The sequence below is a fragment of the Amblyraja radiata genome, chromosome 5 (assembly GCF_010909765.2).
Source record: "Amblyraja radiata isolate CabotCenter1 chromosome 5, sAmbRad1.1.pri, whole genome shotgun sequence".
Taxonomy (NCBI): Eukaryota; Metazoa; Chordata; class Chondrichthyes; order Rajiformes; family Rajidae; genus Amblyraja; species Amblyraja radiata.
This window is the reverse complement of record NC_045960.1, coordinates 43,714,975-43,848,198: the sequence shown is the minus strand read 5'-3', so window position 1 is coordinate 43,848,198 and position 133,224 is coordinate 43,714,975. Positions and strand designations below refer to the sequence as shown.

Sequence of the window (133,224 nt, the reverse complement as noted above, 5' to 3'; positions counted from 1 at the left end):
GAGAGGAGAGAGAGAGAGAGAGACTGTGTCTTTCTCAGCTCCAGTGGCTGAGAAGTTTTAAGCAGCCTTTCAAGGATTTTGTCGATGGAGAAGGAACAGAGGCAGATGGGCTTCATAGTTTAACTTATTGTTGGACTGTTGAAACTTTCCTTTGCTTTAAAAATTCCTCCACAAGTGTAAAAATCCCTGAGATTTCTCTACATTGTCGAGGGAGCGGCTGTCATTGGCGAAGAGTGCCTGGATATCGAGGGTTTGAAGCTTTTCGGTGCCTTTGCTATGTTTTGGCACTGATTCTCTGCCCTAACGTCATTTTGCACAGTGCGGCTGCCTGGCTTAATGTGAAGACGGTGCTTTTGCGTTCGGCAAGACAGGGCGAGCTGGCTTTCTGGCGTGGACGAGTTTGGAACTTTCCTTCTTCAGCTGGAGGATTTTGCTTTTTGAGGATTGCTTTGGACTGTGACTGTCCCTGGGAATTAATTTGCTGAGCTGCTGGAGGGACGGGAGCTGGTTTGTGCCTCTGCCCGGATGGCGATGGCGGGGGCGCGGCAGAAGGCGAGGAGCTACGCAGTAGTGACATCAGCAGCGGAAGCGAGGCCATCTGAACATGAGCCTCATGTTGACTTGGACTGGGACAGTTTTGGTATCTCGGTTCAAACTGGGCCCCAGATGTCCAGGGGAGCAATTACGAAGGCTATGAATGCCCTTCTTGGGAGGGGGGGCTATTGTCTCTTCCGAGCTCGAGAGGGGAAAGGTTGAGATGATATTGAAGAAACGGGAGGATGTGGCCACAGTGGTGGAGAGGGGGATTTCAGTGGGGGGGGTCCATATACAGGTGGACCCATGGGTGTCCAGGGTGAGACCGGTTCTCCTACGGAGTTGCCCTACATGTATTCCGGATGCGACACTCATTCCACACCTGTCTCAGATTAGGGAGGTGCGGTCTAAGTGCTTTAGGCTCATGCACCCTGGGGGGGACCCGGAGGAAAAAGGGATTCTCAGTTTCAAAAGGAGGGTGTTCGTGAAGGTGGGTGAGGGGGAAGGCGATGAGGGGAGTTTCGAGGTGGAGTGTAGGGGTCTCCCTAGAACCGTGAGTTGGAGTTGGGGAAAGGCACGGTGTCATGCGTGCGGTTGTTATGGACATCTCCGTAGGGAATGTCCTAATCACGGGGTCGCTGCCAGAACCTCTAGCGCAGCGGCCCAGGAACGCACTGTTGGCCCATCAGCGGTGGCTCGTCATGCCTCGGAGGGGCGGGGTGGAATTGCTGACCTGGCTGGGGCTGCTGGCTCTGCCTCGGTGATCCGGGGCGGCGGAGATAGTCCTTCTGGGTCTGCAGTTTCCGCCTTGGGGACCCGGGGTAGCGAGGGCCCCCACCCCCTACATTCTGAACCCGTGGGGGTGGCTGAAGGTGAGGCACAGAGGGAGGGTGGAGATAAATGGGAGCAGCAGAAGAAGAAGAGGAGTAAGCAGAAAAAGATTACCCAAGCGAGTCAAAAGCAGGTGGGTGTGCAACTGCCGAGTGCGGAGATCACCCAAGGGGTGCCTGTCAGCTCCAGGGAGGCCCAGAGTGAAACTGCCATGGCCCAGCAAGGAGCTGAGGTGGCTCTGACGGGAGTAGGGAAGGTAACACGTGCGGGTGGTAAAGTGGCTGGGGGTAGTGTGGAGGCGGAAGACCCTTCCTTTATGGAGGTCACCACACCGCCGCATGCTAGTGGGACAAAAAGGAGGATTGGGCCTGGCGAGGAAGAGCAAAGACGTGAGTCCAAAGTAAGGGGGGTGCAGTTTTCCAGTCCTTCCACCACCGATGTGGGTGGAGGTCAGGAAATTACGTCTTCTGGGTTGGAGGTTGAGCCTCCGCTTCAGGGATCTCTCGAGGGTACCACAGGGTCAGGTGACGGGGTAGACCCCTCTGGAGCTGTGTCCTCTGGGCCGGGGGAGGTCCTTTCGTCTCAGGGGCCCTCCGAGGGAGGTATCTCATCGTGTGTTGATCTTGGCTCCCCTGGGGGTGCGTCCTCTGGGTCGGAGGAGGTCCCCTCATTTCAGAGGCCTACTAAGGGTGTTGGCACGCTGGAGGGTGGGACAAGCTCCCCTGGTAGTGTGGACCCTGAGACGGGGGATGAGCAGAGTCAGCCCGAGGGAGGGGGGCCGGGGGGAATGGTATACCAATCAGTGCTCAATATTGGAGCCAGTGGAGGTGCCGAGGTGTGTATTGTACTGCCGGCTGAGTTGGCAGGGGAGAGAAAAAAGACTGGTGGAGAGCCTCTGGGTGTTGCCAGCGGAGGGGGTGCTTTCGGTGCTGTGGAGGTCGGAGTTGTTTCGGGCAGCGACCCTGGGGGTGCCTCTTGTTTTCTCTTCCCCAGGCCCAGATGTGGAGGGTGAGGACAGAGCGCAGGAGCCCAGCCAGTCAGTGGGCTGCGGGATGCGGATAGGGGCTTCGGGACCCTTCCCCGGCATTGATCCTGGGGGTGGTGTCATGTCGGAGGAGGGGGAGAGGGATGGGGCCAGTTTGTGTGAAGGGGTTAGCGAAATTCCAGAGAGCTCTGGTCTTTCGACTTCTGAAAATGACCTTGGTGATGCTGAGCGTGTTGTGTCAGGTGCGAGTAACTTGGCCGATAGCCCAGGAACCAAGGACGAGTCTCATGCTATTGTTATCTGTGAGGTGCTGGAGTTATTAAAAACAAGCCGTCACAGCAGGACAAAGTTTGATGCTGCTAAGAGACGGTGGGCTGATCTGTCGGCCTTAGTTGAAACTCTCGAGGCTATCCTTGCCACCGAGGATAGTGATCTTCCTGGCTCTGAGCAGTGCCAGCTTAGGGGCTTTTTGGAGTTCCTAAGAGAGAGGGAGACAGAGCCCAGGAGGAGAAGTGGGAGGATTTCAAACTAATGTACCAGTGCATTCACGTTAGTTACCCTTAATTTAAACGGGAGTAGAGCGAGTTTTCGCAGATTCCAGCTTTTATCGGTCCTTAGGGAGGGGAAATTTGCAGTGTGTTTTCTGCAGGAGACGCATACTGTTGTCAGTGATGAACCGACCTGGAGATTGGAGTGGGAAGGTGAGGTCTATATGAGTCATCTTAGCTCAAATTCGAGTGGGGTGGCCATTCTGTTGGCTCAGAATTTCCTGCCCAATATTATAAAAGTGCAAGAAGTTGTGCCAGGACGTTTGCTCCATCTGGCGGTGAGCCTGGATGGCATGCCATTGCATTTCATTAACGTGTATGCCCCCAGCTCCGGCACGATGCAGGCCGGCCTACTTCAGGAGGTGAGTGCTCTGTTGAGCACTATTGATCGGGGAGAGTGTGTCTTCCTTGGGGGGGACTTTAACTGCACACTTGAGGTGCGAGATCGTTCTGGTACTCAGTGTGCCCCTGCTGTAGCGAAGAAGCTGAGAGGGTTGATTGATTCTTTTGAGTTGGTTGATGCGTGGCGGGACCTCAACCCAGACTCCACTGCTTTTTCGCGGAGGTCTGAGGGCGGTGGTTCCCGCATTGATCGAATATATATCTCCCGAGCGTTTGTTTCCCGTGTCTCAGCGGCCTCAATGCAGCTGGTGCCATGCTCCGACCATTGTCTGGTGCGTGCGGGTTTTAATCCAGCGTGCGCTCGGGCCGGGTCTACGTACTGGCACTTTAATAACCGGCTGCTGGAGGATTGGTGTTTCCGGGAGTCATTCAGTCGGTTTTGGGTGAGGTGGAGAGAGAGGCAGAGATGCTTCTCTTCCCTTAGGCAGTGGTGGGATGTGGGGAAAGCTCACATCCGTATTTTTTGTAAGGAATACACGTGGGGGTCGACCGGGCGGCGGGACTCAGCGGTTGAGAAGCTTGAGAGGGAGCTGATGGACGCAGAGTCTCGCCTGGGTCAGGTTGGAGGTGAATCTTGTGAATGGGGTGTGTTTCATGAGAAGAAGGAAGCCTTGAGGAACCTGCAACTTGAGAGGTCCCGAGGCGCGTATGTGAGGGCGCGGGTCCAGATGCTGCACGATCTGGATCGAGCTTCGCCTTTCTTTTTCTCTCTGGAGAAAGGGCGGGGAGCCCGCAAACAGCTCGTGGAGCTGCTAGCAGATGATGGCTCCTCTGTCACGGATCCAGAGAGGATTAGTGCCTTGGTCAGGTCCTTTTATGGATCCCTGTTCTCTGCAGGTGGAGTCAGTGGGGAAGCTCAGCAGGACCTGTGGGAGAGTCTACCGATTATAGATAGGGAGGTGGCCGGATCTTCTTGATGGCCCTTTATCTTTGGAGGAGTTGACTCGTGCATTGCATCAGCTCAGGAGGGGTAAGTCCCCCGGGCTGGATGGGCTGACGGTAGAGTTTGTAAGAGCTTTCTGGGGTATCCTGGGGGGTGATTACATGTTGGTTCTGGGGGAGAGCCTGGCGACCGGGGAGATGCCCCTCTCGTGGCGTAGAGCAGTTGTTGTCCTGCTGCCCAAGAAGGAGGAACTCCGCTTGTTGAAAAACTGGCGCCCGGTCTTTCTCCTATGCACAAAGTATAAAGTTTTTGCACGGGCGATGGCAAATCGCCTGGGCTCCGTGCTGTCTCAGTTGATTCACTATGACCAGTCCTACACAGTCCCTGGCCGGTCCATTCAGGATAACATCCACCTGGTTAGGGACCTGATTCATCTAGCCCAGGGTACTGGTCAGTCGGCTGCTTTTCTGTCTCTTGATCAGGAGAAGGCTTTTGATAGGGTAGAGCATGATTACGTCTTCGGGACGTTGCAAGCGTTTGGATTTGGACCGCATTTTGTGGCCCGGGTCCGCCTCTTGTATGCTGCAGTGGAGTGCCTTGTGAATGTTAATGGTGCGTTGTTGGCTCCCTTTCATTTTGGGAGGGGGGTCCGTCAGGGGTGCCCCATGTTGGGTCAGTCTGTGTGGAGCCGTTCCTGTGTCTTCTTCGGAGGAGATTGACAGGCCTGGCCCTACCGGGCCCGGGGGTGGAGTTGGCTCTTTCGGCATATGCGGATGATGTACTCCTTATGTTCACTGATCCTGGTGACCTGCGGAGGATGCGTGATTGCCAGAAGATATTCTCGGCTGCATCTTCTGCCAGGATTAATTGGAGCAAGTGCTCTGGACTTTTAGTGGGTCAGTGGCAGGTGGACTCCCTGCCAGAGGAGATGGTAATGTTTGCGTGGAGCACCATGCACCTCCTCTATCTGGGGGTGTACCTGAGTCCCACTGAGGATGCTATGCCGGCAAACTGGCAGGAGTTGGAGACGAAAGTGGTTGCCAGGCTGGGGCGCTGATCAGGCCTGCTTGGAGTTCTTTCTTTTCAGGGGAGGGTGTTGGTCATAAACCAGCTGGTGGCCTCCATGTTATGGTACCGGCTGGCTACTCTTGTCCCGCCTTCCATTTTTGTAAATGCTTTACAGAAGAAGCTGGTGGACTTCTTTTGGGGAAATAGGAAGCACTGGGTTTCTGCAACGGTCCTGAGTCTCCCGTTAGAGGAGGGTGGCCAGTCCTTGGTATGCGTGCGTACCCAGGTGGCGGCTCTCCGCCTCAGGACTCTGAGGAGGTATATGTATATAGAGAACCCCCCCCCAGATGGCACGTTTTGGCCACGTATTTTTTCCGACGGGGTCGTTGTCTAAGGCGGGTCTCGCGGCTCCCGGAGGTGGGCATCAGTCGACCCGCCCTAAGGGGCTTGCCTGTTTTCTACCGGGATGTGTTAAGAGTGAGGAATCTGGTTGTTTTCAGCCAGCGTGTTGCTCCACGAGGGGAGGGGGATGTTGCGGCTGCGGGAGTGGCCGGTCCTCACCAAATCATGGCGGGTGTCGAGGAGAGGCGCGAGCCTAGAGTGGTTTTGAATGAGCTCTTACCCGCTCCGTCAGATCTGCTCATCGGGCCTCGGTTCCGGGACATATCTCGGGCACCGGCTCCACACAACCTGAGCCGCCTTTCGGAGATGATTAGCGTGCCGTTTCGTGACGCGAAGAGACGCTCACTGTATAGAATGTTCCTGCACATTCTGCACCTCCGTGCCTTCGTCTCCCGTCCCGACACACCATGGCGGACGGTGTTACCACCTGAAGGAGGGGAAGGTCCCCAGTGGGGGTCCCTCTACACGGGAGTTGTCCCCCTTTACATTGGGGACCTGGGGTGGAGAGTGCTGCACGGAGCGGTGGCATGTAACAAACTTTTGAGTCGGTTCACGAACTCGTCCGCTGCCTGTATTTTCTGTGGCGAGGAAGAGACCGTGTTCCACATTTATATGGAGTGTGAGAGGCTACTGCCCCTGTATCAATATCTGAAGGGGTTGTTCCTAAAGTTCTGGTTACATTTTAGTCCTACGATTCTTGTGTTTGGACACAAGGCAGGTTGTAGGGAGAGCCAAGTGGGAGGGTGGGACCTACCTGTCGGTCTACTCCTGGGCCTGGCCAAGATGGCCATACGCGGGTCCAGGCAGCAGGCGAGGGATGGTCAGGCAAGGGTCGGCTGCTTGCCCCTCTTTCGGGCCTACGTCCGTGCACGTGTGTCCCTGGAGAGGGAACATGCGGTGTTCACGGGGACTTTGGAGGTATTCCATGGGCGCTGGTCACCACGAGGGGTTGAGAGTATTGTGAATAATGATTGTAATGTTGTACTATAATGACACTTGGTATAATGTAATTTCGTTTTGTGTATGACGTGATCTGTTGTATTATTTGATGTGTTGAATAAAGTCTTGGAATTTAAAAAAAAAAATTAAAAAAAAAAAGAGAGAGAGAGAGAGAGAGACTGTGTCTTTCTCAGCCCCAGTGGCTGAGAAGTTTTAAGCAGCCTTTCAAGGATTTTGTCGATGGAGAAGGAACAGAGGCAGATGGGCTTCATAGTTTAACTTATTGTTGGACTGTTGAAACTTTCCTTTGCTTTAAAAATTCCTCCACAAGTGTGAAAATCCCTGAGATTTCTCTACATTGTCGAGGGAGCGGCTGTCATTGGCGAAGAGTGCCTGGAGATCGAGGGTATGAAGTTTTCTGTGTCTTTGTCGTGTTTTGGCACTGTTCCTCTGCCCTAAAGTCATTTTGCACAGTGCCTACGTCCTACGTCCGTGCACGTGTGTCCCTGGAGAGGGAACACGCGGTGTCCACGGGGACTTTGGAGGTCTTCCGTGCGTGCTGGTCACCGCGTGGGGTTGAGAGTATTGTGAACAATGATTGTAATGTTGTATTATAATGACACTTGATATAATGTAATTTCTTTTTTTTGTTTATGACTTTGATCTGTTGTATCATTTGTTGTGTTGAATAAAGTCTTGGAATTAAAAAAAAAAAAGAAAAAAAAAAGTGAGAGAGGGAGAGAGGGGGGAGAGAGAGGGGGGGAGAGAGAGGGAAGAGAGAGAGGGGGAGGGATGGAAGGAGGGGGAGAGAGGGAGGGAGGGGGAGCGAGAGTGAGGAGGGAGAGAGAGAGTGGATCGTGATCTCTACCCTGCTGCCCAGGACGGATACCCCACCCCATGTGATTCACAATACCAACATGGAGATCAGCAGAGGATGTGCCGCCCTCCCTAATGTCCAATTGGCCCACCACCCGACCATCGGTACATGGGACCTCCATGACGGAATACATCTAAACAGACAGGAGGTGAGGGTCTTCGCAAAGAACCTCAAAGATACTGCCCTGGGACGTAATCTTCCCACCCGCTCGATCAATGGGAACCCAAGAGGCCAATCTGGACTCCCTTCCCCCCACCATGTCAGGATCACCCTCCAAACTGCGAGGAGACATAACAGCCCAGTCAGGGCCGCCATTGCCCCCGACTCATCATTCCAGCCACAGCCGCGGATCACCTCAGAGATGGGTGAGATCAGGCAGCTGCTGCACGCCCTATGTTCCCACCTTCTATGGTAACAAAGGATACAAATATATAAACAGTCCCTTCCGAGCGACTGATAAAAACAGCACTGTTGATATTGTTGATATGATTGCACTGAATTAGTACTGTTGATATTGTTGATATTACTATTAATACTGTTGATATTGCTATTATTAATATAGTTATTATTACTAGGTGGCAGTACGAATCTGCCTTACCATGGCATACAAAACATTACCTAACATTCCCCAACTATAGAAAAAACGTGTTTTCGCACCTGCCCCACAAAATAGGTTTTATTTAAATTAAAAAAGAAAAGAATATAAATACAAAATAAATGAGTTCATTCCATATAGGCTGCTGGAATATCCAGGGTCTCTACTCTTCAACCTTCGGGATGAAGACTGGGAACCTGAGTTCCTAAAGTCTATAGAAGACACTGATATAATGATATTAACAGAAACATGGTACCGAAAGGATACGTTCATTCACTGTCCCTCAGGGTACCATGAAGTCATGGCGCCCTCAGTAAAAACTACTGATATACACAAGGGCAGAACCTCCGGGGGGGGGGTCTTGGTGTGGTACAAAGAAGAACTAGACAGTCACATTACATCAATAAAACAGGGGAAATCACATATATGGTTGAAACTAGATTTTAAAAATTGGAATAATTGGAAAAGATATATATCTATGTGCTGCCTACATACACCCAATAGAATCGCCATATTTTGAAGAGGATATATTTGAAACTCTCCACAGGGAAATCGGTCATTTCCAGGCCCAGGGAAATGTGCTACTATGTGGAGACCTGAATGCAAGGACCGGATGTGAACCCGATCCCATGGTCCCACAGGGCAACAACCATGTGTTCGGTCAAACCTCCTTGTATGTCACACCAACTATCATTAACCGGAACAACCTTGACTGTGAAATAATTAAAAGTGGTAGAGAGGTAGTGCATCTCTGTCGAGCCTTGGGCCTGTACATAGTTAATGGTGGGCTCAGAGGGGACTCGCTGGGAAGGTTTACATATTCCTCAGCTCTTGGGTCTAGCGTGGTTGACTACGTAATTACTGACATAGACCCCTGCACTATCAGTGCATTCACTGTTAGGTAGCAGTCCCCTCTTTCAGACCATAGTCAAATCAACGTGTACCTAAAATTTCCTGTTCAAACTAAAGACGTAAAAAAGGAACCCAGTAAGCTGTATAAACTAAATCAGAGTTACAGATGGGCTTCAGATAGTGGAGATACAATTTGGGTTGCCAGCAGCGGTACAGTAATAAAGAACACAACCACAATAAAATTTTTACACAAACATCCACCACAGCATTCATCACTGTGGTGGAAGGCACAGAGCTTGGCCAGTCCTCCTCCATTTTCCCCCGTGGTCGGGACCTCCACCCTCCACAGCCGTTGCTGCGGGCGTCCAGATGGTAAGGGACAAAGTCAAAGTCAAGGTGAGTCCAGGATCGGCTCTTCCCAACCAGAGACCGGGGCTTCAGGCTGGTGTAGGCCGCAGGCCGGCGGTCAAAGTTTTAAAGTACCTGCCGTGCCGCAGCCGGAAGCACCGCAGTCTGCAGGGCCGGCGGTCGAAGCTCCCCTCCAGGGGAGATGGTAAGTCCATGCCGCACCCGCGGTAGAAGATGGCCGCGGGCCGGCAGTGAAAGCTTCTTCTTCCACCCGGGTCCTCCACGAGGGATCCCGGGCTGTAGACGCCGCACCAGCTGGAGTTCTGCAGACTGCGGCTTCAGGTTGCCGGCTGCCGCGGGCCAGCGTAACGGAGCGCTCCCCTCCAGCGAGGGCTCACCCGCTCCACGCCGAGAGTCCACGCTGCGCCCGCCGCTGAAGCCCCGGGCACGTCTCCGGGAAAGTCCACGCCGATCCTTGCTGTTAGGCCACGGGGGAGGCGACCTGGAAAAAGTCGCCTCTCCATGGAGGAGGCGGCCGAAACGGTTTCCCCCTTACCCCCCCACACCACACATAACACACAAAGAAACATTAAAAACAGACTTTCAAACATACTAAAAAAATTTAAAAAGTTGGAAAAAAAAAAACATGGCTATAAATAACATTAATGTGATCTTTCACAAGGCAGCTATCAAAGCTGACCTTGTGAAACAGAAGAGGAAAATTATCAAAAAACACAACCTTGAAAAATGGTTCGACCATGAGTGTAAAAGTGTCAGAAAAGATTTGAGGAAACTATCAAACCAAAAACACCGTCAACCAAACAATCCAGACTTACGTAATATATATACTGACTCTTAAAAGGTATAAACACACTATTAGGAACCAAAGACAAATTTACACTCATAAAAAACTTGAAGAAATTGAAAATTCCATAAATCAAAACAATTTGGGGATGTGGAATAACCTGAGCACAACAAAACTACAAACATTACCAATTCAAGACAGCGATATCTGGAGAGCACATTTCAAAAATCTATATAAAGACATCCGAATCAATTAAATAAACTTAAATTATTCTCATATCAAAGAAAAACTCCAAACACTAGAAACATTAATTAAATGATGTCCAAACTGACTCTGACTAGAATCACTAAAAAAGGGAGACGCAACAGATGAGAGACTCATTCATCTAAACAGAGAATGAAAGCATTAACAGAGCATAGAAGCACTGAATGTTCCAGACAGCACTGGAAGGACACATTTTTAATTTAAACTTTAACCCGTCAGGAGATAGAATAAACATTTACAAAACAGTGTATAATTGAGGAACTAGTGACCATTAGAGCAATCTGTTGTGGATGTCACTAATAAATATATTAAAGGACAGGTTTCTGCCCAAATGAAATATTTCCACATGGAAATTGTTTTATTTTCTGTAAAACAAATAGGACCACTTGTAACTCAGCTGGAAAGGCCTTTGAGCCGTTTCCTCACATACATGTGAATAATTTGCCTGCATCTTGTGACAGGCTTACCAAGTGTCAACTTGTTTATTTGTAGGGTACCGACCTGAAATGTCACCCATCCTTATTCTCCAGAGATGCTGCTTGACCCGTTGTGTTACTCCAGAACTTTGCGTCTATCGTTTAATTATTACTGCCTGCTTACTTAACCAGGAGTCTGCTCAGAAGCTGCAGTCCCCTAATCAATAGAGAGGATTTTTCCCTCCACTCAAGTAGTTCAAATAGTTGCTGGCCATGACAAAAAATGTTTGCTGAGAGATGGACATTGAGAGACAAGGCTCGGTCACTATTAGCATGGCTTCTGTCACTTCTGTGCACTCTGACCATTCCAGCTGAGCCAACAGCCTTCTCAAGGTGAAATTACACCATCTACACCAGTCTGCATGTTGTTAGATAATCCTAATTAACTAAATGTTCCACTGACGAAGAAAAATTGGCATCTTGTAAGTTTGCATCCTCTTCATACCTCACATCTATTCACCAACAGCTTGCTGGTCAAAACAGCTGGATGATCTAGTTTTGCGCATCGCCTTCCCTCAAATTCGCTGGGCACATCTGCCTGTGCTGATGAAATGAGGTCCTGCTCTATGAATTGAATTGTGATACACCAATGTTTCATTTATTCCCACAAAAAACGCATAAATTTTTTTTAAATTGCACAAATTTTAGATTTTTCACAATTTACCATAGTGCTGTGGCGGCACCTGGTGGCAAGGCAAGGGCTCAACAAACCATCGGCTCTAGAGGGCGGTGTCTTGGTATGGGAAGCGCTAGTTACGGGGTCGGTACCTGAGTTGGTATTTAAGGCCGGGCAACGCCCGTGACCTTGGAGGAATAGGGAGCTGTATTGGAGAGAATTATCACGTCCAGTGCACGCAACTCGTGCCCGAGTAGTTTTTGACTGGACTCCTTCGCGTCCGCGCCACAGTGCCTTAATACTTTGGTCAACATTAACGGTAATCAATTATTACTTGCGGCAATGCAACTGAGAGTAATGAGCATTGTCGTAGCCATTTAGCTTAACTCAGTATGTAATAACTATAACCAGTTACCTTTAAATTTTATCTGCCTGTAATTATTTCGGTGGGATTTATACATAGTCGGAGTCATAGAAACATAGAAACATAGAAATTAGGTGCAGGAGTAGGCCATTCGGCCCTTCGAGCCTGCACCGCCATTCAATATGATCATGGCTGATCATCCAACTCAGTATCCCGTACCTGCCTTCTCGCCATACCCTCTGATCCCCTTAGCCACAAGGGCCACATCTAACTCCCTCTTAAATATAGCCAATGAACTGGCCTCGACTACCCTCTGTGGCAGAGAGTTCCAGAGATTCACCACTCTCTGTGTGAAAAAAGTTCTTCTCATCTCGGTTTTAAAGGATTTCCCCCTTATCCTTAAGCTGTGACCCCTTGTCCTGGACTTCCCCAACATCGGGAGCAATCTTCCTGCATCTAGCCTGTCCAACCCCTTAAGAATTTTGTAAGTTTCTATAAGATCCCCTCTCAATCTCCTAAATTCTAGAGAGTATAACCAAGTCTATCCAGCTTGCATGTTTGCAGCTGGGATTCTCGCACAGATGTCATAATTAGTTTAGTTTAGTTTGAAGAAGCATGGGGGAGTGGTCACAGCTTTCATCCATGTACAAGTTTGACTACGAATAAGATCAAAATGTACTTAAACAAGAAGAGGCTTGGATGAATATCGTACTGTTTTTACAATAAAGAAATTATTTATTAAGAGACGGCGTTTGGAAGATTTATCTTTCAACGCCATTGAATGTCTCGTGAAGAGCTCATGAATGCATATCGATTATCTCCTAAACCCCTGTCTTCAATCATAGTGACTAGAGGAAAGATTTCTTGAACGATATGAAAATTTGTCACTTTAAGCATTATAATGTCATATTCAGAGTAGCATGCAGAGGGGAAAGGCACGGACAAGCTTTAGTATTCCTCATGCACCAGGTCTCACTGATTTCTTGCCTGCGGTCTCCAGAGTTTCCTTCAGCCAGCAGTATATTGAGCCTTTGTGGAGCATCCAGTGCAGGGATGAGAAGAATCATCTGTGCATGCAAGATAATTTTCCAGCATAAGCAGAATTATATGTCAGAGAGGGGAAGGCATCGGTTATTGGCACGCATATGTAGTAAAGCACTGGTTAAGGCCTCATTTAATGTCTGTCCTCAATCCCTACTGAATTAACAACTCAAATGCATACAAAATTTCCAGCAATGTCCCACTTTAATTGCACACATTCAGAAAATCACAATTATTTGATTTCCAATAATAATGCAAGTCCTCTATGAAAATCCCGAGATCATTCTATGGATGCAGCAAGCACTTCATCAACATGATGTCCTGCAATGCAACATTTTGAAGAAGACCTTTGTATTGGAAACCGTTCTGGATAGTAGTGATTACTGTGCCAGAATTGTAGCAGGGCTCTAGTTCCATGTAGGAACATAAAAATGCCATTTGTGCATTAAAAAGTTCTTAACCTTCTCTAGGTTATTGTTTGAGGCTGCAAGGCCACTGTGGTGCCTTGGGAGTTAGCTGAGAAGAGAAACCCATAATGTTAATGGGGGGAGGGAGGAAGAAAGGAAGAGGTGGAGCCAGAGGGCTGAGGGAGAGCTGAGAAGGGGAGGAGAAAGTAAGGACTACCTGAAATTAGAGGTCAATGTTCATACCGCTGGGGTGCAAACTGCCCAAGCAAAATATTAGTGCTGCTCCTCCATTTTATGGTGGTCCTCACTGGCCATGGAGGAGGCCCAGGACAGAAAGGTCGGATTTGGAATGGGAGGGGGAGTTGAAGTGCTGATTGAAGTGTTGCAGTAACTCAGTGGGTCAGGCAGCATCTCTGGAGAACATGGATAAGTGACGTTTCGGGTCAGAACTCATGTCGGAAGATGGTTTGGCTACCCGACCCAAAACTTTTCCTATCCATGTTCTTCAGTGATGCAGATTAACCTGCTGAATTCCTCCAGTACTTTTTGTGGGGGTTTTTTTTTGTAAACCAGCATCAGCAGTTCCTTATATCTCCAAACACAATAAAAATGAGTTTGGAAAATTAGTACAGCAAGGCACATCCATGGTAATTCACAGAACTGAAGCATTGCGTTTCGATATCGGTTATATATTTAATCGCATGTTATTTGCCAAAAAATCTTTGTGAATGGGGCCTCCTGTGGAGGGTGAACATCTTTCTAACCCACTGTCTTTCTCTATGGACCTTGCCATCATTCTCCCCATCATGCCGATGACTGAGGTGGCAGTTACCAATTCCAATGTTTAGGAACTTCAGAGTTTAGATAGAAACATCGAAAATAGGTGCAGGAGTAGGCCATTCGCACCTTCGAGCCAGCACCGCCATTCAATGTGATCATGGCTTATCATCCAAAATTAATACCCCATTCCTGCTTTCTCCCCATATCCCTTGATTCCGTTAGCCCTAAGAACTGTATCTAACTCTCTCTTAAAAAACATCTAGTGAATTGGCCTCCACTGCCTTCTGTGGCAGAGAATTCCACAGGTTCACAACTTGTTTGCCTGCAAACCTGACAAAAGAGCATTTATCTTGGATACTTCCATTTATACCTCACGCTGCCACAGCAAGCCCACCAGCGTAATCAAGGATGAGTCGCACACTGACCACTCTCTCTTCTCCCCATCCCATTGGGCAAAAAGGTATAGAAGTGTGCAAACATGCACCATCAGATTCAGGGACAGTTTCTTCACAGCTGTTATCAGGCAAATATTCAATCCTACCAACAACTAGAGAGCAGTCCTGAACTACTATCTACCTCATTGGAGGCCCTCAGACTATCTTCGATTGGACTTTACTGGCTTTGTTCAGTAAGTATAGGTCCTACATAACCCAGTCATTAGGTGGCAGCATTGCTCATTTCTCATCATATAGATCTCCAAAATCCATCTGTCGCATTTGCTGAAAATTAAGGTATCAATTATATACATTTTTCAAAAAGCCCAGTTTCAGGTTAACCCTAACCCCTTAGAGAAACTCAACATTTCTTTGCCGTCTGTTCCGTATTCTACAGCTCCATCCTCTGGTTAGTACAGAATGTACAGAACAGCACTGTGTAGGGCGAGAGTCGTCATTTTGATGCCATTTTACAGTTGCAGCCGTTGCCTCCATTCTGATTGTCCCACGGACCTTTGTCCCTCTCCTCACATGGCCCTCTTCAGCCCTTGTTCCCTGGGGGTAGGGGGAGGGGCCCTCATTCCACAGACCTTGAGGGCAAAGGAGGTTCGCCCGGAGACCTTGTCACCACATGTGACTCGGTGGGTGACCTTCGCTCTCTTACAGGCATTTTGTTCCAGTATCCACCGCCAACTCTCTCTACCCTCCAACTCTCGGTCTTTGGGGTAAACAGGAGACAGGCCTCGGACTGGGGTACTTTGTTATTGGGATGGGGAACTGTCAATTACTGCATAAGGTGATTATATATCACACATAAGATATGTGTGATTGGCTTGTAGGGGTTGCCACCCCCGTGTGGTTCTGCCCCACAGGGTCCGATGACCTATAAAAGGTGATCCCCACTAGGATCGTTGTCGATCTTCTGGAGGGGCGCTTGGGACTGGGTAACCTTTTGGAGGTGTCTGCTTGCACGAGGCTGAAGGGCTTGAACAAGCAGAGACAAGGATCGGACCCGCGGTGGTTAGGTATTGTGTTGGGAGTTTGTCATTGTCTCAAATAAAAAGTTTAGTGGTCCAGTGCTTGACTCAGTGTTTTACTGAACTAGACTAAAGGGGGTTAACTCTAGGAGCATAATTACAAAACCAGCTCTCAAAGTAAAGGACAGCTGTACAAGCAGAACTCTTCCGACTACTTAAATGATTTCTATTGTTGCCCATTTGTCCAACAGAAAGTATATTTCTTAATTGTGATTTTTGCAATTTCTCTCAATATAGTTTTCAAATTGAATGATTTTTAGTGATGCAGAAACATGTAATGATCTTACAGTGTAGGTGACATTATTATGCCTTTATAAGCTTCAGATGTTAATGTTGTTTTAAATTTAAGGCCTTATAAGAATCCCAACAAAAAAGCCTAGTTTTTATTTTAATATGAAATCTTTCCAGATCTGCACTACAGATTTTCTGATTTCTAGAGTGACACTTTCTCTAACATGCAAATAAACTGATGTTTAATTGATTTATATCCCAGATGTACTTGTAAGGGAAGTCCTTAATTCTTCCTTGGAATAAATATAGAACAAAACAGCACAGGAATTGGCCCTTCAGCCCACAATTGCTGTGCTGAACATGATACAAGATAAACTAATCTCATCTGCTTGCACATGATCCATATCCCTCCTCTCCCTGTATATTTATGTGCCTATTTAAAAGCTACTTAAATGCCACGATTGTAACTGTCTCCACCTTCATCCCTGGCATCGCATTCCAAGCACTCACCACCCTCTAAACAAACTTGCCCTGCACATCTCCTTTAAATTTGCCCCTCACCTTAAAGCTAGGCCCCCTAGTCTTTGACATTTCCACCCTGGGGAAAAAGACACTGATTATGGAATAGGCTTCTCATAATATTATATACTTCTATTGTATTCGGTCAATATTCCGTCAATCATCTTTCATTCAGTCAGTGTGATATTATTTTCCAATCTCTGACCATCCCTGAAATGTAACAAAATAAAATTAACGAAATAAACCTTAGTAATCATTAAATGGAATAAATGGGTACAAAATAATTACACAGATCTTTACTGTGATGAAAATGTTTGAGCAGTGTAATTTGTTGCTCAAATTATTTATGATTAATCAAGTTCAGTTTGATCAAAGCTGCTGCAGCAAAAATATATTTCATGCTGCTTCTGAAAATGAACCTGCAGTGAAGTAATAACTTGCATTGACTTGAATCAGACAGATATAAGAAGGATGGATTGAAATGTATATTTATGTTTAGCCTATTTTGGTTTAGGTCTGTTTAGTACAGTGTTGCTGCTTGTAAAGGCAAATAACAGAGGCAGAGCTGTCATTGGAATATCCTTAATTGAAGTAATTGAGCCAACCATCAGTGATCAGTGGTTAGTGGTCAGTGATCAGTGGTCAATGGTCAGTGGTCAGTGGTCAGTGATCAGTGATCAGTGGTCAGTGATCAGTGGTCAGTGATCAGTGGTCAGTGGTCAGTGGTCAGTGGTCAGTGGTCAGTGGTCAGTGGTCAGTGGTCAGTGGTCAGTGGTCAGTGGTCAGTGGTCAGTGGTCAGTGGTCAGTGATCAGTGGTCAGTGGTCAGTGGTCAGTGGTCAGTGGTCAGTGATCAGTGGTCAGTGGCCAGTGGTCAGTGGTCAGTGGTCAGTGGTCAGTGGTCAGTGGTCAGTGGTCAGTGGTCAGTGATCAGTGATCAGTGGTCAGTGATCAGTGGTCAGTGGTCAGTGGTCAATGATCAGTGGTCAGTGATCAGTGGTCAGTGGTCAGTGATCAGTGATCAGTGGTCAGTGGGCACCATACAACAAGGTCAGATTAGTTAATTCACTCAATATTTAAACGTCCCCTATATTATTGCTTAGTATTCTCCTTTAGGGGTTGAGAGGGAAAGATAGATCAGCTATGATTGAATGGCGGAGTAGACTTGATGGGCTGAATGGCCTAATTCTGCTCCTAGAACTTATGAATGTATGACCCAATTTTCTGTCTAGGTTATGTGACGATGCATCATCCCTAGGGGACCGTCCCGATCCCCGTCACCAGCAGGTAGGCCAGGAGAAGCCGATCATCAGCACCGCAAACAGCGCCTGGCTGCCGGAAAACACCGGAAACACTGGACAGAGCTCTGAACTGAGTTGAGGCCACAGTCAAAGGAGAAGTAGCTCCGGGGTTATATCGGCGCCCGGGTGGTACTAGAAAGGGACTATGGGCTGTCCACAGGAACCCTAGTGCCTACCGTGTAGTCTAGTTTAGTTTAGAGTTACAGTGCGGAAACAGTGCAGATTGTGTCAACACCTCCAATAAACATTTTTCTCCGTATATTCCTGGTCTAAGAGTGTTATTTGATACTTCCCAATCCAAGTGGAAGATCCCAATACGGCACATATTAAAGCTGTGTTATATAGCATTTTACTTCTGCAAGAAAGGGTCAGCAGAATAATATGGTTCCCTGAAAATGTAGGGTGAGAGAGTTGGAGTCAGATGCTTCAGCACCCAAAACAGCTACAAGCAGCATGTGTGCGGAACATGGCAAGTTATAATGGGTGACTTCAATCTACATATAGATTGGGTGAATCAAATTGGCAGGGGTGCTGAGGAAGAGGATTTCTTGGAATGTATGCGGGATAGTTATCTAAATCAACATGTAGAGGAACCAACGAGAGAGCAGGCTATTTTAGACTGGGTATTGAGTAATGAGGAAGGGTTAGTTAGCAGTCTTGTTGTACGTGCCCCCTTGGGCAAGAGTGACCATAATATGGTTGAGTTCTTCATTAGGATGGAGAGTGACATTGTTAATTCAGAAACAATGGTTCTGAACTTAAAGAAAGGTAACTTTGAGGGTATGAGCCGTGAATTGGCCAAGATTGACTGGCAATTAATTCTAAAAGGGTTGACGGTGGATATGCAATGGAAGACATTTAAAGACTGCATGGATGAACTACAAAAATTGTTCATCCCAGTTTGGCAAAAGAATAAATCAGGGAAGGTAGTGCATCCGTGGATAACAAGGGAAATCAGGGATAGTATCAAAGCGAAGGATGATGCGTACAAATTAGCCAGAAAAAGCAGCAGGACTGGGAGAAATTCAGAGACCAGCAGAGGAGGACAAAGGGCTTAATTAGGAAAGGAAAAATAGATTATGAAAGAAAACTGGCAGGGAACATAAAAACTGACTGCAAAAGTTTTTATAGATATGTGAAAAGAAAGAGATTAGTTAAAACAAATGTAGGTCCCTTGCAGTCAGAAACAGGTGAGTTGATCATGGGAAACAAGGATATGGCGGACCAATTGAATAACTACTTTGGTTCCGTCTTCACTAAAGAAGACATAAATAATCTGCCGGAAATAGCAGGGGACCGCGGGTCAAAGGAGTTGGAGGAATTGAGTGAAATCCAGGTTAGCCGGGAAGTGGTGTTGGGTAAATTGAATGGATTAAAGGCCGATAAATCCCCAGGGCCAGATAGGCTGCATCCCAGAGTACTTAAGGAAGTAGCTCCAGAAATAGTGGATGCATTAGTAATAATCTTTCAAAACTCTTTAGATTCTGGAGTAGTTCCTGAGGATTGGCGGGTAGCAAACGTAACCCCACTTTTTAAGAAGGGAGGGAGAGAGAAAACGGGGAATTACAGACCAGTTAGTCTAAGATCGGTAGTGGGGAAACTGCTAGAGTCAGTTATTAAAGATGGGATAGCAGCACATTTGGAAAGTGGTGAAATCATTGGACAAAGTCAGCATGGATTTACAAAAGGTAAATCATGTCTGACGAATCTTATAGAATTTTTCGAGGATGTAACTAGTAGAGTGGATAGGGGAGAACCAGTGGATGTGGTGTATCTGGACTTCCAGAAGGCTTTCGACAAGGTCCCACATAAGAGATTAGTATACAAACTTAAAGCACACGGCATTGGGGGTTCAGTATTGATGTGGATAGAGAACTGGCTGGCAAACAGGAAGCAAAGAGTAGGAGTAAACGGGTCCTTTTCACAATGGCGGGCAGTGACTAGTGGGCTACCGCAAGGTTCAGTGCTGGGACCCCAGCTATTTACAATATATATTAATGATCTGGATGAGGGAATTGAAGGCAATATCTCCAAGTTTGCGGATGACATTAAGCTGGGGGGCAGTGTTAGCTGTGAGGATGATGTTAGGAGACTGCAAGGTGACTTGGATAGGCTGGGTGAGTGGGCAAATGTTTGGCAGATGCAGTATAATGTGGATAAATGTGAGGTTATCCATTTTGGTGGCAAAAACAGGAAAGCAGACTATTATCTAAATGGTGGCCGACTAGGAAAAGGGGAGATGCAGCGAGACCTGGGTGTCATGGTACACCAGTCATTGAAAGTGGGCATGCAGGTGCAGCAGGCAGTGAAGAAAGCGAATGGTATGTTAGCTTTCATAGCAAAAGGATTTGAGTATAGGAGCAGGGAGGTTCTACTGCAGTTGTACAGGGTCTTGGTGAGACCACACCTGGAGTATTGCGTACAGTTTTGGTCTCCAAATCTGAGGAAGGACATTATTGCCATAGAGGGAGTGCAGAGAAGGTTCACCAGACTGATTCCTGGGATGTCAGGACTGTCTTATGAAGAAAGACTGGATAGACTTGGTTTATACTCTCTAGAATTTAGGAGATTGAGAGGGGATCTTATAGAAACTTACAAAATTCTTAAGGGGTTGGACAGGCTAGATGCAGGAAGATTGCTCCCGATGTTGGGGAAGTCCAGGACAAGGGGTCACAGCTTAAGGATAAGGGGGAAATCCTTTAAAACCGAGATGAGAAGAACTTTTTTCACACAGAGAGTGGTGAATCTCTGGAACTCTCTGCCACAGAGGGTAGTCGAGGCCAGTTCATTGGCTATATTTAAGAGGGAGTTAGATGTGTCCCTTGTGGCTAAGGGGATCAGAGGGTATGGAGAGAAGGCAGGTACAGGATACTGAGTTGGATGATCAGCCATGATCATATTGAATGGCGGTGCAGGCTCGAAGGGCCGAATGGCCTACTCCTGCACCTAATTTCTATGTTTCTATGTTTCTATGTTTCAGGTTGGGACCCCTCGTCAGACTGATCAGCCTGTGGAATATTAGGGCAAACAAGATACTTTTTGAAAATCTAATTTGAAAACTTTTGATGCGGGCAGGTGGCACTAGTGTAGATGGGCACCTTGGTTGGCATGGGCAGGGTGGGCCGAAAGGCCTGTTTCCATGATATATGTTTCCATCTATGACTAAAAATGAGTACTTTTCAAGGATTTTGTTGTCCACAGAAGGAATAATGAAATACGCAGATTAAATACTGCTTGTAGATACAAGGAACTGCAGGTGCTAATTTACAAACAGTATTATGTGTGTGGGATTCTTAGTGACAGGATCTATCAGCATTTGGATAGGCAGGGAGTGATTGGGGATAGTCAGAATGGCTTTGTGCATAGCATGTCTCACAAACCTGATAATTTTTTTCTGAAGACGTCAGTAAAAGCATTGATAAGGGTGGAGTAGTGAATATAGACACATAGACAACAGGTGCAGGAGTAAGCCCTTCGGGCCAGCACCGCCATTCAATGTGATCATGGCTGATCATCCAAAATCAGTACCCTGTTCCTGCTTTCTCCCCATATCCTGAGACTGCAGACCTAAAGACTTTTGCCTCCATCACAGTGAGGAGATGCTGGGTGGACTCACTGTGGTGGATGTTAATATGTGTTTATTGTTGTTTTATATTGTATTGTATTGTATGTATGACTGCTGCAATTTCGTTCAGACTTCGGTCTGAATGACAATAAAGGCTATCTAATCTAATCTAAGTTTCTATAGATTCCCTCTCATCCTTTAAATTCCAATGAATACAAGCTCAGTCGCTCCATTCTTTCTTCATATGGCAGTCCCGCCATCCCAGGAATTAACCTTGTGAACCTACGCTGCACTCCCTCAATAGCAAGAATGTCCTTCCTCAAATTAGGAGACCAAAACTGCACACAATACTCCAGGTGTGGTCTCACTAGGGCCCTGTTCAACTACAGAAGGACCACTTTGCTCCTATACTCAACTCCTCTTGTTATGAGGGCCAACATGCCATTAGTTTTCTTCAAAGTATTGAAAAAAACGCCGCGACCTAGCTGAGGCCTCGAGTACCGGAGACCACTCTCGAGCATGAAGGAGAGTTACGAAGACCTCCTACGACGTCATGTCGACTATGCTGCGAGTATGAGTCTAGGGCAAACCTGGCAGAACTCGCAGATTAGGTCGCTAAAGTGGGACAGGCCCTTGATACTGACATTTACGATTTTACATTCACCCTCTCAAATTGCGGATTAAAACTTATCATATTATGGTCACTACCTCCTAAAGGGGCTGTCCCACTTGGGCGACCTAATTGGCGAGTTTAGAAGAGTTTTAAAAAATGACATGTTGAAGACCTCCTTCTACCTCCTTCGACTATGTTGAAGAATAGCTTCAACTAGCTATGACTAGCTACGACTAACTTCGGGAGAATTGGACACCGAATATTGGAGAGTGAAGACGACCTCCTTCGATCTCCTTCGACCTCCCTTCGACTATGATGAAGACCATCTATGACTACCCTCGATGACCTACGACTAACATGACGACCTACTACGACTAAACCTACGAGTAAAAAAAGTATCGATTTTTTCCATGGCGCCCTTTTTTTACTCGCGTGCATTTCTTAACATATTGAAAAAAACACCGCAACTTAGTTGAGGCCTCGAGTACGCTGAGACCACTCTCGAGCATGAAGGAGAGTTACGAAGACCTCCTACGACCTCGTGTCGACCATGGTGTGAGTATGAGTCTAGGGCAAACTCGCCAGAACACGCGGATTAGGTCGCCCAAGTGGGACAGGCCCCTAAATGGTTCCTTTACTTTGAGTTCCCTTATCAAATCCAGTTCATTACACAACACTAAATCCAGAGTTGCCTTCTCCCTGGTAAGCTCCAGTAACAGCTGCTCTAAGAATCCATCTCGGAGGCACTCTACAAACTCCCTTTCTTGGGATCCAGTACCAACCTGATTTTCCCAGTCTACCTGCATGTTGAAATCTCCCTTAACCACCATAGCATTACCTCTGTTACAAGCTAATTTTAACTCCTGATGCAACTTGCACCCTGAGTTGGATGATCAGCCATGATCATATTGAATGGCGGTGCAGGCTCGAAGGGCCGAATGGCCTACTCCTGCACCTAATTTCTATGTTTCTATGTTACTCCAGGCTACTGTTTGGGGCCTGTAGATAACTCCCATTAGGGGATTTTTACCCTTACAATTTCTCAGTTCTATCCACAATGACTACATCTTCTGATTCTATGTCACTCCTCGCAAGGGACTGAATTTCATTCCTTACCAACAGAGCCATCCCACCCCCTCTGCCCACCTGTCTGTCTTTTTGATAGGATGTATACCCCTAAATATTCAGTTCCCAGCTCTGATCCTCTTGCAGCCATGTATTTGTAATTCCCACAACATCATACTTGCCAATTTCTAACTGAGCCTCAAACTCATCCACTTTATTTCTTATACTTCGCGCATTCATATATAACACTTTTAGTTTGGTATTCACTTCTCCTCTCACACCGGTTTCTATTTCACCTGACCTTACTCTCTTATCTGTATACAGCAAGCTCTAACTGATATGTGCTGGGCTCAGGCTACAGGACAGATTGCACTCATGACTTTTTCCAGGATAAGTCGGGGCCCAACACGCTGGTAGCTTGCTCAGTTCCAGTCTTAATAAGTAAACGAAAAAAGCAAAACAAGACGCACTCAACTCATTCTGCTAATTTATCAAATTTAGCACCCATTCCTTATCAGCCACAGCCAGCAGATAATGATTTTAACACACTAAACCTAGCTTTATTAAATGTCAGGTCTTTGGCAGGAAAAACATTTTTAATCAATGATTTTATTATCAGGCACGATCTTGATTGTCTGTTCTTAACTGAAACCTGGTTAGATCAAAACAACAATGCTGCTGTTCTTATTGAATCAACTCCTCCCAACTTCAGTTTTATAAGTGAGGCCAGAGTGCATAAGAAAGGAGGATGAGTGGCTGTTCTGTTTAATGATTCCCTCCAATGCAAGCAGATATCTTATGGAAACTTTGCCTCCTTTGAATATGTGGCTGTTAAGTTGAACTCTTCTTCCCGAGTTATGTTTCTAAATGTCTACAGGCCACCTAAATACTGTGCTGCCTTTTTTGACGAATTTTCTGAACTACTGTCTACAATCTGTATTGACTATGACTGTGTAGTTATTGTTGGTGATTTTAACATTCATGTTGACAAACTCCATGACACAGGAACTAAAGAACTGTATTGTGTCATTGATAATTATGGACTGAATCAGCATGTGACGGAGCCCACACACAACAAAGGTCACATTCTGGACTTAGTCATGTCAAAGGGTGTTAGCATTTCTAAGGTTGTTGTGATTGATGCTGCCCTCTCTGATCATTCCTGTGTTTTCTTTGAGAGTGCTATCTCTGTGCAGACTAATGTTCAAAGAAAAGTAATCACAAAACGGTACATAACAGAAAACACCTGTGGAACATTTATTCAGGCTTTCTCCTCCACTCCCACTCTCCCTTGGGTCTCAGTAAATGAGCTTGTCGATAATTTCAATGTGAAAATTACAAATATTATTGATGCCATTGCACCCACTAAGGTGAAAGTGGTCCCTGGCAAAAAGAAGTCTCCGTGGAGAAACGCCACGTTGGTAAAAATTGAAAAAAGAGAGTGTCGGAAAACTGAACGTAGGTGGCGGGAAACAAATCTCCAGGTTCACTATTACATTTATAAAGAAAGACTTCGAATCTACAACTTGGAACTGAGAAATGCAAGACAATCCTTCTTCTCTGACATCATTGCCAAAAACAATAATAATGCACGGGCCTTGTTTACTACTGTCGACAGGCTAACAAACCCTCCTGTGTCAGTAGCCCCTGAACTGCTTTCCACAAGGGCCTGTAATGAATTTGCCTCCTTCTTCACCGACAAAATTCAGAAAATTAGGCAAGCAGTCAATGCCTCCACATCAGGTGCAGGACATGTGTTGTCCATGTGTCCACTTATAATCAATTCAAATACCATGACACAATTTTATGTTATTAACCATAAAACCTTGGAGGACATTATACAACATTTGAAATCCTCCTCCTGCTGCCTCGATATTCTACCAACAGGCCTTTTCAAAGGTGTATCAAACTGCATGACCTCAGACCTTCTACAGATTGTAAACACGTCCCTTCTCTCAGGTGTCTTCCCACAGGCCCTGAAAACTGCTGTTATCAAGCCTCTCTTAAAAAAGAAAAACTTTCAGGACACTTCACTACTGAACAATTATAGACCAATATCAAACCTCCCATTTCTCAGTAAAATCATTGAAAAAGCTGTTTTTAAGCAGCTGAACAATTTCATGTTAATGAACAGCTGTTTTGATGTCTTCCAGTCAGGATTTAGACCACACCACAGCACCGAGACGGCTTGTTAAGGTCTTCAATGACATTCACTTAAACACAGACAATAGCAAAATTTCAGTCTTAGTATTACTAGATCTCAGTGCTGCATTTGACACAGTCGATCACAACATATTACTAGACCATCTGGAAAACTGGGTGGGACTTTCGGGCACAGCATTAAAATGGTTCGAATTCTACTTGAAGGACAGGGACTACTTTGTGTCTATAGGTAATTACACATCTGAGTGTGCAAAAATTACATGTGGAGTTCCCCAGGGCTCCATTCTGGGGCCTCTTCTGTTTAACATCTACATGCTTCCACTGGCTCAGATCATGAAAAACATAAAAATATGTTACCATAGTTACGCAGACGACACACAAATCTACATAACAATATCACCAGGAGACTATAGTCCAATACAAGCACTGAGTAGATGCATTGAGCAAATCAACGATTGGATGAACCAGAATTTTCTCCAATTAAACAAAGAAAAAACTGAAATAATTGTTTTTGGAGCCAAGGAAGAACGATTAAAAGTTAGCACCCAGCTTCAAATGGTAATGCTAAAAACAACAAACCAAGCCAGAAACTTAGGAGTAGTCATGGACTCAGACCTGAACTTCAACAGCCACATAAAAACAGTCATAAAGTCAGCCTACTATCACCTAAAGAATATAACCATATAACCATATAACAATTACAGCACGGAAACAGGCCATCTCGGCCCTACAAGTCCGTGCCGAACAACTTTTTTCCCTTAGTCCCACCTGCCTGCACTCATACCATAACCCTCCATTCCCTTCTCACCATATGCCTATCCAATTTATTTTTAAATGATACCAACGAACCTGCCGCCACCACTTCCACTGGAAGCTCATTCCACACCGCTACCACTCTCTGAGTAAAGAAGTTCCCCCTCATGTTACCCCTAAACTTCTGTCCCTTAATTCTGAAGTCATGTCCTCTTGTTTGAATCTTCCCTATTCTCAAAGAGAAAAGCTTGATCACATCAACTCTGTCTATCCCTCTCATCATTTTAAAGACCTCTATCAAGTCCCCCCTTAACCTTCTGCGCTCCAGAGAATAAAGACCTAACTTATTCAACCTATCTCTGTAACTTAGTTGTTGAAACCCAGGCAACATTCTAGTAAATCTCCTCTGTACTCTCTCTATTTTGTTGACATCCTTCCTATAATTGGGCGACCAAAATTGTACACCATACTCCAGATTTGGTCTCACCAATGCCTTGTACAATTTTAACATTACATCCCAGCTTCTATACTCAATGCTCTGATTTATAAAGGCTAGCATACCAAAAGCTTTCTTTACCACCCTATCTATATGAGATTCCACATTCAAGGAACTATGCACGGGGAACGGCCCGGGGAGAGGGTCTAGGATTAATGGACTTATGATTTGAAAAAACTTGTCCATGCATTTATCTTCAGCAGGCTCGACTACTGTAACAGTAGGGGGCGCTCCTCTGTGTGCAGCCATGTCAGCAGCGCGTCAGTTTTTCCAGCTTTTTTTATTTTTTAGTATGTTTTAAAGTGTGTATTTTGTGTTTCTTTGTGTGTTTTATGTGGGGGGTGGTGTGGGGGGGTAAGGGGGAAACCGCTTTGGTCGCCTCCTCCACGGAGAGGCGAGTTTTTCCAGGTCGCCTCCCCGGTGGCCTAACATCAAGGATCGACGCGGCCTTTCCCGGAGACACGCCCGGGGCATCAGCGGCGGGCGCAGCGTGGACTCTCGATGTGGAGCGGGTGAACCCTCGCTGGGGCTCGCTGGAGGGGAGCGCTCCGTTTCGCTGGCCCGGGGAAGTCGGCAGCCTGAAGCCGCAGCCTGAAGCCGCGGTCTGCAGAGCTCCAGCTGGTGCGGCGTCTACAGCCCTCGTGGGGGACCAGGGGGAAGAAGAAGCCATCACTGCCGGCCCGCAGCCAACTTCTACCGCGGGTGCGGCATGGACTTACCATCACCCCTGGAGGGGAGCTTCGACCGCCGGCCCTGCAGTCTACGGTGCTTCTGGCTGCGGCGGGGACTTTAAATCTCGACCGCCGGCCTGCGGCCTACAACAATCTAAAGCCGCGGTCGCCGGTGAGGAAGAGCCGATCCTGGACTGACTGGACTCTGGTCCTGTACACGGGGGGGAAATGGAGGAGGACTGGCCAAATTGTTGTGCCTTCCACCACAGTGATGAATGCTGTGGTGGGTGTTTGTGTTACAGTTTTATTGTGTGTTCTTTATTATTGTACTGCTGCTGACAACCCAAATTTCCACCAACCCTGGTTGTGTGGCAATAAATTATATCTATCTATCTATCTAACTAACAGTGTCTTTACAGGTCTCCCTAAAAAGTCGATCAGACAGCTGCAGTTAATTCAGAACGTTGCTGCTCGAGTCCTCACTAAGACCAAAAAAGTAGATCACATTACTCCAGTTCTGAGGTCTTTCCACTGGCTTCCTGTCTGTCAAAGAATTGATTTCAAAATACAGGTACTACTGTTGGTTTACAAAGCACTGAATGGTTTAGGGCCAAAATACATTTCTGATCTTCTGCTTAGCTACGAACCACCCAGACCAAAGATCTTAGAGCAGAGCAAGATGGGTTACTCTCACGCAAACGTGTAGTACGCTCATGGGCGGATTCATGGGTGATTATAGGACCCATTTTAGCGACCAGTCCCCGCCATCTTGTTCCGCCATCTTGTTCCGCCATCTTGCTCCGCCATCTTGTTCCGCCATCTTGCTTCCGGCCAAAGATCGGATCTTTGTTTCCGCAGCGGGAAGTAGGAGTGTAGGGCCCGGGGCAGCGGGGAGATGGAGTGAGCGGCCCGGGGCAGCGGGGAGAGGGGGTGCGTGGCCCGGGGCAGCGGGGAGAGGGTGTGAGCGGCCCGGGGCAGCGGGGAGAGGGGGTGTGGGGCCCGGAGGCCAGCGGGGCAGAGGGTGGTGCGCGGCCCGGGTGCAGCGGGGAGAGGGTCTGTTAGAGGCCAGGGGCAGCGGGGAGAGGGGGGTGTTGGGGCCCGGGGCAGCGGGGGAGAGGGCGGTGCCACGCGCATCAGGGGCACAGAGGGGACGAGGGAGTGTGAGCGGCCCCGGGGGCCGGGCAGCGGGAGGTGATAGGGGTGAGCGGCCGGGGGCATCGGGGGCGAGTGGGTGTGGGACCACGGGGCCTGCGGTGGAGAGGGGTGTGCACCGGCCCGGCGGTGCAGCGGGGTGAGGGTGGTGGGGCCTGGGGCAGCGGGAGGAGAGGGGGTGCGCGGCCGGGGGCAAGCGAGGGGGAGAGGGTGGTGTGGGTGCCCAGGGGCAGCGGGGAGAGGGGGTGCACGGCCCGGGGCAGCGGGGAGAGGGGGTGTGGGGCCCGGGGCAGCGGGGAAAGGGGGTGCACGGCCCGGGGCAGCGGGGAGAGGGGGTGCACAGCCCGGGGCAGTGGGGAGAGGGGGTGTGGGGCCTGGGGCAGCGGGGAGAGGGGGTGTGGGGCCCGGGGCAGCGGGGAGAGGGAGTGAGCGGCCTGGGGAGAGGGAGTGAGCGGCCCGGGGCAGTGGGGAGAGGGGGTGTGGGGCCTGGGGCAGCGGGGAGAGGGGGTGTGGGGCCCGGGGCAGTGGGGAGAGGGGGTGTGGGGCCTGGGGCAGCGGGGAGAGGGGGTGCGCAGCCCGGGGCAGCGGGGAGAGGGGGTGCGCGGCCCGGGGCAGCGGGGAGAGGGGGTGTGCGGCCCGGGGCAGCGGGGAGAGGGAGTGAGCGGCCCGGAGCAGCGGGGAGAGGGAGTGTGGGGCCCGGGGCAGCGGGGAGAGGGAGTGTGGGGCCCGGGGCAGCGGGGAGAGGGGCATAGGAGGGGGGGAGACATTGTAGTGTGGGGGCAGGCGAGTGAGTGCCGGGGGGGGGGGGGGGGAGTTGAGGGGTGGGGATAAGGCCTAGTGTGTGTGTGAAGTTGTGGGGAGGTTTACAATGTTTCTTATTTAATGTCCCTTGTCTAGTCTGAAATAAAGTTCATCATTGAATCAGAAGAAATATAATTGTGTGTGTTATATGATTATATACATTTATATCACATTCATGTATGTGTGTTTATAAACATTTTATTCTTTAACAAGAATTAACAGAATTATGAACTAACAGAATTATGAATCTAACCCTATATCACACACAAAAACTGTTCCCCCGCTATGTTAATTACCCTGCGAGTCGGGTCGGGTCGGGTAGGTTCCGGTTACTACAAAATCAACTCAAACACTGCTTGTGAGCCATTTAAAAATAAATGATTTAAAAAACATTAAAAAAGACAATTACCAGTCAAATTTTATTCTTGACAAGAAGTATGAACTGACAGAATTATGAATCTAACCCTATATCACACACACAAACTGTTGCCCCGCAACATTGATTACACTGCGAGTCGGGTCGGGTCAGGTAGACTCTGGTTGCTAAAATGGGCGTGGAAAAATGCCCAGGATCCCCTCCGTAGCGTACTACACGTCAGCCCATTGTATTTCGCAGGAGTAGCCCATCTTGCTCTGCTCTAAGATCTTTGACCCAGACCTCTCAGATCGTCTGGGACAGGTCTGCTCTGTGTCCCCAGAACTAAACATGGAGAGGCAGCATTTAGTTTTTATGCACCACATATCTGGAACAAACTCCCAGAAAACTGCAGGTCTGCTGCAACTCTCAGCTCTTTTAAATCTAGACTGAAGACTTTTCTGTTTGCCGCTGCCTTTCAGTAAACAATACAATTTATTAATTACCTATACTGCACTGTAACTTCTATTCCTGGTTTTATTCTATTTTAAATATTTTATTTGATTGCTTTTAATTTTGTAATTATTTTATCTGAATAATCTAATAATCCTTTTACATCTAAATGTCATTTTATATGTGTTTCTTTCCAATGCTTTTAATGCTTTATGTAAAGCACTTTGAATTACCTTGTTGTTGAAAGGTGCTATACAAATAAACTTGCCCTGCCCTGCCCTGCCCTGCCCTGCCCTGCCCTGCCCTGCCCTGCCCTGCCCTGCCCTGCCCTGCCCTGCCTTGCCCTGCCTTGCCTTGCCTTGCCTAGCCTTGCCTTGCCTTGCCTTGCCTTGCCTTTTCCCTTCTTGAACTTTCCATCAATTTGGGTGTCTTTTGTAACTTTTCCTATATTCTCTTCTCCTTTAACTCCATCCTTATACTCCCAATTTGTCAACCACACTCCCGTGCTATTTAGTTTAAACTCACCGGTGTAGCACTAGCTAACCTGCCTGCCAGAATGTTAATCCCCCTCCAGTTAAGGTGTAGCCCGTCCTTTTTGTACTGGTCACCCCTATCCCAGAAGAGATCCCAGTGGTCTATAAATTTAAATCTGCTCCCTGCACCAGCCCCCCAATTCAGATTCCCTATCTCCCTTTTCTTGCCCTCACCAGCACAAGGTACTGGAAGCAATCCAGTTTCAGCCTTCTTCCTAACTATCTAAACTCACATTGCAGAACCTCCTTCCTCTTCTTCCCAACACCATTTGTGCCCACATGCACAACCACTCCCGGCTGCTCACCTTCCCTTCCGAGGATGTTCTGAAGTCTGTCCGAGACATCTTGAACCCTGGCACCAGGGAGACAACACATTATCCTCGAGTCTCGCCTGCCGCCACAGAATCTCCTGTCCGCACCTCTGACAATAGACTCACCCACCACCATGGCTCTGCAGATGTCGGTTTCGCCGGTCGAGCCTCATCACTGGGATTGAAGCCACCGACCTGTCCGTCACTCGGACTGGAAGCATTGTCTGCCCCGACAGCTCCCAAGAGGGTGTGCCTTTTTTCATTTGGTACAGCCCCCGGAGTCTCCTGCACATGTTTAATCCTTTTTCTCATTGTCACCCACCTTTGCTCTCCCGGTATCCTTGGTGTGACAACCTCACTGTAGGTCCTATCCAGGTAACTCTCATTTTCCTAGATGGCCCTGAGGTTATCCAGCTGCTGCTCCAGTTCAACTAGCCTGCCATTTATTCTGTGGACAAAAAAAATCACAAATTTTAAATCAATTGTAGCCTCCCTGCCTCAGTTCCTCGCCGAAGACTCGAGTCAAAGACTCGCTCTCTACTCACCAAGCCACTTCACCTCAACAAGAGGCCGCTCCCTCTAGTGCAAGCACTACTTTTTTTGCTGTTCAATTAATTAATTAGCTAATTTACAAATTTTTCAATGACCCGCTCTGGAAAAACTCTGCCAATTCCTCCACTCGCTCCTTCACCTGCCGCTCCTCTGCCGACCTTGAAGGTACGTTGTCTACACGGACATTATTACATGTATCTTGTCTACATGGATTTTAGCAAGACCTTTGACAAGATCCCGCTTGGTAGACCAGTCTGGAAAGTGAGATAACACGGAATTCAAGGTGAGCTAGCCAATTGGATTCAAAATTGGCTTGGCAGAAGGAGACAAAGGATAGTTCTGGTGGTTTGTTTTTTTTTGGTTGGAGGCCTGTAACCAGGAGTGTGCCACAGGGGGTCGGTGCTGGGTCCATGGTTGTTTGTTATTTACATTAACCATTTGGGTGAAAATGTAGTTAACATTGTTAGTAAATTTGAAGATGACAAAATTGATAGTTCAGTGAACAGTGAGGAAGAATATCTAAGTTTACCACATGCTCTAGATCAGTTGAGAAAGTGGGCCAAAGAATGGCAAATGAAATGCATGGTTCTCTGAATGTGGACAGTCAGGTGGACAAAGTGGTGATGAAGATGTTTGGCACACTTGCCTTCATTGGAAAGTGTGTTAACAATGTTTGGGACATTGTCATGCAGCTGTACATATTATCACTCCACACTTGGAGTACTGTGTGCACTTCTGGCACACCAGATATAGAAAGGAAGGTCGACAAAAATGCTGGAGAAACTCAGCGGGTGAGGCAGCATCTATGGAGCGAAGGAAATAGGCAACGTTTCGTCCCGTAGATGCTGCCTCACCCGCTGAATTTCTCCAGCATTTTTGTCTACCTTCGATTTTCCAGCATCTGCTGTTCCTTCTTAAACAAGATATAGAAAGGATGTTGTTAGGTTGGAAAAGGCACAAAAAAGATTCTCCAAGACTTGTGTAGCTTGTGTTATAGGGAGAGGTTGGATAGGCAAGGACATTTTCTTTAAAGTGTAAGAGGCTAAAGGGGTGATGGAAATATTCAACCAGTTGCTCCACAACTTTCTAATTTATCCCCAAGGAGAGTGCTATGCTAAGATGTCTAACGATGAATGGTGGTGTACAAATAATTAGCCATTGGAAGGGGGGCCAAACAAATCCCATCCCTTAACTGCAACTGAGAACCTCATTACCATTCTTCAACCAATTCAAGTGACACGACATGATATCAAAAATGACTGAGGGCATCGGTTACAACAAAGGCCATGGGAGTGGATAACATCCCACTGTAGACCTGCACTCCATAACTAGCTGTGCCTTTTGCCAAACTGGTTCAATAGAGATACGCCACTGGCATCTACCTGAGAGTGTGGGGTTGCCCAGAACTATCTTATTCACAAAAACAGGACAAATCCAATCCAGCCAACTCTCAGTTTCCTCTCAACCCTCAGCAAAGTGATGAAAAGTGTCATCAACCATGCCAACAAATGGCTTTTGCTCACCAATAATCTACACGCCGAACCTCAGACATCATGACAGTTTTAGTCCAGACATGGGCCCAAAAGCTAAACTTCGGAGGTGATGTGAGCGTAACTGCAACTGACATTAAGATAGCATTTGATGAAGGTACCCTGGTAAACTGGTCAGTGGTTGGAGTCAAACCTTGGAAGATGGTTGTGGTTGCCAGAGATCATTCATCCCAGCCCCAGGACACTACAGCAGGAGTGCTCCAGGGTGCTGTTTCCTGGGCTCAACCATCTTCAACTGCTTATAAGATTGGAAGTGTGGATGTTCATGGATGATTTCACAACGTTCAATTCCACTTACAATTCCTCCGCAAATCAAGCAGCCTTATTCTGCACAAAGTAAGACCAGGGTAACATTCATCCATGTTAGGTGATAGGTGACAACTAACATTCACACTACAAAAGTCATATACAATGTCTCTAAGATACCCCTTTCTCCATCCACACTTGGCTCCATTGGCCTTCATCCCCCACATTCCCTGCTTCTACCTTTCACCTACCAACACCGGTCTCATCCTCTCCACCACTTGTTAATACCAGCTATCTTCCCTCTGCACTCTAATTACTCACAGACATTGCCTGACAACATGGGCTGATAAGTGGCCCTAACATTCACACCCAGAAGTGCTAAACAATGCCATTTCCATCTCTAAGCTCCCTCTACTCCCTCTGCACTGATCCTTCACAGACTGTGTTCCTCCAGCACATTTTTTTGCTGGAGGCAATGGAAGCAATGGTTCCCCTCCTGATCCCCCAGGTTTTCGGTGGAGTACTCACCACCTGCCTGGATGAGTGCTGAACCAACAACTTAGTCTGTGCCGAGTTTGCACCTTCTCCCATGGATTTCCTCCCACATTCCAAAAATGTACAGGATTGTAGGTTCATTGGCTTTGGTAAATTTTACCTAGTGCGTAGGATAGAACTAGTGTATGGGTGATCGCTGGTCGGCGTGGACTCGGTGGGCCAAAGGGCCTGTTTCCATGCTGTATCTCGAACTGTAGCTTCCATGCTACTTCTTTAGCCAGAGAGCGGTGAATATGAGGAATTAATTGCCACGGAAAGCTGTGGAGACCAAGTCATTGGGTATTTTTAAAGCAGAGATTGATACAATAAGTTCTTGATTAGTTATGGGCCTGTCCCACTTAGGCGATTTTTTAGGCGACAAACGATAACTAGGCTGTTGCCACATGGTCGCCGGGGTGTCGCCTGTATGGTCGTGAGTAGTCTCCTCGGTCTCTCAAAGAGTCGTAGCATCTTTCTGATTGCCGCTGGATTTTCAACATGTTGAAAAATTTTCGGAGACAGTCGGCGACAGTGGGTTTGATGCCAATGAGTGTAGCTTGACTTCTCCTGACGTAGGTGCTGTCGTAGTTGTCGCCAGGTTAACGTAGGTTGTTGCCAGGTGACGTAGGTTATCGCTGGTGCTGACCGGTTATTTTTTGTTGTTGAAGTAATGAATCTATTTCATATTTTATTGCGAAGGAGTGTCCAGTCGCCAGTTTTTCAGTGACCTTCAGTTTACCAGGGTACCTTAATGGACTATGACAGTCGCCGGCAGTCGCCTAAAAATAGCTTAAGTGGGACAGGCCCATAAGAGCATCAAAGGTTACGGGGAGAAGGCAGGAGAATGGGGTTGAGAGGGAAAAATAGATCAGCCAGGGCCAAATCCGGAGCGGACATGATGGCCCGAATGGTCACATTCTGTTCCTATCTCATATGGACATGACCCAGGGATCAGCTCAGATAAAGACCAGACCACCCTTTTGATCATGCTCAGGGTCTGCAATTTGCCTCATCAGTTCCACACCTCACATCTGATTCTGCAGCAGACCTGCAGACCAGCAGCCCAACCCATTCACATCCCTTGCTTAAAGAAACTAACTGCCATGAACCAAGGTTACCAACTGTTACGCCTCCCGAATGCAAGTACTTCAGAGCCGCGTAACACAAGTCAAAAACCAGGTTCAGGTTCAAAAACAGTTTTAATTATTCATTGGAACACAAAACCCAAACCTGATTTAAACAACCCAGTCAGGGATATGGATAAACCGACAAACAATTTAACAATGCTCCAGCCAGCCACGCAATGGGCCGTCGAACCGGAGATTCCAAAACCTGCCCAAAGAGATACAACCCTGAAACCAAAATACACAAAAACTCTAAGGTCAGCCCTTATCCGTCCCAATTCAATATCTGTTAACAAGGAATGGTGAAAATACACAAAGTTCTATGCCATGTGGTCAGGCTTTCCTCGGCCACACCAGCAGTCTGCTCATCAGTCAGGGTCGACGAAGAAGAGAGAGAATCCTGGGAAGCTCTGGTATTTATACTTCAGATGAGTCACCCGTCACCTGACGCAGCTTGGCCAATCGGGTACAGGAGCCTTTAACCCCTCGATTCCAGACTCACAGCCACGAGGCCTGCACTTGGGAGAGAAACAGAGAAAGGTAAGTACATAGCATTCACCAGGAGGGGGAAGCGCCTAACACCCCCACCCAAAGATACTGAATAAGTTTCTGAAAATGAACTATAAAACACCACCAAATTTCAGCAACTATTCAGTCGCACAGACATCACTGGCGCGACAATGCATCAGCCAATACATTATCTTTGCCACGGATATGCCTGATCTCCAAGTTGTAATCTTGCAGCTGCAAACTCCAGCTCATTAACCGTCGGTTCTTATTCCGCATATTCTGCAAGAATACCAACGGATTATGATCCATGAGAACGATGACAGGGACATTCGAGGAGCCAACATAAACCTCGAAATGAGTCAGAGACATTACAACCGCAAGGGTTTCTTTCTCAATGGTGGAGTACCACTTCTGATGACGATTAAACTTCTTAGAGAAGTACGAAACTGGATGCTCCACCCCATCTGAATCATCCTGTAGAAGAACTCCACCAACCCCACGATCACTAGCATCTACTGCCAGCTTAAATGGACGCTCAAAATCAGGTGCCGCAAGCACAGGTGCGCGCACCAGAAGACTTTTGGTATGTTCAAAGGCTTGTTGACACTCTGCGGACCACACAAAAGCTACCTTTGGACTCAGCAAATCCGTCAAAGGGGCAGCCACCGCAGAGAGGTTTGGACAGAATCCTCTATAGTACCCAACCATAGCCAGATACCTACGGAGTTCAGTCCTAGAGGTTGGAGCAGGAAATGCGACGATATGCCCCACCTTTTCCTTGAGAGTGCGAACCTGACCCCGGCCCACTACTTTACCCAGATACGTTACCGTGGCCTGGCCAAACTCACACTTCCCCAGATTGATCGTTAGGTTTGCCTCCGCTAGACGATGAAATACCTCCTTCAGATGACTGATGTGTTCGATCCACGACCGTGTACTGAAGAAAGTCATCAGGCGTAACGAACGCAGAGATCTCCCTCGCCCGCCTAGTCAAAGGGACTTGCCAATAGCCTTTTAACAAGTCCAACTTAGACACAAAAGATGCACTTCCCACACGATCCACGCAATCCTCCATCCGTGGAAGAGGATAGCAATCCGGCTTAGTTACACTATTTAATTTCCGATAGTCCATGCAAAACCTGTCCTCCCCATTTGCCTTCGTCGCCAGTAGACACGGAGAACTCCACGGGCTACAACTAGGTTCAGCAATGCCATGCCGCCGCATATAGTCAACCTGACTTCTTAGACGATGACGCTTGTCAGGGTTGACCCGATACGGATGCTGTTTAATTGGCGCAGTACCGGCCACGTCAATGTCATGCTGCAGCACAGACGTCTGAGAAGGCACATCCGAGAACAGTGACACATTTGACTTCACCAAAGCAAGCAGGTCACCCCGCTGACCTTCAGTCAAATGAGACAACCGCAAGGGAAGCGTCTCCAAAGCCTCAGAGTTACTCAGCTTTCCCTGCGTTACTGCCACAGACAACCGTGCCTCCCCCACATCACCACCCGTGTCAGGGGGCAGCACCACTGCAGCCAAAACAGGCTTAGAAGGACATAGCTCCGACCCATCAACCTCCACAGGCTCCTGCTCATGGTACTGTTTCATCATGTTGACATGACAGAGCTGAGTCTTACGCCTCCGATCAGGGGTACCAATAACGTAATCCCTCTCACCAACCTTCTTAACCACCTGATAGGGACCGCTATACCGAGCCTGCAGACTGGAACCAGGAATAGGCAACAACACCAGGACCTTGTCACCTGGAGAAAAATTCCTACTAGAAGCCTTCCTGTCGAACCAGTCCTTCATCCTAGACTGAGCAGAGGCAAGATTACCCATTGCCAGTTCGCATGCCCTCCTCAGTCTAGAGCGAAAAGTACAGACGTGGTCTAAAATACTACGTTTTGTATCCTCCTGCAACCATTTCTCCTTCAGGACCCTCAACGGACCACGTACAGTATGCGCGAACACCAGGTCAGCAGGACTGAACCCTAAAGACTCCTGCACAACCTCACGCACCGCAAACATAACTAGATGAACTCCCTCATCCCAGTCTTTTTCAAACTCCAGGCAGTAAGTCCTCAACATAGATTTCAAAGTCTGGTGAAACCTCTCGAGAGCTCCCTGGCTCTCAGGATGATACGCACTGGAGTAACAATGCTTAATATCTAACAACTTCATTACCTGACCAAAAACCTTCGACATGAAGTTGGTACCTTGGTCACTCTGCACAACCTTGGGCAAACCGAACAACGAAAAAAACTTAGTGAGAGACTTAACAATTGCAGGGGCAGTAATTCTACGCAAAGGGACCACCTCCGGAAAGCGGGTAGTCGCACACATAATTGTTAATAAAAACTTGTTGCCCACCCTTGTCCGAGGTAGAGGGCCCACACAATCAACTAGAATCCGCTCAAACGGCTCACCAACCACCGGGATTGGATATAAAGGCGCAGGAACAATCGATTGGTTCGGCTTTCCTGCCACCTGGCAAATGTGACAACACCTGCAGTGCTGTTTCACGTCCTTTTTCAACCCTGGCCAAAAAAATTCCTTAAGATGCGGTCATACGTCTTATTGACCCCCAAATGTCCACCCAGAGGACCATCATGAGCCAAACAGAGTATCTCGTCCCTATACCGACGAGGCATCACAATCTGATCAACCACGCTCCAATCATCATGCCCAGATATATCCAAGGGAGACCACTTTCGCATCAGTAAGCCATCCCTTAGAAAATACCCCTTTGCTGTGGAATCCATATCCCCCTCAGGCACTGCGCAGTCGCACAGATCAGATAAACCTGGATCACTCTTTTGCTCCTCAACCAGCCGGTCACGTGACAGTGACACCGGCACATTTCCAGACACTATCCCATCTTGAGATGGAGAAACACCCTTCACAACACAGGATCTATCATCCTGATCCCCAAAAATGCTCTCACTCAGGTCCACCACATCCTCAAACTTCGCCTGGCTCTTAGCCATAGCCCTCGTGACAGCACAAGCTGCGAAGACCTTTGGATGCTGCATAGCCAATCTATCAGGACTCTGCACCATCGGAACAGCCGTCACCTCAGGAGTGACTAAAACTCTACCTCCTGCCAAGTAATTCCCCAAAATCACAGAAACTCCCCCAACGGGAAAACACGGCCGTAACCCAACAGTTACCCGGCCTGAAACCAACTCGGACTCGAGACTCACGGTATGCAAAGGCACTACCATGTCATCCATCCCGAATCCTACCACTGGGACACTTGACCCAACCGATGATTCCCCAGAAAACGGTAGTACACCATCCAATATAAAGGACTGAGTAGCACCAGTATCACGCAAGATGGATACTGGAACTCTATCACCCCCATCCTCTAGAGAAACAAAACCATTCATGATGAACGCAGAATAATCCCTACACTCATCAGACTCAGGCACCTCAGGTACGACAGGTGCCTTCTGTGCACCCACCAAAGCCACAGGCTTTGCATTTTTCTGCTTCAGAACGGGACACGACTTTAACATGTGCCCTCTCCTTCTACAATAGTAGCACACAGGACCTTCATTAGTCCTTACATTTCCGTCAACCTTATCCGCTCGGACCTCTCCCTGTATCAACGTGCTGCCACTTGCAGGCACAGAAACAGCTTTGACACTGCCCCCAGCGACACCACCACGATCAACCGGCCGTGCACCAAAACTATAGGATCGCCCAACAAAATCAGATTTATGAGTCAATACATACTCATCTGCCAACACCGCAGCCTTAGACACCTCATTCACCTTCTGCTCATTAAGGTAAGTAGTAACCCTCTCAGGGAGACAGTTCTTAAAGTCTTCCATAATCATCAAGGCCCGCAGTAGCTCAAAATCCTTCACTCCTTGAGAAGCGCACCACCTGTCAAAAAGTGCCTCCTTCTCCCTAGCAAACTCCACATAAGTCTGACTATCAAACTTCCTAAAGCGCCGGAACTTCTGCCGGTACGCCTCTGGAACTAATTCATAAGCCCTTAATACTGTAGACTTCACACACTCATAGTCCAGACTGCTTTCAACAGATAAAGACGAGTACACCTCCCGTGCTTTACCCACAAGGACACACTGCAATAGCAAGGTCCACACGTCCCTAGGCCACTTCAAGGACAAAGCCACCCGTTCAAACACTGTGAAATACTTGTCCACATCCTCCTCACGAAACGGGGGAACCAGGCGGATGTTCTTGCTCATATCAAACTCCCGTTCCCTAGAAGAAACCCGGGAATTATCTATTTCTTTTTCCCGCAGCCGAAATTCAGCCCTTTTGGTTTCCTCCTCAAGCGTTTCATTTCAAGAACATGCATGAGCTCTTTCTCTTTTAACAAAGAGGCAATTCTCTGTGACTCAAGCTCCATCTCCTTCAGTTTAATGACGGCCTCCATCTTCTGAACTGGCTGAACAGAAGGTGGGGGACTGTCTGCACCACCAGGCAAAACTCCACCCTCCACCAACGCAGCCCACAACTCCGATTTAATGGAGTGTTTCTTTGAATGCTTGTCAATAGTAATGGCATAGTTCTCAGCCAGTAAAATCAAATGCTCCTTCGTACATCTATCAAACAACTCCCGACTAGGAGCCTCAACAAATTCTTTCACCTTAAATTCCATTTCTAATGTAGCACCAAACCACCAGCTAAAACTTGGGCACTATGCTACCACAAACAGGGAAGAAAAAATTCCCTCACAACACACAGACTTCCTCAGTCCAGAAGCCTACCAAAAAACCCCCCTAAAAACGTCTAGGGTCCTCAAAACTTAGGACGAGCCCCCATTTTGTTACGCCTCCCGAATGCAAGTACTTCAGAGCCGCGTAACACAAGTCAAAAACCAGGTTCAGGTTCAAAAACAGTTTTAATTATTCATTGGAACACAAAACCCAAACCTGATTTAAACAACCCAGTCAGGGATATGGATAAACCGACAAACAATTTAACAATGCTCCAGCCAGCCACGCAACGGGCCGTCGAACCGGAGATTCCAAAACCTGCCCAAAGAGATACAACCCTGAAACCAAAATACACAAAAACTCTAAGGTCAGCCCTTATCCGTCCCAATTCAATATCTGTTAACAAGGAATGGTGAAAATACACAAAGTTCTATGCCATGTGGTCAGGCTTTCCTCGGCCACACCAGCAGTCTGCTCATCAGTCAGGGTCGACGAAGAAGAGAGAGAATCCTGGGAAGCTCTGGTATTTATACTTCAGATGAGTCACCCGTCACCTGACGCAGCTTGGCCAATCGGGTACAGGAGCCTTTAACCCCTCGATTCCAGACTCACAGCCACGAGGCCTGCACTTGGGAGAGAAACAGAGAAAGGTAAGTACATAGCATTCACCAGGAGGGGGAAGCGCCTAACACCAACACAAAACATTTAATGGACATGAATTAATGGCAGGATTTAGATATTTTAAGAAAGTATAGAAGTTCCTCATGGTAGGCTGCTCTGGAAGGTTAGATTGTGTGGGATCCAAGGAGAGATAGCTGAATGGATAGAACATTGGCTTTTTTTTAATTGAATTGAATCCTTTATTTGTCATTCAGACCTTTCGGTCTGAACGAAATGCTGTTGCCTGCAGCCATACATGTAATAATAACAAAACACAATAAACACAAATTAACATCCACCACAGTGAGTTCACCAAACACCTCCTCACTGTGATGGAGGCAAAAGTCTTAGAGTTACTGTCTCTTCCCTCCTCTTCTCCCTCTGCGCCGAGGCGATACCCCACCGGGCGATGGCATCAGTCCCGCGGTTCAAGCTCCGCGGCCCGGGGGTGGTCGAAGCTGCCCGCAGCTGTTGCAACGGGTGCTCCGGAAAACAGGCACCAGCCTGTGACCTGCGAGCTCCCGACATTGTCCTCCACTGGCCCGCGGCCGAGCCCCGGATCCAGGTCGCCGCCGCCAGAACGCCGCCTCAGCCGCCGTAGCACCGTCTCCGCCCCGCACCGGGCCGCCCACAAGGCAGCGTCTCAGCCCCGCACCGGGCTGCCCCCACGAGAGCACCTTCCAGCCGGGAGCCGGGAGCCGGTCCGCCCACACGGCAGCGTCTCAGCCCCGCACCGGGCTGCTCACACGGGAGCACCTTCCAGCCGGGAGCCGGTCCGCCCACAAGGCAGCGTCTCAGCCCCGCACCGGGCTGCCCCCACGGGAGCACCTTCCAGCCGGGAGCCGGTCCACCCACACGGCAGTGTCTCAGCCCCGCACCGGGCTGCCCCCACGGGAGCACCTTCCAGCCGGGAGCCGGTCCGCCCACACGGCATTGTCTCAGCTCCGCGCCGTCCGCCCCCACCGGAGCGCCGAGTCGTGCCGCTACCCGGACGTCGCCACAGCTCGAAGACGGCCAGCCTCGCGTTGGTGAGTCCTGGCTGGCTCTACCTCCGGACCCTCGAGGTCGGTCGCAGGTTGGAGGCCGCCAGCTCCGCCATTAGGCCTCAGCGCAGACGGGGGAAGAGAAGGGGGATACGACAAAAAGTCGCATTCCCCCGAAGGGAGAGACAGAAAGCTCTGTTTCACCCTCCCCCCACACACATAACACCACCTAATAACCAAAAAAATTACTAAACTAGACAAAAAAAACAACACAAAAAGTAAAAACAGACAGACTGCAGGCGAGCCGCAGCTGTATCACAGCGCCGCCACTTCATGGAAGGAAGCAGAGGGTGATGGTGGAAGGTTGCTTCTCGGACTGGAGGCCTGTGACTAGTGGTGTGCCTCAGGGTTCGGTGCTGGGCCTGTTACTGTTTGTCATCTACATCAATGATTTGCTTGAGAACATACAAGACAAGATTAGAAAGTTTGTAAATGATACAAAAGAGGGGGGTTTGCAGATAGTGAAGATGGTTGTGTAAAATTACAGCAGGATCTTGATCGATTGGCCAGGTGGGCTAAGGAATGATCGATTGGCCAGGTGGGCTAAGGAATGGTTGATGGAATTTATTACAGAGCAATGTGAGGTGTTGCATTTTGGGAAGTCACACTGCATAGATATATATGAGTAACACTTGGTTTTATGGTCAACTGGCCATCTGTAATTGTGGACTCACCATATATGCTGTCTGTATTAAACCTCCAGAGTTACTTATCCATCAAAATTGAATCCATAACTGCAGCTGGGGGCGTTTCTGTCTGATGTGGAAGTGTAGATGCTCGCAATTGTTGGCAAAGGTGGAAAAATTGAAATGTTATGTTTTACTGATAAACATTTAATGCACCTCAAAAATGAACTAATATATTTAGGTAACAGAAGACATAAGGAGTCATTTAACAACAGCCATTTTAAGTTTAGGTAAAATTTATTCAGTAAAGTGAACGAGAGGGTAAAAGATTCAGAGGCAAGAAGTACAGTACTATAGGTTATAGGAAGGAACTGCACAATCTGGTTTAAACCAAAGATAGACACAAAATGCTGGGGCAATGAAGCAGGACAGGCAGCATCTCTGGAGAAAAGAAATGGGTGACATTTCGGGTTGAGACCCTTTAAGAAGGGTCCCGACCCGAAACATCACCCACAGTGCGATAGGACCATTTACAGCAGAAACACATTACCAATGTAAATAATCTATGTCTAGATTAATCCTACGAAGAAAAGAAGCAGTTTTATCTGAAGTTCCCATGACAAGGTCTGTAAAATATTACAATTGTAGTTATCTTGAATACAACGCAGAAAACACTAATTAACAATCTTACGATAAGACAAAACAATGAAGAAACTATTTGATCAAAAACCTTGGGAAATTATTTATATTCCATCGGTTAGTTGACCAGATAAATCACCTCTAATGAAATAACATTTGAATTCTTTGTATCAGCAGGATTTATCATATAAAATGGATTGTCATCATGTGTTCTATTTTCTACCATTCCCAAGGTACACAGTCTAAATTAAATGGTAAAAGTTAATTGATAGTATGTTGAAGGTACATGGTTGGATTCAGTTGCCACTCAACCCCTAAATAATTGTATTCATTCCAACAGAGTTCAGAGCAGTCACGTGCTGGTGGAATTTACGGAGTGTGGCACGTAGGTCGACCTGGTTAAAGTCCCCTGCAACAATGAAGGCACCGTCGGGGTGAGCATCCTGCTGCTTACTGATGGCCGAGTGCAGCTGTGCTAGTGCTAGGTTAACATTAGCCTGTGGTGGGATGTATACGGCCATGATGATAACCACAGTAAACTCCCGAGGCAGGTAAAACGGTCTACATTTATCAGGGTGGAAGACCACTTCAATACCGCGGACACCAGAAGCATGTGGCAGGGTGTCAGGGACATCACTGACTACAAGAGCAGCCCCGCCTGCCCCCACGGTGATATCACACTGGCCAACGAACTAAACACCTTCTTTGCCCGGTTCGATACTGGCAACACCACCAGGTGTGGAATAACCCCGGCCATAGCGGAGGGACAGGCCTTAACACTGAGCACTCAGGAGGTACAGTGCGCACTGCGTAGGATCAATCCACGCAAGGCTGCAGGCCCGGATGGAGTACAGGGAAGAGTATTAAAGGACTGTGCTGGACAGCTGGCGGAGGTATTCACGAGAATCTTCAATCTATCTCTATCTCTGGCAACGGTCCCCAAGTGCCTGAAAACAGCCACCATAGTGCCGGTGCCGAAAAAGTCCAAAATCACCAACCTCAACGACTACCGGCCGGTTGCCCTAACTCCAATCCCTATGAAGTGCTTCGAAAAGCTGGTCCTCTCCCATATTAAATCCAGCATCCCTGCCTCACTGGACTCCCATCAATTCGCATACAGGGCAAATAGATCGACAGAGGATGCCATCTCTCTGGCCCTTCACACTGTCCTGACTCACCTGGACAGACAGGGGACGTATATGAGGAAGCTCTTCATTGACTATAGCTCTGCATTCAATACGGTCATCCCCACCAAGCTCACCACCAAACTCCACCAGCTAGGCCTCAGCTCACCGATATGCGCTTGGATCCTGAACTTTCTCACGGAGCGACCGCAGGCAGTGAGACTGGGCCCGCACCTGTCCTCCACCATCACCCTGAGCACCGGCACACCACAGGGTTGTGTACTAAGCCCCATGCTCTACTCCCTCTTCACTCACAACTGTGTCCCTGCATTCGACACCAACACCATCGTGAAGTTTGCAGACAACACAACAGTGATTGGGCTGATCACCAACGGTGATGAAACAAACTACAGAGCGGAGGTGCAGAACCTGGCGGACTGGTGCGCCAATAACAACTTGGCACTAAACACCTCCAAGACCAAGGAGCTGATTATTGACTTCAGGAGGTCCCATTCTGGAGAATACGCCCCAATCTCCATTTACGGGGAAAGTGTGGAGAGAGCGTCCAGCTTTAAGTTTCTGGGCACTCACATTTCAGAAGACCTCACATGGTCCACAAACACCGCCGCGCTGGTCAAGAAGGCACAGCAACGACTGTTCTTCCTGAGGACATTAAAAAAGACTGGTCTGCCCCAACAGCTGCTGACAACCTTCTACCGCTGCACCACAGAGAGCATACTAACGTATGGCATCTGTGTGGTATCTCAGCTGCACGGAAGCGGAGAGGAGAGCTCTTCAGCGCGTCGTCAACAGAGCGCAGCGGATCATCGGGACAGAGCTACCAGCCTTGGAGGGCATCTACCACACGCGGTGCCTCAGGAAGGCCCTCAGCATCCATAAGGACTCATCACACCCCTGCCACGGTCTGTTTCAACTACTTCCCTCCGGCAGACGTTACAAGGCCTTCTACGCCCGAACCTCCAGACTCAGGAACAGTTTTATCCCAAGAGCTATAGCGGCTCTGAACCGGCCCTAATGAGTGCCCCCCCACCCACCCCCTTTGGACAGTCTCCCTCAGATGGTCACGTCAATCAATTCAGCTTGCTTATTTATGTATTGTATTTATTTACCTTTCTTGTACATCAGTGGAGCTGCACACTAAATCTCGTTGCACTGACGTGCAATGATAATAAAAGATATATTATATTATTATATTATTATTACTATGTCACCATTTTGATATATTGAAAAGGGGAACAATGTACCTTCCTGTAATGCTTTTCTAACATTCAGGTAATCAAATACCAAAGAAAATACTGTCTGATTATTATTCAAATGTTAGAGTGTCCCCTCAGCCTCCAACGTTCCAGAGAATACAATCCAAGTTTGTATAATCCCTTCCTATAGCTAATGCCCTCTAATCCAGGCAGTGTTCTGGTAAACCTCTTTTGCACCCTCTCCAGGGCCTCCACATTGTTCCTGTATGAGGGGATCAAAACTGCACCCAATACTCTACATGTGGCCTAACCAAACTCTTACAAAGCTGCAACATGGCTTCTTGACACTTGTACTCAATGCCCCAATCGATGAAGGCAATATTCAATGCCTTCTACACCATGCTATTTACTTGTGTTGTCACTTTCAGCGAGCTATGGAGCTGAAATTCACAATCCCCTTCTCATTATCACACCATGGATGCAGTCTGTATCCATTCATAGTAGGCAAAATATCAATTTATAGTCATAGAATGATACAGTGTGGAAACATGCCCTTCGGCCCAACTTGCCCACACCGGCCAACATGTCCCAGCTACACTAGTTTGATCCATATCCCTCCAAACTTGTCCTATCCATGTACCTGTCTAACTGTTTCTTAAACATTGTGATAGTCCCAGCCTCAACTACCTCCTCTGCCAGCTTATTCCATACACCCACCTCCTTTTGTGTGAAAAAGTTACCTCACAGATTCCTGTTAAATCTTTTCCCCTTCACCTTGAACCTATGTCCTCTGGTCCACAATTCCCCAACTCTGGATAAGAGATTCTGTGCATCTACCCGAACTATTCCTCTGATTTTGTGCACATCTATAAGATCACCCCTCATCCTCCTGCGCTCTAAGGGATAGGGACCCAGCCTACAACCTCTCCCTATAGCTCAGACCCTCTAGTCCTGGTAACATCCTTGCAAATCTTCACTGAACCCTTTCAAGCTTGACAATATCTTTCCTATAACATGGTGCCCAGAACTGAACACAATGCTCTAAATGCGGTCTCACCAACGTCTTATACAACTGCAACATGACCTCCCAATTTGCCAAAGGCTTCCTTGCCACTCAAACCCTTTGAGCTATATTGCCCAGAGGACAAAGTGACTGTTATAAGACTACAATGGTAGTCATCTAACATATTCAGTATTTGTATCGGATAAGCTAATATTGAAACCACCAGAATCAGCTTCAACATTAGCAACATTCTCTGGGATATTTATTAAATTTCTCAACTTTCATCAGCTCGTGAAAACAAATCAATCAAGTTCTTGTGACATGCGTAATCTATACAAATACATGTTAGATCTCTCATAGAAACACAGAAACATAGAAAATAAGTGCAGGAGGAGGCCATTTGGCCCTTTCAGCCAGCACCGCCATTCATTATGATCATGGCTGATCGTCCCCAATCAATAACCCGGGCCTGCCTTCTCCCCAAATCCCTTGATTCCACTAGCCCCTAGAGCTCTATCTAACTCTCTCTAAAGTCCATCCAGTGATTTGGCCACCACTGCCCTCTGTGGCAGGGAATTCCACAAATTCACAACTCTCTGGGTGAAAAAGTTTTTTCTCACCTCAGTCTTGGCCTCCGCTTTATTCTAAGACTGTGGCCCCTGGTTCTGGACTCGCCCAACATTGGGAACATTTTTCCTGCATCTAGCTTCTCCAGTCCTTTTATAATTTTATATGTTTCTATAAGATCAGCCAAATCTCATCGGCCAAATTAGCATGGATTGAAAGTAATTTGAAGAAAATTTAGAAAATTGGTATGATCTTGATTAGACTGCCTAAAGGTATTGGTGAAGCATATTCAACAGATATTTTTTAAATGGAGTTGGATAAATTGAGTCATAGAGTAAATTAAGTTCCATACAGTATGGAAACAGGCCCTTCGGCCCAACAGCCACACCGACCAACATGTCCCAGCTACACTAGTCCCACGTCTATGTTTGGCCCATCTCCCTGTAAACCTGTCGCTCCAAACTTGTTCTATTCATGTACCTGTCCAAATGTTTCTTAAATGTTGCAATACTATCTGTCTCAACTACATCTTCCGGCAGCTCGTTCCACACACCCACCGTGTGAAAGATTCCACACACACACACTGTGTGAAGGATTTACTCCTCAGGTTCCTATTAAATCTTTCCCCCCCTCATCTTAAACCTATGTCTTCTGGTTCTTGATTCCCCTACTCTGGGCAAGAGACTTTGTTTGTTTACCCCATCTGTTCCTCTCATGACACACCTCTATAAGATCACCCTTCATCCTCCTGCGCTACAAGGAGTAGAGTCCTAGCCTGCTTTACCACTCCCTCTAGGTTAAGCCCTTGAGTCCTTGCAACATCCTTGTAAATCTTCCCTGCACCCTTTCCAGCTTAACAACATCCTTCTTACTAGACCAAGTGCAAACCCATTGGGTCTGCTCCCCCAACGCAATATTCCATCACTCACCTGTTCCCCCAATGCAATCCGTTCCCCCAATACAATATTTCACCACTTTCTCTCTCCAAAGCCCCCCCTCCCACTCTCCTCTCCCCCTCCGATCCTCGGCAAAATGAAATAATGCAGGGGTCGGGGTCCAGGGGTGGGGTGAATCACCCCATGTGGGGGTCAGGGTTGGGGGTGAATCACCCTGTGTGGGGGTCGGGATCGGGGGGGGGGGGGGGGGGGAGTGAATCACCCCATGTGTGGGTTGGGGTCCTGGGGCCGGGGGGGGGGGGGGGATGAATCACCCCGTGTGGGAGTGGGAGTCGTGGGGTGAATCACCCTGGTGTGGGGGTCGGGTACCGGGGGCGGGTAGGGGCTGTCCCGAGGGATCCGCTCCTTCCGCCGCTTACACCTGGTGTCTGAATGTCCCTTGGTGCTCGGGTTCAGACCGCTCAGTCACCCTCCAGCCCCAGGTGGGTGTGGTCCGAGACTTGCCCTCAATCTGCCGGCACGCTGCTCTTTCACAAGTCAGTCACAAAAAACATTTATTTCTCTCTGTCCATGAGCAGCAGTGATGTTGGCGGTATTTACCAAGTAAGAACGTACGTGTTGCGTGTGTGGTACGTGTGTGCAGAAGGCTTGATCGACTCACGTCCTTTGGCCTTATGACCTTCCATGCAGCCCCCCTATTTAAATGCAGCCCTCCCCCTGACCTCACTCGAAGCTGATGCCTGCCCACCCCCTGTTGCGGGACATCCAAGATGTGACTTTTAATAGTATACTAGACTTAGTGGGACCCGTTGGGTCCCATGTTCACACGGGGGGGGGCTGGTCCCCCAATGCAATATTCCACCTCTCCACCAATTCCAATATTGGTGGCCAGAGGGGGGGGGGGGGGGGGGGGGGGGGGGCTTTCTGGAGCGCTTGTATGGGTGTTGTGGGCCGAAGGGACTGGTTTCCAGAGGGCTAGTATGGACATTGAGGACCGAATGGATTCTAGGGCTGGCAGCTCAGGCCTGGTGGGCTGGCAGCTCAGTCACTCAGGCCTGGTAGGCTGGCAGCTAAGTCACTCAGGCCTGGTGGGCTGGCAGCTCAGTCACTCAGGCCTGGTAGGCTGGCAGCTCAGTCACTCAGGCCTGGTAGGCTGGCAGCTCAGTCACTCAGGCCTGGTGGGCTGGCAGCTAAGTCACTCAGGCCTGGTGGGCTGGCAGTTCACTCACGGCTATTCCTTGAAATTCCATTTCAAGCAGAGTGCAGGCCACCAAATCCAAATGCAATTTCATACCATTTCAAGCAGAGTGCAGGCCACCAATGCAAATACAATTTCATACCATTTGGGCTTTATACCTGCCAACTTCTATATTCAATGCTCTGACTAATGAATGCCAATGTTCCAAAAGTCTTTTTGACCACCCTATATACCTGTGATGCCACTTTCAACAAATTATGTACCTGTACTCCTAGGTCCCCTCTGCTCTAAAACACTCACCAGAGCCCTACCAATCACTGAGTAGGGTCTGCCCATATTAGACTTCCCAAAATGTACACCTCACATTTCTCTGTATTAAATTCCGTCAACCAGTCCTCACTCCAACAGGCCAACTGATCAAGATCATGCTGCAATTTTTAACAACCAAATACTTGAAAATTTAAAAAAAAAACAGATTGGAGAGAAAGAATGGGATAGAGAATGGATACAGCTGTCATATGTATCTGTGATCTTTTAAAATGTCCTTATGCATTCTTCAACAGAGATTTGACCATAATTAAAGAAAAATGAACTTGTCTGGAATGTGCTCAAGTAGAGAATGAGCAAAGTTGTTGCAATTCCTAGCACATCTTGCAAACATTTGTGATAGTACATGAGAAATGCAATTTACACTGAAACTTTGCAACATTATGTAATATACTAGGCAGACCGCTTCTGAATTTGCAGTATTTTTTCACTGCACCCTTCCTTCATTAGGACTAGTTCTACCAATATTTTTCATTGCCTGACCATTATTAGAGCCAACCTATGGGGAGAAATTGAATTAAATGTAATTGAGCTGTAGACAAGAAGGATAAAATTGTGAGAAAGTAAAATTAACAGGATGTAAAACAATTCCTTTGGCCCAACTCGCCTGTGCCAGGCAAGTTGTGTAAGCAAGCTAGTTTTCTGCACCTAACCATATCCTTCCAAATCTTTTATTTTCTGTGCCTGTCCGATTGTCTTTTAAATGTTATTAATTGTGATGATTTGTAAAAGACAGTCTGCTTATTTATTTAGGTGGGGGAGCTGGAAGCAGTTTCAATTCACAATCACTTAGAGTCATGGAGTGATACAGTGTGGAAACAGGCCCTTTGACCCCACTTGCCCACATCGGCCAACATGTCCCAACTACACTATTCCCGCCAGCCTGCATTTAGTCCATATCCCTCTAAACCTGTCCTAGCCATGTATCTGTCTAGCTGTTTCTTAAATGTTGGGATAGTCCCAGCCTCAACTACCTCCTCTGACAGCTTGTTCCATACATCCACCAACCTTTGTGTGAACAAATTACTCTTCAGATTCCTGTTAAATCTTTTCCCCTTCACCTTAAACCTATGTACTCTGGTCCTCAATTCACCCACTCTGGGCAAGTGACTCTGTGAATCTACCCAATCTATTCCTCTCGTGATCTTATGCACCTCTATACGTTCACCCCTCATCCTCCTGCACTCCATGGAATAGAGTCCCAGTCTACTCAACCTCACCCTGTAGCTCAGAACCTCTAGTCCTAGCAACATCCTCATAAATCTTCTCTGTACCCTTTTCAACATCTTTCCTATAACACGGTGCCCGGAACTGAAGACAACACTCAAAATGTGGCCTCACCGACGTCTTATACAACTGCAACATGACCTCCCAACAGCTATACTTAATACTCAGGCTGATGAAAGCCAATCTGCCAAAAGCCTTTTTGACCACCTGATCTACCTGCGTCTCAGGCTTCAGAGAACTATTCACCTACACTCCCAAATGGAACTCATGAACTTTCTGATATTGTTTGCCTTTTATTTTGATATTGTTTGACTTTTGTTATTCTGTCCTATGCAATTTAAATGCTTCCAATAATCTTATCTCACAGGTGATCCCTTTCAAAGTTGAAAGGAGTTCTGCTGAACCCACTGAAACACCTATTTACCATTTTATCCTCTAGATTCAGGTGGTCTGATTAGTGGGTAGATTGTAATAATCAGCACCTGGAATACAAGGGAAATGTAAATGATTATTCCAGCAAAAAGTTGGGAATTTATGTATTGTTAGGAATTAAAAGTTGGGAATTTATATTTTCTCATTCAATCACGAGATCAATTCTAAGGAAGGAATATTACACTGTCGTCCATCAGTGGATCTCAGTAGCTAGATCTTAGTTCAGATAATAGGGGTCACTGAGAGTGTGGGTACATGCTGATTTTGGATTGCAACAGTGGTTGCCAATCTTTGCTTCTGCTCAATCACATTGTAAAATTGTGACAATTATCTGATCATGAAACCCTCATATGTCTGTGGTAGAACTAAAACCATCAACATGTAAATATTGCAGAGGAACTGGATAGTAACTGATTGATTCTTATCTTTCTACCTGTGCTATTTAAACTAAGCATGCTAGATAACTACAAGGCCAAATGTGAGAGACTTGTTTACTTGTTATCTTTTGTTTAAGTTGTATAAAGAAGTTGAAATGGTTTTTCTGTCACGCAAGTCTGGGTGGAATTGTTGCTTGGCATTTCCATTTCATATTACTCTGGTGTCACTTCTAGGTTAGCTTATGACTCATTTTCTTCCTGCTCTAATTCGTGTGGAAACTCATTTGGAGAAATGCAGTGTAATTGGGCCAAATTGCATGGCCAGTTATTGAGAACAGTAGTGAGATAAGAGGTATGTTTATTACCAGCACGATTAAAGTGCTTCATGCCATACAATCTTTACACTGCAAACGCTTTTGGATTATATCCAAATATGAAAGTATTTTTTTTGTTTTTGCACTTTATGGATGTTGACTTTGTACCTCGAGATTGCAGCTGCCGAAATTAATAATGTCTCACCTACAGATATGCATTTCCCCACTACAATTGAAAAACATTGGAGGGGGATAAGAACTTAACAAAGAAAAGCAGGAACAGGTTTGGAACCTGCTCTATCATTCATTAAAATTATGGCAAATCTACCATCTCAATATTTGTTTTTCTATACTATCCCCAGATCCCTTAATTCCCTAACTATACAGAAATCTATCCTTCTCTGTTTTAAACTAAGTCCAAGCCTGAGCCCCATCTGTGCTCCAAGCCAGAGATTTTGAGATATTCACTGACATCTACATCGAGACATTTCTCCTGAAAGGCATAAGAAGGTCTTACATAGAAACATAGAAAATAGGTGCAAGAGTAGGCCATTCGGCCCTTCGAGCCTGCACCGCCATTCAATATGATCATTGCTGATCATCCAACTCAATATCCTGTACCTGCCTTCTCTCCATACCCCCTGCTCCCTTTAGCCACAAGGGCCACATCTAACTCCCTCTTAAATATAGCCAATGAACTGGCCTCAACTACCTTCTGTGGCAGAGAGTTCCAGAGATTTACCACTCTCTGTGTGAAAAATGTTTTTCTCATCTCGGTCCTAAATGATTTCCCCTTTATCCTTAAACTGTGACCCCTTGTCCTGGACTTCCCCAACATCGGGAACAACATCGGCCACCATTTAGATAATAGTCTACTTTCCTGTTTTTGCCACCAAAGTGGATAACCTCACATTTATCCACATTATACTGCATCTGCCATGCATTTGCCCACTCACCCAGCCTATCCACGTCACCTTGTAGCCTCCTAGCAGACTCCTCACAGCTAACACTGCCCCCCCAGCTTCGTGTCATCCGCAAACTTGGAGATGTTGTATTCAATTCCCTCGTCCAAATCATTAATATATATTGTAAATAGCTGGGGTCCCAGCACTGAGCCTTGCGGTACCCCACTAGTCACTGCCTGCCATTCTGAAAAGGACCCATATACTCCTACTCTTTGCTTCTAGTTATTCTGTTAACTTTCATTTCAGGACTCCTCAGCTCTGCGAAACCACCTTCCTGCATCCAATATGTCAAAGCCTGCAATAAATTTGTAAGTTTCAATTCCATTCCTCTAAATTTTAGAGAATGTAGGCCTGATATGCCCAATCTCTCCTCGTATATCAACGACCTACCAACCCTGGACGCACCTAATGAATAGCTCTCTACATAGTAATCACATCCTTCCTCAGATGAAAAATCCTTGGGGGCAGATTGAACGCTGGTTTAATAGAATGTGGCATTCATGGTCCTCTGATCTGCCCACCAGAAAATGACGCACACATACAACTTGCGACCAATTCCAAATAATTCAATCAATCGACGCAAAATGAGTAATTACTAGACCTAAACATCTATCAATTTCTTAAGAATAGATTAACATTTTTAAATAGCCTAAGTGTCCAAATAACATTCACACAAGAATTCACAATATAACATAATTTTTAAATCTCATTGTCATGGATTTATAGGCCAAGTGGAAGGAACGGACAGGAGGAGGAATACAGGAACTTGACCAGTGCCTTTTGTGCCTGGAGTGAAGAGAACCGTCTCATCCTGAACACAACTAAGACTAAAGAGATGGTGGTTAACTTGGCAGGTCCAAGATCCCCCTTCAGCCGGTCAACGCTGCAGGGGCTGACATTGAGGTGGTGCAGACATATAAATACCTTGGAGTGCACCTTGATAACAAACTGGACTTGTCTGTCAACTCTGACTCCCTCTACAAAAAAGGCCAGAGCAGACTCTTTTTCCTCAGAAGGCTCAAATCCTTCAATGTGTGTAATGAGATGCTGCACGTGTTTTACAACACTGTGGTTGCAATTGTTATTTTCTACGCTGTTGTCTGCTGGGGCAACAGCATTAGTGCAAAAAACAACAAGAAGCTGGTCAAACTGGTTAAACAAGCTAGCTCAGTGCTGGAGGGGAGAGTAGACTCTGGGATGGATGTGCTTGAGAGGCGTATGAGGCACAAGGTGCAGGCCATCCTGAAAAACCCCGAGCATCCCCTCCATGTAATTCTGGAGAGTCAAAAGAGCACTTGGAACAACAACCGGCTCCTCTCCCTGCCCTGTAGAACGGAGCGGTTCAGGAGATCCTTCACCCCTGCAGCCATTAGATTTTATAATTCGGACCGCTAGGCTGTATGGGGATGCATTTTGCAATTTTTAATTTTTAATTGTTAATTATTGGTCTTTTTAAGTATTTATTGCTCTCAGGTAGTGTCCACATTGTATTCTATGTATTTTCTGTCTGCGTTCGTTTTGAATCTGTGGGTTTGTTGGTTGGGGGCTTCTGGACATCTGAATTTCTCTGAGGGGATCAATAAAGTATTTATTATTATTATTATTATTATTATTATTTAATGTTTAATACCTGTAAATTAATGGCCTTTTAAATCACCTTGTAAGTGGGTTTTTCTGGAACGCAATCATTTGGAACGTTGCGGTTTGCGGTGATTTAGTCCCCATATCGGCATGAAAAATACTGCCGGTTCGTATGGGGACTAAATCACAATTCCGCAACTTAAAATGTGAACTAAAGGCACCTTAAGGACCACTTTTATACATAAAATAAACGGATTTCGTTTACCTGTCCCCTACCTGAAATCCGTCCCCGTTGTGGGCGTTGACGGCTTTAGAAGCTGATTTTAAAATGACTCCAGCATTGAACTAGTCGGGCGATTAAAAAAAAAATACACAGAACGCCCGTCAGAACAATTCTTCAGCAAAAGCTTGCACTCCAACCAAATATAATCCAGGACAAGGTAAGAAAAAAAAGCGTTTTAACCCTGCCCCCCGCCCCCCCCCCCCCCCCCCCCCCCCCCCTCAAAGGCGCCAAAATCGCGCACACAACCAGTGGCAGAATTGCAGCGCCGCTGAAGGTAAGTATTGTAACATACCTAGATGGCGAGGAGCCATGCAAACATTCAGCTATTTCCTCATCTATGGCGGAAGATGGATTCATACATCATTCATTTTTGATGGATTCTTAGCTGCTTAAATGTTTCATGTTAGGCACTGGCACTATTGTTACAGCCCCACATTCTGGCTAAACCTAATCCACATGTTTCTACAGCTTCCAGGTCATCCTTTTGCTCATGAGGAAATTGCATCATCAATATCAGCACACTTTAAGCACAAAGTAAGTATAGTAATGCTGCAGGATCAATATCACCTCCTATTTCCCAAGATGATGCACGTTAACTTGTCTTGACATACAGGCCCATTCTTTTTATCTTCAATATCTTTGATCACTGGAATAGCAAGAGTCTGTCCCCATCTATTTTCCAAAAGCATGAATGAGCCAGTTCATGGAAGCATGTTAGTTGAACAATAGTATGCAACGGACGCCTGAATTTCAGGTCTATCAGTTTAAGACTAACTTGGTGGGTCCAAAAAAAATTCTATTGCTAAGTCAATTTCAAATAATTCATAGTTTCACCAGCTTAGGCCCTTAAAAAAAATCACATGTCCTTCCTTCCAGCTCAGTAGATTAGAAGACTCCCATTGCTTCTAGATGGTAATTTCTAGCCTTGTGTAAATTAATTGAAGGGGTACTAAAACATTGAGAGGTTGAGGATGATGGTAGTAGGTGGGAAAATAGTGCGATAATAAAAATACACATCCTGTAGTTGAAAATATGTTAATAATGCAAGACAATCATATATGATTAATCAGATTTATTTCCTAGCATCAGCATATCCAAGGCATTATCTAATTTTAATTAATTACAATGACAAAATTACACATTAGAATATAATTTAGCTTAAACATGCTTGAAAGAATGCATTTCTGTTGAATCATAGTAAAACAAATTTTAAAATAACCATCAACCACACACAAAAATCACCAAATAGGCCTTTTTCCCCTCAAAATAGAGAAAACAATTATTTACATGAAATATCAGAATTGTGTTTATTAACATACACAGTAATACCAAACACATCATTTACACTTAATCACATTATCTGTCTCATTTATTTTCTCTCTAGCATAAAACAAAATATACTCTTCCCAAATGTAAAAATGCAACCTTATAAACAGTGTTTTAGGAAACGGTTTGCTTCGGAAAATTTAGTTTTTCAGGAAGTGCACTCAGAAAAGGTACTCAGCTGTTTCATCAATTTAATAGATTATATCACAAGGTTGAGATTAACTTTCTAATAATGCTTTTACGCCTATTCACTAATTTGTTGGATGAAACAGCCTAGCTCCGCCTACAACAGAACCAAGGCGACAGACATGCTCCAATTGATCTGTATAGGTAACAATTGCGCCAATAAAATGTCAGGCAAATGTTTGCATCTAATGTGCAGGATCTTAACCATTTCTTCACTGTTCAGTCAGGATCCCCATTTATCAGGATCCCTATTTATCAGGATTTTTGGATTTCATTGTCAGAAAAATCGATGTATTAATTACACCAATACCATGCCTGTACAGGAAGACTAGACAATAAAAGCTCTCTGACTAAAGGCTCGCTGGATCGGGACATTCCAGGTCTTCCCAGGATGGACTTTGGACTGGTTGCGTTTTATGTGTTTTTTTTTAAATTGCGCTAAAATTGTGGCGACTGTGCATTTACTGTGCTGGCTGTGTAAAAGAATTTCACCGTGCTGTGCATAGGTGACAATAAAGAACCACTGAACTTTACCCCTCTCTCTTCCCCCAAAATGTCCACAATTAAGCTCAGGGAATAAAGTTGAGTGCAACAGAATACTTAACTGAACAATCAATACTTAATTAAATGGAAATAGCCACAGCCATACTTTAGAAGCTCAAGAACATACTTTGAAGTACTTGAGATCAATGTTGTTTCATTAATAATGATTGCAGCAGGATCTTGATTGATTGGCCAGGTGGCTGAAGAATGCTTATTGGAATTTAATACAGCAATATGTGAGTGTTGCATTTTGGGAAGTCTAACATGGGCAGACCTACACAGTGAATGGTAGGGCTCTGGGGAGTGTTGCAGAGCAGAGGGATCTAGGAGTGCAGGTGCATTATTCCTTGAAGGTTGAGTCGCAGGTAGATAAGGTGGTCAAAAAGGCTTATTTGGTACATTGGCCTTCATCAGTCAGAGTATTGAGTATAGAAGTTGGGAGGTCATGTTGCAGTTGTATAAGACGTTGGTGAGACCGCATTTAGAGTATAGTGTTCAGTTCTGGGCACCATGTTATAGGAAAGATGTTGTCAAGCTGGAAGGGATACAGAGAAGATTTATGAGGATGTTGCCAGGGCTGGAGGGTCTGAGCTATAGGGAGAGGCTTAGACTGGGACTCTATTCCTTGGAACGCAGGAGGATGAGGGGTGATCTTTTAGAGGTGTTTAAAATCATGATAGGAAAAGATAGGGTAGATGCAAAGAGTCTCTTGCCCATAGTAGGACGATAACCAGAGGACATAGGTTTAAGGTGAAGGAAAAAATATTTAATAGGAATCTGAGGGGTAACCTTTTCACACAAAGGGTGGTGGGTGTATGAAACAAGCTGCCAGAGGAGGTAGTTGAGGCTGGAACTATCCCAACTTTAAAGAAACAGTTTGCTGGTGTGGGCAAGTTGGGCCTAATGGCCTGTTTCCGCACTCTATCACTCCATTACTCTATTAGGGAATTATTATCTATTTCCAAGCTGCAGCTGCAGGGCATAGGGCAGCACGGGTTCGATCCCGACTACGGGTGCTGTCTGTATGGAGTTTGTACTATCTCCTCGTGACCGCATGGGTTTTCTCCGAGATCTTTGGTTTCCTCCCACACTCCAAAGACATACCGTCTGTGGGTTAATTGGCTTGGTTAAAGTGTAAATTGTCCCTAGTGTGTGTAGGATCGTGTTAATGTGCGGGGATCGCTGATCAGCATGGACTTGGTGGCTCGATGGGCCTTTTTCCGCGCTGTATCTCAAAACTAAACATACAATGCAAAGTTAGTAAAATAATATATACAGACACTAGCAATGTTACAAAATTTTGAGATTTAAAAAATCAAGTCTGTAATTTATCCCATCAGATAAAGCATAAAAAGAAGTTTAATTTGACACCTAATTCACTTTCATATCTCAAGTATTTAAAAAGTTATGGCCATTTTCATACTCGGAAATTAGCATCTTGTTCCCTATTGATTTTCTATGGACATAACAAAAAAGCTGTGATTGTGTGCAGTCAAAAGCCCATAACCTTCTTAAAAATTAAGAGAACTGAATGAAATTTTCAGTTATCGTAGATTGAACCATTCTGAAACAAATATAAAATAATCTTACATGGATGACCTGAAATTAAAGCATATAATTAGTTAGTTACCCAAGTGTAGCTAATTTCAAACTTCAATTACTAGATCTAAACATCTATCAATTTCTTAATAAATGATTAACATTTTTAAATAGCCTAAGTGTCCAAATAATATTCATAAATAATTCACAATAAAACATGATTTTTAAATCTCATTTACATTAATTTATAGGCCAAATGGAAGGAATTTAGTGTTCAATTGCTGTAAATTAAAGTCCATTTTAAATCAGCTTTCTAGTGGGTTCCTGTGAACGCGCTGGTTTAGAACGTTCACATTGCGGTAGATTTGTGCCCCCAAATGCCCAGAAAAATACTGCGGTATATAATGGGCCCAAAATGAGCTGCTCGCAATATTAAACTTTGTATAAAGGGATCTTAAGAAGCCCTTTTTAATGTAAAAATAAGCAGCATACCTTCAGTTGTCTGCTTTATGAGACCCTGCGCTTGCTGGTGGTCGCGGGTTTAGAGATTGATTTTTAAACTACTATAACTATTATACGAGGCCTTTAAAACTAATAATAGCTTTTGCGACGGGGTCTTCCAGCGATTTTTCGTTAATAATTAACTAGGCTGAACATCTTCGATTTGAACAGCCTAGAGAAAATCGCGTTTTAAACCCGCCCCCCTCTAAACGGCGCCAAAATCGCGCACACCCGCAGCGACAGATTTTCAGCGACGCTTCAGGTAGGCTTTGCAACATACCTACAGACACTGACAAAATAATAGTTACTATTCTGCAGGAATCTAGTGAGGAAACTGATGATGGGTGAATACTAAATGTAGAGCTAACTATGGCATGAAGTATTTTAGGCAAATATCAATAATATTTAATGAGTAGCAAACACAGGGAATAAAAATGAATAAAAGGATATGTTGAATATGATGTGGGAATGAAGAAAAGGTAAAGGACTCTGGAACATCATATTATACAAGCACCATCAATAGTCAAGCTGTTTCTAGGTTGTGAATGTAATGTAATTACACAAGGTGTCTTTTGTGAATCTTATTTGAATCTTACATCTAAACATTTATACAACCTTTCATGGGGAAAAAAACTACTTGAAACTAAACGCAGCCAGATTATGACGTTAAACCAAAGAATCAGTGACATTGTGTATGTTTCATTCCTTTCCGAACATGAAATTGGACAATATATAAGGGTTTAGCACAATTAGATATTTGATTTTAAGTCAGATTTGAATATGGTAGGTTTCTGCCTCATTGTTTTCAAGTGCAGGACACAAATATTGGGAGAAACGATATCCCAATTTTTCCCTAATCCACAGGATCAGATATTTTTTAATGGGTAAAAGTACAACAGCCGATGCACACTCGTACATGAACTTTCATCCAGGGAATGATATTCACTGGTCTAACATGAATAAAAATTCACCATAGCCCTTTTAAAGGTACATAAATCTGTTTAAAAGATATTCATAAGTATGGCCGAAAATAATTTCTCTTATTGCATTATCTTATCAGTCTACAAATTATTGCCTTTTACTTATTCTTTATCCCAGGTGAACACCAATGGCAGGTCCTTCATTCTTTCTTGGTAAATTTTGTCAAACCTCTCAGATTGAGCAACTGTGAAGTTATTTTTCCAGTCACCAACTGTCCCTGAAAGAAAAATGTGAAGAATCACATCAAAAGTGAACTAAAAACTGAGAAATTGAGGGAAGCAAATTGTTAGAAAATATTTCAGCAAGATACCAAGCAATGAAAACAGCAAATACTGAAACATTTAACAGGTCAGATAGCATTATGGAAACATTTATGTTTTCAATTCCAGATATCTTCGCAGAACTGGGAAAGAATAAGGCTTTTTTTCAACGAAGGTTCCCGTTTCTGAAATGTTAATTCTGTTTCTTTTTGCACACATGTTGACCTGCTGAGTATTTGTACCAATTTCTTTATTTCAAACTTCCTGCATCTGCAGTTCGGAGTCATAGAGCGATACAGTGTGGAAACAGGTCCTTCGGCCCAACGCCCCGACCGGCCAACATGTCCCAGCTACACTAGTCCCATCTGTCTGCATTTGGTCCATATCCCTTCAACCCTGACCTATCCATGTAGTCATAGAGCTGCACATCATGGAACCAGGTCCTTTGGCCCACTTTATCGATGCCAACCAAGGTGGTATTCTAGGCCCGTCCCATTTTGCCAGCATTTGACCTGTTTCCTTCTAAACCCTTTCTATCCATATATCTGTCCACATGTTCTGAAAGTCATAATTGCATCCACTTCTAAAGCTTCCTCTTGCAGCTCGTTCCTTTTATATCCTACCTTCTGAGAGAAAAAGTTGCCCGAGGTCGCTTACATTTTTCCTCTCTCACCTTAAACTGACGTCCTTTATCTTCTACACTGGGGGGGAAAGAATGTGAGCATTCACTTTAGCAACATCCCTCATGATTTTAGAATATAGCACATAGAATTGTACAGCAAGCACAAGAACAGGCTCTTCGGCCAACAAAGTATGTAATGAACATGATGTCAAGGCTTTCACTTGTCTACCCACACATAATCCCTTCATATCCATTATCCTGCAAGAACCTGCCCTTTAATCTTTGTCCCTCTCACCTCAAAGCTATGCCCTTTGATTTTTCCATCCGGAGAAAAAGATTCTGACCATCTCCCTATCTATGCCTCTCATAATGTTATATACTTCTATCAGGTCTCCCCACACATCTACGGCATTCCAGAGAATACAATCCATGTCTGTCCAGCCTCTCTCTCTGTAGCTAATAACCCTTTATCCAGGTATCATTCTCGTAAACCTGCTCTGCACTTTTTCTAAAGCCTCCACATCCTTCCTGACCAGTGACCAGAAAACTGCACACAATACTCCAACTGCGGCCTAACCAAACTCCTATAAATCTGCATTATTCTGCCTGACTCTTATACTCCAGAGGTAACATCCAATTTCTGCACATCTTACTCCCAAGGGATCCTACATCTGCAATAAGCCCTCATTTAAATGTGTTCAAAGCCCGAAGTAAATGATTTATCAAGACACTTTTGGAACAAAATGTACCAAACCAATATTATCTCATACATTTTCCAGGTACTCTTTGCCATGAGGCTTCACCAAAGTTGTTTTTCATTTTGCCATCTGGCAATACAAAACAGAAGCATGGACTGCTACTTTGAAGCATTGAATGGACTGCTACTTTTTGGAAATCTGACAAGGTTTAAGTTGCATCAGTGGGATTTGGGCAAAACTTGTAAATATAGAAATAAAAACTGTAAGGTTGAAAAATCTTATAGTTGTATGAGGAGTTCCTTTGGAATGGAAGTACCACATGGTTGGGAATCAGGTCTTGGTGTTAGTCCTCCCCATGATACTAATTGTCATTATTGACGGATTCATTAACTCTAAAGCAAATTGTTCAGATTTACAGATGATTCCCTTTTAGGATAGGTACTAGAATCAAAACTGGCATTAAGAGATGATAAATGGGGCAGAATTCAATGGGAGATGACATTCAATGGGGCCAAAGGTAAGGTACCAGATGAGATGGAGAAATACGCAGTTCGTGTTTTCCATGATGCTGACATTGAAGCTGGAAGACACCTTGGAGTTCTCAAAATCTAAATAGTTAATTTCTTCATGATGCAGTACTTTACTCAGGCCACAAGGCCTATAAGCCAACCCTGGTTACAGAGAGAAAGGAGATATTCAAGCACTGAAAGCAGCAAGTGTCAAGAGAATCAAGAGGGTTTCATCGTCATATGAATAGAACAGAATAATGAAATTCTTACTTGTTGAAGCTTAACAAGCCTGTAAATACAATATATATCATCAATACAATACATTGATAACCATAAGACAGGTAACATTAATAGTATAAAACCAAAGTTCATAGTGCAACCAAAGAAACAGTTCATAAATGATCATAGTTGCAGAGGTTAATGCTGTGTCATGTTCACAAAATCAATGGTTGATGGGAAGAGGCTACTTTTGAACCTGATGGTCACAGTTTTAGGCTTCAGTATCTTCCCAATTGTAGTAGAGAAATGCGAGTGGGGCAAGGGTGATGGGAGTCTTTGATGATATTGGCTGCTTGTTTAGCAACACCTCCTATAGATCCCTTCAATAGAGGGGAGATCAGTACCTGTAATGGACCAGTCTATGCCTTCCAGTCTCAGTAGTAATTCCTGGGTATTTGAGTTGCCAAACCATGCTATGATGCAACCAGTTAGTAGTGTCTCTCCCGTGCACCTGTAGAGGTTCAATGGAGTATTCACTGACATACCACATTTTCTCAATCTTCAATGGAAGTAGAGATATTGATGAGCTTTGTGATTGCATCGATGTGCTGGGCCCAGGGCAGATCTTCAGATATATACACGCACAGGATCTTAAAGTTGTTGACTTTCTCCACTGCCATCCCATCAATGAAGATAGTTTAGTGGATCCCCAGCCTTCTCCTTCTCAAGTCAACAATCGGTTCTGTGATCTTGCTCATTTTGAGAGCAAAATTGTTGTTCTGGCACCATTTAATCAGATTACCAATCTTTCTCCTGTACTTTGGCATATCGTTACCCATTATTTGTCCAACAACGATGGTGTCACCCCCAAATTTAAAGTTGACATTGGTGCTGTGTATGGCTATATGTTCATGGATATAGAGAGGGTAGCGCAGCACAAAGCTCAGTTGAGTTTATTGCTATTAGCTATTACAGCTAATACAGCTATTAATATTAATGGACTCAGCACGGAAACAAGCCCTTCAGCCCAACTAGTCCAATATGCCCCCATCTAAGCTGGTCCCATTTGCCCGTATTTGGTCCATATCCCTCTAAACCTTTCCTATCCATGTATCTGCCCACGTGTCTTTTAAATGTTATTGTTGTACCTGCCTCAACTACCTCCTTTGGCAGCTCATTCCATATACCCACCACCTTCTTATTCTGCATCGTTGGGGTTTGAGTCACAGAGAAAGACTGGAGGAAGGTGGGATTTGCAGGCTTGGATTGAGATGGTGAAGAACAATTGTAATTGTGTGGGCCATTCACCCATTCTATGGGCTGCCTGATTTGTCTTTCCATTCACCAAGAAAAATTAAAAAATGTCCTTAATGCAGAAATAGTGGCAGATCGATTACTTTCACTTCCCATTAGGCAAGGTTAATTGTAAAATGAACAAGTGATCTCCTTGAGGTGTACAATACAGTAAACAATCAGGAAAAGGTATTGAACCAATACACAAAAATATATGAGCAACACCCAAAATTAACATGCAAAGTGGTGTGATAAATATTAAAATGCTAGAGTAATTTCAGAAACAATTGGTGTTGCAATGATCCTCGTGGCTAAGTAGGGGATGTGACAAAAACATACATTGATAGATAATTAAACAATGGTTTAATTGTCATTGTCATCTACAATTTTCTCAATGCTCCTTTTTGTAAAATTGGTTTCAGCTACCACATTCAGGCACAAATACTTTTGGATATTAGCTGCTGAAGTGGTATCTGCTGTTGCCCTCCAGTATCGACCCTTATAGTTTTTTTGGAGCAGGGATAGGGAGCTTAATTGAGGAATAGGGAATGTGAAATGCAACACAAGCACCACTGATGCCTTTTTGCAGTATCAGCCATGTAGATTCCACCTTCTGACTCCAGTAATTCTATGCAGTCCCTGAGCATGAAGGTAGGCAATAACAAAAAGTAAAACAGTACATTATTTAAAGATTTTGGGCCACTTTCATGGCCTAGTGCCATTCAGTGTTGACTATGCCTCCTGACTTGGTTGCTGAGAAAGCCTCACTTCACAAATACATCATCCTTTATGTCCAAGGAAAATAGTAAGCATGCCTTCCTGTAGTCCCTTCCTCTTTACACTTTTTGTCCTGCATAAGGTGGAAGAAACCTTAGTCCAATAAAAGGCAAATCAGATCAGACACTGCAGTCACAAATAATTTTCATTATAACTACAGCAGGAAACCACAGGCAGAAGAGACTTTGGCTCCTGTTTTTACATTTTCACTCAACTAAGTGGGACCAGTTGGGTCCCTGACACACAGGAGACTTGGTCCCCCAATGCAATATTCACCACTCAACCGGCGCCCCCAACTGCATACGTGCAGCTCATTTCCACTCATCCCTAGCACTCTCTCTCCCCTCCTCTTTGCCCTCCCGCTTCTTTCCCTTCCCCCAATCCCTCCCTCACCTCTCTCTCCCTCTCCTTTCCCCTACCCTCAGTCACTCCCTCCATCCCTCCATACCTACTCTCCCCTCCCATCCTCTCCTTCTATCCCCTCTCCTCCCCCACTCTCCCTCCCCAGAATCTCGAGGTTGTCATTCCTCTCCCTTCTTGCGTTCCCCAGAGGAGCATCAACCATCGGCGCACCCAGAGCCAGGCCTCGGATCGGCCCAGAAGCACCAGCAGCTACAGCCGGGGATTGCTCGGAGAAAAGATGGGTTAAGAGCCATGGGGGAGAGAGGGGTATCACGGGAGAGGGGGCAGGAGCCAGTGAGGAGGACCAGAGGGGAAGGGGCTGGAGCTGCGGGGCATTGCGATGGCGGTGCGTTTGGGACTCACAGCGGGCGCTGGACTCTCTCCTCTGCCGGGATCAGATTCACTGCTTTCCGTTTGGCGACATCGCCGCGCCACTTCCTGTCCCTCTGAAAATTGTGTCCAGTTGGAGTCCTCTGCCGGCCTCCCTCAGCTCCAGTGAAGACGCAATGGCGCAGGAAGGGGCGGACCATCCCGGGGAGTGACAGAAGAGACTAATTCGCGCGGCGCTGACTGGCAGGAGAGATCGATCTGCCCACTTGGCGTTTTTAAGATTTCTAAACCTCACTAACTTTTACAATATACTACCGATCGGAACAAAACTTGTTGCACTCGCAGCACAGGAGAACGGTGAGTGAGCTGGCGAAAATTCGTAGTGCGATCGCGTACCGTTTTTGCGCAAATAGAAAAACTGCCCAAATCAGAAGAGCACGAGATCAGAGCTTTAGTTATGCATAGGTAAGACATATAATTTAACTCTAAAATAACTTTTTACTTACATTCCATACCTTATTTGTCTTTTGCTAACCCACAGTTATTTCCATAACTTAACAGCTTTTCCTAACCAGATTCTTATGTATTTCCATTTGAAAATTTACTGATGGACACGGAACAATGGAAACGGAAGAGTATTTTATCGTCACATGTCCCGATACGAAACAATGAAATACTTGCAGCAGCACAACAGATATACATAGTACTGTGTAACTCTACTTCGTGATGTCGTTGCGATACATTTCTATTCCATGGGGAACGTTCTGTGCAAGAACTTTACATGACTTTACAGAACTTTACAGGACTTGGACACTGACATCATCATGCCCATTTACACTTTTATACCTTTAAAGATGACAGTGCTGGTGTTCAGAACAGAATCTGGGCAAGAAGACAGGGTGGAAGTGTTTGTGGGAACGATTATTAGCCAGATTGATATGGGAAATGACAAAGGAGAAGGATAGGTTCCAAATTAGAGGAAGGTTGACCTAACCAGCTGAAATATGATTTAATAAGAAAACAAGCTTGTCAAGTGGTAACTTGATGCTAGATTAACAGGGAACATTCAATGAGAAAATAATGAGGTTGAGATCAAATATATTTTCAATAAATAATAAAGACAGATACCAAATTTAAGCTCTCATCGATATAGTGGAATATACAGGGTAGGACAAGAAGAAAGATACACAGAAAGTCTATAACAAATACTAAGCACTCAAAATTGCTGAAAGCTAAGAGCTGTGATCCCTGGATTTTGGAAGACCTGATTCATGGAAATCCAACTTTACACAAATTCTTCCAGAGATTTTTAAAGAATTTTTCAAGATAGGAAAATACCAGAAATGCAAACTAGTTATTTAATGCATTTATTGAGAACTGAATGCAGTGTATGTTCCATTCATTTAATTATGGATAATGTTAGGATGAATATAGATATCTGATGAAATGAAAGAATTATGCCAAGTGTATGCAGAATGATACAAAACCGGAGAAAACGGATGACACCATGATGAGGTACTGAGAGAAAACAGTAATACATCAGAAGGGGAGTCTCAACTGCTTTGGGCAATGGGATTTTAATCAAGGCGTTTAACTATATTGTTTGTAAATCAGCTTATGGGCAATTCTCAGGAACGAAAACCCAGTGTAACCTGTGGACTGTCTGCAAAGTAGGTGCAGGGGGAGAATTAAACAGAAAATTAAAAATACAGTAGAAGGGCAAAGAGGGCAAATTCAATATACAATTTGCAGGTAAAATCAAGGTGAAATACAATTTGTTTGTTAAATGTGCACAGGGGATGTGCATCACAGAAAAGGGAAAGATGAAGTATTATGAGATTTCAAAAAATGGATTACTCATTAAATAGTAAAATATTTTGAATTCATTTATAATACATTTATTTCATAATTTATTCCCAATTTGAATTAAAGGGAATACAGAAGAGAAATAAACAAATAGGAAGTAATAAAAATATGGAGACACAAGGCACAGCAGATGTTGTAATATTGAGTAAAACACAAATTGCTGGAGTAACTCAATGGGTCAAGCTGCGTGTGTGTAAAGAATGGATAGGCGATGTGTTGGATCAAGAGCCTTCTTCAATCACGTGCTGGGGCTTTGAAGGAATTCCCTATAATTCAAGAATTTCTGCAGCCTCTAAGCTAAAGTTCAGTGTTCACTAGACCACAGGAAATGTGAAACAACAATGGAGGGTATGGAAAATACTGCAGTTAGATGAATAATGCTTTGCAACGGTTGAAGAGGCAGGGTTCTCGGAACAAATGAAACTAAACTGAAATTCCATTAATGAAAGTATACATAAGTCAAAGGTGCATAGGGAGGATCTATTTTACTTGGCAGAAGTTCAGTAATGAATGGGCAGAGATTTAATATGATTGCTAAATGAATGCTAATGTGGGTTTGGAACTCACTGTTTCACAGGGTGGTGGGAAAGGTTACCACATGTAAAAAGTAGCTTGATGAACAATTAAATCACCAATATCTATAAAACCACAGATTGGGAGCAGGGGATTGGAATGACACAAAGAGCTCCATTTGTGGCTGGCACAACCATCGAGTGGAATGGCCCTTTCGATGTCAGAAACTCCAGTGATCCATTCATTTAATATTCTTCATGCATTTAGACATGTTCCAACAAAGAAAAGTGCAATATCTGGAATCATCAATTCTGAATTATAAAAGTCATGCAAAGTACCTTTACGAAGAAACGATCCCCCTGGGGATTTTTTAGGAATTCCTTCATAGTTAGCCATTGGATCCTTTTTCATAGTTTCGAACGAGCTGTGTTTTATCACGCTGTCAAGTTTTTCGTCATCCAACTGTCTTCCAACAAAGTTGCAAATTTTTTGTATTGTTGCTCTGAGATCCTGCCAACATAAATGTAGCTTGTGTAGCAACAGCTTCTGTGATACTTCCTAAAGTAATACCTTCTATGCTATTCACCAATTAACATGCAAGTAATGTATCATTCTAGAATATTGCTCATAAATGGGTATGTTATTTTAGTATTCATATATTCTGTCATTTCTCGGTTCTGATTTGATGCTTCTTATTTCATCCCTCTCTTCCATCTGCAGTAAACAGATAAATGGTGGCACAAAGGCTTGATTGGTTGGGCAGGTGTGTTGAGAAATGGTTAATGGAGTTTTATACAGATAAGTGCGAGGTTCATAAGTTGTAGGAGTAGAATTAGGCCATTCAGCCCATTAAGTCCACTCCACCATTAAATCATAGCTGATCCATCATTCCGTCTCAACCCCAATTTCCTGCCTTCGCCCCATAACCCCTGACACCCTTACTAATCAAGAATCTGTCAATCTCCGCCTTGAAATATCCATTGACGGCCTCCACAGCTGTCTGTAGCAATGAATTCCACAGATTTACCACCTTCTGATTAAAGAAATTCCTTTGAGAAGTCAGGACAGGAGCCACACAATGCACGGCAGGGCTCTGGGGAGTGTTATGGAGCTGAGGTATCTAGGAGCGCAGGTACATAGTTCCTTGAAAATTGTGTCGCGCGGATAGCTAGGGTGGTCCAGGCTTCTGCACTTTGGCTATCAACAGTCAGAGCATTGAGTATAGAAATGGAGAGGTTATATTACAGTTGTACAAGACATTGGTGAGGCCACATTTAGAGTTTTTTTTTTTTTTTTTAGTTTTGGTCACCATGTTGTAGGAAGAATTTTGTTAAGCTGGAAAGATTGCAAAGAAAATTTATGAGGATGTTGCCAGGACTTGAGGGCCTGAGCTGTAGGGAGAGGTTGAGCAGGCTAAATGGGGTAGATGCACAAACTCTCTTGCCCGGGGTAGATGAATCGAGAACCAGAGGACATAGGTTTAAGATGAGGGGGAAAAGATTTAATAGGAACCCGAGGGACAGATTTTTCACTCAAAGGGTGGTGGGTATATGAACTGCCGAAGGAAGCATGTTGAGGCAGGTACTATCAAAATGTTTAAAAGACATTTGGACAGGTACATGGATAGGATAGATTCAGAAGGATATGGTCCAAATGCAAGCAGTTCGGACTAATGTAGATGGGGCATGTTGGGCAATATTGTACTTGATTAGAACAAATGCAAATGAATTGCTGCTTAATCTGGAAAGACAGGTAAATCCCTGAATGGTGGTAGAGAAAGAAAAAATAGGACAAGTGTTGCATTACCTGAGTATGCAAGGTAAATGCCATTAGAAAAGGGGGGCTGATGGAAACAAAACAATCAAGATATTCAATTACTTGAATTATATGCAATACTCAAAGTCCTGGAATAACTCAGCAGGTCAGGCAGCATCTGTAGAGGGAATGGATGCAAAATTTCAGGTTGGGACCCTTGTTCAGACTGATTGTAGTAGAGGAGAGAAAGCCAGAAAAGTGATAGGTGGATACAGGTGAGGGAGCTTTGATTGCCAGGTGGGCAGAGTAAGTGACAAAGGCTAGAGATGAGAAGGTGGCTTTGCTCCATAGATGCGCCTGCACCCGCTGAGTTTCTCCAGCTTTTTTGTGTACCACACATAATAATATAATACTTGCATAATTGCTATACCTTTTGCATCTCCTCATAGGTTAGGAACAAGAAGTTGAATTCATCCTTATGAGTGCACCAGTCCCTGATATGGTCAAACCAGCAGCTGAATTCCACTATCGGACAAAGCAAAATTCAGGTTATCTTAAATTTGAGCTGCATTAAAATAATATGAGAATGCTAGTGTTATTTTTTCCTAATGGGTTTGCATTTCAAAAAATGAAAGTACCCACATTTTCTCTGTAAAAAAGGATATAGAACAGCAGGATATTTTCAATAAAACAACTGTAAAGTTTTGATCATGATGAATCTTATTGTCCGACGTTATTTATAAGAAATTTAACTAAAGGGACAAAATTTCTGTTTGCACTTGTGTAGCCTTACCTAGAACGGACCGTTTATTGGAAAAAGCAAGTAGTGTCCGATGAAATAAAGCACTCACCACCAATCTTCCAACTGGGTAATGCTTACTAAATGAGTTATTAATTAAATATTTACACCATCAAAAATGATGCAACCAAAATGTGGATAATTCCTAAGATCCTGTCATTTTCCTTTCGCAACAAACCTACAGTACTACAACTCAACAGGACTAAACAATATTGACATCAAGCCATCAATAAAGGCAGATAACCAATCATTTGGTCAAAAAGGTAACTTTTAAGGACTGCCAGAAAGGAATGGGGAGGGGGGGACGGAGAGATCTGCAAAACACCTGAAGAATTATGCTGACGTATATGTTCCTATTATCCAGATTCAGATTGAGTGGTCAGTTTACCCAGCAACTGGCAGGAATTCAGGAAGTTTCAGAGAATTCATGCACCACTATTAGTTATGGTATATAGGCCCAAACTCTAGCCTGGTTTCTGCCAACAGAAACTAATGAACAAATTCACTGCTTCTGCATTTTTGTGACAATGTCTTGGGGAGAATGTGCACACACCACACAGATAGGATTGAACCTGGATCCATGGAACTGTGAGACAGCCATGCTCACAACTGCACCACTGTTCTGATCATATATACTCCACTGAAGGAAAATTCAGCCTTGCTAAGCTGCTTAACATTAGTTCTCCAACTCGGAAGCAGTGCATGTGTGGTGTCTAATGTTGTCAAGAGCATCATGGAAGTGAACATTTTTTAATGATATTAAAAATTGTAATGGCTAACAGAGAAGATTTTTTGGTCATTTTCATTCTTCAGGAATGTTAGAACATATTATTCAGATTATAGTTCACCTGACATATCTGTCCAATTTATCATCCACTTATTGACAACTTGGAGTTGCACAAACTTTTCTTTTTAGTGAGCTACGCGTTATTTTTCTTCTCAACTATGATTATCGCGAAGTTCTTCCTATACCATCTTCAGAACTTTAGACTTTTGAGATACAGCGTGGAAACAGGCCCATCGGCCCAGCGGCCCAGCGGCCCACACCAACTAGCGATCACCCCGACACTAGCACTATCCTACGCATAAGGGACAATTTACAATTTACAGAAGCCAAGTACAGTACAAACCTGTACGGGTTTAGAGTGTGTGAGTGAACAGGAGCACCCAGAAAAAACCCATGAGGTAATAGGGAGAACGTACAAACTCCATACAGCCAACACCTGTAGTCAGGATTGAACCTGGATCTCTGGAGGTGTAAGGCAGCAACTCTACCGCTGCGCCACTGTGCTGCCATAGTTTTGAATATGAAAATTGAGCGATCTCAGCAAGAATCACTGTAAAACATTTTTTTTCTTTTGGGGGAGGGGCGGAGGGAGATGGGGTTGAGGGGTGGGGGAGAGGGAAGGTGAGTGTGAGAGAGAGGGATGGGAGGGGGAGAGGAGGGTGAGGGGGAGGAGAGAGGGATGGGGAGGGGAGAGAGGTGTAGGGGAGGGGGGAGGGATGGGAAGGGAGGGGAGGGGGGAGGGATTGGGAGGGAGATGGGGTAGGGGGAAGAGTGTGGAGGGAGGGGGAAGAGTGTGGAGGGAGGGGGAGAGAGGTGGGGGGAGAGAGGGGAAAGAGTGGGGCAGGAGAGTGGGGGGGAGGGGGGAGAGAAGTGGAAGAGTGGGGAGGGGGGGAGAGGTGTAGGGGGAGTGGTGGAAGAGGGACAGAGGGGTAGGGGGAAGGGAGCGGGGAGAGAGAGGGAAGGGGGTGGGGTAGAGAGTGAAGGGGGGTGGGGGAGAGAGGGATGGATGGGAGAGGGAGAGGGGTGACGAGAGGGAAACATAGAAACATAGAAATTAGGTGCAGGAGTAGGCCATTCGGCCCTTCGAGCCTGCACCACCATTCAATATGATCATGGCTGATCATCCAACTCAGTATCCTGTACCTGCCTTCTCTCCATACCCCATGATCCCTTTAGCCACAAGGGCCACATCTAACTCCCTCTTAAATATAGCCAATGAACTGGCCTCAACTTCCTTCTGTGGCAGAGAATTCCAGAGATTCACCACTCTCTGTGTGAAAAATGTTTTTCTCATCTCGGTCCTAGAAGATTTCCCCCTTATCCTTAAACTGTGACCCCTTGTTCTGGACTTCCCCAACATCAGGAACAATCTTCCTGCATCTAGCCTGTCCAACCCCTTAAGAATTTTGTAAGTTTCTATAAGACCCCCCCTCAATCTTCTAAATTCTAGCGAGTACAAGCCGAGTCTATCGAGTCTTTCTTCATATGAAAGTCGTGACATCCCAGGAATCAGTCTGGTTAACCTTCTCTGTACTCCCTCTATGGCAAGAATGTCTTTGGCAAGGGAGATGGAGAGGGGGGGGGGGGGGGAGAGAGAGGGATGGTGGAGGAAAAGAGAGAGGGGAGGGGGAGAGAGGTGTGGGGGAGGGGGGAGGGAGGGGAGGAGAGAGATTGGGTAGGGGAGAGAGGGGAAAGAGTGTGGAAGGAGGGGGAAGAGTGGTGAGGGAGAAGGGGGGTGGGTGAGAGAGGGATGGGGGTGGGAGGAGGGGAGGAGAGGGAGATGGAGAGGGGGAGGAGAGAGGGGTGGGGGAGGGGAGGAGAGAGGGATGGGGAGAGAGGTGTGGGGGATGGGGGGGAAGGGGGCGGGGGAGAGAGGGAAGGGGTTGGGGTAGAGGAGGAAGGGGGGTGGGGGAGGGAGGGATGGGGTGGGAGAAGGAGGGGGAGGAGAGGGAGAGGGGTGAGGAGAGGGAGATGGAGAAGGGGAGGAGAGACGGATGGGGAGGGGGAGAGAGGGATGGGGGTGGGAGAGAGGGATGTGGGGGAGGGGGGGAGGCGGGAGATGGGTTAGGGGAGGGAGGGGGAAGAGTGTGGAGGGAGGAGGAGGAGGAGGAGGAGGAGAGAGGGGTGAGGAGAGGGAGATGGAGAGGGGGAGGAGAGAGGGGTGGGGGAGGGGGAAGAGAGGGATGGGGAGGGGAGGAGAGAGGGATGGGGAGGAAGAGGAGAGAGGGATGGGGAGGAGAAAGGTGTGGGGAGGGGGGAGGGAGGCGATAAGATTGGGGTAGGTGGTAGAGGGGGAAGAGTGTGGATGGAGGGGGAAGAGTGGGGAGGGTGAAGGGGGTGGGGAGAGAGAGGGATGGGGGAGGGGGAGAGAGGGATGGGCGAGGGGGAGAGAGGGATGGGGGAGGGGGAGAGAGGGATGGGGGAGGGGGAGAGAGGGATGGGGAGGGGGAGGAGGTAGATGTGGGTTAAGGGAGGGAGGGGGAAGAGTGTGGAGGGAGGGGGAGAGGGAGGGGAGGAGAGAGGGGAAATAGTGGGGAGGGAGAGTGGTTGGGGGAGGGGTAGGGACAGTCCATCTGTTCCCCATTCCCTATCACCCCCAATCCTCTTTCTCTATTCCCACACACATGATGACGCGCTTCGACACAGGTTGCGGGGGGGGGGGGGGGGGGGGGGGGGGGGGCTGGGGCTGAGGCTGGGGCTGGTGCAAAGGCATATGTAAATAGATCCATTCTGATTAGACATCTGTGAGCATTGGGCATTGTGACATCAGACGATGGAATGTTCACCAACATTCTATGGGTGAGAAGCTGTTTTAAAAAATATTTTTGGGGGGTGAGAAGAATTTTATTTTAAAATGTGTACATAAAACGACGAAATTTAATCAAGAGTGGATACTTGGAATGAAAAGTGAAATCTCTACCGAAATTGAAAAAATCTCGGCGATTCTGCGTCTGATGTCGGCATAGCAACGAATCAAAGGCTGGCAGCCACAAGTCAGGCAGGCGGCAGGCAGCCGGAAGCCACAGACTTTTATATAATAATAGATAGATAGATAGATAGATAGATAGATAGATAGATAGATAGATAGATAGATAGATAGATAGATAGATAGATAGATAGATAGATAGATAGATAGATAGATAGATAGATAGATAGATAGATAGATAGATAGATAGATAGATGTTATCTGATATTCATTACCTTACATGCCACAATATCTGTTAACTTACAGGTGACCAATAATATATCAGTAGACTACCAGCTACTCTTTCCATTTTCCTCATCTCTTCTATACTCTGATTGCAGTCCTCAATCACCTCTGCAAAGTCTGTTAGTACAATTGGAAATAAGGCAGTATGATCTATTAATTCATCAATCTTGTTATCGGAAGGTATGCAGGATTTGTACAAATCCCTCGGTTTTGATTTTGCACCACTTTTCGCTGTTTTGGATCTCATTGCAGATATATCTTTTTACACAGTCCCTTCCATACACACTAGTTTGTCATACCCATTTTTGGCTCCTTTGCACAATTAGTTTGTCCTCTACCTTTCTAACTGTCACTCACCACTCTCATTATCCCTGTTTAAATATATTAAAAGTAAGTTATAATTACGATATGATACGATAGAACTTTATTTATCCCAGAAGGGAAATTAATTACGCAGAAGGATGACAATTGATGAACAAACTAACAATTACAGAAAGCTTACAAAATAATCAGATTTACCTCTGCCATCAATGAATTTTTCAAAGAAGTCGGGAAAGTTTTTTGGTGATTCATACAGGGCAAAATGTTTATGGAAATAATAAGAAGAGACAAGTACATCCTTAGGATTCCGTGCAACATAAATAACCTGTAAGAACCAGAACATGAAATGCAGAACAACTAAAATTGTACAAAAACATAAAAGATGACAGACTGCATGAATTAAATAGTGTAGTAAATTGATTTTGGATGGATCTTAATTAATATTGACATGTGCAAATCAAATAATGGACACCGACTGGTTATTAATTATGAGCAAATCGTTTTTAGTTGCAAATTGCCACAATGACAAAACTGACACCCTGTTCTATCCAATCCAACGTGATTCACAGAGTTACAGAGTTTTACAGCATGGAAACTGGTCGTTCGGCCCATCAGGCCCATGCCGATCGGAGGGCACCCATCTGTATTATTGCCAACTTTCACCACTCAGTCTGTAGTCTTCAATCAGTGATTCTAGTGTTCACCCAGGCACAGCATAAATGTTTAAAATGTTAAAACTAATGTTTCTTAATTTATCACTCGTATTATATCGAATTCGTTTTATAGAAACATGTCATAGCAAAACTACCTGGACTCCCAAAATGCATCACCTCACATATTATCAGAATTAAACTCCATCTGCCGTTTCTCAGCCCAATTCACCAGAAGATTGATATCGTCCACTCTGTCAAGGACATCATCTATCTTAGTATTATCTGCAAACTTAGTGATCACGCAATTAAATCCACATTCAAATTATTCATATATATTGTAAACAGCCAAGATGCCAGAATTGAATAATGTGAAACTATTCGTCACTGGCATCCAATCACAAAAATAATCTTCTTCCATCACCATCATGGTTGCTTCATTTCTGAGAATAAGCAAATATTTTCTCCTTCCTTTATCACTTTCACCAATTTCCTCATGAATCCAAACATCCTTCTATCTCCATACCAGATTTTGACCCCAAAGGTGAATCCACATTCATTCCCTCCTCTGGTCAGCTTTCAAATCTTTAATCTCTTTGGTATCCAATTTGCATAATAAAAGAGATGAAAATCCCCACCCAAGATCGTAAACACACGGTCTACACTTCAAAAGCATTTTTGCTCTCAAACTAAAATCCTTTAATTTGTGCACTCCAACACAATATGAGGCAAAATATCACTTCTTTACTCAGCAGCTACACCACAACAAAATAAATCCATGGAGCCATCAAATTAAAACCTGTGATTTTCCTTTGTGGAGGTAGACAAAAATGCTGGAGAAACTCAGCGGGTGAGGCAGCATCTATGGAGCGAATAGGTGACATTTTGGGTTGAGACCCTTCTGAGGGATGATTCAATTAATAAAAAGCAGCTGAAATCAAACAGTTGTACACTCTGCATATTTTGACGTATTCACTTCTTATACATTAAGCATATTTTGATAAATGTAAAATCTGAAATGATATACATTTAAAGTAATTCTTTAAAGTGTTATTTAGAGTCATAGTGTCGTAGAGTGATACAGGGTGGAAACAGGCCCTTCGGCCCAACTTGCCCTCACCGGCCTACATGTCCCAGCTACACTGTCTAACTGTTTCTAAAAGTAGAGATAGTCCCTGCCTCAATTTCCTCCTCAGGCAGACACCCACCACCCTTTGTGTGAAAAGGTAACCCTTCAAATTCCTATTAAATCTTTTACCTTTCACCTTAAACCTAGGTCCTCTGGTCCTTGATTTCCCTCCTCAGGCCGAGAGACTGTTACTCTACGCGATCTATTCCTCTCATGATTTTATACACCTCTTTAATATTGACCCTCATCCTCCTGCTCTCCAAGGAATAGCCTCATCCTCCTGCTCTCCAAGGAATAGCCTCATCCTCCTGCTCTCCAAGGAATAGCCTCATCCTCCTGCTCTCCAAGGATTCCCAGCCTACTCAACCTCTCCCTATAGTTCAGAGACTCTAGTCCTGGCAACATCCTCGTAAATCTTCACTGTACCCTTTCCAGCTTGACAATATCTTTCCTATAAATTGGTGCCCAGAACTGAACACAACACACTACAATACAATACAATGCACCTACATCCTATACAATTGCAACATAATCTTCTCTTTTCTATACTCAATACTGACTGATAAAGGCCAATGTGCCAAAAGCCTTTTATGTACCTGCGACTCGACCTTGAAGGAAGCATGCACCTGCACTCCTAGATCCCTCTGCTCTACAACACTCCCCAGAGCCCTACCATTCACTGTGTAGGTCCTGCCCATGTTAGACTTCTCAAAATGCAACACCTCACATTTCTCTATATTAAATTCCATTAACCAATCCTCAGCCCACCTGGCCAATCGATCAAGATCCTGCTGCAGTTCTTCACAGCCATCTTCACAATCTGCAAAACCAGCCACTTTTGTATCATCTGAAAAATTGCTAATCTTGCCGTGTATGTTCTCATCCCAATCATTAATGTAAATGACAAACAGTAACGGGCCCAGCACCGAACCCCAAGGCATACAACTAGTCACAGGCCTCCAGTCCGAGAAGCAACCCTCCACCATCACCCTCTGCTTCCTTCCATGAAGCCAATTTTTGATTCATTCAGCTATCTCTCCTTGGACCTCATGCGATCTAACTTTCCAGAGCAGCCTACCATGCGGAATCTTGTCGAGGTTTGTGAGGTTTTTTGCAAGTATTCATAATTGCCAATACTGTGCCGGTTCCATAATAGCATTACTATCAAGGTATAACATGTAGCCTGATACTATACATTATATATTGAAACAGGATTGGTTAGTTTTCTGATTGGATGACATATATTTGTCATTTGCATGTATTAAATATTTATTACATATAGAAAAATCAGAAATAGGTTTTCCAAAATAAATGTGTTTAAAGGAAGTTATTGGTTATCTAACCGGGGAGGGTTTAGAGATATGATAGGGATTGCCTTTAGTTGGCGACGTGATTAAAAATTAGGCATTGTTGTCCAATACATTTTAGTGCGATTAAAAAAAACCTCTTACTTTTCCCTTCTTTGCCTTCAAAGCTTTAGGAACGAGATGGTAGGGCAAATGTGTGACATTCAGTCGAGGTGATGGGCGTTCCGGGAAATTTGAGTTTGGCACCTCAATCCAAGGAGCACGTTGCATTGTTGGTTTACTCTGAACATCATCCAGATCACCATCAGCGTAAATTAAACTCAATATTTGCTGCATCCATATGGTACCTGGTGTGCAGAAGAGAAGTGTAATGAATGAAAAAGATACACAATGTTGCTCATATTCCAACTTACACCGAATGATGGGAACCCTAGCTTCAATAAAGAGAATCAAAAAAATCTGCAGAAGCTGGAAATCAGAAATAAGCACTAATAAATGCTGATAAAACTAAACAGATCAGGCAGCACCTCTGGAAATGTTGGCATCTTGTCAGGAGTACAAGGGGAGCCACATTCGTCTACAGAAACGCCAGAAAGACTAAAGCACCCCTTGATCTACCCCAAACTCCATTCCCTATGAACAGATTCTATCCAACTACATGCAAACAACTTGAGGCCAAACCAATTTGTGTGTAACCTTGAGTAATTTATGACAGACGTGGCAAATGGACTACTTACTCATCCCATATCAATGCTATATCTATAAATCAAATACCAGTGCTGCCTCAGCTTATCAGCTGAAGAAATACATACTGTTCTGATACATTCTTCGCATCTGAGCCTCTAATCTCTAAACTTACTGCTAACTCACAATACTACTTCTGTGCTTGCCAACTTACATGGGCTCCTGGTAATACAAATTCACAATTTTAAAATCTTTGTTCTAGTTTTCAAAATCTCTTGTGCCTACATTTCCGCACACCAATTCTGGTTTCTGGTCACTCTCAACTTTCATTTTACCATCTCCTTTCAGGAATACCCTCCTTAAACTTTTCTATTTTTCTGTTTTTGTGTTAACTTTTTGACCATGTTTTTGACCATCTGTTTCAATTTCTGAAATGATATGATGTGATTTTTGTTTTGATATTGTTTTTGTAAAATGATCAACACTTGTTGCCTCAAAACCTTTGATCCAAAAGCAGTAGAGTTGCTGCCTTACAGTGCCAGAGACTCTGGTTCTATCCTGACATTAGACGCTTGTCTGCATGGAGTTGGTACGTTCTCCCCATGTCCTGCATGGGTTTCCTCCGGGAGCTCCGGTTTCCTCCTACACACCAAAGATGAAGAGGTATGTAAGTTAATTGGCTTGGTGTGTAGGACCGTGTAAGCATGCGGGGACCACTGGTCGGCGCTGACTCGGTGAAGGGCCTGTTTCTGTATCTCTAAACTAAACTAAACAACAGAATAACAAGGTAGGTGTATAGCTTTAAAACCAGTGCCCTCAAAGCCTGGGGAATGAGATAGCTTAAAACAAAAATCTGTTGTTGTAAATGGATGGAAAGGGTAGAGGAGAGAGCAGCGCCAACAAAACTCTAAAGACTTTGACTACTTTCAGAAATGACCCATAGTTTCTTACCAGATTTAGGATATGTCACAATGAAGACATCCGAATCCTTTATTTCAAAATGTTCCAGTTGTTCTAAATGTTCTTTTTTGTAGATAGCTGAAACAAAGTTACAGCCTTTGTACTGAAAATAATGATTATCAGCCGTGGACATTTTTTGTGTACAAATGAGAAACCTACAAAAGATGAACATCAAAATATATTCATCTAAATGTCATATATTTGATCAGGAGGAAAATGATAACAATATGCATTATATTTAACTTATTCCCTCATAGGATGTTTAGCAACATAGTATTCTTGCATTTTTACTTCTCCCCAGTCATTGTCTTATGTGGATTCACAGTCTATTTTATGTGGATCTAGACTGCTCAAAACCTCTGCTTCTTTTGTGACCCAAGAATAAGCTTCTGTAGCCACATGATTAATAAAGTAATCTTGACCAACTTAAATAACATGGAATCACTATGTCCGTCCAACGTCCACATAAAACAATTGCTATTGTTACTTTCGGAAACTAAATAAAAACCATAGTCCCTTTTTGGATGTGCTAAATGCACTGTATTCCACCTTTGAAATGTAGCTCAAGTCAATGTTACTTTATATCACACGGTGAACACGTTTTAACCTTCAATAACAATCTCCAGGCCAGGGAACCATGTTCCTTAAAATACGGTCGTCCAAACCTCTAGCATGCTTATCCAATTCCACACGAATGCCCCATTCAAAAGGATTAAAACAAAATAACCCCACTATTTAAGAGGGAGAAAAAAAAGGATCAACAAATTGGTTAACTAATTATCTGTGGGAGGGAAAATGCCTGAGCCTATTAAGAAAACAATGTAGAACTGAACAGAGTCATTAATGCTTCATGATTTATGCCAGAATTGGCTTCATGGAAGGAGGGTGGTGGGGGAAGGTTGTTATCGGACTGAAGTTCTTTGACTAGTGGTGTGCCTCAGGAATCAGTGCTGGGCCCATTGCTGTCTGTGGTTTATATCAACTGGACAGCCAGAAGGGGGGCTACGTGAGGATGCTGTTCATAGGCTACAGTTCAGCCTTCAACACGATAGTCCCCACCAGACTGGCCGGGAAGCTAATGGAATTGGGGCTCAACACCTCCCTGTGTGCCTGGGTCCTGGACTTTCTCACCGCCAGGCCCCAGGTAGTCAAGATGGGAGGGAATACATCGAAGTCCCTCACCCTGAGCACAGGATCGCCCCAGGGTTGCGTCCTCAGCCCTCTATTGTACTCCCTGTACACACATGACTGTGTGGCTAGGTTCAGCTCCAACTCATTAATTAAGTTTGCTGATGACACTGTGGTGGTGGGCCTGATCTCAGACAACGACGAGAAGGCCTACCGGGAGGAGGTGGCTGGTCTAGCACTCTGGTGCCAGGATAACAGCCTCCTCTTGAACATCAAAAAAACGAAGGAGCTGATCATGGACTTTAGGAGGGCACAACATCCGAGGACGTACACTCCATTGAGGATAAATGGGGATCCTGTGGATAGGGTGAACTGTTTTAAATATCTGGGAGTCCACATCTCTGAGGATATGACATGGGCATCACACGCCTCAGCACTCGTGAGTAAGGCAAGGCAGCGCCTTTACCACCTCAGGCAATTGAGGAAATTCAGAGTGTCTCCGAGGATCCTCCAGTGCTTCTACGCAGTGGCGGTGGAAAGCATCTTGTCCGGGAACATTACCATCTGGTTTGGGAATTGCTCTGCCAAGGACAAGAAGGCTCTGCAGAGAGTAGTGCGTTCGGCCGAACGCACTATGGGAACTTCACTTGCCCCCCTGCAGGAACTATACATCAGGAGGTGCAACTCCAGAGCCAACAATATCATGAGAGACCCCTTCCACCCCTGCAACGGACTGTTCCAGCTGCTACGGTCAGGCAAACGCCTCCGTTGCCATGCGGTGAGAACGGGGAGGTTGAGAAGGAATTTCTTCCCAGAGGCCATTCGGACTGTAAACGCCTATCTCACCAGGGACTAACTCTACTGAACGTTTTTCCTTCCACTATTTATTATGTAAAAGAATATGTGTGTTATGATTGTGTTCATAGTTTGTTTGGTTGTTTGGTTGTTTGTCTTTTGCACAAAAGTCCGCGAGCATTGCCACTTTCATTTCACTGCACATCTCGTATGTGTATGTGACGAATAAACTTGACTTGACTTGACTTGATCAGGCTCCAAATTAGACAATGACTGTCGGAGGTCTCCTCTTGTTGCGATATCAATTCTGTTTCTAGATTTTATCAAGGAAACTACCTTGCTGAATCCGCACTCAACCAAATATGTTGAGGGAAAGGCAATAAATAATCTTTGGGCTTTTTCCCACAGTATTAGAAATTTATCTGGCAGATGACATAACTGACGACGTGCAGTTATATCACTGAAAATCAATCAAGCTCTCTTGAATTTCTGCCCCAACTTGGGTGGGTTGTACGTCAAATGGATTCAAAATCCAATCCGGTTTTGAACATTTCAAAATCCAGCGGCAAGCAAAAGGTTATGACTCTTTAGGTGACTTGAGGAGACAACTCACGACCATACAGGCATCACCCCGCGAACATGTGGCGACAGCATACTCGCCAAAAAAATTGCCTAAGTGGGACAGGTCCTTTAGTGATGTGGGAAAACTCGCTACATATGTTTAGTCGTGAAATCATCCAAATTACCGTGAAAATTACAATTTCAACTGAGATTTAGCAAATGACATAACGTAGGGGACTGTAGTTTAAAACAGCTTCTGAAAAATCGGCAAGAGTTTGTTAGGCTATCTCTATGTTGTGTCTACGTGGCAAGATGTCGTCCTTGGGATTGTATAACATTTTAGACTGAGTTTTTTTTGTCGAATTCCTCAAGCTGAATAGCTTTTGTACAGCTAAGTTTTAGGTGAATTGTTACACCAGAACATACAGGAATTCTGGGTTTTTGAACGGACTTTAAAAACAAAGAGAACGACACGATGGCAGCGTCCACGGGCTACATCAGAAACCTTGGCACTTTTGAGAAGTGTAGAGAGCCGTTCATCTCCTATATAGAGAGAACAAACATGTTTTTCACGGCAAACAATACATTGGAGATTAGTGGTGAAGGAGAGATAGTGACTGAAACAAATAAAGCCGTTTGCGAACGCATGAAAGCGATTCTGCTCACGGAGATCGGGGGCGCTGTAATGGACAAGCTGCTAATGCATCTGAAGGCAACAGCGATTTTGCGATCTCCCGCAGCTACGGGAGCCTCCGACTGCAAGCGTTCCATGGACCGCTGGAGAGAACCCGACCCATCTAGAAATCAAAGGGACTGTACCTGGAAACACCTCCGGACCGACGAGCAGGATTTACCGGGAGCAACGGAGCTGGAGCTGCCGTCTGTGTGGGAATCTCCTATCGGAACGGAGCTGGAGCTGCCGTCTGCAAGGGAATCCCCGTTCCAGTGAAGGTTCGCAGAAACAGCAGGTACAGTAAGCACAGTACCTGGAAACAACAGAGAGGCCTCCATTGTGTCCGGAAACGTGGCTGACAGGCAGGACTTCAGGTCAGACTGAAGCACAGGGGACTTCGGCCCCCTCTCCCTACCATCCTACTGGCCAACGTACAGTCCCTTGAAAATAAGGTGGAGGACTTAAGGTCAAGGCTGCTTTATCAAAGGGAGCTGAGGGAATGCTCTGTGTTCTGTTTCACAGATACATAGCTCACCCCCAGCTCCCCAGACTCAGCGGTCCAGCCTGAAGGGTTCTCCATCCACAGTATGGACCGTATGCAGGCATCTGGGAAAGGGAGAGGAGTCTGCCTCATGGTCAACTCTGCGTGGTGCTCAGATGTGGCAGTCCTGTCCAACTCCTGCTCTCCACACCTCGAACATCTGTCGGTGAAGTGCCGTCCCTTCTACCTTCCAAGGGAATTCACCTCCATCATCCTGCCGCGGTCTACATCCCACCCCAGGCAGATGTCCGTCTGGCACTGGAGGAGCTGCACGCCATGGTCAACAAACACCAGACGTCTTACCTCGAGGCGTTTACCACCAAAGCAGGGGACTTCAATAAAGCAAACCTTACGAAATCGCTCCTTAACTTCCACCAACATGTCCCCTGCTGCACCAGAGGACCAAACACCCTCGACCAATGCTACACCACCATTAAGAATGCCTATCACTCTATCCCTCGCCCTCACTTCGGTAAATCCGACCATACCACGGTGCTGCTTCTTCCTGCCTACAGGCAGCAATTGAAGAGCACACCCCTAGAGGTGAGGACTGTACAGAGCTGGTCGGAGGGGGCAGAGGAACAACTCCAGGACTGTTTGGAGTCTGTAGACTGGGCAATGTTCAGGGACTCGGCAACGGACCTGAATGAATACAACACAGTCGTTACAGGCTTCATAAAGAAATGTGTGAAGGACTGCATCCCTACAAAAACCTTCCGAGTGTTTCCCAATCAGAAGCCTTGGATGAACTATGAGATCCGCACTCTTCTGTAGACCAGACACCGGGCATTCATGTCTGATGATACAGTGGTCTACAAGAAGTCCAGATACGACCTTGGTATGGCCATCAAAAAGGCCAAAAGGGACTTCTGCTCCAAACTGGAGGATGAGACGGATGTTCGGCAGCTGTGGCGGGGCCTGAATGCAATCAGGAGGTAGCTCGAATGTCAGCGTAAAATCACTCCCTGACGAGCTCAATGCATTTTACGCACGTTTTGATAGGGAGAACACTGATGTGCCTTCTCGAGCCCCCATTCGCTGTGATGGTATTTCAGTCACAGTCACAGAGGTCGATGTCAGAAAATCCTTCAGAGGGGTGAACCCTCGAAAAGCATCTGGACCTGATGGTATGCCCGGTCGAGTTCTAAAAACCTGTGCGGACTAACTGGCTGGAGTTTTAACGGATATTTTCAACCTCTCACTTCTGAGGTCTGAGGTTCCCACCTGCTTTAAAAGGGCATCAATTATACCGGTGCCCAAGAAGAGTAAGGTGACGTGCCTCAATGACTATCGACCAGTGGCACTAACGCCTGTGGTGATGAAGTGCTTTGAGAGGTTGATCATGGCGCAAATCAACTCCTACCTCGACAAAAACCTGGACCCACTGCAGTTCGTCTACCGCCACAACAGATCAATGGTGGATGCGATCTTGCTGGACCTCCACTCCGCTCTGGACCACTTGGACAAGAAAAAATCATATGTCAGGCGGTTATTCATTGATTACAGCTCGGCATTTAATACAATCATCCCCTCCAAGCTGGTTACCAAACTCGCAGGACTGGGTCTCTGCGCATCCCTCTGCAATTGGATCCTCGACTTCCTTATTTACAGACCACAGACTGGTCGAATTGGTGGAAAGGCGTCAGCCTCGATAACAATCAGCACGGGAGCACCTCAAGGCTGCATGCTCAGCCCCCTGCTGTACTCACTCTATACTCATGACTGCGTAGCCGGTCATAGTGCAAACACCATCATCAAGTTCACTGACGACACCACTGTTGTGGGACGTATCACTGATGGGGACGAGTCAGAGTATAGAAGTGGGATCGACCGACTGATCAAATGGTGCCAGCATAATAACCTGGCCCTCAACACCAGCAAAACCAAGGAACTGATTGTGGACTTTGGAAGGGCTAGGATGGGGACCCACAGTCCCGTTTATATCAACGGGTCGATGGTTGAAAGGGGCAAGAGCTTCAAATTCCTGGGCGTGCACATCTCTGAAGATCTCTCCTGGTCTGAGAACACTAATGCAATTATCAAGAAAGCACATCAGCGCCTCTACTTCCTGAGAAGATTACGGAGAGTCGGTATGTCAAGGAGGACTCTCTCTAACTTCTACAGGTGCACAGTAGAGAGCATGCTGACCGGTTGCATCATGGCTTGGTTCGGCAACTTGAGTGCCCATGAGCGGAAAAGACTACAAAAAATAGTAAACACTGCCCAGTGCATCATCGGCTCTGACATCCCTACCATCGAGGGGATCTATCGCAGTCGCTGCCTCAAAAAGGCTGGCAGCATCATCAAGGACCCACACCATCCTGGCCACACACTCATCTCCCCGCTGCCTTCAGGTAGAAGGTATAGGAGCCTGAAGACGGCAACGTCCAGGTTCAGGAATAGCTACTTCCCCACAGCCATCAGGATATTAAACTCAATTCATACAAAACTCTGAACATTCATAGCCCATTATCTGTTTATTTGCACTTGATCTGTTTATTTATTCATGTGTGTATATATTTATATAATGGCATATGGATACACTGATCTGCTCTGTATTATTCGTGCCTATTATATTCTGTTGTGCTGAAGCAAAGCAAGAATTTCATTGTCCTATCCGGGACACATGACAATAAACTCTCTTGAATCTTCTTGCACCCTTAAAGGCAAAAGACGTGTCATTCAATGACATTATGAAGAAGTTGGAGGAGCACTTCAACCCAAAGCCTCTGGAAATTGCAGAAAGCTATAAATTTGGCACTAGAAACCAGGAGCAGTATGAGACAATCAATGAGTACATTATTGCCTTGAAAAACTTAAGTTTACACTGTAACTTTGAAACCTTTCTCGGACTCGGTCTGTGGTCTAGTGAATGAACAAATTCAGTCCAAACTCATGAACACTCCACATTCGAGAAAGCATGCAAGATTGCTACCACAATGGAGATGGCATCAAAGAATGCTCGCGAGTTTCACCCACCACGGACTGCAGTGGCCGTTTACAGTCACAAGGCAGTGCCTATGGCCAAACCAAGAGGCGCTAATCCAAAACCAAAGTATGGCAGGGAGCCGAGTTCAGCCAGTTGTTATCGTTACAACGGTAATCACTCATCCCAATTTTGGCAGTTCAAAATGGCCAAGTGCTACAACTGCCAGAAGAAAAGCCACATCGCCTCAGCATGTCGGGCCAAGCTTAAAACAGGAAACCAACAATCTGCGGGAATCAAGCAACAACACCAGAAAGGAGTTCACAACTTGGAGATGAACACAGATGGAAATGAACTTGGGTTGTACACCATTTATGCAACCAACATTGATAAGCCTACAACCAGCCAAGGCAAGGACTTTCGAATGAAACTATTGATAAATGAACAGTTAATCGATATGTGTGTTGACACGGCAGCAGATTGTTCGGTCATGAGCAGAGAACAGTACGAAACAAAGTTCCCACAGATACCATTGTTTGAGAGTAAAGCTCAAGCTGAGAACCTACTCGGGCGAAGTTTTGGAGACATGTGGACAAATGAAATGTAAAGTTCAGCATAATGGTCAGTCAGTAACACTGCCCATCATAGTGGCCAGCTACAGAAATAAACCAACCCTCCTTGGAAAGGATTGGCTGAGTAGAATAGAGTTAGACTGGAAGAACATTTTCAGCGTCAATTTGTCAAATCTCGTCTTGAAAACGTCATAAGCAAACATGCAGAGATTTTTGCCGACCATTACACGGGAATAACAGGGTACTCTGCACACATTCGACTTAAGCAAGATGTGAAACCAGTGTATTGTCCACCAAGACCTTTACCATATGCACTAAAGCAACAAGTGGAGGAAGAACTCGACAGGTTAGAGCAGAATGGAGAACTCGTGAAGACAGACCAGAGTAACTGGGCAACGCCAATTGTGGCCGTACCCAAGCCCGACAAAACTGTTCGACTATGTGGTGACTACAAAGTCACAATCAACCAAGCCGTTGATGACGAACAATATCCGTTGCCAACCTCGCAAGATCTGTACGCAGAACTTAGAGTCTTCACTAAACTGGATTTGTCTCACGCTTATGCCCAACTCAATGTCGATAAGGAAAGTCAGCAGTACTTGACGATCAACACACATAAGGGCTTGTATTCATATACAAAGCTGCCCTATGGTGTGAAATCCTCCCTGAAAACTTTCCAGTCTGTCATGGACCAAATATTACAAGGTATTCCGCACTGTGTGTGCAACCAGGATGACCTACTGATATTCACAGAGGGCATGGTAGAATATCTGGAAATCCTTGAGCAAGTTATCACACGACTGAACTGCCACAATATCAAACTGCGACAAAGTAAATGTGCATTTGCGCAGTCAGAGGTGGTCTACCTTGGACTCAAAGTAGATGCCAATGGACTTCGCCCAGTGAAGGCGAAAGTTGAAGCAATATTGAATGCTCTAAAACCCAACAATGTGTCAGAGCTACGATCATTCCTTGGCATGGTGCAGTTCTATGCATGATTCCTTCCAGATTTAGCAACTGTGCTAAAGCCACTACATCATCTGCTACAAAAATATGTGAAATGGACGTGAGGAAAGGAACAGCAACGTGCATATGACATCTGCAAGGTTAGGTTTGTAAGTTAAGTAATTCACTGTATAGGTAAAATGAAAATGTGTAAATATGTAAAATAAATATATTATGTTTATTATTTAAGATTTCATGAATACTGGTTTATATCAAGTATCATAACAACAAGAAAATTGTAACTGTGTACTTAGATTTAATACTTTAAAAAAGGAGAGCGGTGTAATGTATTCATGCATATTCATGTATATGCTAATGAGTTGGTGTTGTATATAAGTAGGGAATGTTGGGTCATAAATCTCTCTCGTGATCCAGGCAGCCTGCGTGTAAGTTGTTATTCATTCTGCTGTCCAGAATATAATAAATGGACTTTTTATATAATTGCATCATTGTGTTGGGTCCAGGAAAGAGCTTCAGAAATATGCACGCCCAGGAATTTGGAACTTTTGACTCTCTCCACCATCGTCCCGTCGATATAGACAGGTCTGTGGGTCCACATCCTTCCTCTTCCAAAGTCCACAATCAGTTCCTTGGTCTTACTGACATTGGGAGCCAGGTTTTTGTGCTGGCACCATTTGGGGAATCGATCTCACTTCTATACTTTGACTGATCACCATCTGTAATTCGTCCAACAATGGTGGTGTCGTCGGCGAACTTAAAGATGCAGTTCGCACTGTGTCCGGGGAAGAATCCCAGCCACCCCCCACAACTCATGAGAGACAAGCAACATTCACTGCTGAAAACATTCTGGGAACTTGGCATTTCAAGACACTTGGCATTCCAGGCTATAAATAATATATATTATTATATATTTTTTATATTATATATAATATAATATATAATATATTTTATATTATTTATATATATAAATAATAATTTAATATAAAAAATATAAATAATAAATAGTAATAAGTTTATCTTATTAAAATATGCCAGCTTGATTGTACCACAGATCAGGAAATGTTCTCTCATTTCATGACAGTGCAGCATGTTCAAATTCCTCGGCGTTAACATCTCCTTAGACCTATCCTGGGCCCAGCACAAAGAATCTTGAAACAAGAAGTACCAACATTTCTACATTCTTACATGCTTAAAGAGACTTGGCACACCATTGAATATTCCTACAAACCTCTACAAGATTTCCACTACCCTGGAGTCTCATGTGCTACAATAGAATCTCCTGTCTGCCTCCCCTAATTAATGAGTTTCCTACCACTATGGCTCTGCCTGACATTACTCTTCCCTGCTGTGCTCTGAGTCAGGTTCAGTGTCATCCCCCTAACTGCTACTGCTCCTCACTTTTAACATGTCACTCCCATCAGTGTACACCTGTTTTGAAGTGGAATGGCCACAGGGGTCAGTTGCACTCTCTGTTTACTCAGAGCCATACAGCACAGAAACAGGGTCTTTGGCAAACAAAGTGCCCATCTACACTAGTCCCACCGGCCCGTGTTTGGCTCTTATCCTTCTTAATATTTCCCATCTATATACTTGTCTAAAAGTGTTTTAAATGCTGTTATGGTTTCTGCCTCAACTATCTCCTCTGGCAACTCATTCCAAATACCCACCACCTTCGATGTGAAAAAGTTGTCCCGTAGATTCCGATTAAATCTTTCCCTTCTCATCTTAAACTTAAATCCTCTGGTTCTTGATTCTGAAAAATCTGGGTAAAAGAATCTGTGCATCTACTCTATCTATTCCCCTCCAGATCTTGTTCAGTTCTGTAAAATCACTTACCATCCTCCTACTCTCCAAGGAATAGACTCCTAGCCTGTTCAACCTCTCCATATAGCTCAGGTCCTCAAATACTGGCAATATCCTCGTAAATGTCTGCAGTCTTCCCAGCTTCACATCAGCTTTACTCCCTTTCCTCGTGGCTACCCCACCTTCCTTCCTGTATTCTCACAGAGAGCTCTCTACTAGAGAGCTGCACCTGGACACAATTCCCACAAGTATAGTCATCAGGGACACCAACAGTTTCCCTGACTTCCCACGTCCTGCAGGAAGAATATTGAACCATTCTACCTGTCATCACTACCACACTAGACAAAAGGAAAATAAAAGCACAGCAATCGCACAGAAGAAACAGCAGACTGTACCTTTACTACCAGTGCCCGTCTGCTTAGCCTCCTTGCCTCAGCCTCCTCACCAAAGGATCTTGAGCCAAAGACTCACACTTATGGGCCTGTCCCACTTATGGGCCTGTCCCACTTATGGGCCTGTCCCACTTAGGCGATTTTTCAGCAGACTGCCGGCACAAGAATTCTCACTACTCTCCATGACGGCTTCATTCTAGTCGCCGCCAATTTTTCAACATGTTAAAAATTTGCGGCGACCATAATGAGGCCACGACTAGTTCTCAGAATGCGAACATGAAGGCGACTCCCCAACAACTACCCGCGAACATGTGGTGACCATGTGGCGACTGCATAGTCTCCTGCAGTCGCCTAAAAAGTTGCCTAAGTGGGACAGGCGCATTACACTCAACACAGCACTTCATCTCTACACAGCCTCTCTCCCAACATAACCGTTCCCAATAGGCGCTCCTCTGCAACATGACTTTTTTTTTTAATCGGCTACACAATTGGCCAATTTTCATCACTCAACCAATCCAACAGCCTTTTGAAATCTCCTACTGCTGCTCCAATTCCACCTATTATGGGCCTCGTCTGGAGTGTGGCGGCATCTAATGGCAGTGGCTCGACTGCTGTCCGTCTGCCTTTTTTAATTTTTTTTAATCCCGTTAGATGTATGTTTTTGGTTTTAATTTTTTTTAGCTGTGTATATGTGGGGGGGGGGGGGTGTGGGGGTGAAAGGGGGGAAACCGTTTAATCTCTTCCCTGTACGGGGACCCGACTTTTTCCCTGTCGGGTCTCCGGTGTCGTTGGGCCTAACATCGTGGAGCCGGCGGCGGCCTCCAACCGGAACGAACCTGAGGGCTCCAGTGGCGGAGCCAGCGGACTCGCCATTGCGGAGCTGGCTGACTTCGGAGTGGGGAGAGCTGTGGTGGCACGCGGCTGCGACCTGACTTCGGAGCTTCGGAGGCTCCCGTAACAGCAACTTCTCCCGCCGGAATAGCGGGGTTTAAATGACTCGGAGCAGGGCCTAACATCGCCCGGCGCGGTTTAAACGGCCGCGGGACTTACCATTGCCCACCGATGGGTTTTAACATCTTGAGCCCCAGTTGCCTCGATGCTGCAGTTGGACTGCTGGACCGTGGGAGAAGAACAAAGGGATGACATAAGACTTTTGCCTTCCATCACAGTGAGGAGGTGTTGGAGATTCACTGTGATGGATGTTTGTGTAAAGTGTGTTAAGTGTGTGTCTTGGCCTCTTTTGAAAAGTCATGGCTGCAGGAATGAAATTTCGTTCAAACCTTGTCTGTTTGAATGACAATAAAAGGCATTCTATCTTCTATTCATTCTATCTATTCTATTACTTGCCAGCCTTTGTCTTGCGTCAACTTTTTTTCCGCCTTCACTCTCTCCCCACACTACAATCAGTCTGAAGAAGGGTCTCAACCTGAAGCATCACCTATCCATGTCCTCCAGAGATACTGCCTGACCTATTGAGTTACTCCAGCACTTTGTGTTGCCCACAGTGCAGAGGTTGTGTGTACATTCTATATAATGCTTGTCAGCAATTCACCTGAACTTTGAACGCACCACCCATGTCACAGTATGTCTTCAACATCTAATTAATCTGCTTGTCACATACCATCCGAACTTGGAAGTTTATTGCCATTTCTTCGTTATTGTGTTTAAACTTTGATTTGCTCCAGTAACATTACTTTTAATATCTTTGCCACACAATGGTTCAATTGTGACTCGTAACACCTCCAGGGCAAATTGGGATGGGGATTACAATGCCCGTCGCCAACAGATTAATTAAACAATGCAAAGTTGATCATAGTCCCTTACTAGAATTATTACTAGTTAAAAAAAAGACATAAAATACTGGAGTAACTCAGCAGGTCAGTCAACATCTCTGGCGAAAACATGGATTAGTGATATTTTGGGGTTTGGATCCCTGCTTAACCTTCAGAAAAAGTGTTTCCCAGTTTTGGATGACAACCAAATTCATGTACACCCAGGAAAGCACTGCCAACTCTAACATGTTGTTGCATTCAAAGGATTTTAATCCTATGGCATTCGATACCACTTAAACCTTGATTCAATAGGATAATAATAGCATTGAAAGTCAAAATTGAGAGGAATCTTTCCTCATTGGTGCACTGCGTGATTTTACTTGTCCTAGTAGATTTTTTCCACTTCCCAGTGACTTGAAATCTACCAATATTTGTTTATTTCTCCACCTTCCATCCTCTTCGTACCAGTTCCATCCCGTTATCCAAATTGCCAACTTTTGCACTTTCCAACGATTTCCTGTTGACTCAAAGCCAGCAGCCTAATGGCCAACAAAGGTTTGTGTTTTCAATAGCAAGGCCAGAGAGCTGGGAAACTGAACTTAGTTGAAAGCTACGTCAACCTGTATGAACAGATCAAAGACCTGCCCAGGTGCACAACCGCACATACAGTTCCAAACATCCACTGGGCGAGAAAATTGCAAATTCTGGCCTGCACCCAGATTCACTACCTGCACCACCCACATGCCTGCACTTGGGTTTTCCAGACTCAGAACACAAACAACCATGGTAAAGTGGTGCAGCGGCAGAGTTGCTACCTTATTGCGCCAGAGATCTGAGTTCAATCCTGACTGCAGGTGCTGTCTGTTGCTACGTGTGGGTCCGCGTGGGTTTTCTTCGGGTGCTCCGGTTTCCACTCACATACCAAGTTTAGTTTAGCTTAGTTTATTTATTTTTCACTGAACCTTGGTACATGTGACAATAAATAAACTAAACTAAACTAAAGATGTGCAGGTTTATTGATTAACTGGCTTCTGTACAAAAAAATGTCCCTCGTTTGTAAGATAGAGCTAGAGTATAGGTGATCGGTGGTCGGCGTGCACTTAGTGCGCTAAAGGGCCTGTTTCCTTATCTTCCACACACAAAGTGCATTGTCAATGGAGCAGGAAAGCCTGAGGCTTTGTACCACTGAAGTATTGCCTCCTGTACGGGCTTTGACAGTTCCCCAATGACTTTTTGAAAAAGTTAAAATGTTAATGCCTATTTGAAATTGTCTTATAATAAATTGAAAAGTAAAATAGAATTCTGAACAATTAGAAAGTAAATAATTCAAACCTCATTTCTGTGGGAATGACCCCCTTTCACAACTCCAATATGCTAAGCTAAGCTGTATGAACGGACCATTCAGAAGCCTGATAACAGGGGAAGGAGCTGTACCCGAGTCTGGCAGTGCGTGCTTTTAAGTTACTATGCCTTCCGCCACACGGGAGCAGGGAGAATAACGAATGACTGGGGTGGAACAAGTTTTCAATTATGTTGGCTGCTTTTCCCAGGACATGGAATACAAGAACATAGAATAAAAGATTCTGTCCAAGAATATCAGCAGAGCTGCGTCATGCCTAGAATATAGATCTCTGACAACTTTGCATTCCTCAAGAACACGAATCCATGTTTGAGATAGCATGATGGATACTTGCCTGGTCAGTGTGGACTAGGAGAAGACCTCTGACAAAATATCACACATGTATATGATGAGTATGCTCTCCAAAATGAGCTATGTAAAAATTCCCTAATTTGAAAAGACTTCTTCATATAGACATCAGTAGTACAGTCCACCAACAGGTAGGAAACAAAGCTTTCCAACCAAATCCAGAGTAGGCAAGGCAGCCTTCTCTGTATTATTTCTGTGCTTTTGTGAGTTCTACTGAATCCAATGCAAAGTATATGGGCACAAGAGGAGTGACAATCCCAAACCATAGGGGCACACAGATCAAAGCCTTCTTGGCCAACATCACCATATTCCGTTTCGACGCATAGTTGGATTGCATCTGCGACCAGTTTGAACCAACCTCAAGAAGCCAGGTCAATCGCAGCAAAAGCACGGCTACAAATACAACCAATCCTTCGTTTCCTTCACCGCCACATCTGCCTACCTGAAGACACTGGTTGGTGCACGTAAGCAAGCTAAAACAAAAGTTGGTAATGTAGGAGCAGTACTCCCTCTCAATGGTTATATGATGAGATGTGCTCTCAGAATCAATGTACGTGGAACAGGGTCCAGCTGTACTCCAACCATCAATCATGCCCTGCAAGAAAAGATGGTTGACACAAAATGCTGGAGTAACTCGGTGGGGCAGGCAGCATCTCTAGAGAGAATGGGTGATGTTGTGAGTCGAGAAGAAGGTTCTCGCCCCGAAACATCACACACTCCAGAAATGCCGCCTGTCCTGCTGAGTTACTCCAGCATTTTGTGAGAACTGTCTCGCACCGAAACGTCACCCACTCCTTCTCTCCAGAGATGCTGCTTGTCCCACTAAGATTACTCCAGCATTTTGTGTCTATCTTCGGTATCAACCAGCATCTGCAGTTCCATCCCACACTAGAGAAGAAGGTTGATGGTGTTGGATAATTCCCTGAGCTGGCTGTCAAGTCCATTTGTAGAAGGCTTCATTGCCAGTTCCTCAAAAAAATATAAAACTTTGCCTAACTAGTGGAAAGTCAGTTATTTCAGGCACACACAAAAGTCTTAATCTTACCACCTGCATCTCTTGAGGTGGCTGTGATACAACTGAGATGGGCATCCACCTCCTTGTGGTCTGTGTGTTTGCCAAAAAAGTTTAGAAAATACTTTATTTGAGGATTGTCCCAAGCAGCCATGTAACACAGGGCTATGTGCTCTGCGGGCTATCGCACACTGAAGCAAACATTGACTACTACTGGAAGATCATTAACTCAATGGAAAACACACTTTAGATCTGCCTGAAACTTATCAGTCTACCATTGCAAGATGTCCACAAGTGAATACTGCAGATTGGCACAACAATGCTGCTAGCAGTTTTTAAATGAATGTATTGAATTGGTTGGCACGATCAACATAGATAATTATATTTCATTAATATATTCTTTGAATCAAATATATTTCAGAAATGAAAAATCAATATTGACAATATCAAATGTCAAGGTCATTTCGGTCATCTATGGTTGAACAGTGTGTACGAAGGAACTGCAGATGCTGGTTTAAACTGGTCAAACAGTGTAGGCCTGAAATGAGATAAGCTGTTAAAGGCGAACAGCTGAAGATCACTTTTGAAACCCCTGGCTGCCAGTTTGTCTGATTTGGCCGGTAATGGTCGAATTAAGGAGCAGCAGGATTGTAAATCATAGCGCAAAGCAGCAGTACACGTGAATCTCCATTCTATCCCCCTTGGTTAAATCCCTCCCTACCTATGTTCAAGACACCTCACACGCTCTTCGTCTACTCCATGACTTCCATTTTCCAGGTCCCCATTCCTTCATCTTCACCATGGATGTCCAGTCACTCTACACGTCCATCCCCCACCAGGAGGGTCTCAAAGCCCTCCGTTTCTTCCTCGACCGTAGAACCAACTAATCCCCGTCTACTGATACTCTCCTCCACCTAACGGAGCTGGTCCTTACCCTTAATAACTTTTCGTTTGACTCCTTCCATTTCCTCCAAATACAAGGCGTAGCTATGGGCACACGCATGGTCCCTAGCTATGCCTGCCTCTTTGTTGGGTACGTCGAACAATCCTTGTTCGAGGCGTACCGTGGCCCTATCCCCGAACTCTACCTTCGCTACATTGACAATTGCATTGGTGCTACCTCCTGCACCCACACACAACTCACTGACTTCATCCATTTCACCACTAACTTCCAGCCGGCACTGAAATACACTTGGACTATTTCCGACATTTCTCGACCATTTCTTGACCTCTCTATCTCCATCGCAGGTGATAGACTACTGACCGACATCCACTATAAACCCACTGACTCCCATGGCTATCTGGGCTACACTTCTTCCCACCCTGCTTCATGTAAGGACTCCATCCCCTACTCCCAATTCCTTTGACTATGCCGCAACTACACCCAGGATGAGGTGTTCCACAGCAGGGCATCGGAGATGTCCTCATTCTACATGGAATGGGGGTTCCCCTCTTCTACTATAGATGAGGCTCTCACCAGGGTCTCTTCTATACCCCGTGACATTGCTCTCACTCCCCATCCCCCCATTCGCAACAAGGGCCGAGTCTCCCTTGTCCTCACCTTCCACCCTACCAGCCGTCACATACAACAAATAATCCTCCGACATTTTTGCCACCTCCAACGTGATCCCACCACTTGCCACATCTTCCCATCTCCTCCCCATCTGTTTTCCGCAGAAACCGCTCCCTCCAGAACTCCCTGGTCAATTTGTCCCTTCCCACCCGAGCTACCCCCTCTCTGGGCACTTTCCTTTACAACCGCAAAAAATGCTACACTTGTCGCTTTACCTCCCCCCTTGACTCCATTAAAGGACCCAAGCAGTCTTTCCAGGTGCGGCAGAGGTTCACCTGCACCTCTTCCAGCCTCATCTATTGCATCGGCTGCTCTAGATGTCAGCTGCTCTACATCGGTGAGACCAAGCGTAGGCTTGGCGATCGCTTCGCCCAACACCTCCGCTCGGTTCACAATAACCAACCTGATCCCCCAATGGCTCTGTATTTCAACTCCCCCTCCCATTCCGAATCCGACCTTTCTGTCCTGGGCCTCCTCCATGGCCTGAGTGGGGACCCACCATAAATTGGAGGAGCAGCACCTCATATTTCACTTGGGCAGTTTGCACCCCAGTGGTATGAACATTGACCTCTAATTTCAGGCAGTCCCTACTTTCTCCTCCCCTTCTCAGCTCTCCCTCAGCCCACTGGCTCCACCTCTTCCTTTCATCTTCCCACTCCCCCCCCCCCTCCACCCTCACATCAGTCTGAAGAAGGGTTTCGACCCGAAACGTTGCCTATTTCTATTGCTCCATAGATGCTGCCTCACCCGCTGAATTTCTCCAGCATTTTTGTCTACCTTCGATTTTCTAGCATCTACAGTTCCTTCTTAAACATCTTAAGTATTAAATGTACACTCAATTGTACACACATCGAGAACCAGAGGACATAGGTTTAAGGTGGGGAAATGATTTAATATTAATCTGTGGGGTCACTTTTTTACGCAAAGGGTGTTAGATGTATGGAACATGCTGCCAGAGGAGGTAGTTGAGGCAGGTACTATTGCTGCGTTTAAGACACATTTAGACAGGTACATGGGTAGAACATGTTTAGAATAGAATAGAATAGTTTCTTTATTGTCATTGTAACATGAACCATGTACAACGAAATTGTAAAATGTCAGCCAGTCAGTGCACCATTCAAACATTTCTAAAAGCTAACGATACATACAAGGTAAAATATTTAAAAAAAGATAAACAACTAAAATAAATATCATGAAAATAGCACGCATAAACACCCAGCCCTACATCCTTCTGTCGATTTCACAGTCTCTTATTATGTATCGCCCCTGCGTTCCTTGGCGGAGGGATATAGGCCAATCGCAGTTGGGACCAGTGTAGATGCAGAATTTTGTTTTGTGCGGCCAAGTTGGGCTGAAGGGCTTGTTTCCATGCTGTAAGATTCTATGACTATGACTAAATAATATGCTAATAATGTAATATGCTAATACATTAAAAAGTACAGATTGTACGCTTTATGTTCAGCATACTTCCGAAGTCTACTAATTGCAATACAAGATTCCACAAAATAATAATGAGAAGAAACGGCATTGCTTTCACAATAAATAATGACCAGGGCAAGGTATTTTCCCCTTCACCTTAAACCTATGTCCTCTGGTCCTCAATTCCCCTATGCGACTCTGTGTATCTACCCGATCTATTCCTCTCATGATTTTATACACCTCGACTTCCTCATTCAAAGACCACAGTCTGTCCGTATTGGTGGAAATGTGTCAGACTCGATAAAAATCAGCACGGGAGCACCTCCAGGCTCCGTGCTCAGCCCCCTGCTTTACTCATTCTATACACATGATTGCGTAGCGGGTCATAGTGCAAACTCCGTAATCAAGTTCACTGACGTCACCACTATTGTGGGACGTATCACTGATGGGGACGAGTCAGAGTATAGAAGTGAGATCGACCGACTGACCAAATGGTTCCAGCGCAATAATCTGGCCCACAACACCAGCAAAACCAAGGAACTGATTGTGGACTTTGGAAGGGGTAGGATGAGGACCCACAGTCCCATTTTTATCAACGGGTCGATGGTGGAGAGGGTCAAGAGCTTCAAATTCCTGGGCGTGCACATCTCTGAAGATCTCTCCTGGTCCGAGAACACTGATGCAATTATAAAGAAAGCACATCAGCGCCTCTACTTCCTGAGAAGATTACGGAGAGTCGGTTTGTCAAGGTGGACTCTCACTAACTTCTACAGGTGCACAGTAGAGAGCATGCTGACCGGTTGCATGTGGCGTGGTTCGGCAACTTGAGCGCCCAGGAGCGGAAAAGACTACAAAAAGTAGTAAACACTGCCCAGTCCATCATCGGCTCTAACTTCCCTTCCATCGAGGGGATTTATCGCAGTCGCTGCCTCAAAAAGGCTGGCAGCATCATCATGGACCCACACGATCCTGGCCACACACTCATCTCCCCGCTGCCTTCAGGTAGAAGGTACAGGAGCCTGAAGACTGCAACGACCAGGTTCAGCAACAGCTACTTCCCCACAGCCATCAGGCCATTAAACTCAACTGAAACAAAACTCTGAACATTAATTGACCATTATCTGTTTATTTGCACTTTATCTGCTTATTTATCCATGTGTGTATATATTTATATAATGGTATATGGACTCACTGATATGTTCTGTATTCATGCCTACTATGTTCTGTTGTGCTGAAGCATAGCAATAATTTTATTGTCCTATCTGGGACACATGACAATAACCTCTCTTGACTCTTGACTTGGAGTGCACAGCCTAAAGTTGGAGGATAAATTGTTCTATTTTTTTTTTTTTTTTTTTTTTAATATTTTATTTTTTTAGAAGTAAGTACAGTCATATGGCACCAAAGTGCCTAATATATATTTTCATAATACATTTTATGTACAACTTCTTTTTTTTTTTTTGTTACACTGAAAAAAGATTAGAATAAGAAAAAGAAGTTAGATAGTAAAGGATAGAAAGATGTGAAATATATAGTGTGTGAAAAAAGTTGAGAGAGAGAATAGAGAGAAAAAAAGAAAAAAAAAAAAGAGGAGATCATTATTTATAGTCTTGACCAACCCTCGTCCAGTCCTGAAACAGTTATTTTTTACAATTGTGTTGCACCATATGATTCCAAAAAAACGACGAATGGAGACCAACTCGTTATGAATTGGTCTGATTTATCCATTAGGAGGAATCGCATTTCCTCAAGATGAGCGGTGTCCAACATACTTGCAATCCACATTTTAAGCGTTGGTATTGATGTACCTTTCCAAAATTTAAGAATTAATTTTTTTTTTTTTGCTATTATTAAACCAAAAAATTGTTCTATTTGATCTTATTTCATTGTGCACGCCAGGTTGATTGCATTCGTTGAAACAGGGCGGACCAGGTGAAGGTTGCAATTCTAGGACTGTGCTAAATTTTTAGATTCCAAATTTTGCTCAATTTGAAATGCTCATATTGAGTACTTTTGTTTATGATTGTGTGATATATTCTTGTAATATACTCTTGTAAAAACTAATTGTGTGAATTATAGACTGATCTTGTATTATAGTAGCTGCCTTTATTTGAGTTTGTGGGATTCTGTCCTTGCAATGTAACTGATTCTGTTTTTGCAATGTAACTGATTCTGTTCATGTAATGTAACTAATTCTACTCTTGTGCTGTAGCTATTTGCTCTTGTTTGCTTAAATTATGTAATTTAGAACTGTGTGATTTATGCTTATATATTATACTACAGTCTGTTTCTGCATTATAACTGTTAGCTGCATTTTTTCCTTGTCTGAGTGTGATTTTGCTCTTGTGTTATAGTTGTATTTGGCCTTGTTTGAATTTGAGTGTTTAAGTTGAGTAATTTGCTGCTGTATTGTAATTGCTTGTTCTTTTGGGAAGGCAGTCCCGCCTTGGGTCGGGGTGTGTTAACTGCTTTAATTTACCATTTAAAAAAGCCTGTGTGGATCTGTGTGTGAAGGATCTGTGTGTGAATGGTTCTTGGGTACCCGTTTGAAAGGAGATAGAATTGTGTGAAAGACTTACCAGTGTGTTAGAAATGTTGCTCTTGTTTTGTGAGTAGACTTGCTAGTGTGGATATAACCGTTTGTATATCGCAACAGACTGCAAATGCCCTTTACAGATACTTTGCATGAAATATCCTGAGGAAGCTGAACGATTAAAGCATTTGCCTGGGACTTTGAATATAGAGTTAGGAGATAATCTGTGGCCTGAGGGAGCGGTTGGAACCCTCAGAGGCGTAAAATATGTAGAGTACTGGAAGTACAGTCAGAATGCTGATGTTGAGAGATGTATCAGTCTTTGGAGACAACATTATGAAGAGCTTAAGGAGAAAAAAGAAATGGCTATGCTCGAGATAGCAATGTTACAACATTTTGAGATTTTAAAAATCAAGTCTGCAATTTATCCCATCAGATAAAGCATAAAAATAAGTTTAATTTGACACCTAATTCACTTTCATATCTCAAGTATTTAAAAAGTTATGGCCTTTTTCATACTCGGAAATTAGCATCTTGTTCCCTATTGATTTTCTATGGACATAACAAAAAAGCTGTGATCGTGGACAGTCAAAAGCCCATAACTTTCTTAAAAATTAAGAGAACTGAATGAAATTTTCAGTTATCATAGATTGAAGCATTCTGAAACAAATATAAAATAATCTTACTTGGATGACCTGAAATTAAAGCATATAATTAGTTAGTTACCTAATTGTAGCCAATTTCAAACTTCAATTACTAGATCTAAACATCTATCCATTTCTTAATAAATGATTAACATTTTTAAATAGTTTGTGTCCAAATAATATTCACAAATAATTCACAATAAAACATGATTTTTAAATCTCATTTACATTAATTTATAGGCCAAATGGAAGGAATTTAGTGTTTAATTGCTGTAAATTAAAGTCCATTTAAATCAGCTTTCTAGTGGGATCCTGTGAACGCGCTGGTTTAGAACGTTCACATTGCGGTAGTTTTGTGCCCTCAAATGCCCAGAAAAATACTGCGGGATATAATGGGCCCAAAATTAGCTACTCGCAACATTAAACTTTGTATAAAGGGATCTTAAGAAGCTCTTTTTAACGTAAAAATAAACAGCCTACCTTCCGTTTTCCCCTGTATGAATCTGGCCTGTTGTCGGCGGTCGGGGATTTAGAGGTTAATTTTTAACCTACTATAACAATTAAATAAAGCCCTTAAAACTAATAATAGCTCAAGCGAGGGAATCTTCCAGCGATTTTTCGTTAATAATTAACTAGGCTGAAAAACCTCGATTTGAACAGCCTAGGGAAAATCGCGTTTTAAACCCGCCCCCCTCTAAACGGCGCCAAAATCGCGCACACGGGCTGGGACAGATTTTCAGCGACGCTTCAGGTACGTTTTGCAACATACCTACTAGAGAATTGGCAGAATGTGGCTTTAAAGCTAGGAATAAATTTAGACCAAGAGGGATTGACCAAACCTATGGAACTATTAAAGGAAGAATGTACTTGTAAAGAATGTACAGGATATGTACAGAATGCACATCTATAAAGAATGTACAGGATACTAAACAACCCCCAGAGGGAATGAAGGAGGATAGGGAGAAAAAGGGGTTGATAAGATGCATGGCATTGGCTTGGATGAGGGAGATTTGAAAAGTTGGGAAAGTGTCCGTATTATAAACCGTCTGAGATCCCCACCTTATGCACCCGAGGCACCTCCTCCCATGGTCCCTGCAACAGCACAGCTTCTGCTCAGAGTTCTGTGACCCCAACAGCTCCAATACGACAATTTTCGTCAGTTGGGCAGGGTACTCTATCTTAGAGTAAAACTAAGATAGAGATACCCTTGCCACCAGTTCAAAAATCTCCTAAACCTAGAAGGATAAGGCACAGACCAAAAGAAAGAAGACAGTCCTTTGGAATATGATTAAATGCCCCTGCTTGAGAGAGTAGATACGGAGAGTGGCTTAACCTCCGGTGAAACTGAGACAGAACCTGAAGCAAGAGCAGGCAGAAGAATTAAACAAATACCCACTTGCCGTCAATTCCCGGTTAGGGAAATGCAAATCCCGCTTTTGATCCAGCAAATGCAATTGGTGCTGGTAATCCACAACCATAATAGAATTTTACCCGTGGAAACCTGGTGAGATTGAACACTATGAACACTATTGAACACTATGCCCGATGGGAAGAAGTCACCTGCCAAATTTTGGCTCATTTAGGACACGATATACTAGCCAATTTGATTGCTGAGAATACAGCAAGAGAGGATGCTATCCTAGCTGCCGTTACTGCAATCCTGCAGAAGTCAATTGACATTGCCAACATTTTAGACACTAGACCTCGAAGAGAAGGGGCAGATGAATTTCTGGAAAGATTTTCGGAGATGTACATAGACCAGTCGGGAGATATTAATTTTCGGAATGGTGTAAACCCTCCCCAATAATTTTAGTAAACTGTTTATCAACTCCTGTGGCAGAAGCGATAAAAACGAATAACATGGATTGGTCAGAAAATAGTCCTACTCAGATGACTCGGGCAGTAAGGTATCATTGGAAAGATAGTAAGAAGTAAGAAAGTCAACCCCAGGCAAAAGTCAAAAACGTTGTTAAAAAGGAGATACCAGGACTGTCCAGAACTATGGGTCAATCCTCAAACAGAACCCCGTTATGTTGTACCAGAGTGGGCACGAATACCACAAACACCAGAATAATGACCACCAGTTACCCTCGTGAATCATATGCCCCTTTGGCTCATAGCCAACCCTACGTTTGTCCGAAGCCACGGGTTAGAGCGAATAGAGTAGTGAGACCAGACTGTTGCTATGCCTGTGGGGGGCATGGTCACTGGAGCAGAGAATGCCTGACAAGAAAACACCAGGAGGAGGGGGCTATCAGCGGGAGCGCAGGGAAGGCTGGCAAAGGGAAACATAGATCATATTTCTACTGCTATTTGCACTGTCATAAGCCGTGATGAGTGAGCAGAGGGAGTGAGTGTAATAGGCGTAAGAGGACAGCTTACAGGTTTGTGCCTGTGTTTATATCTGAATGGTGTGAATGTACAAGCAGGCCCGTATGAAGCTTTTCAAAAAGGGGGGTGGCATGATAGGATTTGCGCAGTTTGTGGAACCAGGATTGGCCAACGAATGCCCTTGCATTAGCAGAAGTAGTGGTAAATGGCAATATACATTCAGGAGCACCTGTTCTGTTGTTTTGCACAATCCGCAGGTATTGCCACTTTCATTTTACTGCACATCTTGTATGGGTATATGACAAATAAACTTGACTTACCTTGACTTGACGACTTGACTTGACGACGACTTGACTTGATTTGGCAGCATCATGCCAATCACATTTTGCAGTTGCATTTTGCTGTCATTGCTCATGGAAGTCCTGGTGTAGTGATGCAGGCGACGACACTCGTGGCAGTCCAGCATATATTGCCATTTAGCCATAAATCATGTTTTCCCAGTTCCATTTTCCAAGAATGTAACTGCGCAAACCTAGTCACCACTTTGTCCAAGTTATGGGCAAAGTCATAGTAAATGTGGATTAAGGCGAGTGCAGCCAGCTTGTCATTGATCATGGAAATCCTGGTGTAGTGATGAAGGGAACAGACACTTATGGCAGGCCAGCATATATTGACATTTAGCCATAAATCATGTTTTCCCAGTTCCATTTTCCATGAATGTAACTGCCAAACCTAGTCACCACTTTGTCCATGTTATGGGCAAAGTCATAGTAAACGGGGATTAAGGAGAGTGCAGACAGACTGGCAATGTTCATGGAATTCACATTTTTCAGGATAGTTATTAAGGAAAAGAAAGCAGTTCCAATTGTTTAATATTATTTGATATTATTCATGAGGAGAAAATATAATAGCTCTAAAACCTACCTTATTTTAACCTACAGACACTGCACCCCCCCCCCCCCCCCCCCCCCCCGGGCCCAGAGAAATGGGCACTCCCTTTTGTTACTAAATAATCCCGCGGGCCGGATTAGACCCTCTCACAGGTAGTTTGCCACCGAGGATTCTCTGGATTTTTTCTTACTCTGGAGAACAAAAGGTGGGCGCGAGCGCACCCAACACACCCCCTTCAGGCGACTGCCGGTGACTGTCATAGTCGTAGCAGGTCGCCGAAAACCGGCGACTGGACCCCCCTTCGACATAGAATTTGAAATAGAATCATTACTTTACCAACAAAAAAAACGAAGTCAGCACCGGCGACAACCTATGTCACCTGGCAACAACCTACGCTAACCTGAATTAAGGAATTACCAACATTGCAAAGTCATGGGAAATGGTGAATGGGGTTGAAATGGAAAGATAGATCAGCCATGATTGAATGACGGAGCAGATATGATGGGCAGAATGACCTAAATCTGCTCCTGTGACTTATGAACCTCTTGCTTCTTGAAAGTCCAAAAAAGACGGATGGAAGATGTGTTTTTACGAGGAAAAAAAAGGCGACCATATCTCTCGATCACTACATCAAGAAGATCGAATGGCCTTTGTCTGCTGCATAGTGTATAATGAACTTAGTTACTAGATGAGGAAGCTGGGCAAGCTTGGATGGTGTTAGTTAAGGTAATTGCCATTACTATACAATTTTTTTAATGAATTTTAATTCCTTATTTTTAATGAATGTACTGTCCAGTAAAATTTTAATTCATTAAATTATTTTAAAATATTTATTCCAAAAGGTAATAGCCAGTACTGTACAATGCATTAGATAATTTTTCATTCTATATACAGTGTCTGCTGTACAGTATAGCACATATGTAGTCACGTTACATGTGTACAGTGGTACTCAAGGCGATTCTGAACTATGTAAAATCTGACTTACGCAGATGGTTTACGGGACGTGAACCCTTACTTAAGTCGGGGACGGTCTGTAAATGCCAAACTGGTTCATTAATACTCTTCATGACTCAAAAGCAATTATGCAGTTAATCTTAGAATTTGTATCCTAAATGCATTCCTATCATTGAAAGCATCTACATAGGGCGTTGCCTCAAAAAGGCAGCATCTAGGATCTGGGCCATGCCTTCCTAGAGTCATAGTCATAGATTGATACAGCATGGAAACAGTCCCTTTGGCCCAGCTTGAACACACAGGCCAATATGTCCCAGCTACATTAGTCCCACCTGCCCGTGTTTGGCCCGTATCCCTCCAAACCTGTCCTATCCACGTACCTGTTTAACTGTTTCTTAAATATTGGGATAGTCCCTGCCTCAACTACCTCCTCTGGCAGCTTGTTCCATACAACCCCAACACTTTGTGTGGAAAAAGGTACCCCTCATATTCCTATTAAATCTTTTCCGCTCACAAACCTATATCTTCTTGTCCTCGATTCTCCTACTCTGGACAAGAGACATTTTGCATCTACCCGATCTATGATTTTATACACCTCTTTAAGATCACACCTCACCCTCCTGTGCTCCAAGGAATAGAGTCCCAGCCTACTCATCCTCGCCCTATAGCTCAGACCCTCTATTCCTGGCAACATCCTTGTAAATCTTCTCTGTACCCTTTCCAGCTTGACAAAATCTTTCCTATAACATGGTGCTTCTCACTACTATCATTGGATATAATGCACAGAGGGCTTATGTTCCACATCACCATGTTCACAAACAGCTACTTTCCTTCGGCAATCAGGTTCTTGGGCAACCTGAACAACCCTAGTCATCTCTCAGCAGCAGAGCACACTAGACCATCACTACCACAGGACTGTTTTCTAATTTGTTTTACATTTACATTTTGCATTTGCACATTCATTTTCCTTCTTGCTACCTTGCATAATGTAAATTTATGTGTAATTTATTTTGTCTGCTGTTTGAGACTATGAGTCTGCTATACTGCTGCAAGCAAGATTTTCAATGTACCTGTACGTGGCCATACTCGTGCATAACTCAATAAACCCAACTTGAATTGACTTGATCCATATTGTTTTCACTCTTACAGCAAAACAGCATAAATTGGGATATTAAATTTTTTCAGTTTTTACTTTTGGCTCAATGCTGAAGTGAGGGGGAAATATTTTAGGACCGAGATGAGAAAAACATTTTTCACACAGAGAGTGGTGAATCTCTGGAATTTTCTGCCACAGAAGGTAGTTGAGGCCAGTTCATTGGCTATATTTAAGAGGGAGTTAGATGTGGCCCTTGTGGCTAAAGGGATCAGGGGGTATGGAGAGAAGGCAGGTACAGGATACTGAGTTGGATGATCAGCCATGATCATATTGAATGGCGGTGCAGGCTCGAAGGGCCAAATGGCCTACTCCTGCACCTATTTTCTATGTTTCTTCACAAGAAGTGACAAGTATTGTCAGCGTTTGGCAAAAATATATTTTTGGTTACTTGAAAGATTCATGCATGGGATACAATTATTTTTGGTCTACCTTACTTTTTTCACTAAGTTTTCAGTTACTTTCATATCACAAATCAAATTCCTTCTTTTCTTTCACCCCCTCTACCAGCACTTTACTTTGTTTACCCCTATCAATACACTGGCTGATACAAATAGATGGATTTATGCAGTATTCATATGAACATTTGGCATTCTCAACCCCAAATGAATGAAAATGTGAATTTTGTGTGTTTGACGTTGATATATATAGCCACCACATTTTATTGAGCTATACACAGCCACAATATTTTATTTTAAATAGATCTGTGGGCTGCTTTTACTTTTTTATTGCATTGAAATTGAAAATTCAAGCCCTATGTTTATTGTAAATGTTAAACAACCTTGAAGAAAAAGCATAGACTTTCCATATCGGCTCTCAAAATCAAACTGCACATTTTACCCATTCTTAATCACTCCTAACGTGAGGTGGTAGTTAAGAATCAAATAGATAAGTGGGTTGGGTCTCAAGTACAAAATGAAGGGTACTAGTGGACTAGATTATTTTTTTTAACAACAGTCCAGCAGTCACCATCAACATTTTGCTTTAAAATGTTTGATTTATTTAATTAATTGAATTAAAAATCAATTGTAAGAGTTAAACCTAGCTACCAATGAATGATCCAGGGCTCTGATTGCATTTTATAGTCATAGAATTAAAAAGCACAGAAATAGGCCCATCAGCTCATCTCATCCATGTGAACCAACTTACCTGAACTAGTCTCATTTACTTGAGATTCCCCATATCCCTGTGAACCTTTCCTATTCATATATTTGTCTCAATGACTTTCAAATATAATTGTACCCACTACCATTTCTACCCACTATGTATACAAGCCCCTAACACTAATTCCAGTTAAATGGTCAATTCTTTATCTACGGTTAGCACACTGTTATTTTATACAATTTTAGATATTTAGTTATGCAGACTGCTACCGAGTAAATGCATGACAACAGAAGCAACAAAAATGTTAATAGATTGTTCCACATGCTCGTTACCCTCTGTATGAAAATGTTTCCCTCAGAGCCCTTTAGACTTTAGACTTTACTTTAGACTTTAGAGACACAGTGTGGAAACAGGCCCTTCGGCCCACTGAGTCCGCGCTGACCAACAATCACCCCATACACTAGCACTGTCCTACACACTATGGACATTTTACAGAAACAAATTAACCTCCAAACCTGCATGCCTTTGGAATGTGGGAGGAAACCAGTGCATCCGGGGAAACCCCACGCAGTCACAGGAAGAATGTACAAACTCAACACAAACCGCACCTGTAGTCAGGATCGAACCTGACTCTCTGGCGCTGGAAGGCAACAACTCTACTGCTGCACCACTGTGCTGCCCTTTAAATCTTTCCCCTCACCTTAAATCAAAGCTCTCTAGCTTCAGACTCTACCACCTTGTGAAAAAAACCATGACCATTCACAGAATGTATGACTCTCATGGTTTTATATAGCTCTATAAGGTCACTGCTCAGCCTCTTTCATTCCAGGGAAAAGAGCCCAGCTTATGCGCCTGTCCGGTTAACTTAAACCCTCCAGTCCTGGCAGTCCTGGCGGGGGTTTTCTGCACCCTTTCCAGTTTAATGACGTTTTGAATATAGCTCAGCAATTGGAAATGCAAACAATTACAAAAAAGTGTAGTCGCATCAATGTACAATTGTACAATTGTAATATGATATCCCAATTCTTGTACTCAATGCCATCACTCTTGAAGGCAAGCTGCTAAACCTTTTCTCGCCACTTTTTCTACCCGTGACTCTACTCAGGAAAAGGTGGCATACTTTTCACCATACATTCCTGGCAATCTTCCAGTGTAGTTTGCAGACAATTATATTTAAGAAAACTATTTAAATTATTTAAAGGGTGTAAACTAAATTGATTGGGATCAACAAGTGCATAAGGTTCAGTACACATACAAGCAAGCCTCAGATGCTCTTTCCAGTTAAATTGTCAATTCTTGAGCTAATGGATATTTAAGCCATGCAGACTGCTACAGAAGTAAAAGCATGACACCAGGAACAACAAAAATATTATAATAGACAATACAAATTTCTGTCCATAGCGTCAGGTGAATGATCAGTTCCTGACACAGAGAAAAAGAATCGGAGACAAAGTGCTGGAGTAACTCAGTGGTTCAGGCAAGCATCTCTTGAGCAGGGCCGGCCTTAGGAGGTGCGGGGCCCAAATGGGAAAATTTTCGTAGAAATATAAATAATAATTATAAATGAGTCACGTGTCGTAAGTAACATGACAATTCGGGGGAATGTTCCTTTCACAGCGTTTGGGGAGTCTAGCCAGGGATAAAGTTGCGGGAGCGTTGAGAAGGAGGGGGTCGGGTTCATGCCAGTAACACTCACTCACCGCTGCCACGGCGCTCCGGGGAGGGAAGCAGCTCGCATGGCTACGAGCGGCTTCCATCACCGGACAGCGGAACCGACTGCCATCTCTGCTCCTTCTGCCGGCCCGCTCACCTCTGGCAGTGCTCTCCGTCTGAACAGTGAGGGGACCAGCTCAAGAGCAAAGATCATAGAGCGGAGTGGGTCAGCGGGTGATGGATAACATCACTGCGGGCGGTGGAGCTTGATCCTGTGTCAGCGCGAACAAGGGATCAATTGAGGTCACTCGCCCTGACATATGGAGTAAGCTCCACCGCCCACTGACCCGCACCTGAGCTGGATGATCCCCGGCCGACCCCCTCCATCTCAACCGTTCTGCCCTCCCCGCAACTTTACCCCTGGCCAGACTACCCACACACTCTGAAAGGAACTCCCCCCCCCAGCAGCGCTGTCCTTTTACAGCCGCTTCCCACTTTACAGCCGCTTCCCATCAGCTGCTAGCAATGAGGGATAGACTTGGCTATATCTCAGTACAGCAACATCGTTCTTGATGTTTCTTTGCTAATAACCTAACCTCCAGCCTCCAAGATGCAGGTACATTTTCTAGCAATGTTACAAAATTTTGAGATTTAAAAATCAAGTCTGCAATTTATCCCATCAGATAAAGCATAAAAAGAAGTTTAATTTGACACCTAATTCACTTTCATATCACATACATTCAATGTGATCATGGCTGAACATCCCCAATCAGGTACCCCATTCCTGCCTTCTCCCCATATACCCTGACTCCGCTATTTTTAAGAGCTCTATCTAGCTCTCTCTTGAAAGCTTCCAGAGAACCTGCCTCCACCTGAGGCAGAGCATTCCACAGACTCACCACTCTGAGAAAAAGTGTTTCCTCGTCTCCGTCCTAAATGGCTTACTCCTTATTCTTAAACTGTGGCCCCTGGTTCTGGACTCACCCAACATCGGGAACATGTTTCCTGCCTCTAGTGTGTCCAAGCCCTTAACAATCTTATATGTTTCAATGAGATCCCCTCTCATCGTTCTAAACTCCAGAGTGTACAAGCCAAGCTGCTCCATTCTCTCAGCATATGACTGTCCCGCCATCCCGGAATTAACCTTGTAAACCTACGCTGCACTGCCTCAATAGCAAGAATGTCCTTCCTCAAATTAGGGGACCAAAACTGCACACAATACTCCAGGTGCGGTCTCACTAGAACTCTGTACAACTGCAGAAGGACCTCTTTGCTCCTATATTCGATTCCTCTTGTTATAAAGGCCAACATGCCATTTCTTAGCGCTAATGGCAGGTACTTGGGAAACGTGGTAACTCGTGAAGATTTTTCAACGTTAAAAAATGTCCACGAGTAAAATATACTCAGGATGTAAAAATTTGATACTTCTTAACACGTAGTCATACAGTAGTAGCTCGTGAGTTTGCCGTAGTAGGACCTGGTGTCCTATATCACTATTGTATGTTCATGATGGAAATAAGTAATACTCAGTATATTCACTACCTTTGAATTGTAGTTTTATGTAATCCTCCCATAATTTCTGAGTTCCATTTCACAATATCTATCAGACATACAGAATGTTGCAAGGTAATATCTTGCCCAAACTCCGTTGTATCTTTCTATCTCAATAAATATCACAAAATATGCCATTGTTTAGCCACATTATGACAAAATACAGAATGTGGGTTATTTGTTATCAGTCACCCCCATCCCAGAAACAACAGAACTTAAAGAAGAACATTTGTTTTACTAATTTACGAGCATGTACCATACAGAGTCCGTTGGTCCATATCCAACAAGCTATTGTGATAATTGCATAAAAGGTATTATTGTATAAGAAATTTGGTGTGGAATGATAATCCATCTCAGTACTCATTTAGGCAAGTCCCAAGCTATAGATATGTTTCCCCGACCCCCAATCCCCCTCGCCCGATCTTCATTTGACCGATATTTTACTCAGCTGCTGTAATGTTTCCTTCCTATCAAAATCTCTGTGTAACATCTCTGCTCTTATCTTCCAATTCCCACTTTGAAATAAAATACAACTTACGACTTAAAAATTTCGCAGCAGGTTCGCTATATAAATGCAAATAAATGGTATTTTATCCTCACATCCCCCCCCCCCCCCCCCCCCCCCCCCCCCCCTTACCACCACACAAGAAGCGTAACTTGAAGCGTTTGCATTTAGAGAAATTCGATACGGACCAGGAATGAAAATTGATAGCTATGAATCGATTAACAGCGAGCTGTGGGGTGAGATTGAAACACCTGTCAGAGGGCTAAGAAACAATCCTGAGTTCACGGCATATTGTTTTAGGTGAGCATTTTGCAGCGACCTCACCATATTCTGGTTAAATATTCTTTCCACGGAAATCTCCTATTTCACTTTGAAAATAAAATTCATTTTTAACAGTTTGTAACATCAGTAACCACCTTAATGTTTGTGCGTTTAGTGCCGGGTATGCTTGAAACTATTTATTGTAATGTACTGTATTTTTTTTTTAAACTACATCAACCAGGTGTGAAAATTACACTGAATCGAACGACGATTGAAAATGCGTGGGAATCGACTAATGACGATCCTGCTGCAAATTTTTTAAGTTGAAAATTGTATGTTATTTCAAAGTGGGAATTTGAAGATAGGGACAGAGATGCTACACAGAGATTTTAAACTCGGGAGAGCTCTTGAGTGAACTCGCACAGTGGGACAGGGCTTGAGGCAGCATCTATGGAGCGAAGGAAATAGCCAACGTTTCGGGCCGGATCTGAAGAAGGGTTTAGACCCGAAACGTTGCATATTTCCTTCGCTCCATAGAGAGGGGGGGGGGGGGGGTGCAGGGAGTCAGATAGACTGCGCAATGACAGGGGGGATCCCAGTGTGAGAGTGAGTCACCACCGGCGTACAGCATTCCCATATCCCTCTTCTCCACCAAGCAAGGCACACTCCTCTCTCCCCTCCGCCCTCTCCCCCCTTCCTTCCCTCATCACCCCCCCCTCTCTAAAGAAGGAGGGAGAGGGAGGGGGAGGGAGGTAGGGAGAGGGAGATCTAAAGGGTAACTGGTTTTGGTCTCCAATCATCTCACAAAGGGCAGCCAACAGTGGTGAGGCAGAAGGGAGAAATCTCTCTCTCTCCCCCTTTCTCTCTCTCTCTCCCTCTATCTCTCTCCCCCCTCTTTCTCTCTCTCCTCCCTTTCTCTCTCTCTCACCTCTCCAATTTCCCCTCTCTCTCTCTTCTCTCTCAAATTCTCTCTCTCTCTCTCCCCCCCCCCCCCCCACTCCTCTACCCCCAGCCACGTTTATATCTACAGATCACTCCACGAGTGTGTGTGTGAGAGCCGAGCAGTGTTTCTCATTCTGACTGCTCCGTGAGCTGCTCGTATTGACACTAATCGTGCAACTGAAAACGTGTGGTTTGCATCTGAAAATCCCCCCTATGTCGCTCCACGCCCCCCCCCCCCCCCCCACACACACACACAGAGACACACACGCAGATAGAGACACACACACACAGCCAGAGACACAGACACACACAGAAACACAGAGACATACACAGACACAGTCACAGACACACACACACACAAAGTTAACTCCCACCCGTACCCCGGCCCAGACATTAACCCCGACACCAATGTTAACACGGACTCAAACCTCCATCCTGGTCTGCTGTTGTACCGGCACCGAACGAGTTAACACAACCCCCAGGGTACACAAAAATGCTGGAGAAACTCAGCGGGTGCAGCAGCATTTATGGAGCGAAGGAAATAGGTGACGTTTCGGGCCGAAACCCTTCTTCAGACGAAACCCTTCTTCAGTCTGAAGAAGGGTTTCGGCCCGAAACGTCACCTATTTCCTTCGCTCCATATATGCTGCTGCACCCGCTGAGTTTCTCCAGCATTTTTGTGTACCTTCGATCTTCCAGCATCTGCAGTTCCTTCTTGAACACAACCCCCAGATCTGTTTATCCACAGATTGTCTCCCCCCCCCCCCCCCCCCCCGGCAATTATCCGGCCAGTTGTTTTTCACTCCTGCTTCAGGGCTTTTAACTCTGAGCGGGCCGGTAGGCCGCCGATTTCAAACAAATCTGACACTTTCTCGCCCGCCCTCTCACGCACAAACCGCCCGCCTGCCCGCCCGCTCCCGGCGTTTAACGTTGAATACTCACGGCTGAGTTCGCTGCGGTGCTGGGGTTTGCTGCCCTGTAGACTCTCCCCCCGCCCGCCCGTCCGTCTCGGCCGCTCCTGCGGCAGCGAGTGACACAGCGAATGGGCATCGATATGCATTGATGACCCATTACAGTAGCAGTTAACACATCGTTTATTATTCACAACGGTTGTTATCCATGTTCGTTTTGTAAAAAAATCCGTATGGCAAATATTTTTCTTTTAAACTTTATTTAACAAAGCGAATTTGTATTTCCATATGAAATACAGAAAATTAACGCGGGGACCCCCTTGAGCGCGGGGCCCAATTTGGAAAAATCGGTCCAATCGGCCTAGGACCGGCCCTGCTCTTGAGGACATCTGTCCACCTTCTTCAAAGCTACTAAATGTTTAGGTACTGCCTTTTTGAGACTAATTTTCCAATGAAGGCTGCAGAGATGTAATATTACCTTGGGAGTCTGAGAAACGTCGCCTATTTCCTTCGCTCCATAGATGCTGCTGCACCCGCTGAGTTTCCCCAGCAATTTTGTGTACCTGTAATATTACCTTACCCGGAGCAACATTTCGGCAATGCTCACATAGCGATTGAAACAAACAAACAAAACATGCCCGAAACGCGGATACATTCAGGGTATCTCTGTGGTCAGAGGGGCAGAGCTAATACTCTGAGAACATTCCCCAATACTTTGTTACTGTTTCTCATCCCGCAGATGCGGCTTGACCTGCTGAATATTACCGGCAATGAATTTTATTTTGTTGAAGATATCCAGCACCCGCTGTTTCGTTTTTGTTCTGATTCTAGGGAAGGGAACTTGCAACCCGAGTGCTCAGATCCGACGCCCTGGCCGGACAAACTGTGTAGTTGCGGGATCTGGTCTAGATCCAAACACGCCGGGGAAGCTGAAACATAGTTTAAATATGTCAATATTGCAGAGAGGCAGGGATTTGATGGAAACCGGTTCGGGCTGGTGAATGGATTTTGAAGTGAGCTCCACGACCATTGTTTGCAGGAATATTAAATGGTCTTACAAGCATCATTTGGCACACAGTTATATTTAAAACATAAAGTCCTGCCACGCATCTCGCCTAGTGGGCTTGAAATTATATCGGCTTTTGCTTCTGCGGTAAGTAGTGTCACAAACTAAACTTACATAAAACAGTGTGATCTTTTTTTATCTTAACTTATTTCCCACAGTAAACGCGTTATAAAATACACCTTACTCGTGCTAGCATGCAATGTACTCACTGCGAATGACACCCGCAGTGAAAATCCACCTCGGCTCCAAAGTCAATTCCCCTTCCCAGTGTTCAGAAGTAACCCTAATGTGTCCGATAGACGAACGATTAGTCGTTAAACTATTTGCGACGTGACACCAGTCTCCACTTCCACCGTAGAAATGTATTGGTCCGTTTTATCTCCGCCTTCCCTCCCCATGGCGCGCTCAGAAACTTTGATCCGTTATCACTCCCGGATCAGTTCACATTGATCTGTTAGCTTTGAACATAGAAAATAGGTGCAGGAGTAGGCCATTGTGGCTGAATGGGAGATGCCAGAGAGTAATGGTGGATGGTTGTTTGTCAGGTTGGAGGCCAGTGACTAGTGGGGTGCCACAGGGATCTGTGTTGGGTCCACTGTTGTTTGTCATGTACATCAATGATCTGGATGATGGTGTGGTAAATTGGATTAGTAAGTATGCAGATGATACTAAGATAGGTGGGTTTGTGGATAATGAAGTAGTTTTCAAAGTCTACAGAGAGATTTATGCCAGTTGGAAGAGTGGGCTGAAAGATGGCAGATGGAGTTTAATGCTGATAAGTGTGAGGTGCTACATCTTGGCAGGACAAATCAAAATAGGACGTACATGGTAATTGGTAGGGAATTGAAGAATGCAGGTGAACAGAGGGATCTGGGAATAACTGTGCACAGTTCCCTGAAAGTGGAATCTCATGTAGATAGGGTGGTAAAGAAAGCTTTTGGTGTGCTGGCCTTTATAAATCAGAGCATTGAGTATAGAAGTTGGGATGTAATGTTAAAATTGTACAAGGCATTGGTGAGGTCAATTCTGGAGTATGGGGTACAATTTTGGTCGCCTAATTATAGGAAGGATGTCAACAAAATAGAGAGAGTACAGAGGAGATTTACTAGAATGTTGCCTGGGTTTCAGCAACTAAGTTACAGAGAAAGGTTGAACAAGTTAGGGCTTTATTCTTTGGAGTGCAGAAGGTTAAGGGGGGACTTGATAGAGGTCTTTAAAATGATGAGAGGGATAGACAGAGTTGACGTGGATAAGCTTTTCCCACTGAGAGTAGGGAAGCTTCAAACAAGGGGACATGACTTGAGAATTAAGGGACAGAAGTTTAGGGGTAACATGAGGGGGAACTTCTTTACTCAGAGAGTGGTGGCTGTGTGGAATGAGCTTCCAGTGAAGGTGGTGGAGGCAGGTTCGTTTTTATCATTTAAAAATAAATTGGATAGTTATATGGACGGGAAAGGAATGGAGGGTTATGGTCTGAGCGCAGGTATATGGGACTAGGGGAGAATACGTGTTCGGCATGGACTAGAAGGGTCGAGATGGCCTGTTTGTTTCCGTGCTGTAATTGTTATATGGTTATATGGTTATTCGGCCCTTGGTGCCTGCACCGCCATTCAATATGATCATGACTGATCATCCAACTCAGTATCCTGTACCTGCCTTCTCTCCATACCCCCTGGCCCCTTTAGCCACAAGAGCCACATCTAACTCCCTCTTAAATATAGCCAATGAACTGTGGCCTCAACTACCTTCTGTGGCAGAGAATTCCAGAGATTCACCACTCTCTGTGTGAAAAATGTTTTTCTCATCTTGGTCCTAAAGGATTGCCCCTTTATCCTTAAACCTTGTCCTGGACTTCCTCGACATCGGGAACAATCTTCCTGCATCTAGCCTGTCCAACCCCTTAAGAGTTTTGTAAGTTTCTATAAGATCCCCCCTCAATCTTCTAAATTCTAGCGAGTACAAGCCGAGTCTATCCAGTCTTTCTTCATATGAAAGTCCTGACATCCCAGGAATCAGTCTGGTGAATTTTCTCTGTACTTCCTCTATGGCAAGAATGTCTTTCCTCAGATTTGGAGACCAAAACTGTACGCAATACTCCAGGTGTGGTCTCACCAAGACCCTGTACAACTGCAGTAGAACCTCCCTGCTCCTATACTCAAATCCTTTTGCTATGAATGCTAACATACTCCCCCCCCGCTCCCCCCTCTCCGCCCCCCCCCTCCTCTCCTCCCCTCCCCCCCCCCTCCCCCCCCCTCTCCTCCCCCCCCCTCTCCTCCCCCCCCCGCTCCTCTCCCCCCCTCTCCTCTCCCCCCTCTCCTCCCCCCCCCTCTCCTCCCCCCCCTCTCCTCCCCCCCCCTCCTCCTCCCCCCCGCTCCTCTCCCCCCCTCTCTCCCCCCCCCCCCCCCCCCCCCCCCCCCCCCCCCCCCCCCCCCCCCCCCCCCCCCCCCCCCCCCCCCCCCCCCCCCCCCCCCCCCCCCCCCACCCCCCCCCCCCCCCCCCCCCCCCCCCCCCCCCCCCCCCCCCCCCCCCCCCCCCCCCCCCCCCCCCCCCCCCCCCCCCCCCCCCCCCCCCCCCCCCCCCCCCCCCCCCCCCCCCCCCCCCCCCCCCCCCCCCCCCCCCCCCCCCCCCCCCCCCCCCCCCCCCCCCCCCCCCCCCCCCCCCCCCCCCCCCCCCCCCCCCCCCCCCCCCCCCCCCCCCCCCCCCCCCCCCCCCCCCCCCCCCCCCCCCCCCCCCCCCCCCCCCCCCCCCCCCCCCCCCCCCCCCCCCCCCCCCCCCCCCCCCCCCCCCCCCCCCCCCCCCCCCCCCTTCCCCCTCTCCTCTCCCTCCCTCTCCTCTCCCCCCTCTCCTTCCCCCCCTCTCCTCTCCCCCCTCCCTCCTCTCCCCCCCTCTCCTCTCCTCCCCCCTCTCCGCTCCTCCCCCCTCTCCTCTCCTCCCCCCTCTCCTCTTCCTCCCCCCCTCTCCTCTCCCCCCCTCTCCCCCTCTCTCCCTCCTCCCTCGTCGCCTCTCCCCCCCTCTCCCCTCTCCCCCCCTCTCCTCCCCCCCCCCCTTTCCTCTCCCCCTCCTCCTCTCCTCCCCCCCTCTCCTCTCCTCCCTCTCCTCTCTCCCCCTCCGCGCCTCCTCTCCTCTCTCTTCCTCCCTCCTCACACCCAACCCCGCCTCCCCCCTCTCTCCTCCCCCCCCTCTCTTTCCCCCCTCCCCCTCCTCTCCCCCTCTCCTCTACCCCCCGCTGTCCTCTCCCCCCCTCATCCTCTGGCCCTCCTCGCTCCAATCTCCCCCCCGCTCACTCTCCCCACCCTCTCCTCTCCTCCCTTCTCCTCTCCTCCCCCTCTCCTCTCCTCCCCTCTCCTCTCCTCCCCTCTCCCCACCTCACTCCTCCCCCCCTCTCCTCTCCCCGCCCGCTCCTCTCCCCCCTCTCCTCTCCCCCCTCTCCTCGCCCCCCCTCTCCTCTCCCCCCTCTCCTCTCCTCCCCCCTCTCCTCTCCTCCCCCCTCCTCCTCTCCTCCCCCCTCTCCTCTCCTCCCCCTCTCCTCTCCTCCCCCCCTCCTCCTCTCCCCCCCTCTCCCCCGCCTCTCCCCCTCCTCTCTCTCGCCTCTCCCCCCCTCACCCCTCCTCCCCCCCTCTCCCTCCCCCCCCCTTTCCTCTCCCCCTCTCCTCTCCTCCCCCCCTCTCCTCTCCCCTCCTCTCCTCTCCCCCCTCTCTCCTCCCTCCTCTCTCTCTCTCCTCTCCCCACCTCACCCCTCCGCCCCCCCTCTCCTCCCCCCCCTCTCCTTTCCCCCTCTCCTCTCCCCCTCTCCTCTACCCGCCCGCTCCTCTCCCCCCCTCTCCTCTGCACGCCCGCTCCTCTCCCCCCTCTCCTCTCCCCCCCTCTCCTCTCCTCCCCTTCTCCTCTCCTCCCCCTCTCCTCTCCTCCCCTCTTCCTCTCCTCTCCTCCCCTTCCCACCCCCCCCTCCTCCCCCTCCTCCTCCCCCCCCCCTCTCCTCCCCCCCCCCTCTCCTCCCCCCCCCTCTCCTCGCCCCCCTCTCCAATCCCCCCCCTCTCCTCCCCCCCCCTCTCCTCCCCCCCCCGCTCTCCCCCCCCACGCCGCCCCCCCCTCTCCTCCCCCCCCTCTCTCCTCCCCCCCCCTCGACCTCCCCCCCCTCTCCTCGCCCCCCCCTCTCCTGCCCCCCCCCTCCTTCTCTCCCTACCCTGCTCCTCTCCTCCCCCCCTCGTCCTCTCCCCTCCTCTCCTCTCCCCCCTCGGCCCCTCTCTCCTTCTCGCTCTCCGCCCCATCCCACCCCTCCGCCCCCCCTACTCCTCCCCCCCCCCCCCCTCCCCCCCCCCCCCCCCCCCCCCCCCCCCCCCCCCCCCCTCCCCCCCCCTCCCCCCCCCCCCCCTCCCCCCACCCCCCCCTCCCCCCCCCCCCCCCCCTCCCCCCCCCCCCCCCCCCCCCCCCCCCCTCCCCCCCACCCCCCCCCCCCCCCCCCCCCCACCCCCCCCCCCCCCCCCCCCCCCCACCCCCCCCCCCCCCCCCCCCCCCCCCCCCCCCCCCCCCCCCCCACCCTCCCCCCCCCCCCCCCCCCCCCCCCCCCCCCCCCCCCCCCCCCCTCCCCCCTCCCCCCCCCCCCCCCCCCCCCCCCCCCTCCCCCCCCCCCCCCCCCCCCCCCCCCCCCCCCCCCCCCCCCCCTCCCCCCCCCACCCCCCCCCCCCCCTCCCCCCCCCCCCCCCCCCCCCCCCCCCCCCCCTCCCCCCCCCCCCCGCTCCTCTCCGCCCCCCGCCTCCTCTCCCCGTCCCTCTCCTCCCCCCCGCTCTCCTCCCCCCCTCTCCTCCCCCCCCACTTCTCCTCCCCCCGCCCTCTCCTCTCCCCCCCTCGTCCTCTCCTCCCCCCCTCGTCCTCTCGCCCCCTCTCCTCTCGCCCGCCTCTCCTGCTCCTCCCCCCTTCTCCTCTCCTCTCCATCGCCCCTCTAGTCCTTCCCCCCCGCCCTTCTCCTCCCCCCCCCCTCTCCTCCCCCCCCCCTCATCCCCGCCGCCCCTCCCTCCCCCCCCACTCCTACCCCCCCTCCCCTCCCCCCCCCCTCCTACCCCCCTCTTCTCCTCCCCCCCCCTCTCCTCCCCGCCCCTCTCCTCCCCCCCTTCCTCCCCCCCCTCTCCTCCCGGCCCGTCGTCCTTTCGCCCCCCCTCTCCTCAACTCCTGCCCCTCCCCCCCTCTCCCCCCCCCTCTCCTCCCCCCCCTCTCCCCCAACACCCCACTCTTCCTCCCCCCCCTCTCCCCCCCCCCATCTCGCCACCCCTCTCCTCCCCCCCCTCTCCTCCCCCCCCTCTCCTCCCCCCACTCTCCTCCCCCTCGCCCTCTCGTCCACCCCCTCTTCCTCTCCACCCCCCCTCTTCCTCTCCTCCCCCCCTCTCCTCCCGCCCCCCTCCCTCCCCCCCCCTCTCCTTCCCCCCCCTCTCCTCCCCCCCCTCCTCCTCCCCCCCTCTCCTCCCCCCCCCTCTCCTCCCCCCCCTCTCCTCCCGCCCTCTCCTCCCCCCCGCTCCTCCCCCCCCCCTCTCCTCCCCCCTCTCCTCCCCCCCCTCTCCTCCCCCCCCCTCTCCTCCCCCCCCCTCTCCTCCCCCCCCCTCTCCCCCCGCCCTCTCCTCCCCCCCCTCTCCATCCCCCCCCTCCTCCCCCCCCCTCATCCTCCCCCCTTCTCTGCCCTCATTCTCTACCTCCGCCCCCCCCCCCTCTCTAGGTGTGACTGCAAGTTGGGGGCTATGCGTCAGTAGATAGGGTGGTTATGGGGTAAATGGAGCAAATTAATAATATTAATATAATATCAAGGGGGGTAATTAGCGTGAGTGCGGGGGGGGGGGGGGGATAGTTAGTGTGTGTGACGCTGCATGCCGCCTCCCCCCCACAACTGCACGTTGGGGGAACAGACCCAACGGGTCTGCACTTGGTCTAGTTCCTTAATATATTTTCCCAATCCACTTTAGCCAAACATAGAAACATAGAAACATAGAAATTAGGTGCAGGAGTAGGCCATTCGGCCCTTCGAGCCTGCACCGCCATTCAATATGATCATGGCTGATCATCCAACTCAGTATCCCGTACCTGCCTTCTCTCCATACCCTCTGATCCCTTTAGCCACAAGGGCCACATCTAACTCCCTCTTAAATATAGCCAATGAACTGGCCTCGACTACCTTCTGTGGCAGGGAGTTCCAGAGATTCACCACTCTCTGCGTGAAAAAAGTTCTTCTCATCTCGGTTTTAAAGGATTTCCCCCTTATCCTTAAGCTGTGACCCCTTGTCCTGGACTTCCCCAAAATCGGGAGCAATCTTCCTGCATCTAGCCTGTCCAACCCCTTAAGAATTGTGTAAGTTTCTATAAGATCCCCTCTCAATCTCCTAAATTCTAGAGAGTATAAACCAAGTCTATCCAGTCTTTCTTCATAAGACAGTCCTGACATCCCAGGAATCAGTCTGGTGAACCTTCTCTGCACTCCCTCTATGGCAATAATGTCCTTCCTCAGATTTGGAGATCCAAAACTGTACGCAATACTCCAGGTGTGGTCTCACCAAGACCCTGTACAACTGCAGTAGAACCTCCCTGCTCCTATACTCAAATCCCTTTGCTATGAAACTGCACATCCACACCATTGTAATTGTCTTTATTTAAGTTTAGGACATTAGTTCCAGACCAAGTTTCTAAATGAATTCTACCATGCTCTATGATAAAGTCTTTTCTACAGATTAGATCATTAACAAATCTTGTTGCATTACAGTATACCAGATCTAACATGGCCAACTCCCTGGTCAGTTCCCCAATTTACTGCTTTAAGAAACCAACCTGAATAGACTTCACCAATGTGTCCTCAAGACTACTCACGTCAATTTGATTTGTACAAAATGAATGCTAAGTAAAAATGCCAATAATTATTACAATTCCTGACGTCTCCATTAATTTATACCCTGTCCTACTATTAATTGCTCCATACTTCACATATATTTCTCCCACTCACGATGCCTTCTCTTAGTACTTGTTTTCTTTCCCCACCAATCTCTCCTCTCCCTCCGAAGTGATTCTACATCATGGGCCAAAATCATTCCTCACTCAATCATAATTAACAATGATTCTCCACTTCTGTTTTCTTTATGATTATCCTTTTGAAATGTTAAATCTGATCCTTGAAAATTCATTCCCAGCTTTGGTCACGTTGTGCCTATATCTTTATAAAGCCAATCTGATCATACCCAATTATTTCTATTTGTGTTATCAAATTAATTGTCTTGTTAAGAATGCTGCACACATTCAAATAAAGATTTAATTTTACTTCATAATTTTTCCTCAATCCATTTGCTAATGCACTCTTGATTGCACACTGCTCCTTCTTGATATATTCTCGTCATCGTTAACCCTGCTATTGTCCTGTATAGAACATTACAACACAAGAACAGGTGGCCCACAATGTTTGTGCCAAAAATGATGCCAAGTTAATCACCTCTGCCTGCAGTTGATCCATTTCCTTTCATTCACTGCAAATCCTTGCGCGTGACTAAAAGCCTCCTAAACATTTCTATTGTAACTGCTTCCTTCACCACTTCTTGCACCTCTGCAAAATAAATTTGTCCGTACATTTCCAGCCTGGAAAAGGGTTCGACTGTCTACTCAGCGGGGGTCACAGTGATGAAGTGGTAGAGTTGCTGCCTTACAACGCCAGAGACCCGGGTTCGATCCCGACTATGGATGCTGTCTGTAGCGAGTTTGTACGTTCTCCCTGTGACCGTATGGATTTTCTCCAGGTCCTCTGGTTTCCTCCCACACTCCAAAGACCAGGTTTGTAGGTTAATTGACTTCAGTAAAATTGTAAATTGTCCCTAGTGTGTAGGATAATGCTAGTGTACGGGGTGACAGATGGTTGTTGGGCTGAAAGGCCTGTTTCTGTGCTGAATCTCTAAAATCTAAATCTAAAATTCTATTACTGTTTCTAATAATTTTATATACTCCCCTTAATCGCTGACACTCCAGAGAAAGCAATCAAAATGTGTCCAACCTCTCCGTATAGCTATTACCCTCTGATGCATGCAGCATCCATGCAGGATTCCCACTCCAAAGCATTCACATCCTTCCTGTAGTGGGACGACCAGACATGCTCAAAATAATCCAAATATGCCTAACCAAAGTTTCATAAAGCTGTGACATGACTTCCTGACGATTGCATTATTGCCTTTACCTTCCGAAATATTCCTCTTGCTGAGCCTCTTTCTAATGTAGCCAGCTTTACTTTTCTCCCTTCTGATTCAATCGTGTGATTCCATACCTCAGCCAATTTAGGTCACATCTCTCCAACAACACTTGCAAACCTCTGCAAGAACACTGCTACCATTAAACGATACGATAAGATAGAATTTTATTTATCCCAGTAGGGAAATTGATCTGGCCATAGTCATAAAACACAAGTTACAAGAAACATTAAATTAAAGTGACGAGTGGAAAGGATTGGGGAAGTGCAAAGATTGGGGAGGGGGGGCATAAGGAAAAAGGATCACCTGTGGCATTCTGTACTGCAACTTGGTGGAACCAGTCTGTTGCTGAAGGTGCTCCTCAAGTTGACCAGTGTGTCATGGAGGGGGTGAGCTGTATTGTCCAAGATACTCCACAGTTTGAGGAGCATCCTTCACTCCAAGTCCACCTCCCATGAATCCAACTCCAGCCCCAGGATGGAGCCAGCCCCTTCCTGGTGAGCTTGTTAATCCTATTGGCGTCTGCAGCCTTTGCCCCGCTACCATAGCGCACGACAGCGAAGGATATGGCACTGGCCATCACCAATTGGTAGAACAACTGCAGCATCTTATTGCAGACGTTGAAGGAGCAGAGCCGTCTCAAAAAGTACAGCCGGCTCCGTCCCTTGTTGTACAGGGCCTCAACGTTCCTGGACCAGACCAGTTTGATATCCAGGTAAACTCCAAGGTATTTGTACTCCTTGGTAAACTGCACATCTACACCATTGATGAAGACAGGGGGCAGGGGTGTTCCTCTCCTCCTAAAGTCCACCACTATCTCCTTAGTCTTGTCGGTGTTGAGCTGTAGGTGATTCAAACCACACTACTCAACAAAACTGTTGATTACATCTCTGTATTCAACTTCCCTCCCCTCACTGATTCAGCAGAGTCATCCGAAAACTTCTGCAGGTGGCAGAAGTCCGAGTTATATCTGAAGTCCAGGGTGTAGATGGTGAACAGGAAGGGCAAGAGGACCGTCCCCTGCGGGGCCCCTGTGTTGCTCACTACCTTGTCTGAGACACAGTTCTGTAGCCTGACATACTGTGGTCGGCCAGTCGGGTAGTTGGTGATCCAGGACACCAATGGAGCATCCACCCACATCTTCGTCAATTTGCTCCCTAGCAGTGCAGGCCGGATGGTGTTAAAAGCACTGGAGAAGTGAAATAATATGACTCTCACAGTGTTCCCGGCTTATCCAGGTGAGTGTAGGAACGATGGTGTGGATGGATGATGGCGTCCTCAACCCACATCTTTGCTTCGTAAGCGAACTGCAGGGGGTCCAGGTAGGTTTAACTAGGGGTCGCAGGTGAGTGAGCACCAGCCTCTTGAGGGACTTCATGATGTGTGGTCAGCGCCACCGGTCTGTAGCCATTGGAGGAGCTGGGATGTGTCCTCTTTGGCACAGGAACCAGGCAGAATGTCTTCATCACAGGAACCCTCTCCAGGCTCAGGCTCAGGCTGAAGATATGCTGGAGAACTCTGAGATTGCAGGAACTGAAGTTATTATTTTGTAGCACAATTGTTTAAAGTATGGAAGTAATTATGAAAGTGTGTTTTCACTTGACATCTATTTTAGATTACTTTTGTTTATTATTGTCACTTGTCCCGAGGTACAGTGAAAAGCTTTTGTTTGCATGCTATCCAGTCAAGGACTATAGACAATTACAATCAAGCCATCCACAGTGCACAGATAAATGAAAAAGGTACAACATTTAGTGCAAGGTAAAATTTGATACGGTCTGATTAAAGGTAGTTCAAAGGTCTCTAATGTGGTAGATGGGAGTTAGGACTGCACTCGAGCTGATGTGGATGGTTCTGTTGCCTGATGACAGCTGGGAAGAAACTGTCCCTGAATCTAGAGGTTTGCGTTTTTCTGTATCTCTTGCCTAATGGGAGAGGGGAGATGAGGGAGTGACCGTGGTGAGACTTCTCCTTGATTATGCTAGTGGCCTTGCTGAGGCAGCATGAGTGTAGTTGAAATCTAGAGTTAGATAGATCTCTAGGGGCGAGTGGAATCAAGGGATATGGGGAGAAGGCAGGCACGGGTTATTGATTGGGGACGATCAGCCATGATCACAATGAATGGCAGTGCTGGCTCGAAGGGCCGAATGGCCTCCTCCTGCACCTGTAGATTGGTCATTGCATGTGAACCAATCAGAGTAGTGTAGCATCATTAACCCCACCTTACTGTACACTTTATATTAACACCCACTTCCTACATTAGGTAGTCTTGGAAGCGGTAGTGATGAACTAACAACCTGATGTACCGCTCTGCTATATGTTGTAATTAAAGATGACTTAAACTCCAGTCTTGTTTTCCTTTACGTGGTGTCAGACAGCGTGAAGTGACCCACTGCATCCGTATATCGGGTTTAATTTGCGTTTTATCAGTTTTATTTGTATTACCATGGCTCACTTGTGCCGCAAACCAGCGCAGCTCATCTTTGATTCAGACATCGGAGAACGATGGAGGCTCTTCCAGATCAACTACGAACACTACATCAAAATCGTCCATCAAAATGACCCAGATGAGGTCAAAGCTTCGCTTCTACTAAACCTGGCGGGGCCAGAGGCTCTGTTGAGAGCGCAGACTTTTGACTTTGCGCAAGCCGTTCTTCATGATAACGGCCAGGTAGTTGTACCAGCTGAGACTGTACGTAACCCCAATGCCCTACTGCGTAAATTCCGGGAACTATGCGACCTACCCTCTAACCATATCTTAGAAAGAGCAAAATTCTTCACGAGACAACAGCTTCCTGTTGAGCCTGTTGAAAGATTTATCTGTGATTTGAAATATATGGCTCAGCGGTGCCGCTTCGGGGTTATGTCTAACGAGTTAATCCGGGACAAACTTGTCAGTGGCATGACAGTTTGTTTGTTTGTCTTTTTGCACAAAGTCCGCGAGCATTGCCACTTTTCATTTCACTGCACCTCATATGTGTATGTGACGAATAAACTTGACTTGACTGATCAAAAGCTAAAGACTGAGCTACTACGGAATGCTGACATAACCCTGAACAAGCTCTGCATGCTTGCCGGACGTCTGAGATCGTGGCCCCACTAAGTGACCAGTTTGACACTCAGGAAAAGAGTATAAACTTGATGGACTTCAACAAATGAGCCACACCGACAGTTAACAGAAGATTTATGAATGAACCGCCGCAAACGGCTAATCGAGTATTTATCAATGAACCGCCGCAAAGGTGTCCGAACTGCAACTATTTCCACAACAAGGGACGGACGTTCTGTCCAGCCAATGGCAAACCATGTAACTACTGCAAGGAGATGAAGCATGTTGCCGTTTGCTGCAGGTCCCGTGGGAACAGAACTTCCAGCTAAGCGTCTAATCTGCACCTGCTGCAACAAGACCAAACATTTTCACTCACAGGACCAGTTTGAAGCTGCCCACGAGGACAATCCAATTAGCAGCTCGTATGAAGAGTCTACTGTGCACACACTCCTACACACAACTGGTAAGCATTTGGATCCCTCTGTGTCCATGCTAATTAACAACAAGCCTGTGAAGGCCAATTTGAATACTGGGGCTCGCGTGAATGTAATGTCTGCATGTCTCCAACAAGATCAAATATAATGAGACCTTGACTAGAGATGGCTCTACCTTACATGCTTTATGGGGGGGGGGGGGGTGGGGGGGGGTGGGGGGGGGGTGGGGGGGGGGAGGAGGTCCTGCATCCTCTTGAAAGAACTACCATTAAATGTGTACTGCAAAACACCACAAGAAATCTGACTTTCTATATCCTAAAATCAGACTCTGTGACTCTGCTGGGCATCTATGCATGCCAGGACCTCGGGCTAGTCTCCTTCGATCGCTCCGTTCACAAGTTACTTATATCCGAGGACCCGATTAAAAACTACCCTGATCTGTTCGATGGCAAACTGGGCAAGCTGCCTGCGACTTATAAGGTCGCCATTGACCCCACCGTTGACCCAGCTGTTCATGTCCCCCCCACGTGTGCCACATGCCACGCGTGACAGAATCGAGACTGAACTAAAAAACATGGTTTCCATGGGTGTACTGGCTGAAATCAGCGAACCCACAGACTGGGTCTCCACCATGGTTGTCACACAAAAGAAAGACAAAAACGAGCTCCCTGTGTGCATCAATCCAAGAGACCTAAACACTGCCATCAACCGCCCACATTATCCGATGAGGACTGTCGAGGACATCGCGGCACAAATCGGGCGCGCAACAGTATTTTCTGTACTAGACGCAAAAAGCTCGTTCTGGCAGATACCTCTAGATGACGAGTCGTCCAACCTTACTACGTTTGCTACACCATTTGGCAGATTCAAATTTCTCAGAATGCCATTCGGTATCAACTCGGCTTGCGAAGTTTTTCAGAGAACCATGGAACAGTTGTTCACAGGCTCCCCATGTGCCATCATCGTAGAAGACATCCTGGTGTATGGCAAAGACATAGCGGAGCATGACCACAACCTCAAGCGGATTCTGGACAGGGCACGAGAGATTAACCTAAAGTTCAACCCCAGGAAATGCAAGTTCCGAGTTCCAGAGGTCACCTATGTCGGACACGTATTCACTTGTGATGGTCTAAAGCCTGACCCGAAGAAAAGTGCAGCCATCCGAGAAATGCTAGCCCCTGTCGACGTGCTCAGCCTACAACGATTTCTGGGTATGGTGAACTATCTGGGAAGGTTCATACCGAATCTCAGCGAACTCAGTTCACCACTGAGACAACTCACCCGTAAGGACACTGAATGGACCTAGTACCTGCAACATCACCAGGTATTTGACTTTTTAAAACTACAGCTGGTCAATGCTCCTACCCTGACATACTTCGATCTGAAGCGATCTGTCACGATAACCTGTGATGCCTCACAATACAGGCTGGGTGCAGCCTGCCTTCAAACATCTGCCAATGTACTACCTGTATCGTATGTCTCCTGCACCATGACGGACACTGAGCAGCGCTATGCCCAGATCGAGAAAGAGCAGCGAGCCGTGGTCTTCGCTTGCTCAAAATTTAAGGATTTCATCTTTGGGAACTCTTTCACAGTCGAAACCGACCACCAACCACTTGTAACCATCCTGAACAAACCTATACACGCAGCACCTGCATGACTGCAGCACATGATGATGCAGCTCCAGCGGTTCGACTTCAGAATCGTTTACAAAAAAGGAAAGGACATGCTCGTTGCCGACACTCTCTCTCGTGCACCACGTGCATCTAGTGAACGACATCCCTATGAATGTGACGAGCTTACCGTTCTCAAGGTTGACTTCGTTCCCACAGAACGCCTGCGTCGCCTGGTTGAACACACAGCCGCTGACGGCACTCTACAGCCTCTGCTACAACAACCCCACCAGCACTGCCTTTGACATGTCTGGCAACAGACATTTTCGAATGGCACGGTAAACACTACCTAGTCCTAGTTCGACTCCTACTCCGACTGGTTCGAACTCGATTTACTGCCCACCATCACATCCGAAAGGTTATACAAAAGCTACAGAGACACTTTTCTGTATCCGGCGCACCAATTCGTCTGCAAACTGACAACGGAAGCCAATTCACCAGCCACGCATTTAAACACTTTGCCAAACGATGGAACTTCCACCATATCACAAGCAGCCCTGAATACCCCCAAAGCAACGGGGTCGCTGAACGTGCCGTCAGGAGCACAAAACAACTGATGGGACGATCCCATCTGGCCAAGTCAGATGTTTATCTGGACTTTTTAAACCTTAGAAACATTTCCAGAGACGGGATCCTGGGTTCACCAGCTCCACATCTGATGTCTCGGACAACACGACCTCCGATACCAATTGCCCAGTGACAGCTGTTTAAACCAGCCAGCTAAGATGACTTAAACTCCAGACCTGTGTTCCTTTAATCATTTACAGCACCTATTTTCTATGTTTAATAGAAGGGAGGTTGGGTTGCATGATGATCTGGGTTACGTTCACATCTCTCTGCAACATTTTGTGGTCTTGGATGGAACTGTTCCCAAACCATGCTGTGATGCATCCCAATAAAATGCTTTCTATGATGCATCCAGAGAAGTTGTTGAGGGTGTTGGGAACATGCCGAACTTCCTAAGCCTTCTATGGATGTAGAGGTGTTGGTGTGCTTTCTTTGCCGTTGCTTTGATCTGGCTGGTCCTGGACAATTTGCAGGTGATTTTTACTCCTAGGAACTTGAAGTTGAAGTTTCCGATCATCGCTACTTTGACACCATCAATGTATGATGTATGATGGGAGTGTGAACACCTTTGTTTCCTGAAGTCAATTACAAACTCCTTTGTCTTGCTGACATTGAGGTGTTTTGTACTTAGAGGAGGGAAGGCATTATTCTGGAAGTGAAACTTTTCTAGAAGCAACATTTCCTTACCAAAACTGGTTCATGGCTTTAGACTTTTATTAGTGAAACTCTGGGAATCAATCCTTTCTTCAAAATGTATACTAAATAAATGCTGCGTCACTTCAAATTTCCTTGCTGATTGCTCAGCTTTCCATCCAGCAACCTTGTTATCTGTGTTGTGCAGCTAATGCTTAGTTTATACGGATTGGCAATGATACCAAAAACAGCAGTAGCTGGGGAGTTTCCAGAATTTCTGGTAATACATCCTGATCATATTTCTAAGAATGTTCGAACTATGTTTAAGAAAAAAATCTGATATAGCCTAGCAATTAACAGCTTAATTAAACCAACCAGAATAAATGGGACATGTTTTCACAGGACTGCAGTGGCAAAGCTGGGTGCCAGGGGTTATGGGGAGATGGGAAATGGGGTTAGGAGGGAGAGATAAAGCAGCCATGATTGAATGACGGAGTAAACTTGATGGGCCGAATGACCTAATTCTGCTCCTATCACTTATGAACATAAATATCTGGCAGAGCAGCTGCCTCAGCTGCAGTGACCCAGGTTCAATCCTAATCTCTGATGTTGACTGTGTGGGAACTACTCGTTCTCCCTGTGACTAGGTGATTTTTTTCCCCTCACATTGCAAAGACAGCAGGTTGGTGGTTAATTGCCCACTATAAATCATCCGTGGCATGCAGAAAAGTGGTAAAATCTGGTGGGTGATTGATACAAATACATCTATTGATGCTCCTGAACACATCATCAGTGATGTAACCTGGGGTCATTGGGTGTTTCAGGTCTTTCAACATCAGACACCCTCACCCAGGCGACCCAGCCGTGGTTGATCAGACCATGACTTGTGTTCAGGTGGCATTCGCTCCTCCCCATGGACCTCCTCTCCTGATCCAGAGCCATCTCGAGGCCTTCTCCGCTGCCTCTGTGGTGTTCTTGATGGCCCTTCTCCTCGCCACTCCGTTGATGCCCAGTGCAATCAAGGCTTTGTAGAGCTATTGCCCTGCAAAACCTCTGCAGCCAACTTCGATGGGCATACACCTGGCCTTCCAGCCCTGCTTACGGCAGTCTATGACCAGCTCTTCATACTTGGCGACGTCCTTGTCGAACTGATGCCAGACTGCCGTCTTGCAGGCCTGAGGCCATTTGACTCGAACCTTCTCCGGAGAACTGTTCCGAGGGACTAGTTGCGCCACTTGGAGGCTTCGGGATCTATGGGGTGTTTCCGCGCCCGGCTCCTCCTGCGTCTCACCAGGTAAAATAACCGTGCGCTGGGAGAATAACGTGGGATTCGTGTCAATGGGTATTTGATGTTTGGTGCCTGCTTCTGTGCTGTAAGCTCTATGATTCACATTGATTCATATCTTAATGTATTGGAAATCTTAGACAGTTGGCCTGATTTTTCACCCATTTATATTTCTGAAGGCAAGTTGGGTTTATTATAATATGCACAAGTGATGTACATGTACAGAGAGGCCCAGGGAGTGGTTGGTGCGAGGGGAGGAGTACCTGCGCTGTAAGTATAAAATACATCGCGGGGCTTGTTTCACAGAGGCCCAGGGACCTGACACCAAAATCGGCAACGTTCCAGAGAAGGAGTCTGGGGAAAGCCTCTGATTGGGTGCAACCCCGGGTTTACATTTTTACATTTCTGCCTTCAGGTTAAGGATTCTGGGAGTTAAGGATTCTGGGAGTTGCGTGAACAGTATTTATTAGTATTTATTAGTAAAGTTTAAAGGATAAAGTTTTGTGTTTTTTAATATTTAATATAGAGTTAATTTGGGAGTAAGATATGTCAGTGGAGATTGGCCCCGTGGTTTGCTCAGCCTGCAACATTTGGGAGATCAGGGATATGGTCGGTGTCCCTGGTGACTACGTTTGCAGGAAGTGTGTACAGCTGCAGCTCCTGGCAGACCGCATTGAACGATTGGAACTGCGGCTGGATTCAAACTGGAGCATCCACGATGCTGAGAAAGTCGTGGATAGCACGTACAGCGAGTTGGTCACACCGCAGGTAAAAGGGTAAGAGGACAGAAAGGGAACGGGTGGCCAATAGCCAGCAAAGCAGTAGGCAGGTAGTGCAGGAGTCCCCTGCGGTCATCTCCCTCCTAAACAGGTATACCATTTTGGATACTGTTGAGGGAGATGGCTCATCAGGGGAATGCAGCAGCAGCCAAGTTCATGGCACCATGGGTGGCTCTGCGGCACATGAGGGGGGGGGGGGGGGGGGGGAAAGAGTGGAAGGGCAATAGTAATAGGGGATTCAATTGTCAGGGGAATAGATAGGCGTTTCTGCGGCCGCAAACGAGACTCCAGAATGGTATGTTGCCTCCCTGGTGCAAGGGTCAGGGATGTCACTGAACGGCTGCAGAACATTCTGGAGAGGGAGGGTGAACAGCCAGTTGTCGTGGTGCATATTGGCACCAACGATATAGGTAAAAAAAGGGATGAGGTCCTACAAGATGAATTTAGGGAGCTAAGAGATAAACTTAAAAGTAGGACCTCAAAGGTAATAATCTCTGGATTACTACCAGTACCACGGGCCAGTCAGAGTAGAAATAGGAGGATATTGCAGATGAATACGTGGCTTGAAAAATGGTGCAAGGGGGAGGGATTCAAGTTTTTAGGGCATTGGAACTAGTTCTGGGGGAGGTGGGACCAGTACAAACAGGACGGTCTGCACCTGGGCTGGAATGGAACCAATGTCCTTGGGGGAGTGTTTGCTAGTGCTGTCGGGGAGGATTTAAACTAATGTGGCAGGGGGATGGGTATAAGAGCAGAGAGGCAGGGGGGTGTAAAATGAGGGTAGAAGCAATAGATAGCAAGGTGAAAAGTAAAAGTGGCAGGCAGACAAAACCAGGACAAAAATCAAAAAGGGCCACTTTTCAACATAATTGTATAAGGGGTAAGAGCGTTGTAAAAACAAGCCTGAAGGCTTTGTGTCTCAATGCAAGGAGTATTCGTAATAAGGTGGATGAGTTGAACGTGCAGATAGCCATTAATGATTATGATATAATTGGGATCACGGAGACATGGCTCCAGGGTGACCAAGGCTGGGAGCTGAACATCCAGGGATATTCAATATTCAGGAGGGATAGAGAGAAAGGAAAAGGAGGTGAGATAGCGTTGCTGGTTAGAGAGGAGATTAACACAATGGAAAGGAAGGACATTAGTTTGGAGGATGTGGAATCGGTATGGGTAGAGCTGCGAAACACTAAGGTGCAGAAAACGCTGGTGTGTACAGGCCACCTAACAGTAGTAGTGAAGTTGGAGCTGGTATCAAACAGGAAATTAGAAATGCGTGCGACAAAGGCAAAACAGTTATAATGGGTGACTTCAATCTACATATAGATTGGGTGAATCAAATTGGCAGGGGTGCTGAGGAAGAGGATTTCTTGGAATGTATGCGGGATAGTTATCTAAATCAACATGTAGAGGAACCAACGAGAGAGCAGGCTATTTTAGACTGGGTATTGAGTAATGAGGAAGGGTTAGTTAGCAGTCTTGTTGTACGTGCCCCCTTGGGCAAGAGTGACCATAATATGGTTGAGTTCTTCATTAGGATGGAGAGTGACATTGTTAATTCAGAAACAATGGTTCTGAACTTAAAGAAAGGTAACTTTGAGGGTATGAGACGTGAATTGGCCAAGATTGACTGGCAATTAATTCTAAAAGGGTTGACGGTGGATATGCAATGGAAGACATTTAAAGACTGCATGGATGAACTACAAAAATTGTTCATCCCAGTTTGGCAAAAGAATAAATCAGGGAAGCTAGTGCAACCGTGGATAACAAGGGAAATCAGGGATAGTATCAAAGCGAAGGATGATGCGTACAAATTAGCCAGAAAAAGCAGCCTACCAGAGGACTGGGAGAAATTCAGAGACCAGCAGAGGAGGACAAAGGGCTTAATTAGGAAAGGAAAAATAGATTATGAAAGAAAACTGGCAGGGAACATAAAAACTGACTGCAAAAGTTTTTATAGATATGTGAAAAGAAAGAGATTAGTTAAAACAAATGTAGGTCCCTTGCAGTCAGAAACAGGTGAGTTGATCATGGGGAACAAGGATATGGCGGACCAATTGAATAACTACTTTGGTTCCGACTTCACTAAGGAAGACATAAATAATCTGCCGGAAATAGCAGGGGACCGCGGGTCAAAGGAGTTGGAGGAATTGAGTGAAATCCAGGTTAGCCGGGAAGTGGTGTTGGGTAAATTGAATGGATTAAAGGCCGATAAATCCCCAGGGCCAGATAGGCTGCATCCCAGAGTACTTAAGGAAGTAGCTCCAGAAATAGTGGATGCATTAGTAATAATCTTTCAAAACTCTTTAGATTCTGGAGTAGTTCCTGAGGATTGGCGGGTAGCAAACGTAACCCCAATTTTTAAGAAGGGAGGGAGAGAGAAAATGGGGATTTACAGACCAGTTAGTCTAACATCGGTAGTGGGGAAACTGCTAGAGTCAGTTATTAAAGATGGGATAGCAGCACATTTGGAAAGTGGTGAAATCATTGGACAAAGTCAGCATGGATTTACGAAAGGTAAATCATGTCTGACGAATCTTATAGAATTTTTCGAGGATGTAACTAGTAGCGTGGATAGGGGAGAACCAGTGGATGTGGTGTATCTGGACTTCCAGAAGGCTTTCGACAAGGTCCCACATAAGAGACTAGTATACAAACTTAAAGCACACGGCATTGGGGGTTCAATATTGATGTGGATAGAGAACTGGCTGGCAAACAGGAAGCAAAGAGTAGGAGTAAACGGGTCCTTTTCACAATGGCAGGCAGTGACTAGTGGGGTACCGCAAGGCTCAGTGCTGGGACCCCAGCTATTTACAATATATATTAATGATCTGGATGAGGGAATTGAAGGCAATATCTCCAAGTTTGCGGATGACACTAAGCTGGGGGGCAGTGTTAGCTGTGAGGAGGATGCTAGGAGACTGCAAGGTGACTTGGATAGGCTGGGTGAGTGGGCAAATGTTTGGCAGATGCAGTATAATGTGGATAAATGTGAGGTTATCCATTTTGGTGGCAAAAACAGGAAAGCAGACTATTATCTAAATGGTGGCCGATTAGGAAAAGGGGAGATGCAGCGAGACCTGGGTGTCATGGTACACCAGTCATTGAAAGTAGGCATGCAGGTGCAGCAGGCAGTGAAGAAAGCGAATAGGTATGTTAGCTTTCATAGCAAAATGATTTGAGTATAGGAGCAGGGAGGTTCTACTGCAGTTGTACAGGGTCTTGGTGAGACCACACCTGGAGTATTGCGTACAGTTTTGGTCTCCAAATCTGAGGAAGGACATTATTGCCATAGAGGGAGTGCAGAGAAGGTTCACCAGACTGATTCCTGGGATGTCAGGACTGTCTTATGAAGAAAGACTGGATAGACTTGGTTTATACTCTCTAGAATTTAGGAGATTGAGAGGGGATCTTATAGAAACTTACACAATTCTTAAGGGGTTGGACAGGCTAGATGCAGGAAGATTGTTCCAGATGTTGGGGAAGTCCAGGACAAGGGGTCACAGCTTAAGGATAAGGGGGAAATCCTTTAAAACCAAGATGAGAAAAACTTTTTTCACACAGAGAGTGGTGAATCTCTGGAACTCTCTGCCACAGAGGGTAGTTGAGGCCAGTTCATTGGCTATATTTAAGAGGGAGTTAGATGTGGCCCTTGTGGCTAAAGGGATCAGAGGGTATGGAGAGAAGGCAGGTACGGGATACTGAGTTGGATGATCAGCCATGATCATATTGAATGGCGGTGCAGGCTCAAAAGGCCGAATGGCCTACTCCTGCACCTAATTTCTATGTTTCTATGTCTATGTTTCTGTACAATGAAAATCGTGCTTGCATTTGCATCACAGACGCATACTCGAACAACATGCAAAAACTTAGATTATGAATTACAAATAAACCTAATAAGAAAGTGAAAGGAAAAGCCTGCATATAAAAACAAGGTTGCTAAAAATGGGCTAACTAGGCGGGAAATACTGTACAGGGTCCATTGAAAGTTTT

At 46.0% G+C, this 133,224-nt stretch overlaps 2 protein-coding genes across 3 annotated transcripts; one reads left to right on the top strand and one right to left on the bottom strand.

The window, feature by feature from the left end:
* Positions 1-58,482: 58,482 nt before the first annotated feature.
* On the bottom strand, positions 58,483-112,978 carry LOC116973234 (amine sulfotransferase-like). 2 transcript variants are annotated; one of them, XM_033021115.1, is made up of 8 exons: positions 112,823-112,978; positions 111,916-111,920; positions 78,265-78,428; positions 76,774-76,976; positions 73,742-73,868; positions 68,856-68,950; positions 67,009-67,180; positions 58,483-59,398 (listed from the first exon to the last, which is right to left on the bottom strand). In XM_033021115.1, exons 3-8 carry the CDS (start codon positions 78,404-78,406, stop codon positions 59,283-59,285), a joined length of 855 nt encoding a protein of 284 aa, XP_032877006.1. In that variant the 5' UTR covers positions 78,407-78,428; positions 111,916-111,920; positions 112,823-112,978; the 3' UTR covers positions 58,483-59,282. The 2 variants fall into 2 exon arrangements, with proteins under 2 accessions (XP_032877006.1, XP_032877005.1); XM_033021114.1 differs by lacking the exon at positions 111,916-111,920.
* A 1,882-nt stretch (positions 112,979-114,860) lies between these two features.
* Positions 114,861-118,196, top strand: LOC116972821 (basic proline-rich protein-like; the record flags this gene model as incomplete). Its single annotated transcript, XM_033020455.1, is given in 5 exon segments — positions 114,861-114,899; positions 114,902-115,415; positions 116,903-117,341; positions 117,984-118,063; positions 118,150-118,196. Coding segments are annotated over 5 exon segments (1,119 nt in total), but the record flags the coding sequence as incomplete, so codon positions are not given.
* Between the last annotated feature and the right edge of the window lie 15,028 nt (positions 118,197-133,224).

Bases quoted from the DNA above. Each gene is read 5' to 3' on its own strand.
- LOC116973234 (XM_033021115.1), bottom strand. From the start codon at position 78,406: ATGTCCACGGCTGATAATCATTATTTTCAGTACAAAGGCTGTAACTTT. The intron at 73,869-76,773 runs GTAAGAGGTTTT...TGGTTCTTACAG, and splicing joins TGAAGGCAAAGAAGGGAAAA to GTTATTTATGTTGCACGGAA. The intron at 67,181-68,855 runs GTATAGCAATTA...TTATGTTGGCAG, and splicing joins CCTATGAGGAGATGCAAAAG to GATCTCAGAGCAACAATACA.